The 144,179-nt window shown below is 45.0% G+C and overlaps 1 protein-coding gene and 2 pseudogenes across 1 annotated transcript; 1 reads left to right on the top strand and 2 right to left on the bottom strand.

The window, feature by feature from the left end:
- Positions 1 to 48,408: 48,408 nt before the first annotated feature.
- On the bottom strand, positions 48,409 to 48,522 carry LOC136638096 (5S ribosomal RNA; annotated as a pseudogene).
- Positions 48,523 to 52,974: 4,452 nt separating this feature from the next.
- PKDCC (protein kinase domain containing, cytoplasmic) lies at positions 52,975 to 117,612 on the bottom strand. The gene is made up of 7 exons (XM_066622748.1): positions 116,621 to 117,612; positions 94,669 to 94,791; positions 92,044 to 92,315; positions 82,229 to 82,308; positions 81,183 to 81,290; positions 60,338 to 60,511; positions 52,975 to 56,377 (listed from the first exon to the last, which is right to left on the bottom strand). The coding sequence occupies exons 1-7, from the start codon at positions 117,293 to 117,295 to the stop codon at positions 56,292 to 56,294; spliced, it is 1,518 nt and encodes a 505-aa protein (XP_066478845.1). The 5' UTR covers positions 117,296 to 117,612; the 3' UTR covers positions 52,975 to 56,291.
- A 5,712-nt stretch (positions 117,613 to 123,324) lies between these two features.
- On the top strand, positions 123,325 to 123,444 carry LOC136637492 (5S ribosomal RNA; annotated as a pseudogene).
- The last annotated feature ends 20,735 nt before the right edge of the window (positions 123,445 to 144,179 follow it).

Genomic DNA, 144,179 nt, shown 5'->3' with positions numbered 1-144,179 from the left:
AGATAAAGAGACAGGGAGACTGACTGCTTACAAAGTGTTCTGGTACAAAGACAAATTAGAGTGGTTGAAACTGCGGCTCAGACCTTGCATGGTATCAGAAATGAAGATAAGTGAACCTGTTTTTATTTTTTTTAAGAAGGCTAAATATAGGTTCCCATTTCCTCTTAAAATAACTAGACAGCTCATGATAAAACTCTGCATATGTGCTTTTCAAGTCTCACTTTAACTCCACTGCTAGAAAGATTCACACATTATTATTATTATTATTATTATTATTATTATTATTATTATTGCAGCCATGTTGTTTTTGACTGGATTTTGTTTTAATCTATCGAGTCCTTCCCAGGGACCTAGGATAGGTAGCTATTTTTTGTCTTCATGATATTGTGTTACCAATATCGCTGGAGTATATATGCTGTTCCTAAAGGCGGCCTTTTGTAATTAGCTGATGGTACTTGTGCTCATCCTGATGGTGTCCAAGTGCTTTTCCAGGTGTTTTGGGAAAGCACCCAAGGCCCCTATGACTATTGGGATTACTCTTGCTTTCTTGTACCACTGTCTTTCAATTCCTATTTGTAGATCCTTATACTTGGTGATTTTCTCAAGTTCTTTATTTTCTACTCTACTGTCACCAGGTACTGCAATATCTACTGTTCAGACTTTCTTATCCTTCTTATCAATGATGGTTATGTCTGGTGTGCTGTGTGGCAGATGTTTGTATTCTAAAATTCCAGAGCACTTTGACGTCTTCGTTCTCTACTACTTTTTCAGTTTTGTGGCTCCATGTGTACTTTAATTCACATTCCAGTGAATTATTGTTGCAACGCTGATTATTATTATCAAATATAATAATAATAATATTAATATTAATAATAATATTAATAATAATAATAATAATAATAATAATAATAATAATAATAATAATAATAATAATAATAATAATAATAATAATAATGCAGGGAAGGGCTGTGGCTCAATAGTAGCGCATATGCCTTACCTATAAAAGGTCCCAGGTTTAATCCTGGGATAGTATCTCTAGGTAAGAGTGAGAATGACCATTGTCTGAAATGCTGAACAAATAATGATGATTAAAATATTGTCACAAAAAAACCCAAATTGATCAAGGTCCTGGATTGCTGTTGATTGTTCACATAATGAAGTGGATGGGCTAACTGTCTGAAAGCAGCTTCATTTGTTCATAATTTCGTTAGAGCTCTGAATGCTCAAAGTACAGTAATCCTTACAGTAACCTTTAAAGTAGTTCAATATTATTGTTCCCATATTGCAGACGGAAAGGCTGAGGTTAAAAGCAAATGCCTCAGGCCACCTAGTGATCTCATGACTTAAGCAAGAGCAGAACCAGGAATCTTTGGCATCATTGCTTAGTCTTTTAACCACTATGCTATGCTGCCTCTTGGGAGAGGTATAGGTTTGTCACCTGTTATGAATATAATGGTCCAATCCTACCTGAAGATGCCAGAACAAGCATTTGGGTGGTATTAGGTGTGTTCCAGTGGCTGCAAAGCACAACACCTGAGAGTGTGTGCACTGGCTGCAGGCAGAAGTGGTGAGTTGCTGGTTCAGAGCATCAGTAGACTCCAAATGCCCGCCACCCAAAATAAAACCACACAGGAGGCTGGAGGGAGGGAGGGGGTTGGCAGAATGGGACAGTGATGGGGGAAGAAGGATGGATTGGGACCAGGAAGGGGGCAGGCTTGGCAGCGGCAGTGTCCACTGGATCCAAGCCCCCTTTCCAGTCTTGATCCACCTTCACAGGTCCACACAGCCTTGCACCAATATTTCTGGTACAGGTCCGAGTAGATCCACTGGGCCAGCAGTGGGCTTCCCTAGGGCAAATGAACATTTTTTCTCTTGCCCCAAGGAGGCCTCTGGAGGCCAAAGCTCCTCTGAAGGATGCAGCGGACACCACATTGGTGTTACTACATTGCAGTGCAGGAAGTCTTGGTGAATTGAGCTGTAAGATAATAGTACAGGCGTAATTAAACCTGCCTGTCATTAAAAAGCTGGCCATTTAATGTAAGATCCTAGCTGGGAGAAAAGAAGACTTTAATGATAGACAAGTTCATGCTGGAAGATTGTTTTCAATAAACTTCACATATGCACTTTGGGGCATTATGTCAGTCAGTAGGAATCATGTAATCATGGTTGCAATCATGTCCCTGTGCTTTATTATTTGTATGGACATTATTGTTCTTGTTGTATGTTGATTGGGCACCATTGTGTCAGCTTATTCAGCTCATAACGTTTTAAAAATAAATAGATTAATGCAGGGATAGCACCTGCCTCCATGATCTGGTGATCTTTCTTGTCAAGTAATTCAAGATCACCACTACCACCAAGGGAAATTCATACAATCCACAGATGTGAGTTGGATATCTGAAGAAGTGGACCTACTCTCAGAAAATATCTATAAACTTGGATGGTGACCTATGGTATCCTCCGGGTCACTGCAAAACATGTTCCTGTGTCACTAGTAATATGTCATAACTGAAATCACTGTATGGTGATTCATTACATGAGGCTGATATGTATAATATGCAGTAATATTTTTGTCTCCCATTGGTTAAAGATGTGGTCAAAATTGCTTGACATCTGGACTTTTTTATGGGCATCTGGTGTTTTGTCTAGACAGACATTGAAATTTAAATATGATTTCTTAACTTGTACACAGCATTTCATAACAGGCTACTTGAACAAAGCAGTAGTTGTCTATTACACATTATACAACCATCAGAGTCACTATGCAAAGAAGTCTTTTAAGTCTTTTCCATGGGATCAGTGTATATTTTATTATTTTGCATTCTCTCTCTCTCTCTCTCTCTCTCTCACACACACACACACACACACACACACACACACACACACACACACACCACACACACACACACACACACACACGGCTAAGAATTTGAAACAGTGTGTACACAGCACAAACAGAACAATCTCAGTCTTGTATACAGGATTATGTACTGATCAGTGGTTGAGCACTTGCTCGAGCACCCAAGCTACACTGTACAAAAGACCACAGTCTATTGAGAGGCCCTGAATTCTCCCGCACATTCACAGCGCATCCAGGATATATAGCAGCACAAGTCATGATATTTTTAACACAAACAGGTTGAAGTTGGACAAATTTATCTAAGCCCTAGCCAGAAAGTAAAATAATAAAACAGCAACACATTTTGTACAGGGGAAAACTGTGTTTTCTTTCCCCAACTGAAGAATATACTTGGGGCCCGATATTATACTTACCATGCATCTGTGATGAGGATCCTTCGTTGGGTCTGACTGCCATGAAGTTCATAAAGTCCCTTGTCTTCCTTGCGTCAGTTTCAAGTGACATCATCCCTGCTAGTGCTACATAATGATATAGCACTTTTCATTTGCTAGCTCTGTTATCATCTGCATTTGGTTGACCCTCTCACAACACCTTGAATTAATTAACTATTTTTTTTTCACATGTAAGAAATTAAAGTTGTGATCATTTGACTTGCCCAAACTCAGTCAGCAAGATCACACCCAAGGTGAAGCTTGGAGGTAGGTCTCCTGTGGTGAACCCCATCTCATTCATCTACATGAGCTTCATCTTCTGTTGTGCTAAGGTCTGCATTAGTCATTATGAACTAGATGCTGCTGCAACCCTCCTCTCTTTGTCTCTTTCCATGTATAGTGAACATAGAGTAAAAGAATGTGCAGTAGGAAGGACAACCATCAAGAGCTGGTGTAGCTCAATGGCATAGCACTTGCATTGCATGCAGAAGGTTCCTGGTTCAGTGCCTGTATACTGCACATTCTTTAGGTAGAGTTAGGAATAAGAACATAAGAACAGCCCCACTGGATCAGGCCATAGGCCCATCTAGTCCAGCTTCCTGTATCTCACAGCAGCCCACCAAATGCCCCAGGGAGCACACCAGATAACAAGAGACCTCATCCTGGTGCCCTCCCTTGCATCTGGCATTCTGACATAACCCATTTCTAAAATCAGGAGGTTGCGCATACACATCATGGCTTGTACCCCATAATGGATTTTTCCTCCAGAAACTTGTCCAATCCCCTTTTAAAGGCGTCTAGGCTAGACGCCATCACCACATCCTGTGGCAAGGAGTTCCACAGACCGACCACACGCTGTGTAAAGAAATATTTTCTTTTGTCTGTCCTAACCCGCCCAACACTCAATTTTAGTGGATGTCCCCTGGTTCTGGTATTATGTGAGAGTGTAAAGAGCATCTCCCTATCCACTCTGTCCATCCCCTGCATAATTTTGTATGTCTCAATCATGTCCCCCCTCAGGCGTCTCTTTTCTAGGCTGAAGAGGCCCAAATGCCGTAGCCTTTCCTCATAAGGAAGGTGCCCCAGCCCCGTAATCATCTTAGTCGCTCTCTTTTGCACCTTTTCCATTTCCACTATGTCTTTTTTGAGATGCGGCGACCAGAACTGGACACAATACTCCAGGTGTGGCCTTACCATTGATTTGTACAACGGCATTATAATACTAGCCGTTTTGTTCTCAATACCCTTCCTAATGATCCCAAGCATAGAATTGGCCTTCTTCACTGCCGCCGCACATTGGGTCGACATTTTCATCGACCTGTCCACCACCACCCCAAGATCTCTCTCCTGATCTGTCACAGACAGCTCAGAACCCATCAGCCTATATCTAAAGTTTTGATTTTTTGCCCCAATGTGCATGACTTTACACTTACTGACATTGAAGCGCATCTGCCATTTTGCTGCCCATTCTGCCAGTCTGGAGAGATCCTTCTGGAGCTCCTCACAATCACTTCTGGTCTTCACCACTCTGAAAAGTTTGGTGTCGTCTGCAAACTTAGCCACCTCACTGCTCAACCCTGTCTCCAGGTCATTTATGAAGAGGTTGAAAAGCACCGGTCCCAGGACAGATCCTTGGGGCACACCGCTTTTCACCTCTCTCCATTGTGAAAATTGCCCATTGACACCCACTCTCTGCTTCCTGGCCTCCAACCAGTTCTCAATCCACGAGAGGACCTGTCCTCTAATTCCCTGACTGTGGAGTTTTTTCAGTAGTCTTTGGTGAGGGACCGTGTCAAACGCCTTCTGAAAGTCCAGATATATAATGTTCATGGGTTCTCCCGCATCCACATGCCTGTTGACCTTTTCAAAGAATTCTATAAGGTTCGTGAGGCAAGACTTACCCTTACAGAAGCCATGCTGACTCTCCCTCAGCAAGGCCTGTTCGTCTATGTGTTTTGAGATCCTATCTTTGATGAGGCATTCCACCATCTTACCCGGTATGGATGTTAGGCTGACTGGCCTATAGTTTCCCGGGTCCCCCCCTCTTTCCCTTTTTAAAAATAGGCGTGACATTTGCTATCCTCCAATCTTCTGGCACCATGGCCGTTTCATACCTTAGTCAAGAGGTCTGCAACTTCATTCTTCAATTCCTTAATAACTCTTGGGTAGATGCCATCAGGGCCCGGTGACTTATTGAATTTTAATTTATCAATGAGGTCTGAAACATCTTCTCTTTTAACCTCTATCTGACTTAACTCCTCAGTCAGGAGGGGCCGTTCAGACAGAATAGCATCTGTCTGAAACCCCAAAGAGATCCTATCAATCAGTGTAGACTATACTATACAGTACTAACTAAACCAAGGAGCTGGCTCTTATGTGTCTATGGAAACACTGAACATAGGGTTGTTCTTCCACTGGATATTTTAATTTTTAAAGGAGGACATGGGCCACTGGAAGCCAGGCGTCCTCTGTCTGTAACGCTAGTCTGCACCTTTGTGGGAGACTTACCATCAACATCCAAAGGCTAACGTTTGGATTTTTTCATCACCAGAAATGGTTCAACACATAAAAACAGAAATCAATGTGCAACCCTGACACAGTCAATAAGAGAAGAAGACATCTGGCCTACAGTTTCACAGGGGCCATACATCAAAACCAGCCCAAATTTGGAACGGGGAGGGGGACCACTGTCTGGAACATCTTCATATCTAACAATTGTTTGATTAAGTAGCCATTTGTAACACTTTGCAAAAAACCACTGGCTTAAGTACTGCACCACTCTCCCGCATTTATTTTTCTTAGCATTAATTTTAAGCATTAATCTTCCAGCAGTCTGGCTTGCCTTTAGCCAGAAAGCTTCTGACAAATTATTCATATCCTCTACATAAGGAACATCTAAAAATTGGCCCTATAGGTAAAGATTAGATTAGCAAAATGGTTTGTGTCCAAGAATGTTGCGATAAGACCATAACATACATATTAACTCACCCGTGTTCCAGTATTTCATTTGTATTTCAAAAGATTGATCTTGAGGGCACCTTCAGACATTACACAGAAGCAGGGCAGAGAAGAATACTGAAGTTGCTCTATCTCTAGCCCTGTGTCCCCCTCTGCACATACAGCAAATGTGTGGGGGGGACACATGAGACCACACACAATGGCCTCAAGTATGCTCTCTGGCCATGTTCCCTTACTTCTGCACATTCAGTGGAACATCTGCCAAGTGGTGGCTATGGGTGCACATTTCCTTTAGTTGCTATTTTGCTATTAAAAAAAAGAAAGAATAGGAAGGAATAGGCAATGGGCAGCCCAATCCTGAACTGCCTGGAGCACGGGGCCGCCCCAGTGCCAAAATGGCTACTGCGGCATCCTAAGCGCAACCAGGCAGCCTGCGGCAGCTCCTCAAAGGTAGAGGACTTTTGTTTCATTCCCCTGGGTAAGGGAAGCAGCCCCGCAATAGGGCTTCTTAATTCTAGGGCAGCTGTGGAGCTGCTGCAGAATTGGAGAATCCCATGCCAGATTGCGCAATCTCACACAGGGCTCAGGATTTGGTGGAGCTGAGCTCCACTGGTCCTGTCCTCCTCCCACCCCGCTCCCTGCCCCACCACGCCTCCTCCCTGCCCTCAATCTGCCTTCCTCCTGCCTTGGGACCCCTCCCCCCGCACCCCTACTCTCCTCTCCATGCCAGGCCGTCCAGGAAACTGTTGGGTGGCAAAAAGCAGGCCCAGTGCTGGAGCTCACCCAGCACTGGCTTGATCTGGGTTAGCTCTGGTGCAGGGCCTGCAGTAAGGGCTAGCAAACGTGCCAGTTGTGAGCCGCATGCAGAGATCTGGATCAGGCCCTAAATTAATTTTTTAAAGGCTTTCACCCTCGGGAGCAGAAAAGGACAAGGGGCAAATCATAGAAAGCTATTCACAGAGTCACTCACTCCTTAGCTGAGATCAATGGTAGCAACAACAGAGTCTGAACTTGCAAGCAAATCACTTTTATTTTAACTTTCCAGGGACCTTCAATAAACCGAACTTCTCTAGTGAGTAGACATTATAGATGGATCGTGTTTATAGGGAAGTCAATATATTAATTGTTGTGGGGAACACTTATTTCAATTCCACCTGCAGTACATTGCAGAAGAGCAGTTCCTCAGCAGTACTAAGGAGTTCTTTCTAGCGTCCAAAGTCTAGTCTGCTGTCCAACGGAAGAAGCAGAGGTGGCTTGTGCTGCCACACCACCCACGTGCACGTATTGCTGGAGGGAAAAGGGAAAACGATTAAAAAAATTAAAAACTGCTGCTGCTTCATATAGCTTCTCTATACCCACTCGGGTGCTTTCAAAACATGTAACCTACCATGCATAGCCGATGTTCATTGAAAAGAGAAGGGGTACTGAGCAAGGATACTATGCAGAGTAAAGGGAAGGGAAGGCTGGCTCTCATCAAATCAGAAGAGGACCAGAGCCCCCAGTGGAGCAGAAGGCTAGAGAGTGGACAGATGAGCTGGGGACTTGTCCATTTCCTGCCCCCTCCCATAGGGTGTTGCCCCATATAGTTGCTTCAGGTCAGCTCATGACAAGGACAGCCCTGAGGAAAAGGCAGACAGAAGGAGCTTGCAGCGCTCATCCCTTCCACAGGATCTCTTCAGTGCGCAAAGATAACAGTAGAAAAGTTGGGGTGAAAAACAGCTGTCATACATCTTCATACCACTGGAATATTAAGGGCCCAATCCTATGGGCACACTCCACTGGCATTGCGTGCTTTCTGGCTGTCACAAATGCCACTCTGCCAGACAGCATGGCCTGGCAACCACCAGATGTGGCAAGCAGCCGGGTTCACAGGGCGACAGACTGCACATGCCCACCACTTCATGTAAGGCTGTGTATGGGACTGGAGGGAGAGCATAATTGGGTGGTGATGGAGGGGGGAGGAGGGTGGATCAGGCCTGCGAAGGGGGTGGGTTCGGCAACAGCAATGCCTGCCAAATCCTGACCCCCTTCCCAGGCCTGATCTACCTTCATGGGTCAACTGCAGTGACTGCAATATCACTGAAGAACATCTGAGTTGATCCACCAGGCTTGCAGGAGCTTACCCTGGGGCAAGGGAACAAATCTTCTCTTACCCCAAGGAGGCCTCTGGAGGCCAAAACTCTCCTGTGGAATTCAGTGGATGCCACATTGGTGCAGCTGTATCACCACATAAGGAATTCTGGTGGTTTGGGCTGTAAGACAATATGACTTGTGGAATCTGGTCTATTTCATATGACTAACATATGACCCAAGTCTTCCACCATATTGTTTTTCTTCTTCCAGTGTCTTTGCTAGTGGCTGTCTGCTGGTGTTGCATCTTTTTAGATTGTGAGCCCTTTTGGGACAGGGAGCCATTAGATATTTGATTTTCTCTGTAAACCGCTTTGTGAACTTTTTGTTGAAAAGCGGTATATAAATACTGTTGTTGTTGTTCCCTGCTCGTGCCTTAAAGATACAAGCTGGGTAAAGTAACACTGGACAGGATCCTACAGTTTCCCTTCTCTGGAGAAAAGTGTCTCCCTCTGACAATATTTGCTCTGTAACAAGAAATCTGTCTCTGGGAAAAGGAAACTTTTCTCTAGGGTTCAAGCCATTGTGATTTTTTTTAAGGGAACGATAGAACTGACCCCAAGATAGCTATATGAAAAAAGGGATGTGTTGGCTTTGACTTTGGAAGATCAATAGGGTAGGTTTAGGTCACCCGCCATCTTTTGAGCTAGGATTGTGGCAGTCAGGGGCAGAATTCTTAATGATCTATGGATCATCTTAATGATGGAGTGAAGGTGATGGTGGAGTCTTCGCATGCTTTGCATTCAACCATGTACTTTGGCAAGGAATTGCATCCCTTTGCCTTTAGCTCTGTGACAGGTATCACTTCAAGGAGGTAATATTTCAAGGCTTACTTGATAGCAAACAAGGTCTCTTTCAGGCCCATCCTTAGATCCTCCTTTCAGGGTCTTTGCCTTGAACCCCTTAGGAGGGGAACAAACGCTAGCAGTCAAATCTTTGCTCCTTAACGTAACACTATCACAAAGTATAGATGTTATTAATTTTAGAAACTGCAGAGTGCCTCTTGCTGCCAAGCAGACAGCCTTGTTTTTGTGCCGCGGTAATGAACAGCATCTTCAGCCTTGACCGTTATCGACTCTAATAATGATGAGTTGGCATCATTTCCATGTTTTTAGGTCTTATATTTCCGCACCAGAAAAGGACCGAAAGATATTATCAAGGCATAGTATACATTCCAGTCGAATGGACAATTTCTTTATTGTGAAAAGGGCAGCTTTTAAAACATCTATCCATCCTACATACAAACAAAAAACAGTCTCTAAATACAGCTGTATTGTGTTGCTTCCACAATTATTTAAACACAGGAGTCCGGCCAAGAAATATACAAATGATTCATAAAAATATGGCCGTGCTATACATGTGTGCACCACATGGGCCATTATGTGTGGATTTTGAGCACAGGGGCACCATTTCGTCCCTCTTTGTTTTGCTGAGCTCCTTGATGGTCCTGTCCTAAGCCTTACTTAAGATGGCTACCCCAAAGTGGCAGGAATGTCATGCTCTTACTGAATGAGGATCACCCCAATGCATAGACAGGGGTTGTGAATGTGAAAATGTAATTCCCGGAGTGTGGAACTGTCCTATTATACTAACATAGTGTGCTAGGACTGCAGATATATTATACCTTGATCTCCTGAAAGGAAGGGTGGCATAAAAATAAATAAACGAAGACAGCTATTTCTTTTTCACGTTTCTCCAAAGAGCTCAGGGCAATGTACACAGCTGCTCCCCACCTTTTGTCCTCACAACAACCCTGTGAGGTAGGTGAGGCTGAGAGAAAGTGACTGCCCAAGGTCACCCAGGAAGCTTCATGGCTGCGGGGGAATTTGAACCTGGATCTTCTAGGTCTAAGTCCACCTCCCGAACCATTACACCACCCTGACTCTCAATCTGCTTTCTTGTCCATAAAAGTCCATAAAAGTAAGGTCTGTGAAACTCCTATTTATTTATTTATTTATTTATTTATTTATTTATTTATTTTTATTATTTTTATTATTTTTATTATTTTTATTATTATTATACTTTATTTTTACCCCGCCTTTCTCTCCGAAGGGACTCAAGTAGACATAGATACTGCTATTTGTACATCTTGGAGAGCAACAAAGGGAGGGAAGAGGAATGGAATGGAATGGAATGGAATGGAGGAAATAGAAAGGACTAGAAGCCTGAAGCTCATTCAGAAAGGAGCTCTCGTCCAAAAGATAAAATCGACATTAGAGGTCAATCATCCCTTAATGACATCCTGTCCCCCAATGAGCCAGAAAGAAATGATGGTAATGAGAAAAGGTTAAGGGGGAAAAAAACCCTACATTTAGATGAACTAGAATTATTCTCTTTTCATAAGCGAGTACATTAAGATTAGAATCTGGCACAGCGATGTTATATTTCCTGCCTTCGATACACAGGTTCAAATAAAACTCTGGCTGACCTTGGATCGATAGAAGCCGCAGAAACAAGAACTGGATTGTGCCTTTCTCAAGAGAAGGATGGGAACTGCAGCCTTTCCGAAGGTGAACTCTTTTCAGGCATGTCCAAGTACAACTCGTTAGGAATGAACTTATAAAATTTAACATCGTTCCAGGCCAAGAGCTTGGAATGCTTGCTCTGCTATTACATTTCACAAAAAATTTCATGCAAGAGCTGATTAAAACACAAGAGCCCAGAGATCAATATTAGCAACAGTGGGTAATACTGTCGTTCCCCCGTCGTCGTCCCCCACAAGGAGGAATGTGAATTCTCCTTTTTCCAATAAGACCTAACCATCACTTAAGCTTAGGTGGAACAAGAGGCGCACTCAACTGGGTACAATCTAGACAGGGGAGCAAATCAGCATCAAAAGTCAGACAACATGTTGGACAGATAAAGGATGTTGAGGGATGTCAAGACATGGTCCCCACTTCTCCAAGGAGCTACCAGGACTTTGCTTTCCTTTGGAGAAGGAATTGTAGCTCAGCAGTAAGGCACATATTTTCAGGGGAAAGACTCCAGGCACAAGTCCCGGCACCTCCAGGAAGGGTTGAGAAGATGCCTGCCTAAAACCCCGGAGAGCTGCTACCAGTTAGAGTGGACAACACTGAGTTAGGTGGACCAATATGGTGCGATTCAGTATTCAGGCACTTCCTATGTTCATATGAGGAGACACCTTGATAATCTCATGGAATAGATCCGCAGCTTGGGGGATACTTTGGTATTTGGCACTCTTCTGGGTGTCAGCTGTGGGCTGGGTTGTTTCTGCCCACCTTCAGTAAGTTCTCCAGTTGAACCCGTTCCTGGATCAATCAGATAGTCAATGTATGGATACAATGACACACGGCTCACTCTGATGTGCTGTACGTAAGGCTGCCCATAAAGACTGGTCGGTTGTTCCAAATTCAGCTGCCAAGTTGCTAACTGGAGCCAGGGCTCATGACCATGTCATGCCCCTACTATATCATCTGCACTGGGTGCCAATAAGTCCCCAGGTGCAATTCAAGGCACAGGTTATTAACTTCAAAGCCCTTTACAGCTTGCAACCCAGGTACTTGAAGAATCTCCTCTCCCAATATGAACCTGCCACACTATCAGAGCAGCTCTCCTGCATGTTCCATCATTTACTATTGCAACTGGAGGTACAGGAGAGCCTCTGTGGTGTTGCCCCACCTTATGGAATACCCTGCTGGAGGCTATCTCTATGGCCTCCACCCCCTGGCTATCTTTTTAGAATATGATTTCTTATGACTTCTACAAGCACTCGGTTAATTTAAGTTTCTCTTGTAATCTTTTTCAGTTGGCCGCTACGTTTGTGTTTCGTTCATATTTTGTGTTCTATTTTTATTGTTTTATATTAATCTGTGAGCCAATTTGAGTTTCCCTGGTTGGGGAGAAAGGTAGCCAAAAGGTACTTTTCTAAATAAGTGAGTAGGTAAGTAAATAAATAAATAACTTACTCAGTTGACCAGTATAGAAGTCAAGCATAAGGCCCAGACTACACATGACACTAAACATGTAATTGTGTACTCAGACATTTACTTTAGCCTTCATGTATCAGTTGTACAGGGATTGGGACCAGTGGTAGAGGATATTTAATGCTTTTCCTTTGTGCCATTTCCTGCCAAAAACTGCATACTCCACCAAAATTGGCTATTTAACCCTGACGGTGTTATTATAGGGGGAAAAAAAGTTAGAAATACTGTAGAGCAGTGGTTTTCAAACTTTGAGGGAGTTTTACTCCCTCAGTAAGTTCTTGCAGGGGAGGGGCTAGGACAGCGACATGATCCCCAGAATCGCATCACTAAGGGGAGTGCTTTAAACTTACTTTCATATGCCTTGCATCGTTAGGACGGAAATGATGCATTCTCACATTGAGACAATGTGCAGTGAACATGCCACATATGTAGCCCTTATCGCGCAAAGTACATATTCACTTTGGCTCAGCTGTGAGAGACTCTAAAGCCATGGAAAATGCCACAGGAGATAAGCCGTGCACTGCATGGGTCTCGCTAGAGATTTCCAAAGCCGCCTGCTCAGAGGTATGGCTTTTTATCAGCACCGTTTGTGTCAAAAGCTGTCTGCTTCCAATAAAGTTGCTGGAGCCAGGACCAGTGCAGACTTCCTCAAGTCATTTTTTATTTTGTAACAATGAAAAACAGGCAACAAAAGTGCTGTGCCCAGCGGGCTGGCTCACTGACCAAGACTCAGTCACTTTGTTCAGGTCAGATAGTGTAGAATGCACACTCATCTACACTGTAGATTGCAAAGGTGGCCATGGGAATTAAAATCATTCTATAAAATGCAAAACTACTAATACGAATATAATAATTTTGCAGTGGTTGTCCTTTCCAAGTGCCCAGAGCATTGCTCTGACCCAAGACTTTACAAGACAGGACCACTGACCAATGTACTACCCTCGTATTAAAGGGGGAAGGGACAGAAGCTGGGAATATGAGATGGCAACATGCCCAGGAGCTACAGCTGGGAACCAAGGAGTCTGTGCACTGTCACCATTCCTGGTGAGGATAGAGTCCAGGATTGTACCCTGATCCTGTTTTGGAAGGTGGTGTTCCAGGAAATGCCTCTGAGTTGCTACTTCCATGTTACTACCATTAAACATTGCCAGCCACCTTATAGTTGGCTGGCAAGAAGTATCTTTGTGGGGTTAAAATAGCATGCTGTTGCTTTGGGGAGGGGATCTGATGCTGTTTTCACATGGTATGAGTGGATCTTATGCAGAAGTAACATGGAAGTATCAACCCAGAGGTGTTTCCTGGAACACCACCTTCCAAAACAAGATCAGGGTACAATAACATAACACTTATATGAAGGAGAAGGTATGAATGTGGGGAGGGAGGGTATAAACCACATGGAGAATGGAGTTTGCATTCATTAGGATGATCCTCTGTTAGAATGATTTAATGCAACATGCATCTACCTGCCCCCTCTCCACCATTTGGCCAGCTTGTATATTAGTCAATATATTTTATTTCAAAACTGAGTATTCTTAGGACAGATCCAATTACTGTATTCAACACTTTTTAATTAGGGAGGGGAAGAGGTAATGCTGTTAAATACTGAACATGCCTGGATAGAATAGAATATGGATCTATAAAATTACTGTTACATTGCTGGACACTCCCAAAGGGATTTATCTGAGGCAGAATCCATTTTTAGAAGAAGAAATGAAAGAAGTTTGCTTATAGTCCATGCTCAGCAGAATTGCTTATTGCTGAAGCCCAGATGCACATTAATTTTGTGGTTTGAGCAACTGGGTATCGTCAACTACTTGGGCATTTGATATCATCATCCTGGCCCACGTAAAATAACCCATGAAGCAGGCACCATTCCACCACAATTTGAAAAGTAACTGCCCTCCAGCTCCACTTGGGGCATGTCATGGTGACTGCACTCAAACTCATGCCTCAAAGCAACCAACGCCCTTTCATATGAGGAAGGGATGCAGCAGCAGAGCCTCAATTTCACTTTGGTGTTGTGATTGCCCCTGAAAGATCATCTGTCATTGTGAGCTCTTGCAACACATTGGCAAATAAGGTCAAACAATTTGTTCAGAGGTGAACCCGTAAGTATAAACACGTTGTAAATATTTGAGTATGAGTTTTATGGTGTTTGAGAGCAACACACACGAAAAACTCTCTTCCTTCCAAATCAAACTGCGGTACAGAAAAACAAATTAGAAGCTTACACATGATTTTAGCCTTTGGTGGGTATTCATCATCATTACGAATGTGCCTGTTTATTTTGACAGAGCCTGTAAGGAAAGTTGGACATGCACAAAGCTCCAAGCATTCCGTTTATTATGTCAATTCACTGTTTGAAATAGGCCTCCTGATCTGGGCCCACTCCATCCATGAGAGCTAACACTGATTTCAACAAGAATTGTGTCTGTTTATACGTTGATTAAATAAGATTCTGCTCGTTATGAACACACAAGTTCATATAACTTCAAAGCCTACAATTTAAACAGTGAAGCTCTAGTTCTTGGGCCCACCGTTTGCCGATAATGCATTTGCAGGTGGTCCCAGAGACCATGAAAGGCTGAAGAACTTTTTCAGAGCAACTACTATAAATGCAAAATTAAATGCAATTCCTTAACAGACAGACTTCTCATTCACAACCCCAGCAATACTTCTAGGGAGCACTTGCTAAAACAAAAGCAGTGATCAGAAAGGCAGGAAATTTTTCTTGAGACAGAGAATTTCAGAGTCTGGGTGCCATGCCTGAAAAGGCCCTGTCCTCAATCAACCTCTATCAAACTCACTTCAGACAATGATGAGACACAAAGCAAAATCTCCTGTAACAATCTCACAGGGAGAGCATAATCATGCAGGAATTCTGAATTCTCATTTTTGGGAGGGGTGGAGGTGGGGTTCACTATAAGCATTTATATCCTGCTTCTCTATAAAAAAAATACTTAGGTCAATTCCCAACAACACACAAAAAGTTAAATCATATAAATGTAAATGCCAAGTTTAAATAAATTATCTGTTTGATCACTCTAAAATTGTAAAAATGAAATAAAACCACTATGCCCCGAAATTGGGCTTATAAAACGATAAAAAGCTATATCCTGCTCAATTAACAAAATACCGACATGTACCTATTAAAGTGGCTGCAGAGTGTCTGTGGATTGTCCCAAGTGTTTCTGACTGTGTTTCGGGCAGTCCAATCCTGAGCTGCCTGGTGCGTGGGGTTGCAGCAGTGCCAGAAATGGCTGCTGCCACATCCTGCGTACTTCAGGCAGCCGCCAGCAGCTGCTCGGGAGAAGGGAACTTTTGCCCTCTTCCCCTGGGTAAAGGGGCAATGGCAACCCAAAGATCAGCATAGAATCAAGAGCCTCCGTGTCAGGCTGTGGGTGAAGCTATATGATAGTGATTACTCTTGATAAATATGCCTTAAAATTGGTTGAAAAACTCTCGGCCTTTTGGCTAAGATCAAGCGAAACATTCTCTATTATTCATTTGGAATAAAAACACATTACACCGCTTTCAGTTTTTTGTGGTTTTTTTTAGGACAACACTGCCATGCATGAAAAAATAAAACCGTTTTATACTGCCTCTAACTATCGACCATCAGTAAGAGAACAGAACTGTATTCTGTATTCTTTACATAAGAATAGATAGCAGCAGATAACAGCAAAAAAGAGCAGCTTCAAAGAAAAGCCACAACAATCATAACTATCTTAAGCCATGGATTAAGGCACAGATTAAGCCCTTGACGGATGAAAGGCCTGGCTAAATCAATGTGTCTTCACCTGGTGGGGGGAGGTCATCAGTGAGCTTGACTGACACATACACACCCTTCAGTTAGGTGCAGAGGCTCCCTGTCCTGCACGATTATAATAGCATTTTCAAATGGTTTCGCCTACGTTGGCTCGGTCATGTCGTGAGAATGGATGATGGCCGGATCCCAAAGGATCTCCTCTATGGAGAACTCGTGCGGGGAAAGCGCCCTACAGGTAGACCACAGCTGTGATACAAGGACATCTGCAAGAGGGATCTGAAGGCCTTAGCAGTGGACCTCAACAGGTGGGAAACCCTGGCCTCTGAGCGGCCCGCTTGGAGGCAGGCTGTGCAGCATGGCCTTTCCCAGTTTGAAGAGACACTTGGCCAACAGACTGAGGCAAAGAAGGAAGGCCCATAGCTAGGGAGACAGACAAGGAGAGACTGCACTTGCTCCCAGTGTGGAAGGGATTGTCACTCCCAAATCGGCCTTTTTAGCCACACTAGACGCTGTTCCAGAACCACCATTCAGAGCATGATACCATAGTCTTTCGAGACTGAAGGTTGCCAACTAACTAACTGTCTATTTGTTTACTTTCTCTTGAAGAAAATGAGTAACTGTTGTGGTTTGCCACTTAGAGGTTCCAGGATAACTGCCAAGAAAAAACGGTTTCATTACTGGACGAATGGTACAAGCTTGGCGCAAGACCCTCTGGCACCAAGTCTGGTGCTGGTTATTTACCACCTGTGACATGCAGGTACCCCCTGCCATGTTGCCATCTCTCATCACCCCAACTTACTTTCTTCTTCCTCCTGCCATTGAACATCGCACTCTGCCATTTTGAAAGGTAGATAGGGTGCAAGGAAAGGAAGAAAGAAGAAGGTAGAGAGACAAGTTGAGCCTTCTCCGCCTACTACTTCCTTCCTCCTACTTCAACTCAACCTGCCTTTTGAAATGTCAGAGAGGGGGAGGAGAAGGAAAAGGATGTTGATGATGAAGACAATAACAGTGGCAGATTCTCCTCCATCACCATCATGCTGCTTGCTGCCACTGGAGCAACCTCCCATTTCCTGTCTCCCTGTGTGAAATTGAAAATGGCAGAGAGGGCAGGAGGAAGTAGGTGGGGAGAGGAATTGCTGGAGTTTTTGCTCTTGTTTCCCCACTTCCTTCCTCCTTCCTGTCCTTGCTTTTATCAATGCTAGGCAGGGAGCCAGGAGGAAAGAAGGACAGTCGCTCTGAAGGCATCTATAGGCTGCTTTGTGAACTTTAGAAATAATCCACTTTGTGAACTTTTTTTTGGTGAAAAGTGGTATATAAATACCGTTGTTGATGTTGAGAGGTAGACAATGGCAATTAGGCACAGTAGGCCTAATGTCCTCCTAATGTTGCCAGTGTGTACCTACATTCTCCCTGGGGCACTACTGGGGTGGCCCTGGATTTATATAACGTGAAGTGTAAGCGAGAATGTTTTCTATACTTCAGAATATAATCGTTTCCAAATAACAGCACAATTGTTTCTGTTAATTCTCCAATATTCCACATTATTTGACTAATCAATGGTCTAAGCTGTAGGCCTGGTTTTTCTTTCTTTTTTAACTTTTGGAAGTTGCACAGTCATAAATTCAAAGCGGCAGAATTCCCCCAGCCTTGTTCTTTTTGTGCCTGCACCAAAGGAGCCATGTATCACAAGGCTGTCATGGGCCTGGTGATGTACGACCTGTGAGAATGGCACTAGCCGGGAAGAGCAGGTCAAATAAAAAGTTTTAATTTAATATTTTGCAGATAGAGATGGGCTGGCCTTTAAGAATGAGGAGAAAAACACACACCCTAAATTCCTACAGATCGTGATTCATGAGACAGAGAGACAATATTAAAGGAAAGGAAGCTGCAGGAACCTTGGCCAGAGCTGCATCAGGACACATGGCCACTCTTGGGGAGACGCCAATGCAGAAATAGCAAATCCAGATGGAAGTGATTGTGAAATTTGGCAAACAATTGCTGGATCGCTCCATTTTACACACATTGTGTGGCATCTCTGCAGCTGTTCCTAGAAGTTTTTCAGTCACCCAAAGCTGCTTGTTCTGAAGATCTTTTTTCTAGTGGCTGTTTGCTGGTGTTTCTCCTGCATCTTTAAAAATTACAAACCCTTTTGGGACAGAATCCATTTATCTGGCTAAGTAAACCAATTTGTGAACTTTTTTTTGTTATTGAAATGTAGTATATATGTTCTTAATAAATATCTGGCCAAAGAACACGAGAGCAGAAATATGAAGTCAGGCCAGTGTAATATCAGAGGCATGACTTTTTTTCTGAACTAAAATGAAGTAAATCCCCAAAGCTGATGTTAGAATAAGATCAAGGGCTCCAGTGCTTCAATTGCAATCCTATGCAGTAAGCCCAACTGAACTCAATTAGCGTTCTACTCAACTCAATTAGAGTTTACTTCCTGAGTAAACATACAAGATTCCCAATTTGATCAATCAACAAGATTCAAAGAATAAAATAATTTTTACTGGTTGAAAAGGTGCCTCCAATTAATCAAGTAGCAGCTTTAAACGTGTTAAGTAGTACTCATAAAAGCAAAAGATGAAAAGCATCTGTAGGATGACCAGGGAGGTGGGATGGGGGAGAGGGAGGAATGGGAGCGGGCTGAAGGTTGAAGAGGCAGCAAAGAGGACAGGGAAAGGCGAATGGGGTCTGGAAAGAGCGAGTTCAGCAGCAGTGGCCACTGTATTCTAACCTGCTTTCTGGACCAGCTCCCAAGGTACCTCTGCCAATGAACGTGATAGTGCAAGTCTGAGTAGACACCTCGGCACTGTGGAGCTTACTCCTGGGTAATGGAGCAAATGTTCCCTTACCCAGAGGAGACCTCTGCAGCTGCCGCCCTCTGTAGGATACAGCAGTAGCCAATTTTGGTGTTGCATTGGTGGGGGGAAAAATAGGACTGGGATGTGCCTCTGTAGTATTCTATAAGTCAAGAATCACTCAATGGCAAAGGTGTTGCTAAAGTTCTTTGGGTCTTTGATCAGGGTTGGAAAATTTTTTTTGGAAATTCTAAATTCCCCACAAAGGAGAAGAAAAGCTCCAAAGCCATAGCTCAAAAATCTCATTTCAGCCCTCTCCATTAGTTTTCAACCACCCCCTCCAACATACCCTTTACTTAGCCCAGCAACAGTGAAGAGCTCATTTCATCCATTCTCACTGACAGTGATTGCACAGGGACTTTTTCTTTTTTTCCCCTTCCAAACAGAAAGAAGGAACAATGAGGGCGCTTATGGGAGTTGTAGTCACGACAGTTACTTCTATTGCAGTAGCCCTTACAAAGACTCTAACTCAGTTGTTCTCAAATGTTTTAGCACCAGGACCCACTTTTTAGAATGATAATCTCTCAGGACTCACCAGAAGCTATGTCATTAACCTAGAAGTGATGTCATGGTTGGAAGTGACATCATCAAGCAGGAAAATTTTTAACATCCCCCATATACCAAAATCAGATCAAATCAATTAATTTAGAAAGTACATTAACAGTTTACAATAAGTATAAGTTTAAAAATTTATTTAAAATAAAGAACACTTCTAATCCTCCCAAATAGTTGCTGATCTGTTTAAAAAAAAATAATTCCCAAACATCTCAAAGGCTACAATTTTACTCACACTTACCTGGGAGTAAGCCCCATTGACTATCATTATTAAATGCTCATATAAAGTAGCCTGTTAAAAGTACAGATCTGTAACATTTCCCAACATTTCACATACCATGGTAGCATCAAGTCTAATATATTAAAAATAAAATACACATTGAAATGAATGGGGAACCACGTGAGATTGACTCAGGACCCACCTAGTGCGTCCCGACCCACAGTTTGAGAAATACTGCTCTAACCTCTTGAGAGTTCCTTCACCATTCTTTCACCCTGTTTAGAGAAAAGCCATGTGTCACCCTGTTTAAACTCATTGCCACCAGGTGACACCACCTTTCACATTGCGTTAGCCTAACCAGGAAGAAGGGAAAAGGTGACATGGTGCAATGGGGACGGTGGCATGTCTGTTGTAGCATCTAATTTCCACCCACAATCAACTGATGGTTATATTATAATCAGATGAGTAATCAACCAACTATTGACCCAAATGAACACAAAAGTATCTTGGCTGCAGGCGTAATTCTGTGATTAAGAAATCAAATCAGTTGGACTGAGCTTTGTTCTCATTCACACTGGGCCCAGCTCCCCCAGTCCAGCCTATCTCCTGACTCCCACTGCATAATTTTCCTGGTTTCATATTCTCCAGATCAAATACAATCATGATTCTTGGTTCTGGCAGTTCTTTTCGCTTTGAAGTGTTCACATTTGGCAAAGGTCAGGGGACTCTCCCCTTTGCTTCCTTCTTGGGCTTCTGTATTCAGTCAAGTAAGTTGGGGTTTGTCCATGCCTGGCACTATGAATCAAGCTCCCTTTCACAAATGCCGCTTTCCTTGCTGCTCCTTGCTCTTTCATTCATTCATCTTCTCTGACACACCAAAAGGAATGGGGAGGCCAGAGAGATTATTTGTATTTTCAGCTAAATTGATTGCACATTACATTTGGGCACAATCTGGCAACATGAAGCAACCCTGATGTATGGCCATGATTTCCCAGCTCTGTTGCGAGTATGTATCAAAGCAAAAAGGCAAGTTGTCTGCACATACTTCTGCTTGTCAGCAAGGCCCCCCTTATGGTCTTCCTAATGTTTGAGCTTCTCAAATAGTCTCCAAAGAAGATCACACCAACGTGTATTGAAAGGACCACATTTTCTCGCTCTACATCATCAACATCTTGGTGGCACTGTTGCAGGACCTGTTGAGACCACCCTTGAGTGGTCCCATTCATTATTTACAGGGGAATCTCAATGGTTTGGTATCCAGCAGGATGTTCTTTATAAGGTATTGTAAGGTTCCAGCATCTTCCCCTTTCTATTCATTGAAGCTGATGGCTGAAATTGCAGAAGGCCCATGGACTGATAGCACTTCACTTTTTCATAGCCCAGCAATTTTGATGGGGACTAGATATAAGGTACTAGTGAGCCAACTGAACATGGCAAGACTGACAGCCCAATCCTATTGAGGGCTTACGGCAGCAGATCTTGAAATCTGCCCGTAAGTCCTCTTACGGCACATTGAAGGTGTGTTGCTGTTGTGCGCTGTGGGACCACCAGCTCAAACAACTGGAAACCCTTGTGCATGTTCCAGCAGCTTCCAGGCACCAGGCAGAACAGCTAAAGTGGGGGTGGGGGTGGCTTGTGGATGGTCTGGGAGGATTTGAGTTGGGGGTAGTGCAGGCAAGGGGTGTTTTGAGGGTATGAGGGGGTGGATCTTGGCAGCACTGGCACATGCCAGTTTCTATCCCTCTTTTCCTGGCCCAACGTGCCACCTGCCTCTTCTTGCACTTAGGCCAGCAACATATCTGGCATAGGTCTGAGGAGACTCATTGACAACCAGGTGGTCAACAAAGAGGGAAGTAAAATATATATGTTAATAATGATCCACAAGAGCTATGCCCACCTAGTTGCATCCCATTTGGATCACTGCAACTCACTCTATGTGAGGTTGCTTCAAGTGTTTGGGAAGTTCAGCTGGTCCAGAACGCTGCAGCCAAATGGCTGACTGGAGCCAGAGTATCAAGAGCATTGAACAACCTTGCTGAGAATCCTACACTGGCTTCTAGTTCCAACCTCAGTACAAAATGGTGGTCTTGATCTTTAAATGAAGCCCTAAACAGCTTGGCACCAGGTACCTGAGGACCACCTTCACCAATATGAACCCCCTGAGTACTAAAGCAGCTAGAGACTCTTCTCTGTGGTCCACCAACTGGTGATACCTTTTGGTTTGGAACATGGCAGAAACGGCCAGCTAAAAACTGTGCTGCTCCATCAGACTTTTAAAGTAACTGCTTTTCTGACCTTTGGTGCTGTTGGAATGACATTTTATATCAACTGCTAATTATGAAATTGTTGATAGGCAGTGTGGGGCAGTGGTTACAAGAGACTTGGATGAGCTTGGTTCAAATCCCCATACAGCCATGAAACTTACTGGCTGACTTTGGACTAGTCACTATTTCTCAGCCTAATCTATGTGACTTACTTTTATTGCAGCGTGAAAGACCTCATGGGGCCATCATTCAGACCAGGCAAGCAGCAGGGACGTTCCAGCCAGGAGGTAGGGAAGGGATAATGTTTTGCTTTTCCAGTGAGTAGGAAGGTGGAGGCAGGAGCTGGTTCTCTTGTCCATCTCTGAAGGAACTAATGATCGTTGGACAAAGGATAAGTAGTCTGATTTGCTTCTTTGGATGACGTAGGGCAGAAGGAGGAGCCCAAGGGGGTTCTTGTCTTAGAATTGGTTGCAGAAGCCAAGGGGGGGGGGAGGCAGTTCATAGTTATAACGTTTTCCAACTGCATGGCTTCTTTGGGCTCTGTTGTAACGTGAGAGGAGAAAGCCTCATTGAACAACTGGCACAAATAGGACTACTTCTGAATGGCAAAGGATTGGTTCATACTTGTAAGCTTTGCAGCTGCTGCATGTCGCCCTCCTCCTTCTTGCCACTTCTGTTCCGCTCTCACGCAGTCCATCCCACCCTCTCCCGCCTGGTTTACAGATAGGATGGGGACATCAGGGGAGTGTTTAAAGAGGACTCCGACACACACACACACACACGCACGCACGCGCACCCCAGCAGCAGCTCTTTTTTTTCCCCATGGAGCCACAACTGACATGTGTGTCAAAGAGACACATGACAAATCTTTTCAAGTCACAAAACCACTCTGGGCAACTCGGAAAGTCTACCCGTTAAGACTCATTTTTCAGTCAAGTCGTGGGGGCAGAGACTTGTGACTCAACTCAAGTCAAGCCGCTCTGGACTTGACCATCCATGGCTTTCGGTAGATGCCACCAGCATAGGTTAAAGCTTTTCCTTTTGTTTTGCCAAATTCGCTTTCCAAACTTGGAACGTCTGCCCACTTTAAGCTAATTAGTTCCCCTCTTCACTCAAAATAGCCCTGTAGGAAGCACTGCTGGACCCCACCACTAGCATAGCTCACCTGATCAACCTGCAGAGTTCCTCCTTGTTCCACTCTCCCAGCAGCAACACCTTGGTTACCAGCAGCTGCTGGGCATGGTAACCACACACCAGTTTCCATTCATTCAGTCCATTTAGTCAATCCACCCTCCTTTCTTCTGCTCTCTCAGTCTCTCCAAACTCCTTCCTTCTACACCCACACACTTTCCTTCCTCCAGGTGCTGCTTTTAGCCCTGAGGGCCTTGTGGCCTCCAAGTGGCTGCAGCTGGGCAGCACACTCACTGCAATCTAAGGTCCTGGTTTTAACCCCATGCTTGCCTGCCAGAGCAAGGGGCCACTGTTGACATCACATCCTATCTCCTTGAGGGATCTTGCGCATTTCCACGAACCCTTATGCCATTAGGATTGAATTTTTTTTGGGGGGGGGGGCAAATTCTTGTCAGCGACTCTTCAGATAGCCCCTTATTGGTCTATTCATTATCTAAGCTGATTTTCTAGTATGCTTCAGTAGAAAATGACTTCTGGAACTCTGACTTCAGATCATTTATACGCCAAGTCTTCCCAGAAGCCTCTTATTAACCTGACAGCAAAGAGTGATTTGTAGTTTTGCTTGAAGGTGAGTTGGCCTTTTGTCTTTTTTCCCTTTTGGAAGTGTACTCCTGATTAATCCCCTCTACAACTTTCTAAACTGTGGGAGATGCTGGGAAATCATGAGAAAGCTGCTTGCCAAATTCGTTGTGGCAAAGGGCAGCAAGTAAATACCTGAGCCTCTTTGTCTGAGGAAAAGGAAACAAATCCAGCTTGTTGTGGCGGCAGTGGGGAGGGGGAATGTGAATCGCTTGGCCAATAATCCCTTTTGACTGTTCAGTGTACTCCACTCGGGGATGATTTGTCTTGTCTGGCCCACTTATCCCTCTGCATGAAACTGTAGGCAATGATGGGCTTCTTTGAACACGAATGACATCCAGTCCCTGAAAACCGTACTGGGGCATAAACAGAAAAGGCAGAACTAGAAAGAGGAAGAAGACATCAGCAAGCCTGCCCACTGGGGCAGAAGTAAAGACTCTGGCAAGAAGACTAGATACTGTATTTTTCAAGGAATGGAGTGCCTGTGAAGACATATGATCTATGCATTCATTTATACATTAACCTACATTGATATTTATAGGGTGCTTTTCCACAATGAAGCCTTGCACACCCTGATCTCTCTCTCTCTCTCTCTCTCTCTCTCTCTCTCTCTCTCTCTCTCTCTCCCCATTTAGCATCTCAGTTCCATCATTTCAACTATTATTTCAACTATTATTTTCAACAGGTCAACTATGGGATGCACAACCATCATTCACATTGTGGTTAGCACAACTGTAGTTTGCCTGGCTTGGATCTGATGATAAATTACAATTTTCCATTAAATCAGAAGGAAGAGAAGAAATCAAGGTATGTGAGAGGAGGAGGGAACGTTCACATAGCACCATACCATAGATCAACATTACTTCTGAAACAACAGGTGTAAATAGTCTCCAGAACTACACTTTTAACTTGCCGCCTATCAATTAAAAATAGGCACCACTGGTTAATCAACTAGAGGATTTGTTGATTAATATACCAATTAACCTCATGCAAGGTTAACACTAGAATATAAAAATGAATAATGAACAAGCAGGACAGCCCCAAGAAATACAGGTGCCTGCAAGTGGAAAACCCAAATGGTGCACAAATTAAAGCCCCTTTAACAAGTTCTTTCCATGTGTTCACTGAAGGGAAAGCTGGACTGCACCCGTTGCCATGTGCTCATCAGATCCGCCTGGCCTCTGTGAGCACAGTGGAAGATCTGAACAGGGAACTTATAATAAGCATGAGGTTCACTGTCCTATTAGGGTTCCAAAACCTACACGTGCACAGCTGTATGCATGTATGTATGCATGCACTCCCCTTTTCAGATGTTGCACTGAAAGCACAAAATGTTGGGGGTCGGCCAGTTGGTCAGAAGTGGAGGTTAAAGGGCATGTTCCTGCTCCCCCCTCCATGTGACGGGTGAGGGTGTGGGAGTGGTTTGTCTGGGAACTCTTAACAGTAGAATTCAATGGGAAACTCCCACGCCCCACTGGAATGAACACTCACTTCAAATGAGAACCTGCAGGCAGGCCACACAAATACAAGCAGCCAACCTTTTAGGATCTTGATCAGCAACGTGAAATCATTAACCATGTGTTTTAAAAATTTAGGCAAGTCATTTCGGAGTGTCAGATGACAGATTTATGGAGCCTTGATTGCAAACAAAACATGCCCTTCATGCGTGCTCAGCCATGCTTTCCAAAGGGACGTGTTTTGCTACATTAACGATGTAGATTTATTTAATGTGGAGCTTGCACAACGCTGGGAAATGAGAAGCATTCATTACATCCGTTTTATTCTCACTGCAGTTGACCCGGTGCACAAGAATATACCTGGGCCATTGTCATATTCCCATTTTGAAATGTCTGTAAAGGGCAGACTAGATTTAACTGGGATCACAAATGTAAATCATTAACTGTCAGTTAGACAGGATTCCAAGGCTAGCAATGGGGCAGGTTGGAACTGCAGGTTTGTTTCCCATTTCAACTGCAATAAATAGCTATTTTTCAGTGGGAGGGGGGAAGTAGCATCACATTTGAATTTTCAGTTAATACATGAGACTTTGGGAAGCTGAGAGGAGGAAGACTTGTCTCAGAAAATTTATGAAACGCTCATTGTTCACTATGATGTCTCTGAACTCCCAATGGCAGCGTGAGGTTCGTTCCCAGCGTGCAAGCAGCCAGTTAAAACACACCGAGGGAAGGTGTAGCAGAGAACAGCTCTTTATTGCTGGTACCAAAGCAGGGCAAACAGAGAAAAGTAACCTCAGATCATGTGCAGAGTGTAGACTGGACGCAACCAACTTTTATACACATTTTAACCCATAGGCACTGCTAGCAAAGTTAAGTCCAGTAACTTTCCACTTTCACTGACCAGTTCCCCACCTCTGACCTACCCCCTTCACCCTTTGCCATAGTGAGCTGAACTGTACTGGAGAGACAAAGGAAACCACAGGCACTTTGATGTAGGTTGCCCTTGCTCTGAGGTATTATTTTTGCAGGCCCCGTTACCTCCAGGACAAAAACACTGCGTGAGAGGTAGCCTGTAGCTCCTTGCTAACAAGCATCTTTAAGACCAAAGGCAGATTTAGTGAGCTGACGTTAAGATGGCGTTACTTTGGCTATGAAAAACCCTTAGCACAGGCATCAACTATGATAATAAAGCAGAAACTCTGTTGCCTGAATGAAAGAGACGCACAATTAGTTCCTTTTGCAGACACTGGTAGAGAACGTCACCAAGGTGAGTTCCCATGATTACATTTTTGTTTTGTTAATTTCTCATGTGTTTATACCACCCTGCCTGCAAGTAGCCAGAGTGGGATATGAGGCTTTCTACTTTTTAAAAAAAAATCCTCACAATAACCCTGTGATTCGTTAGGCTTAGGTTAAAAGAGGATGATTCGGCACCAGGATGCAGGTCTCTTGTTATCTGGTGTGCTCCTTGGGACATTTGGTGGGCTGCTGTGAGATACAGGAAGCTGGACTAGATGGGCCTATGGCCTGATCCAGTGGGCTGTTCTTATGTTCTTATTCACTGAAGGTCATCTAGTTACCTTCACATCTGAGTGGACATTTCAACCCAGATATCCCAGAACTGAGTTCAGCACTCTAATTACTAACAAAGCTCTCAAGTTCACACCCAGGATCCCATGTTGGCTTAATTGTTGTAGCTTTCATGCCTACCAACAGTGGCCATGCATTTTGCATTCCTGGCAGGGCTGGTTCTTCAAAATGGTTTGCACTCTCTAACAACCAAATCTTGAGCTGCCTGGAGCGGAAGCCTGCTGCAGCGCCAAAATAGCTGCCACTGCATCCTGAGCACAACCGGGCAGCCTGCAGTGGCTCCTCAGGGAAAGGGGACTTTCATCCTCTTCCCCTGAGTAAGGGAAGTAGCACTGCAATGGGGCTACTTGATTCTGGGGTGACTCAAGAGCCGCCACTGAATTGGAGTCCCATGTTAGGTTGCACAGCTCCACTGGTCCCACCCTCTGTCCCACTCCCTCCCCCACCACACCTTCCCCATCCTTTCCCCACCTCCTCCACCCTGAAACACCTCCTCCCTGCCTCCCCCACAGCTCCACTCACCTCTCCGCTGCCCAGTGGTTCTTGCCAGTGGTACATGATGGTGCATGGTGGTAAGCTGGTGCGCCAAGCTCAGGATTCAGTAACAGCCACACATGCTGAATTCATGAACTCTCCTTTATGCATGCACATAGCTTCATTAGGTCATGGTTAAAGAGAACATATGCAGCAACTGAATGTTAGACTTTCCTCTTGGCCATAAGAAATGAAGGTCTGACAGGCCTCAAAGAACAAGCATACGAGGATACTGATCCTTAATACAATTAAATGTAAAAACCACTGGTGCGATCCATGGAACGTGGTGATGCTTATTATCATTATTATATATTAGTATCTATATACTGCTTTTCAACAAAACTTCACAAGGTGGTTTACATAAAAAATCAAATAACTAATGGCTCCCTGTCCCAAAAAGGCTCACAATCTAAAAAGAAGCAAAAGAACACCAGTAGACAGCCATTGGAAAAGACACTGCTGGGGTGAGGTGGGCCAGTTAGTCTCCCCCTGCTAAATAAAAGAGGCACACCCACTTGAAAATGTGCCTCTTAACCAGTTAGCGGGGTTATTTGATTTAATTTAGATGTAGTGCATTAACAACTCTATTTTCCCCTAAGCAAAGAAGACCTTCAGAGAAGAGTGTGCTGAACAGATGTAAGATGTTCACACATTTTCACCAGAGAAATGTAAACAACTTTTTTTTTTGCATTTTTCCCATTTTGAATTTTAGACTTAGAATGGCTCAAAGATATATTCTGTTTAAATGTGGTGCCTTCCCACTCGTTTGCTTACATGAACCTTCACAAGTGACACATTCCAAACTGAAAGGTGTTTCAGGATCATTCAGAGCAGGCAATGAGATAGGACGTGACCTTTTAACATCTCAGTGTCTCCGCTCCCTTCACTGCAGAAGCTACATTTTGAGAAAGATGCTGAGATGCCCTTTCCTACTATTCGTGGATGATAAAACAATTCTCCGGCACCTGTCAGAGAAATAATGGAAATCGCACTTTCCTCTCCAGCAGTACCTTTTATCTGAAAACTTCTAAGTGCTCTAAAATTCTAGCCAGAAGTGGGAGTGTTATCTTCAAAGTGTCCTGACAAATTCCAACTTGGGTAATTCTATCTGCACCTTGGTAATAATTTCCCTTGGTCTTCATTTTGAAAGGTTGGGTTGTTGATACTCTGAATGTTTATAAAAATAAATCCAGAATCGGTGCCAAGCAAAAGCAAATTATGCATTTAAAAGAAACGACGTGAAGTGAGGACTTGGAATCAAAGTCCTCCTTCCAGCATTCTTGCAGGCTCCAATATTTGGACTCAGAATGAAATGTGTGGAATATTGGTGGGTTTGTGACAATGGTGCTTGACAATCAAAGGGGTGAGGAATGGGATATGAGAGACAGGGCTAGCAGTGCGTGGGGAAAGAAAGGCGGTGGTCCTGCTATAGATTACAGAAGCTTAATATTACAGGAGCCTGATTGTGGGAAGTCCTGCCAAGGTGTCACTGAGGTGTCCGGATATAGCTCCATGTAACTTGCATGAAAGAGGGTTGCAACCCTTCTGTGCCAGGAAAGCTGAGCTGCTGTCCTGTACACGAAGCGCACTTGGTTGCCAAAGAGGCTGACTAAATGGGAGACACCTCTCTCTGGTCTCTGTAGACAACTCCTCTGCATGTAGATAGATAACTAGAGGCTGAGGGAACCAAATCCACTCCCCCAATGTCAGGAACAGCCCAACTGGACTGTGGCTGATTTTGCCAGGGCATCTACTCTTGCACGCATGCACACACCCCCTTCTGCTCTTACCTCCTCACCACACTCCATTCTCACCCGGGGCTTAAATTTTAAAGGGAAGTTTAAGGCTTCTGCTCCACTTTGCTCTCCCTGCTCTGAATGGCTTTGAAGGCAAAGGGGAGTGATCGCTGTACACCAGTGTTCAGGCGCCTGAAAAACTTAGCATTTTGGCCTCCCTCCTGGAATGCCAGTGGGTAGGGGCATGTTGGCAGCTGCCCTACAAACTGTCCTTTCTGCCTAGCGACCCTTTTCCCTCAACCTGGAACTTGATATCAAGTAACTAGGACCCTGGGATAGATTCACATGCTTTCATTGCCTAGGATTCTCCTAATAAAGTAAGAGTGAGAGCTGTGCTGCTGAACCTAAAGAATGTATGAGCAGTACATTAAAAAGCATGCCTTTCTGCACAATCCCATGTATGCATATCTAATGTTGTTCTCTGTTCACCTGCATTCAACCTAAGGTGCCTAGGAGGAACTCCAAAAGCATTCATTCCCTCCAGCGCTTCCAGTTCTGTGTCTCTCACCTGCAACTCCCATGAGATTAAGAGGGTGCTGGGGATATAAATAGCTCCTGAGGGCAATCATTTCCAGTACGTCCTTCCTCTACCAACAAAGGCAAAAGCAGGTGTTTTGCTGCAAACCAAAAAGTGATAGCCTGCTAGCCAAGACGCTTGGCATATCAAACAGCCTCCCTTCTTTCCTCCCTAATTTAGATGGGTGGAGATTCACATCATGGAATAAGCCCTGGATGATTCCCATATGAGGCTTTTCATGTTGGAATGAGACGGGCCGGGAGTAGAGCCCAGAGTGGATGAGACAGGCCAGGAGTAGAGCCCGGCAGATGATGACTTCATTGGAAGAAGAGGTGTTGTTCTAGGTTGGTTCCATTCCATGATACTCTCACTTTGCAATACTGTAGACTCTGTTTCTCCTCATCCTTTCCTTTCCATACCCATATATTCCTCCAGGGCAATCAACTGAAGGCAAACCAGGATTACCTTTAAAGTGCAAGGGTCCACCCGTGTGCTTGCCTTTATAGTGACAAGTTTCCAACATTCGCCTTGACTCATTTTCACACTTCAAGCCTGTTTACCTTCCCTCAGCTTTCCTTTTGTGTTCTGGGAGGTTATCATCTGCAAACAAGGGCTGCTCAGGCTATGGAGAGAGAGAGAGAGAGAGAGAGAGAGAGAGAGAGAGAGAGAGAGAGAGAGCGCCTCCCCAACATATTGTTATGTGTGCATGTCCCATTCTCTGAGTGGTGAGAAGTTGTTTCTGAGACACAGCACTGTCTCTAGAGCTTCCTTTAGAGCAGCGATTTCCAACCTTATTCATCACATGGCACACTGACAAGGCACTAAAATTGTCAAGGCACACCATCAGGTTTTTGACAACTGATAAGCCACACCGTGCTGCCAGTGGGGGGCTTATATCCCCCACTGGCCTTAATAATAAATGACCTTCCCCCAAATTCCTGTGGCACACCTGTGGACCACTAACGGCACACCAAAGTGCCACAGCACAGTGGTTGAAAACAGCTGCTTTAATAATAATAATAATAATAATAATAATAATAATAATAATAATAACTTTATTTTTACCCCGCCTTTCTCCCCGAAGGGACTCAAGGCGGCTTACAACATATTAAAAACAATTTAAAAACAGATAAAAACATATTAACACATCATAAAAAACAGCAGTCAGAGTACAACAATAGGTAAAAAGAGCATAGAGCAGCAGCAAGTCATAAAAGAATCAGGCCTGTAAAAAATATTAAAAGATGTTAAAAAGATGTTAAAAGGCCGAGAACTCAGAAGGCCTGTTTAAACAGAAGGGTCTTCAGGCCTTGCCGAAAGGTCTCAAGAGAGGGAGCCATTCTTAAGTCAAGGGGAAGGGAGTTCCATAGCGTTGGTGCCACTACTGAGAAGGCCCTATTTCTTTAGAGGAAAGATCACTGAAAGCACATGGTGTCTTCATAACATTTGCCTTTTTTACACATACATAGTTTGAAGCATCAGGCCAGAGTTAGGTAGCAAGCACTCCTGCAAACAGCATCAGCTACATATATCTTCTAAGTGTGTTTGCAGTTGTTAGCAGCCAGTTCCTTTTCTTTGATTCTATTGCTGTCTCTGTCAGATCATATTCTCTCTCCCTCTCTCCCTCTCCCCCCCCCCCAAATATTCAGTCCATGCTCTCTTTGTCTTTCTCATTGACCACACAAAAGAAGTGAATCACCTGCCTCTTCCATCTCAGGCAGATGTACAGAGGCCCCTGGAGGACTATGAGAACCATTAACTACTAGTCTCTTGGCTTATTAGTTTAACAAGAGCCTGGCCCCTTTCCAGCTTACTAGATTCTTCATTCAACACCAAGAACTGGCCAGCTAAAATTCCATCAAGTCAGAGCAGCTGACTGAAAACTGGAATTATAACTTCCAAAATTTCCTGTTATAAATACACCTTATGCTAAGACAGACCATTGGTTCATTTAATTCAGTATTGTCTACCCTGGCTAGTTGTGACTCTCCAGCATTTCAGGTTGGGGTCTTTCTGAGTCCTACCTGGAGATTGAACCTAGGACATTCTGAATGCAAAGCAGATGTGCTACCATTACTCTATAGCCCACATCCAGATCCAAACCCACCAGTAGGTTAGGCAAGAGAGGAGCTGAACTGAACCTAGATAAACAGGTTCACCCTTTATTCAGCCCATGTCAGTAGCCTCGATGATAGATAGCAGGGCAGGAGTGGGTCAATAACTCCACCTCCCCGTCCCGCAACCTCTCTTCCATTATCGGTGTCACCAACCATCAACTGTAGCCTCATGTACTCTAATCACAGACCCACAAATGCCAACCCAGTCACTTGATCCTGAGCCACAGAAACTAGGAACTATCTTTTAAGTAACTGCTCCTCCAGTTAAAACAATCACTTCCACCTACAAAATCAAAAATAGACTCTTTCCACAACTGGGCTGGATGTTGTTCCCCATGTGAGAAAGATGTGTTGAAGTCCTCTGCAAGCCTACTTATTCCATAGGCCAAACACCCCACTGCCTTCTTGTCAACTAAATTATATAGGTGGCTCCTGTTCATTTTGTGAATGGCAAAACCAAGGCCTTCCTTGATTTGCCCCATCATTTTCAGCAGATAAATCGGCTGCTGATAGCGATGATGTTTATTATTCCCTGAATGCCTGACCTCACACACTGCACTATTAAATTTCATCTTATTATAACTGGCTTCATGAGGTCCTTGGGTTTAAGATCTTGAGCCTTCCTGCATTCAACGCCTGATGATATGTACAGATTTCATCAATGGATTTTCATTGTACTTCCCTAGATGGCTATTAAAACGTATTCAAGAAAATGGTGATGATCTGTAATGGCAGAGGTCAGAGGAAGGCTGCTTTGAACCTTGTCATTGTTAGAAGTACCAAGGCTGGACCCCCCCCCCCCCCAGGAAGAAAACCGCAGCAAGAAGACCAGCCAGTTTTCAGCCATCAGTCCAAAACAAGCAGGTACAAGAGCTTGCTTCCCCCTTCCTGCCTTCAGGAACACCACTCCAGCTGCCAGTTGCTCTAGAACAGTGATTTTCAACATTTTTCATCTCACAGCACACTGACAAGGCACTAAAATTGTCAAGGCACACCATCAGTTTTTGGACAATTGATAAGGTACATTACACTGACAGCAGGCGCTGGCAACCCCCAGTGACCTACTAACAAATGATCCTCCCCCAAGCTCCCACGGCACACCTGCAGACCACCCATGGCACACCAGTGTGCCATGGCCCAGTGGTTGAAAATGGCTGCTCTAGACCTATCAAACTGGGCAGGCTTTAAGCTAATTGGACCAAGTGCTCCCAACCGGGCCCTGTGCCAAAGAGGATCCCAAGCTAGGCTAATCTAGTCTTGTCAAATACACACAATAACATATTGCAACAGACATCTACCGTCACACTGCAGGTTTTATAGGGAACAGCAACAATTTTAAATTTCTTCTGAATTCTTAAAAGGTCAGTAGTGTTTGTTTATTATGTTTCTGATCGTGAGGCCCGGCCAAAAAAAATGTTTCCAATTGGGTCCTGCAGCTCCTAAGGCTGGCCCTACCAAGGACCATTTTGTAGCTATTGGTACATTGTTTCCATCCCATCATAAAGGGAAGAGCAGCCTGGCCCCATCCGGAAATAAATGTCTGCTAAAAATGCATCTGTTTGATCTCCCCACTCCATGTTCAGCTTCCACCACTCCCCTTCTTTGTGCAGCTCCCCTTTTAGATTGGCTTGTTTTGGAGAACAATTCTTTGTCTTCTCTTAAGACTTGCCATCTCAGACAAATGTAGATCTCATATGAGATCTCAGTGGTTCTTGAACTGAGTTCATAGAGTAGGGCCTTCTTAGTAAAGAGTTACTGGACAGTGTAATTTGGATCAGAAACCCCAAAGAAAAGCAGTTAAAGAACTAATATCTGACTAGCTAGTACCCTGCCAAAACCCTTCCCCCCAGCTGTGCCTCATTTATCATATTATACAGGATATTTACACAATGAACACAAGCAGCTCAAAGAGTCTTCAGAGGTGCAAGATGTTAACAGGCATGTGCGTGACAGAACATGCTCACTTGAAAAAGATTGTACAGAGACCTGATCTGTTATTCCATTCATCTGCATTCTAGCAGACACACACCAGCCCTTAATTCTCTGTCACACTTATGTTTGGGCATCAAATTTTGTCAAACATCACAAACACAGGAGATCTTAAATATAACCGGAACCACACCCCAGTCTTGTTATGGTGGACTTGCTATAATTTGAATGTTAGAGCCTCCCCATCTATAGTCACAGTGTAGCATATACAGTTGTCCCTCATTTTAGGCTCAACTGAATTGTGCAATTTCAACTACATGTACCCAACAAAGAGAGAGTGAGAGAAGTTTAATTAGTACAGACGATTCCACTCTCCATTCCATGCTTGAGAGTGAGTCTGAGGTGGGAGAATGAAGTTGCTGTTCCCTCAATTGGTCTCAGTGGTCTCAGTTCTCACCTGCCTCTCATAATTTTTAAAGAGACAGTGGGTATTTTTTGGATGTAAGGCATTTTCAAACTTAATTTGAATAAGACAAGGGGCATCTCTCTCTCTCTCTCTCTCTCTCTCTCTCTCTCTCTCTCTCTCTAGCAGTGTGTATAAAGAGTCTTTCTAAATCAGACTCAAGTCCAGAATCCTCTTTCCCAGCATGGCCCACCAAATGCCTCTAAAAAACCTGCAGACAAGACTTGAATACAGTAACCCTCCCCTGCTGTTACCTTGTCTCCAGCAACTGATATTCAGAGGTAGACTGCCTGTGAACATGAAAGTTCCACATAGCCTCTATGACTAGTAGCTGGTGAAAGTCCTTTCCTTTTGAATTTGTTTTGGCCCCCTTTTAAATTCAAAGGGTTGAAATTTCAAAGGCTTCAGCAACGGACCTGAACCACGGAGCTTCCTGTGAGGAGCTCTGGAACTTTGCTTTTCCTAGTTTCTCCTGGGTTACCTGTTTGAGGCTGCTTCACACAAGACATTTTCCCACGTGATTAAAACTTACAGGGGAAAAAATGTGTCTAGCAGCACTTTGGAAATGCATTCCCATCTCATGAGACCTTTGCACTCAGACTTCATAGTAGGGGATCGTGTGCCTGGAATTTTATCCTTCCTCTGTATATTTGTTTGTTTGGATTTCTGGCCCACCTCACTCTGAAGGCTTGGGGCAGATAACAAAAGCAAACACACACACCACAGTGCAAAACAGACTAAAATAAATGGAACAAACATGTACTCTCTGCTGTTTGAGTCCCACCTCAAGGCCAAGAACAAACTGGCAAGTCTTAGAATGCTTCGAAAAGGCGCTCCAGTTTGAATCTAAAGAATTTGTAGCGGAATGGAATGGGATGGGATGTGGAGACAGTCACCTCTCTTGGAGCCTGTGCTTGTCTGTCCCTGGTGGAGAGATGTAGATATATGGCAAGTCCAAAAGGATTCTGTTAGCTTCTGTCCAAGGTCGCTGCCATTAACATCTCTGGGCTGAGCAGTGAACTTACATAGCTGCCTGAGTAACAGCCCAATCCTATCCTCCTTCCCCTGCCAATGCAACAGTGCCAAAAAGGCGCATGCTGTATCCAGCAGGAGGCTGGGAAGGGGAAAGGGGAAGTATTTCCCCCCTACCCATCCATAAGCATCTCACTTGCCAATGGGTCTCTTCAGAGAGTGAAGGAGAGCAAGTCCGAGGAGAAGAAAGGAGCGAGGAGCAATAGGATCCAGAGTGCACCATTGCCACTGGTTACACCCCCTCTCACTGCTTCCAGGCCCCCATTCCTCCCCCTTTCCACCCAGTTTCACCCCAGCCTTGCCCCCTCCTGTACACTCCCCTGCCTCTACCTCTACCTTACCTGATCTGACAGGTGCAGTGGGGTCCAGCGGTGGAGTTGTGGCGCTGTTGCAAATTGCAGCAGTTGCATAAAACAGCCACCGATTGAGTGCTGTGCGCTCCTTTGGCAACCCATTTATGACAGTGGAAGTGCCTTCCGCCATCGACAGAGGCACCACAAGACAGCCCAACCTCAGTCGGGCCTCATCTGTGTGGCCCAATGCTGCCTACTATGTCAGAGGAGTGCCAAGATTTCTGGCAAGACTCTTTCTCAACCTACTAACCTGAAATCCTTTTATGGCGTAATGGCAATATTGAACCTGGGACCTTCTGCCCACATAGGGTTTTTCCATGCTCCCGCTTTTGAGAATGCAACCAAAGTGCATCATTTTTAATAAGCAGCCTCATGTCACCTTGAATACTCAGCCTTAACACCACATCACCAGGTTTCACTTTTAATTACAAGTTTTGTGTTTTAAGACTTTGTGGGAGGCACAGGGGAGCAGGTTTCCATTATTCGAAAAAGGAGACCTTAGACATTGAAATTCATTTCTCCGATAATGTAATGGATGCTTCTGCCTATAAAATGAAACATGAAGAGATGATGTCTGTGGAATCAATCATCTCCCATTGACAAGTCTGGTTAAATTATCAGGTTGTATGTAATTTTATTTGAGTGTAGGAAAATGAGCATTACAGCCAAGAGCTTGATGGGGTTTTCTTTCCTGAGACAATGATTTATTCCTTTTGGCTTCAATTGCTACAGTGTCAGGCATATTTTATATTTCTGCAGCTTTGACACTTCAAACATTTGATTTCCCTTTGCAACTTCCAAGCTAAAACATGTTTCCCATTACGGAGAGTCAACCGACTGCCATACATACACACACACACTGACTCATGAAGCTGTTTCTTAGTCTCACAAAATATATACCCCCATTTGAATAAAATACAGATGGCCTCCAATGTGTTAAACATCGCCAATTTGCCATTTTCTTTCTCTCTCGCCCCCCCCTTCCCGATTTCCAGTCCAGAATTTTCTGCTTGACTGCAAAGTGAAATCTTATCACCCCAAGCTTGAACAGATCAGATGTAATGACAGGACAATGTTTGAAATGTCATTAATATTTTGCCTGCCTTACAAATGATCGCGTATAGGTAGAAGGAAAAAAGCATGTGAAGATTTCATCTAGGATGAAGTCAGAGGGGGTTTGTGTGTGTGTGTGTGTGTTTTCTCCAGTGTTGGCTCTGGGAGCAGCTATTTATGAGACAGGGCAAAACTTAGTGGTAGATTACATGCTTTACAAGTAAAAGCTTCCGAGGTGAATATGTGTAACTGCCTGTTGTTTTGCTTCAGCTAATGGCAAGGAAGCATCAGGGCCCACAGGTCTTTGGAGAAAAGGCCAAAGTTTGGCTCTCTGGAGCAACACACCCACCCCCACCCCCGACTGGCTTGTGAGAAAATTCCATGAGCCACTGCGCCTTGCTCAGCCAATTCAAACCTGTAAAGAAGGCCACATCCTAGCTTTTTGTGATTTGTTCGTAAAAGAAGTGCCTTTAGTCTGGCCTCCCTCACCAATATCATTGCAAATTCAATCATGAGTCTACTCATGGAGGCCTCTGGTGACTTTAAGGCACTCCCTACTGCACCCTCCACAGGATGCTGAACAGTAGAAGACAACCATCTCCAACTGGGGATGGCCCATCAAGGGTTATCAAGACACAAAAGAATGGTCCATGATGTGTTTAGCCAACAACAGCCACTATGTTGAGCTATTGGGATTTTAGGTAGAGAAAGCTGGACCACAGGCCCCCTCATGTTTGTCTGTTGCTGTGTATCATGGTGGGTGGCGCTGCTACAGGACTGCTCAGTCGCCTGCTGGTTCTGTGTCAAGCACCCTCATTCACTTTCCTGCTCAGGAACGACTGCGCCAGCCAGCATCTAAGACAGGTATCAGACCAGCTGTTTTCCATCTTGCTCGCACCCTTTCCTCTGAGCACTACTGCAAGCCTCAGTGCAAGTGCCTCCTGAGCATCACTCCAAGAAACCTTCCCTTGGAAAACAATCTCAGCTCCCTGTCTTGCTTCCCTCCCTGAAACTAGCAACTGTCTAGTCCTCCAGCACTGGCCTCCCTCCTCCCGAGTCATTGCAAATGTGCTTTATGGCACGTTCATGACAACTGGGAGCTGGCACGAGGGACTTGTGTCAGCTCAGGGAGTGAATAGGTTTGTGCTCTTAGTGTTCCTATCCCTTTCTGTTTTGCTTTGGTGTCAGTGTTGCAACTGTGTTTTGGAATCTGTAACTCCTTGGCCTATCTTTCTGCTGTTTAAAGGGAGGCCCCAGCCCTCCAATGCATTGTTTCCCTTAACCAGTCTATCAATGACTCAAAGAACAAAGATTCAGTCTTCCAGTTGCCTCCTGTCTTAAAGTGGGGGACATCAGTTAAGAGTAATCAGGCAGTAGGAAAGATAGGCTTCCCGAGTGCAAGGGAGTGAAGTATTTAATGGCCTGCTAATTCTATTAGATTCCATTATTCACCCCATCTAGTGGCTGAATAAAGTATAGTGTCTATAGCAATGCATTTTGGGACAACAACAGAGGAGCAAGAAACCTGGAAGTGGGTTTTTAAAGCTATTTTCCACTGATTTCGTATCCACTGATTTTTTTTTAATCCACTAGGGGTTTGGAATGGAATCCCTGTGGATAATGAGGCACAACCTATATACTAGAACAGTCGTTCCCAAATTGGTGGGTTGCAACCCACCAGCCTGGGAAGCACTTGTTCCTATCCACTTAAGGGACGGGGAGAGGGAGAAAGCAGCGATGTGATCCTCAGGATCATGCCGCTGCCAGGGACAGAGAGAGGATTTTTCAACTTACCTTTGCCTGTGCTTGCCTCCAGGGGGTGCAGGGAGCCATGCAGATGTCTCTGGAGGGGTCCTCAAGCCTTAGAAATGTTAAAAATAGCAATTAGAAACACCTGTGGCTTTAGATTGTGAAAATTGACCCCCCCCCCATCCCTAGCAGCGGCGCAATCCTGGGGATCACATCACTGCCTTCTCCTCACCCCCACAAAGACTAAGTACTTCCTAAGCTTCTGAGGATAAGTTTGGGAACCACTGTAGTATTAGAATGTTCTAATAGGTCGGTAGTATTTTAAGATATACCTCAGCAGCTGCAGTGTGTGAAATAGCAGGTTGTGCACTGCATAGTGTACCCAAACACTCCATGTGTGCATGCGTTGGCACCTGAGATGATGTATCTGCTTCCTACTCTGAGACTGAACTTCTAAAGATACTAGGGAGGTGGTTGCGTCCTGAAGAGTGACAACTCTAGCAACTTCCACCAACAGACGCACCCTGAAAGGGCAGAAATGGTCACAAAAGGGGTACAATGATTCACCAGGGATAGGGGTCAGAAAGCAGGGACTACCTTGTTCCAACAGGAGCGGTTGGAGTAGACATAGTTGATATGATCACTAGTCTTAATCTTAGTTTAATCAACTCATCTAAAAAATCGGCAAGACAAGAAAGTAGAGGAAAGCCCTCTGGGTAAGGCAGTGGCATACCAAGGTCACCTGGCACTTGGGGCCTATAAATTTTTTGACCCACACATTCATGGCAAAATTATTTTCAGTAATATCATGACATGAAATGAATATAATGATGGCCAGAGAAGAAACACAAACAATAAACATTTTTGTTTATTGAGCTCTGTAGATATACTAACTTTGTATATATTTGTATATTTATATATAACTTTGTATTTTCATATCTCGTATAATCATCAATAAACATGCTTCTCTTGTGGGCAGCTACAGCCAGCGCTAGCCAAACTGTGACTGCAGCAGAGGTCACCTGCACTGCCATCTTGGGGCATTCTCTTGGACACCCTTCTGTATCCGGGGCCACCACCTATCCCTCCAGCCACTTTCTTCATACGCCACTGAACTAAGTTTAGGATCAGTAAAACAAAATAGGACCTGGTTGGGGGTGTGTGTGGCATATTATTGGGCAACCAAGCCTCAGAAATGATGGCTGAATATGGTTTTATTTGCATATGGAGAGCATAAAATTGCCAGAGATCGGAGCTGAGAGGAGCAGTAGGATTCAGGAACCGAAAGAGTGTAAACACAGACGTTCCTGGCTTGCGAAAGGAATGGAGGAAATTCTTAAGGAGCTGGGAACTGAAACAGCATGAGCTGTGCTGTATCCTGATTTGGCTTTGGGGAATTAAAAATTAATCCGTTCTTGAGTCTCCGAGTGGAATTTCTGGGGCTCTTTCTGTCATGCAGCCACAACCAGTTTAGCACATGGAGCAAGCATCTACCGTGTCTTTGTTCAGACCTGACTGATATATTTCTTCTTTTGACGCTTTCTATTCCCCTATTCCCTTTACACATCACCTGCAGGATTAGATCTGTTTGCCAGCTTGTGCCAGAAGCATGATTTCAGCACTTATATCCTCCATGCAGGTAATGCACACATGAATACAAAGATACTAGTCTTCTGCTATTATGGTCAAGGGCCTCCTAGTTTTCATGCGCTGCTAGAATTTTCAGGGTATTGCATAGCTTAGCCTTGCCTCTACGTAGTAAGCCATTCTATAAGTTACAGCAGGAAAATTACAATTATGGAAATGAAATACTACTACTACTAGTAGTAGTAGTAGTAGTAGAAGTACCTAAGCTTAAGTACATGTAGCTGAAACAATTGTTTATTCTTTCCTGCTTATCACTGTCTCACTTTCCCACCCCTTCCTCTGTCGTCTCCCTTTGAGTCAATATCTTGACTGTAAGCGTCTTGGGTCAGGGACCTGTCTCTCATTCTGCATCATGAATTCTGTTTTAAAAATCCACCCCACTTTTCTTTTTTGGGGGGACTTAAGGTGACTACAATATCTATTAAACAAAATGGGTAATACAAAATATATACTAAAATACTGCAACTATTAAAACAAACTCACACAGAGGAACAAGAACAGTCAGACATGCTCAGAAAAAAAGCCTGTGCAAAGAGGAACCAGGTCTTCAGCCTGTCATGAAATACTAGCAGGGAGGCAGTCAGCCAGACACTGCTAGACAGGGAATTTCCATATTTGAGGGCTGCCCCCAATGAGGCCCTTTCAGGTGTGACCCCCAACCAAATCTCAGAGGGATGCCCCAGCGAACCTCACTGCTTGATCTTATGAAGGGAGGCAGGCCTTCAGCATCTTGTCCCCAAACTGTGTAAGGTTTTCAAGCTAATAACAAGCACCTTGAATTGCACCCATAAAACAAACTGGTGACCAATGGAGCTGAAACAACAGAAGTAAGACATGATGGAAAAACCTTGCACTGATTCAGAGGCATCGCTGGGGGGGGGCGGTGCACTAAGCTTTGTAGAGAGCCTCCCTGCAGAGTGCAAGTGGCTCCTCCGCTCCCCTCTGGAGCCATTCGCCTTCGTTCCCCCACCCACCGACCCCCATATTGGAGGGGAGGAGCTGCTTGCACGCTGCTGGAGCTGAATGGCTCCTGAGGGGAGGGCGAGGAGCCGCTTGCACAGCCCCCCTCTAGCGACGCCTCTGCACTGATCAAAACCCAAGCAGCTGCATTTTGCTCCAGCTGATGTTTTCCAAGAGACTTCAAGGGCAGCTCCTTGTAGAGCACATTGTAGTAATCCAGTCATCAGGTTCTTAAGGCAAGCTCTTAAGGGCCTTATGGCCAGGTCCTCCTGAGATCGAAACAAAGGGCACAACCCTAACCAGGTCTACTCAGAAGTAAGTCCTATTTTGTTCAATGGAGCTTACTGTCAGGAAAGTGTGGTTAGGATTGCAGCCAAAAATGTACAAAGATGCTTTAGAAATACATATAATAATTGCTTAGCAAAATCATGCCTTGTAAAATCAGTCGCTAAAGGGGGCAGCAAAGGAAAGGGTCTCTTCTGCATAGGTGTTCCACCCCATTTGAGAGGCATGGATGCCTTTTTACACCAGCTCTGAGAAGCAGAATTTCACAATTCTGTTTGATGGTGATGGGAAAAGGAAAAGGATGAGTCAAAGGTTATCCTTTGTAAAAGTCTGGACCAAACATATCCAGTCTGTTGCTCCCTTGATGCTATGTCCACCCAGTGCTCAGGAAGATGACTAATGCCCACAACCCTCACTTTTCCCCATAACTCATTCTTTCTTCTTTCTTGTCCTGGCTCTGATTCTTGCCTTCTGCAAGGACCCTCCAAATAGAGCCTTGTGACAAACCACTTAATCAGCAGAATGTCTTCAGAGCCGATAAGCAATCAGAAGAACCAAAGAAGCCCAAATTCTCTGACACACACTGGATGCCTCTTTCATCTCTGACAAGCTCAGTTGCAAAAGATAAAAGTTTGAAAATATATTTCTGCTAAACATTTTTCTTCTAAGTGATAGGTGGCCACAGAAAGACACCAAGGAGAATGGAGTGACTCAAGAGTAGTGAGCACAGCCAAAGAAATATCAGGTGGGAGCTGTGAAACTGATGAATGTAACCCATTTGGACTGTGAGGTTTTGAGTAGTGCTCTATGAGGGAACTTAGTGCTGCAGATTCCGCCTGGAACAGATGGTGACTGATAATACAAATCGAGATCTTTTAACTAGGTGTATTCCAACAAGTTGTGCAGTTCAAACGTGACCACCAGCTTAGTCATTTTTAGACAAATCTAGTTTTTGTAAAACTATAGTTAATAGCAAGTGGGGGACGTGTGAGAAAACATAGTGAGCAGAGGTTGTCATCCTCTTCTTCCACTCTGTTTTTTTTCCTTCCTTCACTGCTGTTATGGTTTTCTGAGAACTTCTCCTTTTGTCTTAGGAGCATAAACGTTACCAGTTGCAGTGAAAGTTTTGTGTTCACTTTTCCATCTACTTCTCCCTCTGGATCCTTGGTCTCCCAATTCACTTCCACTACTCATGGTACACCTTTATCTGGAACACTCTTCTCTTTCAACATTCACCCAATTACATACTCTGTCCTTCACCCTTTCTCCCCACCTTGTCCTCCTATTCTTTCATTTTCCGTCGTATCGGACTTTCCTTACTTTCAGTCCAATCCTACTGGGGCCTTGCACTGCCGGAACTAGTGTTCAGGCAACGCAAGGTCTTTTATGGCTGTTGCTATTTGCAACACACCAATCTGTGCAGCTGGGCCACAGTTGCAAATGGCGAGTGGTCACAACTGTGAGCCAGATGCTTGCCAATGACACCTGGTGCCAGTCGGTCAGTGTAGGGGATAGGGCGAGGAGGAGGGTGGATTGAGGTCAGGAAGGGGTGATATCAGTGGCAGCAGTGTTGCTAATATCCTATCCCTTTTCCCAGCCTCAGTTTGCCTCTTCAGGTCCACTCAGTTCTTTCACTAAAACAGCTGGCATGGGTCCAAATAGACCCAGCATGGCAGCAAGGGCTTATGCCTGGGCAAGGGATCAAATGTTCCCTTATGTGGAGGAGACCGCTGGGAAATGCCTCCCCCCCCTCCAGTGGTACAGCTGCATTAGCAGGGGAATTTAGGGAGGACTGGGCTGTTTGGCACACTTTACCATACCCCAAAGGCAATTCTCATTCTCCTCTATTTCCCTGTAGTAGTTAGGAGGTTCCAGAGACTAGGGGCAGAATATATAAGAAAATAAGAAGAGCCCCGCTGGATCAGGCCAAGGCCCACCTAGTCCAGCTTCCTGTATCTCACAGTGCCCCACCAAATGCCCCAGGGAGCACACAAGACAGCAGGCACAACCTGCGTCCCGGTGCCCTCCCCTGCATCTGGCAATCAGAGGCAGCTGTCCTCTGTGGAACATGGTATCTGATACCACAAAGGAATCCTATAAGTAGCTGCCTTTGGGTGGTGGAATTTGCTTTTGTGTAGGAGAAAGAGAGAGAGAGAGAGAGGTAATGTTGTGAGTATTGAGGAAAGCCTAAGATATCATGTCTTCCTGCCAAGTATTGTTCATGTATTTGATGGGGGATGTGGACGTTGGATTGCTGTTCCCCTCCCAATCTAACCAGACATCCTCCTTGCTCCCTTATTGCCCCTCCCATGTTTTTTTGAATTCCTTGGGGTTCTTTGCTGCAGTGGTTCAGGACTAAGACTAAGGGCACAGTCCTAACAGTGCCGGCCCAGAAGGTTCACCAATATGCAGTGAGGCGCCTTCTTGAGAGACAGCTGGGCTGGCGCGTAGATGCACGCTGGCCCGCGAAGGCTGAATCCAGCCTCTACACCGACACGGGAAAGGAGCCTTGTGTCAGCTGATACAAGGCTCTGGGGTGGGCAGGGAGGATGCAGGGAGGAGGCATTCCGGGGGGAGGGCAGTTCCAGGGCGGGGAGTGGGAGGCGGGGCTGGGACCTGGCAGTTATGGACCCCCATTCCATACAGCATATTTGCGACCCTCCTGGGCTGGCGCAAGCAACTTGCGCTGGCCCATGTGCAGCTCAGGATTCTGCTGCACATTACCTTTTCCATTTGGGATCCATCCCAAGCTTGGAGAAAAGTACCAGCAGTGCATGGCTCTGATTTTGAACTCTGTAAGTTTTTGATGCATTATCATCATGCTCCCCATTAAGTTATTATTTCATTGGAAAAATCTTCATTACAAACACATTTGTCAGTATGCACAGAAATGCCCCTCCATTGAAGTGAATTAGCAACTCCAGGGCATGTAGGGAGGTCATATCCCTATCTCAGAATCATAGGAACATTCCAAAAATTGTCCCTGCCCATCCAGCCCTCTGATTCGTTCCCCCGCCTACCATATGTGCATTTATAGGCCTTAACACTTCATAAATACCAGCATATCCTGCTATCTATGTACAGGTGGAGCTTATTTCTCAGCATTAGGTCTGTTCCGTGACTCGGCGCAATTAACAAAAAACGTGTTGTGCTAAATGCCATAGAGTTATGCAAATTCGCTGTAGCCTGACACTTCTGGATGGAAGGAAACTAAGGCAGCTGTTCTCAATCCCCTCCGCTCCGTACTCAGCCCTCCTGTTGCCAGCTGTCCTGCTTCTTTTACAGCTAGGATGCTGAGCTTGCTTGGGAAACCTCGTCCTCTGTGTCCCAGGTGGTCTCCCAACAGCACTACAGGTTCTCCTCCTCCTCCTCCTCCTCCTCTTCCCTGCTGCCACTCCTGCAGCCCTCCCTGGCCACCATCATGGAAGCTTCTCTGCCCCGGAGCATTCTGGGACTTGTAGTCCGGCTCTCTGCTCATCCTCACCTGTCTCTCCAAGGCTTGCTTGGGAAGGCTTGCTGGAGCAGGAGAACCTGCATCATCTGGGGGAGGGGGGAATTCGGCAAACACGCCCTGCGTTTTTTAAAGCAATCTCCTCTCCTCCCCCTCCTGCCTCCCTCTCCTGAGCCCTCTCCATTGCCAGCTGTCCCACTTCTTTGCTTGGTGGGAAGGCTTGCTTGTGTGATTGCCTGCATCATCGGGGGAGGGGGGGAATTTGGCAAACACTCCCTGGGGTTTTTAAAGCAATCCGCTCTGTTGCTACCTCACCTGCCCCTGTGTGTGTGTGAGTGAGCGAGAGAGAGAGCAAGTGAGCAAGCGCTCCACCTTGCTGCATGTGTTCTAGTTACACAGGGTTTCCCGCCCCCCTCTTCAGCCTCTTTGCTGGCTCAGGAATGTTACTGTTCCTTGAAAAGGGGTACCTCTTCCATATGACTCCAGGGCTATTCCCTGCCTGGGTGAGGCAGAGTCTTTTTGCAGTGTTTTGGGCTGCCTGGAAACTGAGCGAGAGGCCAGCGCAGGGCAAAGGAGGCAAAGGTGTGTGTGACTTTCAGTGCCCCCACCCCATTCAGGTTGAGACAAATCCGCAGATAAAAAAATCCGTGGATAAATAGGCTGCACCTGTATTTGCTGGATTTCTGTAGATTGGGAAATAGTTATTATAGTTATGCAGCCAGAAAGAGACCAGACTGTGAAGGACTCCACCTGGAATGAAGGCATTCTTGGAAGATAGAACTTGTAAAAATCCCTACGGGGATTTAGTAAAGCCTGCCTAAACACCTTGAATAAAGTCGGAGGAGCAATCCAATGACAAGAAAGGTGGTATACGAACATTGGTATTCTTCTTCTTCTTCTTGAAACATGAGGACTGGTGAATAACAGGGGAAAAGGTTGTTAGCAAAAACTGAACAGAGAAAAAGAGGACTTCGGGTTTTGTGTAATTGATTCATGAAATACACTGTCTCCGTTACCTTTGCTTTGCAAAAATTCCAGATGAACGACATATGTTTTCATCCAGCAAGGAGTTTAACCTGGGATGCTTCTCGTTCTAGTTCTCACTTCTTCACCCTGCCACCTGTTCTTACAACACTTGGGAGTCTGATTGATACCATTCCTTCCATTGCCTGAGCACCACCTGCCATGTTGATTGATTTCATTGCTCTGATTTTTAAACTGTGTTGTGAGCTGCTCTTTGAATCCAGGCTTGAAGAGAAGAGCCTGACACTTGAAAGAAATATTGCAGTGTTATTCAAATAGTCCCCTTAACTGTGCCCAAGACTTGGTCATGAGCAAAAGGAGCCAGTGAATGTGCAATCTGAACATAAGAACAGCCCCGCTGGATCAGGCCATAGGCCCATCTAGTTCAGCTTCCTGTATCTCACAGCGGTCCACCAAATGCCCCAGGGAGCACACCAGATAACAAGAGACCTGCATCCTGGTGCCCTCCCTTGCATCAGATATAGACCATTTCTAAAATCAGGAGGTTGCACATACACATCATGTCTTGCAACCCGTAATGGATTTTTTCTCCAGAAATTTGTCCATTCCCCTTTTAAAGGCATCTAGGCCAGACGCCATCACCACATCCTGTGGCAAGGAGTTCCACAGACCAATCACACACTGAGTAAACAAATATTTTCTTTTATCTGTCTTAACTTTCCTAAAACTCAATTTCAGTGGATATCCCCTGGTTCTGGTGTTATGTGAGATTGTAAAGAGTATCTCTCTATCCACTCTATCCTTTCAGTGCATAATTTTGTATGTCTCAATCATGTCCCCCCTCAGGTGTCTCTTTTCTAGGCTGAAGAGGCCCAAACGCTGTAGCCTTTCCTCATAAGGAAGGTGCCCCAGCCCAGTAATCATCTAACCCTTTATGTCAGTGCTTTCCAGCACTAGCATAGTAGTGCCCATGGGACGTGTGCTGCATCCTGCAGTTGGGTGTCACTCACGGAGGCCTCCTCAAAGTAAGGGAATGTTTGTTCCCTTACCTCAGAGCTGCATTGCCCTTACGTTAGTGCTGGAAAGGGGTTAGGATTGCGCCCTTAGTTGTTTTCTTTTGCACCTTTTCCATTTCCACTATGTCCTTTTTGAGATGTGGCAACCAGAACTGGACACAATACTCCAGGTGTAGCCTAACAATAGATTTGTACAATGGCATTATAATATTAGCCGTTTTGTTCTCAATACCTTTTCTAAGGCATAGAATTGGCCTTCTTCACTGCCGCCGCACATTGGGTCGACACTTTCATTGAGCTGTCCATCACCACCCCAAGATCTCTCTCCTGATCTGTCACAGACAGCTCAGAACCCATTAGCCTATATGTGGTTTTGATTTTTTGCCCCAATATGCATGACTTTACACTTACTTACATCGAAAAGCATCTGCCATTTTGCTGCCCATTCTGCCAGTCTGGAGAGATCCTTCTGGAGCTCCTCACAATCACTTCTGGTCTTCACCACTTGGAAAAATTTGGTGTCATCTGCAAACGTAGCCACCTCACTGCTCAACCCTGTCTCCAGGTCATTTATGAAGAGGTTGAAGAGCACCGGTCCCAGGACAGACCCTTGGGGCACACTGTTTTTCACCTCTCTCCTTTGTGAAAATTGCCCATTGACACCCACTCTCTGTTTCCTGGTCTTCAACCAGTTCTTAATCCATGAGAGGACCTGTCCTCTAATCCCCTGACTGTGGAGTTTTTTCAGTAGCCTTTGGTGAGGGACCGTGTCGAACGCCTTCTGAAAGTCCAGATATATAATGTCCACGGGTTCTCCCGCATCCACATGCCTGTTGACCTTTTCAAAGAATTTTTAAAAGTTTGTGAGGCAAGACTTACCCTTACAGAAGCCATGCTGATCCTCCCTCAGCAAGGCCTGTTCATCTATGTGTTTTGAGATTCTATCTTTGATGAGGCATTCCACCATCTTACCTGGTATAGATGTTAGGCTATATTCTGATTCTAGAAGCCATGCTGATTCTCCCTCAGCAAGGCTTGTTCATCTATGTCAGGGGTGTCAAACATAAGGCCCGGGGGCCGGATGCAGCCCACAGAAGCTTTTTATCTGGCCCTTAGGCTCTCAGCTGCTGAGTAGTGCTGAGGTGTTACTGCTGAAAGGGTAGCCCACATGAAAATTGGGTTATCCCATATCTTGAAAGATTATCAAGATTTGTGTATTTTCTGTCATTTGCAATTAATGCGTTCCTAAGTGAGAAAAAGTGGTGCATATTTTTGGTTATGACCAGTTTAATGACATCACTTCTTGCCTAATGACATCACCTCTGGCCCTCAGAAGGCATCATGAATGCTATTCGGCCTTCTGTGTGAAATGTGTTTGACACCCCTGGTCTATGTGTTTTGAGATTCTATCTTTGATGAGGCATCCCACCATCTTACCTGGTATAGATGTTAGGTTGACTGGCCTATAGTTTCCCGGGTCCCCCCTCCTTCCTTTTTTAAGAATTGGTATGACATTTGCTATCCTCCAATCCTCTGGCACCATGGCCGTTTTGAGGGACAAGCTGCATATTTTAGTCAAAAGATCAGCAACTTCATTCTTCAGTTCCTTAATAACTCTTGGGTGGATGCCATCAGGGCCTGGTGACTTATTGATCTTTAATTTATCAATTGGTTGGCTGGCAACATTCAGTCTCGAAAGACTATGGTATAAGCCTACAGCACCCGGTGTTCCCTGGTGGTCTCCCATCCAAGTACTAACCAGGCCTGACCCTGCTTAGCTTCTGAGATCAGATGAGATCAGGCATGTGCAGGGTAACAGTTGACATCACAATTAGTTCTGAAATATCTTCTTTTAACTTCTATCTGACTTAATTCCTTGGTCAGGAGCGGCCGTTCGGGCAGTGGTATCTGCCCAAGGTCTTCTGCTGTGAAGACAGATGCAAAGAATTCATTTAATTTCTCTACCATCTCTAAGTCTCCTTTTATCTCCCCTTTCCCTCCCTCACCATCCAGAGGGCCAACTGCTTCTATGGCAGTTTTCCTGCTTCTAACATATTTGAAGAAGATTTTACTATTCCCCTTAATGCTGCTGGCCATGCGTTTCTCATAGTCTCTCTTGGCCTCCTGTATCACCTTCTTACATTTCTTTTGCCACAGTTTATGTTCCTTTTTATTCTTCTCATTAGGGCAAGACTTCCATTTATGGAAGGAAGCTTCCTTGCCCTTTACGGCCTCTCTAACTTGGCTAGTTAGCCATGTGGGCACCCTCCTGGACTTAGTCAAGCCCTTCTTCCTTTGTGGTATACACATCTGCTGGGCCTCTATTACTGTTGTTTTGAGCAGCCTCTATGCTCTCTGAAGAGATTGGACTCTTTTCATCTTCCCTTTCAACCTCCTTCTAACCAGCCTCCTCATTTGAGGGAAGTCCGCTCGTCGGAAGTCAAGGGTTTTTGTGAGAGATTTGCCCAGTATTCTTCCCCTGACATACATGTCGAAACGGATTGCAGCATGATCACTGTTCCCCAATGGCTCAGTAACATTGACATCTCTAACCAGGTCCTGAGTACCGCACAATCCAGAGTCACCTGCCCTCTGGTGGGCTCCATGACTAGCTGCTCTAAGGCACAGTCATTTAACATGTCAAGGAATCCAGTCTCCTTTTCATGACCAGAACACAAATTGACCCAGTCAATGTAAGGACAATTGACGTCTCCCATGATTGCAACCCTGTCCCTCCTTATCACCTCCCTGATCTGTTTCCTCATTTCAAGGTCCCCTTTCGGTTTCTGATCTGGAGGATGATAGTACGCCCCCAGTATTACATCGCTCCTCAGGCCTGGTAATTCAACCCACAGAGATTCTATGGTGGAGTCGGGCCCGCCTTCAATTTCTACTTTGCTGGATTCTACCCTTTCTTTAACATAAATGGCCACCCCACCTCCAACACACCCCTCTGTGTCCCTCCTGTAGAGTTGATAGCCCGGGATTGCGATATCCCACTGATTCTCTGCATTCCACCAGGTTTCCATTATGCCCACTATATCAAAGTTTTCCCTAGTCACCAAACATTCCAGTTCTCCCATCTTCGCTCGGGGACTTCGGGCATTTGCATAAAAGCATTTGTATATATGGAATGCCCCAGGATGGGCTGCTTATTAGCTCCTTTATCCCTGCATCCTCTCATTGTGCCAAACAATCTATCACATCCCATCATGCTACCATTCCCAATTTCTTCTCCTACTCTGTCTTTGCCTTGTTTTTCTCTAACCTCCCCATCCTCATCCCATAGGGATGAGGGGTCCCGAACTGCATGCCTCTCGGCTCCTGTCAGCTTTCTCCCAGAAACCAGTTTTAAAGCTGCTCTGCCACCTTTTTAATGTTATGTGCCAGCAGTCTGGTTCCATTCTGGTTCAAGTGAAGCCAGTCCCACTTGTCCCAAAATGTTCCCCAGTGCCTAACGAATCTAAAGCCCTCCTCCCTACACCACCGTCTCTTCCACACATTGAGACCCCTGATCTCAGCCTGCCTAGCTGGCCCTGCGCGTGGAACAGGTAGCACTTCCAAGAACGCTACCTTTGGGGTACCTTCTCTCCCTGCCCTTCTCCCCTCCCACTTCCCATGCTGGCTTACTTGTTCTGGTGGGCAGTCAGTGTTGGGACAAAGCATGTAGGAAGGTAGCACATGCTACCGGAATGTGCTTTGTGGCTACTTAACAGCAGCCAGCACTGACAAAACACTAGGGCAGCCTGAATGGCTTTTGGTTTTCCTAGTTCCTTACCTGAATCCATCCAAATATCCCCTTCAATCCATTGAAAATCCAGCCTTTTAATCACAGAGTTTGTTTTTGCACAAATAATATATGACCAACATTTTTGAAGAATGCTCAGTCCCTTATACTATAAATTCCTACCTTCTCCTGAGTTCCTTCCATCTTTTCGTTAAATTGTCAGGCCGATTGTGCAGAAGGAACTCCCAGTTTAAGAAATGAACAGTGTAAATAATATCTCTCTATTCCTAGCTCCAGGATTTTCTTTCCCTTTTATCCTGAGGAGCAATCCTTTCAAGCAGAGTTGGTATCTTCTTTCGTTTTCCTACCTTGGCACAGCAGGAAGTGGTTTGAAGAAGCCAAGGAAATGTATAAACAAGTCAAAACTTTGAATAAATGATTAAAAAAACAAAAACTTTTGCCACAAGGATATCCTATAGATATAAAGAATGATCCAGCTGGACGAATCTTCCTAGATTTTAAGAACATAAGAACAGCCCCACTGGATCAGGCCATAGGCCCATCTAGTCCAGCTTCCTGTATCTCACAGCGGCCCACCAAATGCCCCAAGGAGCACACCAGATAACAAGAGACCTGCATCCTGGTGCCCTCCCTTGCATCTGGCATTCTGACATAACCCATTTCTAAAATCAGGAGGTTGCGCATACACATCATGGCTTGTACCCCGTAATGGATTTTTCCTCCAGAAACTTGTCCAATCCCCTTTTAAAGGCGTCCAGGCCAGTCGCCATCACCACATCCTGTGGCAAAGAGTTCCACAGACCAACCACACGCTGAGTAAAGAAATATGTGAATCTTCATTTCCTGTGCACTTTTCTGATGTGATGCCCTTTTGAACCAATGCAAAAATGAACTAGCAAAACCTCTCAATAAATATTCCCTTTTGGAGTCATGATTGCCACCACTGAAATTTTTTATTAGATCATGGTCATCTCTTTACATATTTCTATCCAAGTTTTCATAGAAAGCCCTTCTTTTCCATAGGTTTCTGACTGCCCAATCTTATTCTCCACCATTGGCGTCAATGCAGCTGTGCTGACAGAGCACACTCTGCATCCAATGGTGGGGGGGGGGCATTGGACAGCCACCTGGAGACAAGTAGAAATATCCTGCTGCCAGTGCATCTCCTCAGGCTAGCCATTTTGCTAGTGTAAGTTCAGGGAGAGATAAGAGGAAGGGTGGCCTAAGAAGGACGAGAAAGTATTCTGGCTCAAGTTGCTGCTGCTGAGATCCAGCCCTCCTGCCCCCTGCCCAAAATGCCCCCTGCTTTCCACCCATGGGGGCTCCAGGAGCTACAGCTGCACACATTGCACCACTGTCTGTTTGCTGCAGCAGCCCAGAAGAGTGCAAAAGCAGACGGCTTTTGCACTACTGCAAAAAGCCTTGCACTGCTGGAACACAATGGCCGTGAGACTTTGGCTCATGTTTAATTCTCTGTTATCTTTTATAGTGTGCCATATAAAGAATGGGTTTATATAATACAGCACCACGGCTAAGAGGTAGGACTATGAGCCATGAAATCTACCATTCAAATCTTGCCTCTGCTATTATCTCACTAACAGCCCAATCATATTGAGCAAGTCCGCTGGTGGAACAAGTGCTCTGCCGAAAGTGATCGCCTTACGGCAGGCTTCAGTTATCTCTGGCAATGCACAAAGCTGCATGCTCCTGGAGATATCTCAGAGATAGCCCACCAACCCAGGAAAGCCAGCAGGTAGGTGGGCCAGGGCAAGGAGAGGATGGAACAGGGTAGTGATGAGAGTGCGTAGGAGGGCAAATTGGGTCTGGGAAGGGGCAGGTTTGGTGGCATTCAGTAAATCCAAAGCTCCTTCACAGACCCAATCCCTGATGTGGGTCCGCATGGACTTGCACCAGCGATTTTGCTGGTGCAAGTCCAAATAGACCCATTCATGCTTCAAAGGCTTACCCCTGGGTAAGGGAACAAATGTCCCCTTATCCAGAGGAGACCCCCCCCCAGGCAGAATGTGGCACAAACCATTTTGGTGTGGCTGCATTGGTGGAGCCAGGAAGCATAGGATTGGGCTGTTAGGCTGCAATCCTGTACACACTTTCCTGAGAGCAAGAGCCACTGAACACAATGAGATTTACTTCTGGGTAGACATTGCAGAGCCACACTCAATCCCAGTTTCCAGAAGTTTATACTTTGATGTACTGCATTTTGTACAGGTTGATGTACTTGTGTATTGACCATTTTTATCACCGTTCCATTTTACGCTCTTAATTTTCAAGCTCTGTAAACTAGAAAGTTTCGATAACACAATCTGAAAATGAATATGTCAATAAGGGAAGCCCCATGGAAGTTCTACAAAGGAAGGAAGAAAGAGAACTTTGGTTTTTACTGCTACCACTTCTCAAAGTGTCGCATGAAAGAGAACACAGTATTCCAGAGTATGTACACTCAGGATCAAAGGGACTATTTTTTTTTTTTTAAACGCACCGAAAAGAAGGATGGACAACAACAGCAAACATGAGTTCATCCATTTCATTTTATTTTTTTTACAAAAATAAACTATTTGAGAACAAAAAGTACAAAAGATTCTGAATGTTCAAACTAGAAAACAGTATGACATTTGTCACGTTTAAGATTTCCTTGCATACTTTCACAGAAAGCGTATTAGCTATTCTAGACACACTTTGCCTATAAAAATGTGTTGCTGTATCGACCGCATCATTAAGGCTTGGGTTCATTTGCTGTTAAGGTCATCTGCCCTTCAAGCTCATCCCCTTCAGAACACCAAAGGTTCAGCAGTAGAAATGAATCTTTTGTTGTAAGATATACCTGAAAAAGCGAGCTGTTTATTAATATTAGCTGCTCTGCTGCTGTGTCAGAGACACACTTTTGTATGAATGCTACTTAAATCACACAACATACAGCATTCATGCACCAAGTGATTTTTTTTTTAAAGCGGTGTCCTATATGTATACATGTGCAGCCGTTATGTTGGTATGAATTATCAATATTGCTTTCTCAGCAATCTCATCAGCTAGAACAAACAGCAATCCAAAATATCATTCACAGTAGAGTCCCTAGAAAGATTACATGGATAATCCATTCCACCCACCTGAGTATCCAAGCCTTATGATTCATCCAAACATCTGAGTCCATGTGGAACATCAATTACATGATTAAATTCCATGTGTATGCTTAAATCATGTTCACTCCAGTGAGAATATTCAACATTAAGCATGACGTTTCACGTTAACTAGATGTGGGACTAAGCAAATGAAACAGAAGCCAATCTTCCTTAAGTTAAATAAAGCAATAGTTGACCAATCTATCCATATCTAAAGTTAGTTTCTGAGTTCTACCTCTCTGAAACACTCTAGTGTCACATTTGACCATGACCAAGACATGGAACCTGAGCAACTATGCATAGGCTGCACTGATTGTCAGTAACTCCCACTGAGTTCTATGGGATAAAGGTAAGAGGCTGCAATTGTCAAAATGGTTGTAGGAGGGAATACAAAACCTTGCCCCAGGGAGCTGTAATCACCAGGCATAGCACACACTCAATACTGCCCGAGTGCAACCCTTTAAATTTCTTCCATATAAATGAATGTTTTTCATTCACTCCATAAGAAACAGAAATTATTGCACATAGGATCATTGGGTGCACTGCAGAGAGATGCTGCCACTGCTGCAATCCTCTTCCAACTTGCTCCTAGGAAGTCAGAAGGATTGGAGACCACAGCGGAGCAGTGGGTAGGAGAGGTCAACGGACAGACAAGTGAGTAACTCATTGACTTGCCACTCCTCCAAGGGTGCCAACCCACACAAAACACTTCAAAACACTTATGGTTGGGTCACCCCCTGGGTGCAATAGATCTTTGTTTGTCTATGGCCTCCCCCACCACCCAGGTCGTGCAATATGCACCCTTTCTCTCTAGTATATCCATCACAATGATGGGCATCTTGCTAGTTTAAAATAAACTGCAAGTTTGCTACACTGTTGAATATACAGATACTAGGGCTTTAGTTTAGTTGATTAATTAGGTCAATTAATTTATTCACACCAACTGAATAAATGATGCTCCAAATTTAAAAAAAAAATATTTTTAATACAGGCACATACAAAACCTGCAGATGAAAGACAACCATCTTATTTTATCACTTATTTAATCTCATCTTAAAAGAGACATTCCTTCCTGCGCCTTCAGAATGCCTCTTCCAAGATAATGCCTGCTATGAAACATGCATGCCTCACAACTGGATGAGTGTGATGTGCTCTACATGGGGCTGCATTTGAAGAGCCTTGGGAGACTCCAGCTGCTACAAAATGCAGCTGCTCAGGTTTAGACTGGAGTGCAATATGAACATATGTCACCTTTGTTGTTTTGGCTCAGACTGGTTGCCAATTCATTTCTGTGTGCAATTCACAGTGTTGGTTATGACTCCTTGGGTACAAGAGATCACCTCCCTCCATAGGGGCCAAGCTTGCCATTAAGATCAAGAAAGGAAGCTCTCTTCTGTATCCTGTCAAGGTCTCATTGATGGTGACATATAAGATGGCCTTCTCAGTGGCAAAGCCTAAAATGGGGAGTTCCCTGCCTTATACTGTGTGTATACTGTGTGTGCATCCTACCAGTATTTCACCAAAATATTACTCCTGATTTTTTTGCCCATTTTTTTCTAAGCTTGTTTGCCTATTTTTGTTCCTCCATTTGATCTTGTTTTAATTGCTGAGTGTTCATTTGGGTTTTTTTCAGGGTGACCAGATACAATGGAGGACAGAGTGCCTATACCTTTAACTATTTTATAGAAAAGGGAATTTTGGCAGGTGCAGCTCAATATGGAAGGGTTTATAAAGCTTTTAATTTTAATCACTATTGTAAGGCTGCAATCCTATATGCACTTTCCTGGGGGTAAGTCTTACTGAATACAATGAGACTTACTTCTGGGTAGACATGCATAGGATTTTGCTGTAAGCCTCTTTGAGTCCTCCATAGGGAGAAAGTCAGACTTTTAAAAATAATGAACAATACATCCATCTAAGAACAAAAAGTTATGTCTTTGTCCTTAGAGTAGGGGCTTTTTTTCCATAAGGAAGTTCACAGATTTGAACAATTAATTAGCCAATTAATCAACTAAAATTATACAATTAATCAACTAAGGTTTCCTTAATCAGATGATGGTCCTAAACTCTATTAATTCATTCAATAAATATTTGGTCTTGTATATTTGGTACAACTAATGAAAGTAGTGATTGTCTTCCGGGAGGTTTGATTTTATCCATAGGTCAAACTCCTGAGCTTTAACAGTGCTGCGGTGATTGTACTTGTCCACATAAATATCTGCGCCAAGGTCTCAAAGCCCCTATGGAAAGCAAGAATTTCCAACAAACCCTACGCAAAATGTTACACAGCATTTGTAACCCCTAGTGGAACAACCACAACAAACATAAACTAAGCTTGATTGTTGCTTTCTCACATCGCATGAATTACTACACAGTGTATCACATTTTGGATTTCATTCTGCTTCTTAAAAGAAAAAAAAATCACATTTTTTAAACGTCATCCTATTGCACATTCATCCTGGTCAGGAGAGCTCTTCTTTAAAGTTTGGTTTCACACTCTGTAGATTAGAATGATTGATAGTGCAATTCCCTCTCCATCCTCAGCCTCCTCATAACAGCTGTCTAGGTTTATATGCAAACTGCGACCAGATTGTATTAGCCAGACTAGAGATGCAATCTGATGCACACTTACTGGGGAGTAAGCTCTCCCTCAGTGGGAGCTACTTCTGAGTAAACTTGCATAGGATCAGACTTGCTGGTTACGTTAGCTTTCAATCAGTCACTTTCACATATGTAGTCTTCTCACAATCAGACACAATGGAAGTTGATCCCATCTTGAAGAAGACAAGCTGCCGACCTAAGCAGAAGACAGAAAACAGAAGAAAGAATAGTCAGTACTGCAGAAGAGCAAAACTTTATCCTGATAACACTGAAGATAATCTAAGAATGCTCCATTTATTTTCCATCTGTGCACCAAGTCAGAACAACAAGGACACACAGAGCGATATTCTCTTCCCTGCTAGGGGATTTCCTTTCCCTGTAGGCCAGGGCTGGGCAAACTGTGGCCCAGGGGCCAGATCCAGCATTTGCACGGATCCATTCACCTGGTGAGCTGACCTTTTGGTTCCACTTGGGCACCGTGCGACATCCCCCTCAATCAGGAGACAGGGACAGTCTAGGCAGTTGAGTCTGTCCAGACATCCTGTCACATGGCCTTCTGGGACGCCGGGCAGACAACACAAGTGCCCGAAAGAGGAGGATTTTGCGTGGCGCCCGAGCGGAATGCTTGGATGTGGACTGGACAGGGACCGCATTCTAGGTGTGCAGCAGGTGCAACTTTGAGCATCGCTGCTGTAGGCCATAGCTTTCCTTTCATAATTGGATATATCTGGGAAGGGGGATAAGACATTTTGATTTATGCTGGATTTTGGTGGCCAGAAATAGGGAGATATATAATGATGGTTGAATTACTCTAATAGGGGGCAATTAGCACTTTATTATCCATTATGATCCCTTTGGATGGGGTGGAAATAAATACAATCAAATAAACAAAGCAACGTCTTTATCCATGTTGTTTGTCATTTACCTTTCACAATAGTACAGAAAGGTGCTATGCATTAAACTACACATTATGTGCAACATTTATTGCCTGATTGATTTACCTGTTGCTTTACTACCCAAAGGTCCCCAAAGTGACTAACATTAAAATTAGCAATACAATCCATTAAATACTAAAATTAATTAAAAAATGTTGGTTGTTGGCAACCTTCAGTCTCGAAAGACTATGGTATCGCGCTCTGAAAGGTGGTTCTGGAACAGCGTCTAGTGTGGCTGAAAAGGCCGATTTGGGAGTGACAATCCCTTCCACATTGGGAGCAAGTGCAGTCTGTCCCTGGTCTGTCTCCCTGGCTATGGGCCTTCAACACCTTACTGGCTGGGGACTGCCCAGCTTAAGGCGGGCGGTAGCTGCCCAATGAGATGCAATGATCTCTCCCACCATCGGAAGCAGCCCCTGGCATCACGCCCTACACCAATCGAGCAAAGTCTTATAACCGGTAACTGCTGCTTCCCGTGTTGTGCCGACGCCGTAAAATACAAACCAATTGATTGATTAAAAAATACAAACCAAACCAATTGATTTGGTTTGATACAAATCAAACCAATTGATTGATTAAAAAATACAAACCAATTTATTACATCAAAGATTAAGACATGGGCCTGATACTGAAAGTGATTGTACCTCTATGTTGAGTGTTCCCTCACTCGCCTGTAGCATGTGGGGTCATTCATCATGTGATCCCCTGTTGTGATAGCAACACATTGTGCACCTCCCTAACCAGTCAGCAGCAATCAATGAAATGCAGCACGGGTGACAGCATCACGTGGCAGGGAATTTGACAAGGGAAAGCTGTTTTTCCAATAAAAGCAGAGCTTTGACATCCACACTATCATGGTGACAAGCTGAAATCTGCCAGTGTCCCAAACACAGAAGATCTGCTTGCATTTTAGGATTGAAATATTAAATTATAAAATCTCAACTTTGAAGTTCATGTCATTTCAGTAACTGCAAGTAACTTAGGTTAAACCAGTCCAGCTTGCAAACTTTTAAAATGATATATCTTATTAAATTGACTATAACTATTTAATAGTGTGCATATTAAAAAAACAGGAAAATTATATCCCCAAAATGCAGAGTATCATCCACTATAATTATATAACACCTCCATTCATCTTCAAACCCACATATAAATTCTCCAAAATATAACTGTGTACAGTCTCTTCTACCTGTACATGTTACAAGATCAAATCTTAAATGACAGTTCCATGCTTTATCTTAGCCCCAGTCAAATCAACTCATCAATGGTTTCACAAGACAATTGTAGAATTTCAAGTGGAACATTTTGATTAATGTCATTGTATCAATGCTGGATGAACCAATTCTAGTGTACGCAAAAATTATTCATTACGTGTACACTTCTACATCTCTCTGCAAGCTTTTAAGTATTTTACAGGCTTTTAAAGGGCTCTAATTGCTGTTTTGCATTGGATCCATGTACTGACGCCTGTGGTTCTCACTGACAACTGCAGCTTAAGGCAACATTCTGTTTTTGGTGCCTAAGAATGATACAGAGCACACACAGCATATGCTCCACCAAGTTCCCAGAGTTCATCCAAGGCTACCCTTCACATAAGGTTACATTTGTTAGTATCTACTGGTATCTAGATCTAGCAGCCTGGCCTCTTGCTTGTCAAAAGGGATCCTGCTCACATTTCATCCAGCTGGAAGCAGTCACCCAGCACACACCCGCTAATCTCTATGGCACTCCTCACGACCGATAAAGGAAAGTCACAGGAATGTATTCTGCAGGATCACTGCAGCAGCTGCTTGACCTTCCTCTACCTTCTGCCTCACAACAGCTCTCCCCTACCTCTCTCAAATGCTGCCATCCCATATCATAAGGTGCTCTGGACACTGCCAAGAATGATTTTGCATATATATTTGCATGGGACAAGTAAGCACATCCTTCTTGTGGCACAACTAAACACAGAAAGCTGCCTTAAACTGAGTCAACCAACTGAAATACCAAGCCTAATATTTGTTGTATTGACTAGCAGCAGCTCTCCAGAGATTCAGGCAGAGCTCTTTCTCAGATCAATCTGCAAATTAAACCCAAGATGTTTTATATGCAGTGCATTTGCTTTCCCACTGAACTACTGTCTCACTGAGAGTGGCCCGACAATCTGTTTGGACTGCAGCAACAGGTAAGGCAAACCTACTTTGGCTGTTACAAAGTTCAAGGAGAATGTTCTACTAAGAACTCTAACAATGATCTATATGTGACCCAGTTCAGCCCTCTTATAGCCACTGTTCTGTCTTTTTGGTAGCGGAGCAGGGGACAGACAACCACTGCGTGTTTTACACATTTGCAGGTTTTTTCCAGCCATTTCTAAGTAAAAGATGGAGAACGTACAGCCCATAAACTAGATGTGGCAGCTGCCCTATTTCCGCATATGTGCCAGAGTGATTTTCAGACATATTGGTATATTATCACTGACTTGCTGCTTTGTCAAACAGGCACCAGATTTACAGCTCGATCCTCTGCCTGGGCAGCACTGCTTACCCATGCGCTGCCTGGGCAATGGCAAATGTGCCATAAGATACTTTGTAGCGGCCGAGAGGGGAAAGGTGCCAGCGAGGCCAGTGCTAGTTGCTGCTGGTAGACAGAGAAGAGCACCAGCTGGTAAGTAACCACAGCTCAGTAGGAAGGTGTTTCAGACTGAGGGAGGGAAGGGGAAGGCAGGAAGGGGGTGTTTCCAAGCAGGGGAAGGGCAGTCCATGGGGCGGTTCAGGCCCGGGAGGGAGCAGCGATGGCAGCAGACTCTGCCACTAGATCTTATTCCCCTTCCCATGTCTGAAAGCCGGACACAGGTTATTCAAATCTGCACCATAGGGGCTGCAGGGATGCTACATAAATTAAGGGAGTCAATGTTCCTTTACCCCAAGGAGACCTCCGGCTGCTACTCTGACCCCACAGGATACAGCAGTGTCCATTTCAATGCCACTGTACTGCACATCATCAGGGCAGCATAGGATAGGGCCCTCAGACTGCAATCCAATCCACCATTTCTTTCAATCCCCCTGTGTCATCAACAAATAGTAGATCAATCCTGTTTCTCTCCCCTCTTTTTGTGAGTGGACATTCGGAGCTCTAAATGAAAACTGAGGCTACAGTGCAGCTTTCAAACATTCCTACCACTTGGTGGACATCTTGCTCATATATTATAATAGCAACTTCAGCTTGCCGGCATCTATTACCTGTCCATGTGGTTCGATTGGTCAGAACGAAAGCTTTGCACTGCGAATGGCTCTCACAGATCTCCATGGCCTCACTAACATCAAACGTGGAGAGAAGACATCCCTTGTGATGGTATGACGGCCAGCACCTGTAGTTCTCATTGACAATAGCGGCTTCAGGCACCTTTCTGTAATCTACAATAAACCAAAGGAAAACCATCCATTCAAATGTTCCATTTTTTTTTTTAGATTGACGTTTCTTCAACTCATAAGAAAATATTACCAATACTTCAGTCACTTTCCACAGACATGTCACCTTGCATGTGACAGAGTGTGCACTTTTAATTTGGAACAAAACACTGGCCACAAAGAATGTTGCTATGCACATTTTGGCAGAGAAGGGCTTTTTGAGAAACAGGGCTCATCAATAAACTCTCCATTCCCCCCCCCCCCCCAAAAAAAAATTTTTATTTATCCCTTTCCCTTTTTTATCCCTTTCCTCCTTCCTGTGCAGAAATCCATAAAGACCCCAACCAAATCCAAAATCCTTTTATTTGGTTGGGGTCATTATGAACAAAATGTTCTCCTGAGTGAACAACACGCACTTGAATGAACTGACTCAACAGCCATTCCTCCAACAGTGAGCTGAATTGTTAGGGCGAGACCTGATCAGGCATTCCCAGCCCTCCTCCTGATTCAGGAGAGCGTGGCTGTTTTTCTCCTGCTTTGTGAAGAAAAAGACGGGTTTTTAATTAAGCACACTTTTTTATTTCTTCCTCTGATTAATACAAAAGGGCAGTTGCTTGATGGGCCTCCGAGAGAAAAGCATGGGAAAAAAAATGACACAACGCTTGGTTCTTGCCCACTGCCTGTGGATTAACTGCCCCCGTTGGCTGCCGTTCAGTCTCCCTCCCTTTTATGAGTGCCTTGTTCTCTCCTGGTCACTGCTCACAGCTCTACTCCATTTCCCAGCTGCCTGCGGTCTTCTCTAATGAATGCATCAGACAAATTAAACTAATCATTTACAAATATTTCTACTTGGCCGCTGGACTCACCAAATCTCCAGTTTCCCCCCCCCCCCCCAAAAAAATCACGCGCTTCTAATTGTACCTATTAAGGAAGCTGGGACTGGATTTCCAGTTTCACAGCCTGTACTTTCTGAGTCATTTCAGTTCAAGGGTGTTTTTCCTGCCTGCAGCTGCGAAATTTCAGCCTGTTGATATTTTGGAAAGGGTTTTCTAAGGATGCTTCCAATTCTGCAGTCAGAGTTTACTTTTGGCTGCAACGCCTTGCATGCTTACCTGAAAGTAAACCCCTCTGAAGACAGTGGGACTTACTTTTGAGAAAACACGCCTAGTATAGGGCTGCATGATCCAGCAGGCCACAGATTAGTTTATATGAACATTGTTCTCCATGCCATCTAGTATGCATTCCATACACCATCTCCTTGGAAAGTATGTGAAATATTTTGTAAACACATACTCGTTTTGCACAGTCCTTAAGTAATACCTCCCAACACCCTGACAACACAAAAGTAAAATGCAAAGAGGCTCCCACACTCTCCGGGCTCAACAGAAATTACAATTCTGCACTGAAATAAACCAAATTTTGCTCCAAGAAAAGATGATTCTTCTTGCACAAGACTGCAACTAGTGCAGAATGCGGCAGCCCGTGTGGTTACTGGAGGTAGGCGGTTCGACCCTGTCAGTCCGCTTCTCCAGCGGCTGCATTGGCTGCCCATTCATTTCCGGGCCCAATTCAAGGTGCTGGTTTTGACCTTTAAAGCCCTATACTGCTCTGGGCCAGGGTATCTTAGAGATCGCCTACTCCCATACAATCCGGTACATCTTCTTAGGTCATCAGAGAAGGCCTTTTTACAAGTGCCGCTGTCTAGGGAGGTACGTGGGGTGGTGGCAAGAAACAGGGCCTTCTCAGTAGTGGCACCAACGCTATGGAACTCCCTTCCCCTTGACTTAAGAATGGCTCCCTCTCTTGAGACCTTTCGGCGAGGCCTGAAGAACCTTCTGTTTAAACAAGCCTTCTGAGTTCTCGGCCTTTTTAATATCTTTTTTAACATCTTTTAATATTTTTTACAGGCCTGATTCTTTTATGATTTGCTCCTGCTCTATGCTCTTTTTACCTATTTTTTATCTGACTGCTGTTTTTATGACATGTGTTAATATGTTTTTATTTGTTTTAAATTATGTTTTTTAATCTGTTGTAAGCTGCCTTGAGTCCCTTTGGGGAGAAAGGCAGGGTAAAAATAAAGTAGTAGTAGTAGTAGTAGTAGTAGTAGTTGTTATTATTATTATTATTATTATTATTATTCTGCATTTGATCCAAATTAAGGGCATTTTTTTGTTTGCATAACTGAATGTCCTGCTACTGACTGTATTTCACCTTGCCTTTTCTCAAAGGCAGTGGTTCTCACACATTTAGCACCGGGTCCCACTTTTCAGAATGAGAATCTGACAGGACTCACCAGAAGATATGTCATGACCATAAGTGACATCATCAAGCAGAAAATTTTTTAACAATCCTAGGCTGCAATCCTAACCACACTTACCAAGGAGTAAGTCTCATTTACTATCATTGTTAAAATAATATACATCATAGCTTGTTAAAAGTACAGGTCTGTAGCATTTCCTCAAATGCAGTCACATATCATGGTAGCATCAAGTCTAATATATTAAAAATAAAATATTGAAATGACTGGGGAGCCACCTGAAATGGGCTCGTGACCCACAGTTTGAGAAACACTGCTCCAAGGAATTCAAGGCAGCATATGTTGTATTCCTTATAAGAACATAAGAAAAGCCCGGCTGGATCAGGCCAGAGTCCCATCTAGTCCAGCTTCCTGTATCTCATAGTGGCCCACCAAGTGCTTTAGGGAGCACACAAGACAACAAGACACAACTTGCATCCTGGTGCCTTCTCTGCATCTAGCATTCTGAGGTAGCCTACTTCGAAAATCAGGAGCTTGCACATACCTACCATGACTTTTAACCCATGATGGACTTTTCCTCCAGCAATTTGTCTAATCCCCTCTTAAAGGCATCTAGTGAGATGCCTTCACCACTTCCAGTAGCAGAGAGTTCCACAGACTAATTACACACTGGATAAAGAAATATTTTCTTTTGTCTGTCCTAACTCTCCCAACACTCAATTTTAGTATTCAGTTTTCCTTCCCCTGTACAATAACCTTGTTATTTTATCTGCAAAATAACCCTGCGAGGTAAATTAGTCTGAGATTGAGCTGTCACGGTCATGACAATGTCACGGTAAATTTCATGACTATGTGGGCATTTGAATTGAGGTCTCCCTGGACAAAGTCCAACATGTTACTCAAAACAGAGATATGCAAGGCACTGAAACATTATGCCTCTAACCACTACCTACACATACCCTTCTGATGTTTCACCACCATTGCCCACATAATCCCAAGATTATCTTCCAGGTCATAAGGACTAGAAACTTGCTTTTGAAATAAAATAGAACATTATGACTCATGCATCCAGTACCAATATCTATCTCTGAAAAAAAAAATGGATGTCATTCTACTAATCCCTTTGATTGGTCTCCTTCCCCAGCTGGAGACCCTGAGAAGGAGGCTAAAATTGTGATCATTCTAGTCAAACCGTGACACTTACCAAACCCAAGAAATATGCTATGTCAGACAGACGACAAGAGAAACTTGAATTAGCTGGAACCACAGCAGTGTACTGAATCTGCAATGTGGAGTTAGACTGAATGTAACCTGAGTCGGGGGTTAAATCAGTGCATTGACCTCTCACTCTTCCTCCTCCACAAAGCAGGTGCATGTTCCCCCATCCTCCTGGCTCTTTGAAACTCACTTTGGCTCCAAGCCCAAATGCTGCCAGCTGAAGACTGTTCTCCAACTCATCTAAAGGCAGTCCCATGCTGCTCTCCAACCTCAAGTTGGGGCTCAAAACCAGAAAGATCTTATACCATGCCCAGCAACTCCAGTTGCCCATTGAACACCCCCACCCAAACTTCATGAGTAGATGCTCCAGGCGTCCACCCTGCTCCAAATGCCCTGCCCTTCCAATGCTGTGCCAAGCCAATCCCTGACCAGTCCATGGCATTCATACCAAAGAGCTACAAAATATATATTAAAAAATACCTGTACAAAGGAGGTGGGATTTCTCCAAAGATGAGCTATGGGGGGAGGGAAGAGAAGCAATTCCTTCCCAGAATCACAGTAAGAATGGTTCAAAGCCACATCAAGTGAGGGTCAGGGGACCTGATGTGCTCAACTCCAGCTGAGAAAGCTGGGCACTTACACACAAGGGGCACAGCTATAGCAGTATGGTGCTATTACAACATTTTCTGGGCCTAATCCGTAATAAAATAAAAAGAGGTTGCATTGCTGGTTACAGAGTGCCTAGCATACTCTGACATAGTAGAAATACATGCTGGGACACACTTCAGAGATGGTGTGAAAATGCCTACTTTTACCAGGTATGGATGGATTTGCTTGTCACAAATCAGCATCACACCAAGTAAAACGGAAAAGGTCAAGTAAAATGGAAAAGAACGTATGAAGCTGCCTTATATCAAATCCAAGATCACTTTGCTCAAGATCATCTGCGTCAATGTTACTCCGAGTGCGGTCTGTTGGACTGGTTGCTGGTCCATGAACCATTGGCCGTTGGTTGGTAGCCTGTCTCCTGCAGGGATGTACAGGGGAGGCAGGGGAAGTAGAGCCTCACCTGTCACGTTCCAAGGAAAATAGCCTCCGCTTCCCCTGTGAATTGCATGCACACTCCACCCACTTTCTGAAGGGTTGCACAGTTACAGGGGAGGCGGAGCTTTTGCTGATCCTACACTCAGCTGTGGAAGATGACAGCTCAGCCTCTCCTTTATCGCCAGCCACTCAGAAACTGAGTGGACCATGTACGCAATGTGATTCCCTGTGATTGACCACATGCTCCACCCAGTTTCTGAGTGGTTGAGCAATCACTGGGAATGCTGAGCTCCCATCTGCCGCAACTCTAGTCTCCCCTTGTATAATAACAGGCATGTGCTTGTTACTATACAGGGAGAGACTAGAGCTGCTGCAACAGCGAGAACCCAGCCTCTTCTGTGATTGCACAGGCACTGCGGCTTCCAGGTAGCCCCCCGCCCCCAGAATGCCTTGCAGCACCATATCACGGCAAATGCCTCCCCAGCCATTCACTTCACTGCACATGATTGGTCTCCTGGCGCTTCCTTCTTCCGCTTCACCATCAGCTTGGTGCCAAGCCTCACGAGATGCACTGAGAAGCAGAAAAGGAAACAGGAAAGAACAACTGGTCTGCCCTGACAGGCAGTGGCTCTCCAGGGGTTTTTGTGAGCTTCACCTGGAGATGCCAGGGACTGAACTGCTTGTATGCAAGAAAGAGGCTCTACCGTTGTGGCAGCCCCTCCCTTGCCTGCTTCCAACATAATGGCTACCTCCCATGGCTGCTTATAGGACCTGGGAGCAGTACTCAAATTACATGGGGAGGCAGCTTTTTTATTACCCTCTTTAGCTCCTGTATTTAGAAGGACTGGGGGGGGGGTGATTTGTTTAGAACTTGTGGGAATCAAGGGGTGGAGCTTGTGGCTTTCATGGAGCCACTACACAAAGACTATTTCCCTCATAATTTGAGCACTGCCAGGACATGGAGTCTTTGCATTTGTCACACATGTTCATGGGTTACACTGTCTCCAACAAACTGCTCATGGATGGAGTTTGGTTTTATGAGAGCACCATCCTACGCACACCTGGGAGTAAGCTCCACTGGACTGCCTCAGCTTGGGCTGTCTATTATACAACTGATTCCACCTTTCAAATAAGCTCCGTTTGTGTAATATCTTGCTGCCAACTGGCAGCATTTGGCTTCCTGGGTTGTCTAAATCCTGGCTTTCAGCTCGCAAGGGCCTCTACTCACCCACCCATGCTCAGAAATGTCATGACCAGAGATAGACTGCCTGTAACTCACCACACAGCCCCAGTGAATTCAGGGGTCTAAATAAAGCTCTTGTAATATTACCTAACGTGTCCTGTTCCCGTGAAACGGTTCGGGCAAATAAAGTAAATCTTTCCACTCTTGGCAGCTCACAGAGGTATGCAGCACAGCCCCATCTGTCAAATGCCTAGCGCCCGGAAGCCACAGAGGTCTCCAAAGGTCTCCAGGCTCTGGACTAATGTAAATACTATGTCATAACATATTTAGTAAATGTTAAGGCAAGGCACACACAAATATACACAGAGGAGGAAGGCGACGGCGACTAATTGGGTCCTGAGATGGGAAGTCACTGAACATGACGGGTTGGTAAAGCTTCAGTTTGACAGAGAGAGGCTTGAGGAGAACCACGGCGGGACAGCGAGAAGGGCCTCTGTCTGGCAGGACACAGGGCCTCTGTTTCGAGTGGCTTTTGGCAAATCCCCAATACTGGCACAGAACTTGGAACAGTCACCAGCTTCAACGGTTGTTATCCTTCTTGCCTTTACCGACCGGTTTAATGGGAACCCTGTGGGGAAAGGCATGTGACATTCCTTCTCCATGAGGGAGGCAGTGACCAGTTAGAGGGAAATAAGTATCAGCTGAACTTCTGAACCCCCCCCCCCAAAAGGGAGAGGCAAATTCCATGAAATGTCCCAAAACTCAGTGAATGCTGATAGTCACCTCAGTAAATTTGGAAGTTCTTTATGGGTCTCCCAAAGATAAAGAACAGGGAAATAGATATGGGGAAATAGATCTTTTGGGGAGCATTTGCAACATTCATCTGGACTTATTAGCATTCACATGTGAAATTAGTGACATTCACAAATTTTGGCCATTCATTGACTGAAGCTTTGATGGTCTAGTCCAGGGGTGTCCAAAGTTTTTGGCAGGAGGGCCACATCGTCTCTCTGACACTGTGTCAGGGGCCGGGGAGGGGGAAAGAATTAATTTACATTTAAAATTTGAATAAATTTACATAAGTTTACAAAAGTGAATATATTAAAAATGAACTTATATGAATGAATGAAGGTCTTGCAATAGCTCAAGGCCTATAAAAGGCCTTGCACAAAGCAAGGCTGGCCTTTCCTTTGCTGCTGCTACTGCATCACAGACGTGAAACAACAAGCAGTGGAGGGAGCCCTCATCCCACAGCTCATGTGAGAGGTCAAACAGTTGCCCTCACGCTGAAAGCGGTTGCGTTGGGCCAGTGTGGGCTCCAACAAATCTCCACAGGGCCAGAGGCTCATTGGAGACTGGGGGATCCCTGAGGACCACATTGAGAGGCCTCGAGGGCCGCAAGTGGGTTTGGGCACCCCTAGTCTAGTCACAACGGGACAATGGTGGATTGGTTGCAAATTTCCAGGCTGCATTAAAGTGCAATTTCTAATTCTAGGTTAACGTTGTAATTTGCAATTTAGCGTTTGCTTAGAGTGCAAAGCAGGGACCCCTGGGTGCCCAGCACCACCATTTCATGTCTAGTTTTCAAATCTGGAGCCAATAGATTGGCAGTACAATATATGCATGTTGACTCAGATCTAAGTTCAGCAGAGTTTAATGAGACTTAGGCTGAAATTCTAATCACACTTTCCTGAGAGTAAGCCCCATTGAACAAAATAGGACTTACTTCTGAGTAGACTTGGTTAGGATTGTGCCCTTACTCACAGGTAAGTGGGCATAGGATTGTAGCCTATCAATCCGGAGATACTCATAAGGGAGCTGCTGTATCCTACAGGACAGTTTCAGCGTGTTGAGGCCTCCTCCGGGCATGGGAACATTTGTTCCTTTGTCCTGGGGTAAGCCCCAGCAGCCGGCATGGGTCAACTCAGACCTGCGTCAGTGAGATCTGGTGCAAGTCCATGTTGACCCATGAAAGTGGATCAGGATCAGAAAGTGGGTTAAAATTTGGTGGGTGCCAAACCCGCCCCCTTCCTGGGCCCTATCAACCCATCTCTGGCCTACCTCCTCCCCATTCTGCCCACCTCCTTGCCCCATTCCACCCCCTCCCTGCCTCCTCTTGACCTCTGTGCTGCCTTACCTGCTCCAGCAAGAAGGCCTGCTCCATGCTTGCACAGATCCCACCACTTGTAGTGGTAGGCAGGCCATGCATTCCAGTGGGTGTCACATTTGCGACAGCCACAAAGCACATTATGCCAGCATAACACATGTTCTGCTAGAATAATAAGCCCATAGGATTGGGCTGTCAGTTGACAGGCACAAGAAGCCTTTTTGGTGGTGACTCCACCATCTTGGAACTCTCTTTCCAAAGTAACCCATCAAATCCCGATACTTGCGGTTCTTCAGAAGCTAAAAACATTTTTGCTGGCAGTCTTCCTTAATCTGTGACTGTTTCTTTCTAACGCCCGCTGTTTATTTTGATTTTAATGCTGCTATGCTAGTGTTTACAGATTCAATTTGAACATCTGTTTATTATTGCTATCCTTATGATTGTTCTGTAAACCTCTAGAATCCCTTGGAAAAGTAATATAAAAATTGAGTAAGGAAGCAAATACAATATAAATAATAAGTACAATGTAAGGCGTTCAGATCTACAGTTCATCATGTCAGTATGAAGCTTGGAGTTTGTCTGCATTTAAGAATTAGATTTAAATGGGTGTAGTTAAAACACCTGGGAAGGCAGCTCATCTGAGAGAAGGAAAACTCTGATCCCAAACCTCCACTGCCTTGTGGCTACATCCAGTTATGGAAAAGGCTTCAGGAGTCAACCTCGAGGCAAAATCTGGAGCTGGAGTCCCTGAGGCAGTTCATGGCTGAACACAGTCATGTTCTGGCAACTCCTGCGACGCCGCTGGAATCAACCGTATTGGCCTCTGCCTTTCCATTGGACCATTTCAGCGACGTGGAGAGAGGGGATTTGCTGCATGGGTAACAGCCTATCCTCCATACCTACTTTACCCAGGCTTCGCGCTCTGGAGAGGACACTGTTCCAGAACCACCATTCAGAGTGTGACACCATAGTCTTTCTAGACTGAAGGATGCCAACAACAGTTAAAACACCTGCACCTTTCTTGTCTGTCCTTTAGTTATATGTGAAGTAATGGGGAATGTGGGGTGGACTTCAAGTCAGGAGAACAGCCCAAAAGTTGGAAGGCAAGAATGTATCTGAATGTCATATGCAAGGGAGTGGAAACAAGATACAGGTATAATGTTGTCTTGAGTACTCCCTGAGGCATCTGGTGGGCTACTCTGAGATACAGGAAGTTGGACAAGATGGGCCTTTGGCCTGATCCAGGGGGCTCTTCTTATGTTCTTAAAAGAAGTTAGAACAGCAATTTTCAACCAGTGTGCCACGGCACATTGATGTGTCGTGACTGGACTGCAGATGTGCCAAGGGAGTTTGAGAGAGGCATATATTACTAGGGTAACTGGGGGATGTGAGCCCCTGGCCAGCAGTGTGGTGTACCTTGTCAATTGTCAGAAACTGATAATGTGCCTTGACAATTGGTCAAGGCGGTTTGGTGCCCTGACAAAACTGATGGTGTGACTTGACATGGCACAACTCTCAGTGCGCCATGAGATGAAAAAGCTTGGAAATTGCTGAGCTAGATCCTTCCTTCAGCTCTTTCACATAAATTTCTCATGTTGTTACACGTTACATTATTATGGCAGCTGGCCAACCATTTCTTTGTTAGGAAGATTGTCAGTTGTCCAGGATGGTCCCTGATGTTTCATCAGTGAGAGTTAATGGTTAGGAGATGGTCTCCTGATAGCAGAGGAAACCTCTCTATGTTCTGGAATGAGATCCCAACAGCGCTTGGGGAACGCAACTGCTTTCTAGCTGAGAAAAGGGGTAAGGTATGTGAACGAGAGAAAGAACAGTCAGCAATTTGAGGTACACAAAGACAGAGGAAGAGAGGTGAGCATTTCTAGCTGAAGTTGCTGCTCAAGTTACTATGAGGAGGGGATCTTCTGCTGGGTAGGTATGACCATATGCCTCTAATTATGCTCTGCTTGTAGGTATGACCATATGCTCTAATTATGCTTGCTCTGCTTGTCTAAGTCCCTAATAGTCTCTCCCCCCAAAAAACCAATCCTTCAACAATGCCCCTGGAATGCCCCACTGCTCAAGGAAGTGGGGAGAGCACAACCCTAGCAACACATAATGTACTTGCCCTGCCTTATTTATTTCCACATCAACTTCCTGCGATAGGCCATGATCCTTCCTATTTCACAGACCTGGAGAAGGCAAAGAAAGAATGTTGTGTCCATGACCACCCACTGTGTTCATGGCTGGGCTACAATTTGAACTTGGGTTAAAGTCCAGGACTCTGTCAACTGGACCACACTGGCTGACAATTGGCAGAACAGCCAGTGGCGGATGAAAATGCTGCGTTATTTGTGCTCTATTTCACTTTGTCTCGCTGGAGCGGAACTGCAGAGAGCAACAAGTGCTCAGGCCAACCAATGGAAGAAACACACACACACACACCCTGAAATGAGCTACACAGGCTGGAAGATAAGGCCCGGGGGATCCATAAACCCGTCATCACATGCTAGAAGCCTTGACACACGGCACAGATGGATGCAAACTATTAAACAAAGAGAATGAGATGATGGTTGTAATGGCTTCTTAAGAATTAGACCCATTAAAACCAAGAACTTCCCTCAACCCATAAAGATCCCCAAAAGCCTATGGGATGAGTTCCTCTCTGTCTTCATCACGGGAGACTACTGTGGCTTTTCTGGTGAACAAGTATGCAGAATTGAATTGGAACACTGTGTTGGGGGGGGACAGGGGACTGCAAAAGCAATAAAAGGAGATGTGTTGGAGTGGCAGCAGGAACAGACTCTCAACAGACAAATGAGGACACGGATTGGCCCATCACAGAATTTAAAAAAGCTCCCCTCCCACCACAACAAATATTTCCTACTCACTTCCAGGTTGTTACCACAGCCAAAGACTGTGGGGGAGAGCTAAATCAAGCTTTGAAAGAGCTTCTCCCCAATGACCCTGGGGATATGGCACGAGTGCTTCCCATGTGCAGTTTCTTCCAAATCTAGCATTATCCTTCAGCGAAGCTGTTTGTATTTCTTTGCCAAATCTATGATAGGAGGCAGGCTCATAGCCAGCAAAATCTCTCTCTCTCTCTCTCTCACACACACACACACACACACACACACACACACACACACCCTCTTCTGACCAGGAGTTCTTAGACCTAGCTCTCACAGAAAGCAGAGAAGCTGCTAAACCTATGATTGGGCTTTTTTCGGGGGGGGGGGGGACACATTCATAAATAACAAAAACTAGCACATCAGGGACTAGACAATAACCTTCTTCCTGACATTGAGTTTTCTATGACTTAGGAGGTAAGCATATGGAAATTGATTCTATAAAATACTGGACTACTGGCAGGCATTCCAATTTTCAGGCGTGTGTGTGTGTGTGTGTGTGTGTGTGTGTGTGTGTGTGTGTGTGTGTGTGAAGGAGGGAAACACACCTGTTATCACAGTTGGAAGTCATTTTTTTTCTGACAGAGGCTATGGCCCCAATCCAACTGTTAATGTGCTGGCAAAAGATGCTGCACATGACTAGAAGGACCGTAGGTAGGAATGTTCCCTCCTACCACTAGTAGCAGGGCCAAGAGCAAGACACATCTGCACCCGCATTTCACCTGTGAACGAGGAAAGAGTGTGCCTTGCCTGAGAATGTGCTTGAAAGGCTGCAATAAGGCACCCATGTTCTGACAGCAGGTTGTATGGTCTGTTCTGACAGTAGATCGCTAGTTGTTGTAACTAGCCTAATAGGATTGGAATGTAAGCCTCAGGTAATTTAGGTAATCTGATTTGAATATTCGGGACACATTGCATAAATGACGACAATGGCGATTTCTGTGTTTGGACCTCTAAAGAGCAGTCATATTCAAGACCAGCAACTCCATTAGGCAACAGGATTCCATTTGGTGATTCACATCTTATTTCCATTCAATTTCCTTAGATAGAACCTAGTAACACTTCCCTTGATTCTAGACTGGTTTCATGCAGGGTTTTGGGTGGGTTTTGAGTTCTCGTTTTTTTTGTATTTTCAAAACCTGAAACCTGCTTAAATCGAGTCCAGGGAATTTGAAGACTCACATCATAAATCACATCATAAAAAGGTCAAAGTTCTGCTCAATTTCCAGACTAATGGTGTTTAAAACCTATAAATAACTTGTCTAATACTATAGTGGTGGCAATAAATTTACACGTTCACCTACAGACACACAAAGTTTGACGCAGCACACATCAAGGCTACCATTGTACTGTTGTGTACTAGGATTACAAAGTGTTCATCAAACTGTGGCAACATCATAGGTCAAACTGTTTCTTTCTTTCAATTTGGTACTATTCTTCTAAAGATCAAAAGGAATATTAAAATGTTTACTGCACCAGACCATATTCCGACAATCTCGAGCAGACCTTTCAACAGCCAAGGGCTGCCCGCATTGAGAAAACAATCAGGGCTAACAGAGAGCTGAGCTTACAGAATCCAAAATATATCACATGGTACAACCCATCTTGGACTTTACCACTTCAGACTACAGATGGGGATTCACATATTTGAATGTTCCCCCCATAGTAAAGAACAGCCACTGGCATCTCCTTGGGGGAAGGGAACATTCGTCTCCTTCCCCCAGGTAAAGGAGCAGGCCCCACAATCGGGCTACTCAAGTCTGTGCCAGAAATTTTGCCTGCGCAGAGTTGAGAGGCCCCGGGTTGGACAGGATATAGGTCCAGCAGTTTCAGGATCTGGCCGGTTTCTGGTTCAGCAGAGCAAAGCTTTGCTGGTCCTGTCTCCCTCCCTGCCCCGACTAACCTCCCTGCCACCCAGAGCTGGTCCCTTGCTCCAGGCAGCGTGCAGTGGGCTTCCGACTGGCGCTGGGCTCAGCACAGACTGGTGCTGACCCAGCGCCAGTGCTGAGCTGGCAGTGAGCATCATGGGCGTGCCTTAAAGCACGTTTGTGTCACTCAGAGCCAGCGTAGGGCCAGCACTAAGAGCTCAAGATTGGGCTCTAAAGCCACAGGAATGACTGCAGTTCCCTACCGAGTATACACTCAGTAACAAACTTGGGAGTACTGACACATAATGTGGGAAATGGCCCTTAAAAAATTAGGTTAGGCTAGAATCCTCCTTCCTGACAATTCTAGGACACAGTTTCTCAAAACCTGTTAACAACATAATCCTATGCATGTTTACTCAGAAGTAAGTCCTACTGTGTTCAATGAGCCTTACTCCCAGGAAAGTGTGCCTAGGATTGCAGTGTCACTGAATCTCAAAGCAACCTTTTGAACATGGAGAAAACTGTGTCACTGGGCAAACAAACCATTCTGAATCTGCCATCTAATCTCTTTTTCACATGCCTCTGAGCGGCCCGCTTGGAGGCAGGCTGTGCAGCATGGCCTTTCCCAGTTTGAAGAGACACTTGGCCAACAGACTGAGGCAAAGAGGCAAAGAAGGAAGGCCCATAGCCAGGGAGACAGACCAGGGACAGACTGCACTTGCTCCCAGTGTGAAAGGGATTGTCACTCCCGGATTGGCCTTTTCAGCCACACTAGACGCTGTTCCAGAACCACCTTTCAGAGCGCGGTACCATAGTCTTTCGAGACTGAAGGTTGCCAACAAAGTTTCAATGTCAATAAGAGACAGTGATACTGCTCCTTCCTTACTCCTCTCTTTGTCCCTTCTCCCTGGAACTTGGAATACTGGAAAATGCAGTTTTATCAGAGACACCTGACACAGTCAGAAGGAGCCCCAGAAAAATTACATTTCACGGGGGAGAAGAGATAAAGTGAGGAGGGGGGAAGAAAAAGAGAGACCCCAAGTTTCTCCCTCCTTCCCTCCCTGCCACTACCAAAATAGCAGTTGCTTTTGCAGCAAGCACCATAATAAGGTGTTTGGGGACTCATGAGTGGGTGCAATTATAAACACGTTTAGAACCCTCAGGTGGAAATGAGAACTGCATTCGCCACTTTACTCATACTTACCAGTCCCAACCTGAATCCAGCTGGGTGAAGCTCACCCATCTCTAAATGCAAATAAACAACTGCTCTGCCAGGGTCCCCTCTATCTGTTCTATAAGAACATAAGATCCCCACTGCAGTGATTCTCACACATTTAGCATCAGGACCCACTTTTTAGAATGCGAATCTGTCTGGGCCCGCCGGAAGTGATGTCATGACCGGAAGTTACATCATCAAACAGGAAAATGTTTAATACTCCTGGGCTGCAATCCTACCCACACTTACCCAGGAGTAAGTTCCATTTACTGTCATTGTTAAAAGAATCTACATAGTAGCTCGTTAAAACTACAGGTTTGTAACAGTTCCGCAAATGCAGTCACATACCATGGTAGCATCAAGTCTAATATATTAAAAAATAAAATATTGAAATGAATGGGGACTCACCTGAAATGGGCTTGCGACACACCTAGTGGGTCCTGACCCACAGTTTGAGAAAGACTGCCCTACAGGATCAGGCTAAGGGCCCATCAGGTCCAGCTTCCTGTATCTCACAGTGGCCCACCAGATGCCTCAGGGAGCACATAAGAAAACAAGATACCTGTTGCCATTTCCTTGCATCTGGCATTTAGAGATAGGCTAGTTCTAAATCCCAGAGGCTGCATCTACTCCTCATGGCTTGTATCCTGTGATTGACTTTTCCTCCACAAATCTGTCTGATCGCCTTTTAAAGGCATCTAGGTGAGGTGCCACCACAACACCCTGTGGCAAGGAGTTCCACAAATGACACACTGGGTAAAGAAATATTTCTTTTTGTCTGTTCTAGCTCCCCTGCCAGTCAACTTCAGTGGATGTCCCCTGGTTCTGGTGTTGTGCAAGAGGGATCAGAACTTCCCTCGATCAATCCCATGCATTATTTTATATGTCTCAAACATGACCCCGCTCCGGTGCCTTTTTTTCTAGACTGTACAGTCCCAATAAGCCACATGTCACTAAACTGAATGCTCCATGGGAACTGGATGGGTAGCAAGTATGAGATTAGAATCCTGTCCAATTGAGTCACTGTCCCATAACCCAGCACTGTGCATAGCAATGAAAGCAACCTTACTGGGTGGCCACTTTTGTTCCAAAGCCTACCTCCACCAGCTGGAACCAACGGGCGTGCCCGCTTTACTCAAGACTCAGTCTACCTAAATAAACTCCAGGGCTACAACATAATATAAATTAGGTGAAACAGGCTGCGGTTTCCTCCTTTTAACTTGCCTGAGTCACCCTCAATCTGACTTTAATCAGTTCTAATGACCATTTATTTCAGCCGCAACAGCCAGATTATGTATTTTTTTTTCCTCCTGACTGCAGCTACCAGCTGGAAAACTGCCCAGGCTCTTTTTTTCTAGTTATCACCTGCCAATATACCATGGTTTGGGGACACAGCTGCAGTAGCAACATGCATCCTTGACAAAGTAATCTCTTTATTCTCTCCATCTCCTGTCCCTAGTAAGGGCAAAATGAAATTTCAAGGGCAGAATATGAGGGTGGTGGTGGGAGGGGTAATTATTAGAATTTATTTGTATAAGATCACGCTGTCACAGAACTCGGTTGTGTCTGGAGTTAAGCTCAGCAGAACAAGAATCTGAATTTAAGGACTCGACTTTCAAAAGCACACTTGTCCTTCACAAACATTCATTCAGCTCCTAATAAGTTTACTGTACTAAACGCTTTTTCCATTTTACTGTTATACTTTGTTTGGATGTCCAACCCACACTATTTTCCTTATTATTATTATTATTTTTCTAGAGTCATGCCCTGTATTGCTCCGAGTAGCCTTATCCTAGCGTCCCAGGGCATGATCTGAAGACAAAGGATGCTGCCACCTTCCTGAAGCTAGGCAGCTCTAGTCTGATTAAGGCCTGGATGGGATACCTTGTGGAATTCCAACAAAATCTACCTTGAGTTCTGCAAGGGAAGAGAGACAAAAGAGCAGTGCCTGCAGTCTTTGTGATCAGTGGCCCAGGGCAGGGGTCTCCAAACTTTTCAGGATGTGGGCCACATTAGATTCTTTAAGGGACCTCATGGACCAGAGAGGGGAAAAAAGTATATGTTAAAAAAACACAAAACACCCAGCTGGGCTATTCTGACATTAAATTCTAGATTAGATTTAAGTGAAGAAAGTTTGAAGAGTTCAAAAAAGTCAGATCTTCAGAAACTTACTGTGGCCCTCTAATGGTTCAATTCTTTCCATGTGGCCCCTGTACAGGTATGGTATGGCCCCTGGTGGGGATATATGGCCCATGTTGAGAACCATTCTGACAGAGTATTAGACATGAGTCTAGTAGCCTTCCACAGTTCTCTGATGAAAAATGAGATTAACTGTGATCTATCTTGCATAATTTCTGGAATCTTTCCTATCCCCATGGAAAGTATTACAAGGCCGTGGCTGGCTCCCTAAGTGATTACTGAAACTACCAAGCAAACCTAACAGTCATCTTTTAGTTCACTTCTATATTCTTCCTCTGACACTAACAGAACAATACATGGCATGTGACAAGTTACAAGTCTCTCCAGAGCAGTGGTTCCCAAACTGTGGATCAGGACCCACTGGTGGGTCATGACCCAATTTTTGGTGGGTCACCAAAGGGTGATGCAAAGATCAGATAACTAATTACCTCAAACCCTGAGGCTATTCAAGAATCAGATTCTGTAGCTGCTAATTACCCTGTAAAGAGTTCAGCTTCTGCAGTTTGCAAGAATGTGTAAATATAGAGAGATAAATGTTTGAGATAAATGAGATAAATGGGTCTTTTTTCTGGTTATTATTACTCACAAATTTTTATTTCTAGATATCCTTTTTTTTAAAAGTCTGGTAAAGCTAGGTGGATCCTGATAGATTGTTTTTAAAAAGTGGGTCCTGTTGCTAAAAAGTTTGGGAATCATTGCTCTAAAAAGATAAAGACAGTGGAATTTCTAGCTGCAGGCCTCTAAGGCTGATCAGTAGACTACTGACCCTTATGATTCCAATTTTACTTATTTTGAAATTACCACATTTCATCCAATGATACTGGGGCAGTAAGACTACGTATTATTATTATTAAATAGAATATGAATATGACATAATTCTGTGCACACTTACTTGGAAGGCTGCCCCATTGAACTTAATGGGGATCAACTCCAAATATGTGTGCATAGGACTGAACTACACTGCACATGGATATTGTGCAACACATAACAAAAAATCACTTCAAGAGAAGACTTTCTGAGCACCTCTGCAAGGCACCCAAGTACTTTTAGCTCAAGCGTATCCTAATAACTCCTCAAAGTATTTCTGAACACAGTGTCATTTCAGAGAGCACAGCATCCAGAGATCCAACTTTAATAAAGGGGTGATTTACGATTAGAGAAAACACACAGGACTATTAAAAGCCACACACACGCACACGCTTTGTTTCTTTGTCACTAAAGCAAAGTCCAAAGTCAAATATAATTTATGGCACTATAAAAAGTTTTACAGTCAAAGCACAGTGAAAGTTTAAGACCCAAGTCCTTCTGTAACATGACCAAGGTTTATCTTGTTAACGTTTATTTATGGGAAGGCTCAGGCTGACAAGAACTTCCATGGAGATGTTTTTCTATGAACTGTTGGTACCACCTCCCTGTCAGAAACCATTTGTGAAAAAGGGCTCTCTCTTTCTGGAGATAGCTTAGATCCAATTATCAGGCTCTTTCACAGGGAACAGGGCTGAAAGAAAAGTCATTTTGCACATCCTACAGAGAAGGTTTCCAATATACTTGCTCTTATTTCAATTCAGCTATTTCTTGCGAGGCATTCTGGAGCTCTCCATCCATAATGTCACACTAATTCATTTAGACAGAAAAGGAAGATCCACCTGGGCATTGCTTTGCTCAGGCAGTTTGGCTCCCTCCATTGAAATGAATGGGGGCAGCCTGCATGTGCAAATTCTCCAGTTACATATGAAAGAGTAGGCAGAATTCTAGGCAGCAATGAATGGAGATCTGAGAATTCTAATGGCACAATCCTAAGCAGCGGGTGTGCTGGCACAGTGGTGCATAGCACTGGCAGCAGGGAAGGGGTGGGCAGACTGGGCCCAGGAGGGGGTAAGAACATAAGAACAGCCCCGCTGGATCAGGCCATAGGCCCATCTAGTTCAGCTTCCTGTATCTCACAGTGGCCCACCAAATGTCCCAGGGAGCACACCAGATAACAAGAGACCTGCATCCTGGTGCCCTCCCTTGCATCTGAAATAGCCCATTTCTAAAAAATGGGTAGGATCCGGGGTAGGATCGCCGACAGCTGCACACATGGTATCCTATCCCCTTCCAAGGCCTGCTCTGCCAGCATGGATCTACGTACTTGGACTTGTGCTAGCTATTTCGTTCGCACAGGTTCGGGTAGACCTGTTGCGGCTGCTGGGGCTTACCCTGGGAGCAAGGGGTTGAATGTCCCCTCACCTCAAAGAGCCTGCCAACCTTCCAAGTCTTCCAACTTCCCCGATAGGATGCAGCACAGTCTTCACTGGCTCCAATGCGTCAGCCATTAAATAAGGCAAACCCAATACCAACATTTTAAGTGCTCCTTTCAGCTTAAAAAAATGCAATCCAGTCTTATAACTGGTTATTACTTATGTTGGATGGGAGCAAAGGTCCATGTATTTCATTTTCCACATCGGGCAGCTTCACAGCAGGCTCCTCCCCTACTCTGTGCACTTCCATGTTTACAAATAACACATCCTTCTTCCCTGAGGTTGGCCGGGGTACAACTTAAAGGCAAATAACACTTCTTTTCTGGTTTGATTTACAGCCCAGCCTCTCCTGGTCATTGGGTGAGAGCCACAGAAATTATTCCTAAACAAGATGAACCCCACTCACTGCCCAAACAGAGGGGGTGCTCAATTACACCTGGCTGGTATTACATCTTGCCATTTGTTTTTCTTTCTCGGCAACTAATGTATGCTGTATGTATGCAGTCTCACACCAATGTAGCCCTGCTCCATCGCAACAGGCCAATGCCCCATTTCCTTTTGGGAGTTCTGCACAACCATGAATTATTCTAATAGCGCAATTAAATCTGAATTCAGCAGATACCCCAGAAGAGTTTCCAGTATCCTGGCACTCTCTCAACAAAAGACAGATTGTGTTGCTGAAAATAATTTGGCTGTGCTGACAGCTGTCACTCAGCAAAGTTTGTGAGGAAAACCTGAAAATTAGAAAGTTAAATGAACACCTGCACCAGTCTTTCTGCCAGTTTCTTACTAAGAAGATTTGCCCTGGAGAAGACCTCTCTACTTAGAAGCCTGTCTCCTACCCAAGCTGTGAGGTAGCAGAGGACTGAGGAACAGGGACCCAGTAAAGGCTCTGGAATCTCACTCTTAGCTTGACTGGAGGTTTAAACCTAGCAATCAGAGCTGGGACTGTACTCGGGTCAAAGAGGCCCTCTTGGTCTCCATTTCCTTCTGCTGTTTGGTTGGTAGTGACATACTAGCAGGGCTGGCCTTAGGACAATTTTGCCAAATTGGGACCCACACATTGCAGGGGCCCTACACTACCACCGCTACTGCCCCAGCATGGAATTGTTCATGATGAAGCCCAGCACGTGGAGTGCTGTTTCGGCCCTCCCACCTGCCCCAGCATCTGTTTGGCCCAAAATTGGCCTTCTAGAAGCAGATGGCAGTGACATCAACCACCAACTATGATTCGGCGCTGTGCTTTGTGTATAGCAATATTAGCACTGGGATGAGCTATGGCTGCTGTCGCTGTGGCTGGATGGTGAGTGGCAGGGCCCCATGGGGAAGGCAGGAGGCCCTGCACACAAATTGGGTTCCTCGATGGTGCCATGCCTGTGGAACACCCATGAGAAATGGTTTACTCCTGGCCCTGTCATATTACTGTGGAGACTGAGGATACTGCATTTGGGAAGGTGTTCACTGACTTCTAATGATTATTGGCTTGTTTTATTCTCTCTATAGTTAATCTAATGAGTTTTCTTTTAATTGTACTGAGTCAATACAAGCACCCCAGAGTCACACCAGTTGCCTTATACTTTCTGAGGAAGTCACTGATTTCTGATTAACGCACGAGACATTCCACTGAGCAAGGAAGGCTACCTATGGCCCTAGATACATCAGTTAATTTGCACCACCCCATGAACTGCCATTTTGCATTTGGCTCCAACCCCTACAATTCTGCACCTGCCTCTGGTTGGTGGATCTCAGGATTCTAAAAAACAAGTAAACCTTACAAGCCTAAAGTGTACTCTTCAGCCACAATCCTAACCATACTTATGAGGGAGTAAGCTTGAACAAAATAGCATTTGCTTCCTAGTAAATATAGATAGGACTGCATTGTTAGACCCACAGTCATACTATCTCTCCCCATATTCTTCAGGTCTCTTTGATCAATTTCTCAGTGCCTAGAAATGCATGTTCAGTGGGCCCTATGTATCCGCGGGGGATCTGTTCCAGGAACCCCTGCAGATACCAAAATCCACAGATGCTGGAGTATGTGCGGGTGAAGGGTCATGACACCACACTTATATTAGGGCCACTTCAAGGCCTTTGGCTCACTTCACAGCCTCCCCTCCTCCTCAAAAGGTCTCCAGGACAAGACCAGAAGCCACTTCCAGTTCACATCCTTGACTTTTGGTCATGTCCTGGAGGTGTTTAGAGGCACAGCGAGGCCCATAGAGTGGGCAATGGGCCTCAAAATACCTTCCAGATATGACCAGAAGTGGCTTCTGGTTGCACCCTGGAGGTCCTATGAGATGCAGGCTCGGCATCTGTGGATGCTAAGGTACACAGTTTTGGACCTTCCAGTTCCCCCACGACATTGTCGCACCCTCAGTTCTGCTCTCCTGTTCAGTTTAATGGACAAATTTATTACACTTCTAAAAAGCAAAATTTTACCAGATCTTGGAGTCCATGTAGTGTTCTGAAGGTACATGCCACTCTTGTATAAATGCAAAACTCTTTCAAGGTGAGCAGCTGTTTCATCTATTCCCCACTGAAGTTCTCCTGGAAGTAGAAAAAGAAAATAATGGTTTGTACAACAAGCAATCCTGGATCTGGGGCAGCAGCAACAGAGGCTAATAAAGAGGGAGATGTAATGGTTGTAGGGGCTATTGGGGAGATGTATACAAGAACAGGCCCCAAATGTACAGATATGATGGCTGATGAAATGAATAAAAGGCATTTCTGAATGCCCCCAGTATCTTCTTGCAAAGTTACTAAAGCCCCAATCCTCTCCAGGGCTTATGGCAGCAGAACTTGCTATTCGATGCTGGAGCAGGTAAGGTGGCAGCAGAGATGGCTTCAGGGAGGATCAGGGCAGGGAATGGGTCAAACCGGGGGTAGCTTGGGGTGAGATGGGGAGGATACAACAGCACTACACACTAAGATTCTATCCCCCTTTTCCCAGCCATATACACCCCCTGTCCGCCTTCAGACTTACACCAGCTATTTACTACTTTACTTACCTCTCCTTAGCCATCTAGTTACCCCCCCCCCCACATCCCAATGCATGCAGTTGGTGGCACTGCATGCTATAGGCAGGGGATAGGATTGGGCTGTAATAGATTTACAATGCAATCCATGTACAATGTTGGACAGATTTAGAACTGCATTCCAATCTGTCCAACTGAGCCTACTACTTAATAAGCAAGTTTAGGATTGCAGCCTTGGTCAAACCAGCTGTACTTTGAAGAGCATTTTAAGTCCATGGAATGGGTGTGTCTTCTGTGTAAAATCACTCTCAGAAAGGGGACTTACTCCCAAGATGCAATCAAAAGGACTTACTCCCAGGTAAGTGTATAGAGGATTGCATCCATAATATGTTACAATTTTACAACCCAAATCCCACACATTCAAAATGCAATCACTATGGCATGCAATCAGATTTTTAAAAAGAAAAGAAAAGTGACACACAGAAAGATCTATCAATGGCATTGGTTTACCTGTAGCATTGACGATTGTATTCAGCAATGGTCTCAAGGATGAAGGGGCACTGTGGGGCAGAAGATAAGTAAAGAAAAACCTAAAAAGAAATGAAACTGATCAAATACTTGAGAATTTGGTGACTGAACATAAGAACAGAAGAACAGCCCCACTGGATCAGGCCATAGGCCTATCTAGTCCAGCTTCCTGTATCTCACAGCGGCCCACTGAATGCCCCAGGGAGCACACCAGATAACAAGAGACCTCATCCTGGTGAACATAAGAACATAAGAACAGCCCCACTGGATCAGGCCATAGGCCCATCTAGTCCAGCTTCCTGTATCTCACAGCAGCCCACCAAATGCCCCAGGGAGCACACCAGATAACAAGAGACCTCATCCTGGTGCCCTCCCCTACATCTGGCATTCTGACTTAACCCATTCCTCAAATCAGGAGGTTGCGCATACACATCATGGCTTGTACCCCATAATGGATTTTTCCTCCAGAAACTTGTCCAATCCCCTTTTAAAGGCGTCTAGGCTAGACCCCAGCACCACATCCTGTGGCAAGGAGTTCCACAGACCGACCATGCGCTGAGTAAAGAAATATTTTCTTTTGTCTGTCCTAACCCGCCCAACACTCAATTTTAGTGGATGTCCCCTGGTTCTGGTATTATGTGAGAGTGTAAAGAGCATCTCCCTATCCACTCTGTCCATCCCCTGCATAATTTTGTATGTCTCAATCATGCCCCCCCCTCAAGCATCTCTTTTCTAGGCTGAAGAGGCCCAAACGCCGTAGCCTTTCCTCATAAGGAAGGTGCCCCAGCCCCATAATCATCTTAGTCGCTCTCTTTTGCACCTTTTCCATTTCCACTATGTCTTTTTTGAGATGCGGCGACCAGAACTGGACACAATACTCCAGGTGTGGCCTTACCATCGATTTGTACAACGGCATTATAATACTAACCGTTTTGTTCTCAATACCCTTCCTAATGATCCCAAGCATAGAATTGGCCTTCTTCACTGCCGCCGCACATTGGGTCGACACTTTCATCGACCTGTCCACCACCACCCCAAGATCTCTCTCCTGATCTGTCACAGACAGCTCAGAACCCATCAGCCAATATCTAAAGTTTTGATTTTTTGCCCCAATGTGCATGACTTTACACTTACTGACATTGAAACGCATCTGCCATTTTGCTGCCCATTCTGCCAGTCTGGAGAGATCCTTCTGGAGCTCCTCACAATCACTTCTGGTCTTTACCACTCGGAAAAGTTTGGTGTCGTCTGCAAACTTAGCCACTTCACTGCTCAACCCTGTCTCCAGGTCATTTATGAAGAGGTTGAAAAGCACCGGTCCCAGGACAGATCCTTGGGGCACACCGCTTTTCACCTCTCTCCATTGTGAAAATTGCCCATTGACACCCACTCTCTGCTTCCTGGCCTCCAACCAGTTCTCAATCCACAAGAGGACCTGTCCTCTAATTCCCTGACTGTGGAGTTTTTTCAGTAGTCTTTGGTGAGGGACCGTGTCAAACGCCTTCTGAAAGTCCAGATATATAATGTCCATGGGTTCTCCCGCATCCACATGCCTGTTGACCTTTTCAAAGAATTCTATAAGGTTGGTGAGGCAAGACTTACCCTTACAGAAGCCATGCTGACTCTCCCTCAGCAAGGCCTGTTCGTCTATGTGTTTTGAGATCCTATCTTTGATGAGGCATTCCACCATCTTACCCGGAATGGATGTTAGGCTGACCGGCCTATAGTTTCCCAGGTCCCCCCTCTTTCCCTTTTTAAAAATAGGCGTGACATTTGCTATTCTCCAATCTTCTGGTACCGTGGCCATTTTGAGGGACAAGTTGCATACCTTAGTCAAGAGATCTGCAACTTCATTCTTCAATTCCTTAATAACTCTTGGGTGGATGCCATCAGGGCCCGGTGACTTATTGATCTTTAATTTATCAATGAGGTCTGAAACATCTTCTCTTTTAACCTCTATCTGACTTAACTCCTCGGTTAGGAGGGGCCGTTCGGGCAGCGGTATCTGCCCGAGGTCTTCTGCCGTGAAGACAGATGCAAAGAACTCATTTAATTTCTCTGCCATCTCTAAGTCTCCTTTTATCTCCCCTTTCCCTCCCTCACCATCCAGAGGGCCAACCGCTTCTCTGGCGGGTTTCCTGCTTCTAACATATTTGAAGAAGCTTTTATTATTCCCCTTAATGTTGCTGGTCATGCGTTCCTCATAGTCTCGCTTGGCCTCCCCTATCACCTTCTTACATTTCTTTTGCCACAGTTTATGTTCCTTTTTATTCTCTTCATTAGGGCAAGACTTCCATTTACGGAAGGAAGCTTCCTTGCCCTTCACAGCCTCTCTAACTTGGCTGGTTAGCCATGCGGGCACCCTCCTGGATTTAGTGGAACCCTTCTTTCTTTGCGGTATACACGTCTGCTGGGCCTCTATTACTGTTGTTTTAAGCAGCCTCCATGCACTCTGGAGAGACTGGACTCTTTTTACCCTCCCTTTCAACCTCCTTCTAACCAGCCTCCTCATTTGAGGGAAGTCCGCCCGTCGGAAGTCAAGGGTTTTTGTTAGAGATTTGCCTGGTATTCTTCCCCCAACGTGCACGTCAAAACGGATCGCAGCATGATCACTGTTCCTCACTGGCTCAGTAACGTTTACATCTCTAACCAGGTCCTGCGTACCGCACAAAATTAAATCCAGAGTCACCTGTCCTCTGGTGGGCTCCGTGACTTGCTGATCTAAGCCACAGTCATTTAGCACGTCAAGAAATCCGGTTTCCTTATCGTGACCAGAACACAAATTGACCCAGTCAATATGAGGATAATTGAAGTCCCCCATGATTACAACCCTGTCCTTCCTTGTCACCTCCCTGATCTGTTTCCTCATTTCAAGGTCCCCATCAGATTTCTGGTCTGGAGGACGATAGCACGCCCCCAGTATTACATCGCTGCACAAGCCTGGTAATTTAACCCACAGAGATTCTACGGTGGAGTCGGACCCACCTTCAATCTCTACTTTGCTGGATTCTATCCCTTCCTTAACATAAAGGGCCACCCCACCTCCAACACGCCCCTGCCTGTCCCTCCTGAAGAGTTTATAGCCCGGGATTGCGGTATCCCACTGATTCTCCGCATTCCACCAGGTTTCCGTTATGCCCACTATGTCAATATTTTCCCTTGTCACCAGACATTCCAGTTCTCCCACCTTTGCTCGTAGACTTCGGGCATTCGCATAAAAGCATTTATACACGGAATGCCCCAGGATGGGCTGCTTATTCGCTTCTTTGTCCCCGCATCCTCTCATTGTGCCAAACCGTCTATCACATCCCATCACCCTACCTTTCCCAATTTCTTCTCCTACCCTGCCTTTGTCTTGTTGTTCTCTAACCTCCCCATCCTCATCCCATAGGGATGAGGAGTCCCGAACCGGATGCCCCTCGGCTCCTGTCGGCCTTCCCCCAGGGATCAGTTTAAAAGCTGCTCTGCCACCTTTTTAATGTTATGCGCCAGCAGTCTGGTTCCATTCTGGTTCAAATGGAGCCCGTCCCTCTTGTACAGGCCCCGCTTGTCCCAAAACGTTCCCCAGTGCCTAACGAATCTCAACCCCTCCTCCCTACACCACCGTCTCATCCACGCACTGAGACCCCTGATCTCCGCCTGCCTAGCTGGCCCTGCGCGTGGAACAGGTAGCACTTTAGAGAACGCCCTCCCTTGCATCTGGCATTCTGACATAGCCCATTTCTAAAATCAGGAGGTTGCACATACACATCATGGCTTGTAACCCATAATGGATTTTTCCTCCAGAAACTTGTCCAATCCCCTTTTAAAGGCATCTAGGCCAGATGCTGTCATCACATCCTGCGGCAAGGAGTTCCACAGACTGACCACACGCTGAGTAAAGAAATAATTTCTTTTGTCTATCCTAACCCTCCCAACACTCAATTTTAGTGGATGTCCCCTGGTTCTGGTGTTATGTGAAAGTGTAAAGAGCATCTCTCTATCCACTTTATCCTTCCCATGCATAATTTTGTATGTCTCAATCATGTCCCCCTTCAGGCATCTCTTTTCTAGGCTGAAGAGGCCCAAATGCCTTTCTTCATAAGGAAGGTGCCCCAGCCCTGTAATCATCTTAGTCGCTCTCTTTTGCACCTTTTCCATTTCCGCTATGTCTTTTTTAAAGACATATGTCTTATCCCCTGGGGGCTGGGGATAAGAATAGGCCCTCAGTTTGGCTGTACTTGTCATAAGAGGCAACTAAACAGCCACCGGGTAGATGGGACTCGTCAGCCTGGGAAGGCAGCTCATCTGAGAGAAGGAAAACTCTGATCCCAAACCTCCACTGCCTTGTGGCTACATCCAGTTATGGAAAAGGCTTCAGGAGTCAACCTTGAGGCAAAATCCGGAGCCGGAGTCCCTGAGGCAGTTCATGGCTGAACACAGTCACGTTCTGGCAACTCCTGCGACACCACTGGAACCAACCGTATTGGCCTCTGCCTTTCCATTGGACCATTTCAGCGACGTGGAGAGGGGGGATTTGCTGCATGGGTAACAGCCTATCCTCCATACCTACTTTACCCAGGCTTCGCGCACTGGAGAGGACACTCTGTTCCAGAACCACCATTCAGAGCGTGACACCATAGTCTTCCGAGACTGAAGGATGCCAACACTATGTCTTTTTTGAGATGTGGCGACCAGAACTGGACACAATACTCCAGATGTGGCCTTACCATCGATTTGTACAACGGCATTATAATATTAGCCGTTTTGTTCTCAATACCTTTTGAGATTGATTGCTGAACATCATTGTGAATTATAACATTCTAGTACCTTACAAGTCACTGAGCTATGCAGGAATTAAGAATCATATTCTATAATTAAATATGCAGCCATCAGAGTTATATTCACACAGCAGCTTGGTGGAGCTTAGACAGAGATGCTTTACACAGCACCATTTGTACTGGCCTAGTAAATATTTTATTAAAGTAGAGATCTGCTGCAAAACCCCATAGATCTTGCCTGTTTGCAAAGCATCTGTTGTGCATAGTCAGGTTTCTTTAAGAAATAAATGTGAAAGAAGCTTTAAATCTCCTATCCTTTAAAAAAAATTTAAAACACGGAGAAAAATAAAAAAAAAACTTGCTTTTTTACTCAAGCCAAGTCACTAATATTTTTACTTCTTCAGCAGAAAGTGGTGAAGGCAGGGCTGTGTACTCAGCATTAAAACAAACAGAGATGAAAATCACAACCGTGATTCTGCAACAAGAAATGTTAATTCTGCAACCTGTATAAATTATGTAAATTAAGCAAACTTGCATGGCTTACGTCACATCATTTATTCTGTTTCCTGAAAGTCATAAGGAAGAGTAAAGGTGCACTACAGAACTCTGAAGCCTGCCTCCTGGCCATTGGAACTCTTATTTAGAACTCCTCTGACTTCTGAGTTTTCACCATTCTTAATACCCACCAAGCTTATCCTTGCAATCACAGGGACTAGAAACACGATGTTTTTGCCTTAAAACAGAAACAAAAGCAGAAAGTCTTATGAAGTTGCTTCAGTGGCCAATATAATATTCTGTGGTGTTTCTGTGCTTTCATGGACTCAGCATACATACAGAACATATGCTTTATGCTTATGGCCACTGTTTTCATGTTTTCTGTTTATGACATGTTTTATACTCTCTCCCAGCGCGTGTGCATGTGTGGTAAACTGCCTTGGGCATCAGGTTTTGATACATGGAGGAAGGTGGTACGTAAGTTTGCAAATAACTAAAATGATCCAATGTTGCAAAACATTGCAAAAATGTTGCACCTGAGGGGGGACATGATTGAGACATACAAAATTCTGCAGGGGATGGACAGAGTGGATAGAGAGATGCTCTTTGCATTCTCACATAACACCAGAACCAGGGGACATCCACTAAAATTGAGTGTTGGGAGAGTTAGAACAGACAAGAGAAAATATTTCTTTACTCAGCGTGTGGTCAGTCTGTGGATCTGGCCTGGACACCTTTAAAATGGGATTGGACAAGTTTCTGGAGGAAAAATCCATTACGGGTTACAAGCCATGATGTGTATGTGCAATCTCCTGATTTTAGAAATGGGCTATGTCAGAAGGCCAGATGCAAGGGAGGCCACCAGGATGAGGTCTCTTGTATCTGGTGTGCTCCCTGGAGCATGTGTTGGGCTGCTGTGAGATATAGGAAGCTGGACTAGATGGGCCTATGGCCTGATCCAGTGGGGCTGTTCTTATGATCTTATAATGTTTGATGTTTCCTAAAATGTGCATACCATCAAAAAGTCAGGTACAGTTAGGTTATGGTGGCCCAATAGCACTGTTTTAAAAGGCAATGCTTGTTCCAGAGCACATGATATTCCTCATTTCATTTCATTGCAAATTACAAGTCCTTACTTTCTAAAATGCTGACCTGGGTCAGACCAGTGGCTGCCTTCCACATATTATCTCTGGAAATACCCACTTTTCTGACTGTATCATTGGTGATTTAGGCTGCAGGCAGAATATGAGATTTAAGAGTTTTGAAAACAGTTTGAGCAGCAATTTGCTTCCCATGGAGTTCATTGCTCCTTTGGTCTTGCTGTTAAAGAGGCCTTGAGTCAGTACAAAAGCTGCAGAATCTGTTTGCCAGTGGCAAAAGTAGGATGAATACACCATGAGTAACAATCACTCTTTCCAACCACTTTTAACTCTCAGAAATAACAATGGTTATCATAAGAACAGCCTTGCTAGATCAGACCCAGGGCCCATCTAGTCCAGCTTCCTGTATCTCACAGCAGATGTCTCAGGGAGAACACAAAAGACTACAAGATACTTGCATCTCCAGTCATTAGTGCAAGATTAGCAGAGGAAGGAGTACAGCTTAGCCTAGAATCCTTGTATCTTTGTTTTCAGAAGGGATTCTGAATTCAGAGCTTTCTATCATAATTAGATCCTATTAGAAATTAGCTTTTTATCACAAATTAAATCTTTAAGTGGAAATAGCACCTCAACTCTCAAAAATGTCAGCACCTTTAAGGAAGTCAGCAAAAATTAATGTCAGTATACTTAAATCATCATGGCATGATTTATTAAAGGGTGTGTAATTCCATTGCCTCTTTGAATTCCTCCAGATTATTAGAGCCCATCTACTCTCTTTCAGAGTTCCTTTTAACAAGGTAGACAGTTCAGGCTCAGTATAAACAGAAGCATGAGACATAAATATTAGGTCATGAGCTCATTAATAACAAATATAAAAATTCAAGGGATGCTGCTATATCTGCACTGATAAGTAATGAAAAACGTTTTTCTTTGCATAGATCACTTGTTGGCAAGCTTCAGTCTCGAAAGACTATGGTATTGCGCTCTGAACGGTGGTTCTGGCACAGCGTCTAGTGTGGCTAAAAAGGCCAATTCGGGAGTGACAATCCCTTCCACACCGGGAGCAAGTGCAGTCTGTCCCTGGTCTGTCTTCCTGGCTATGGGCCTTCCTTCTTTGCCTCTTCGCCTCAGTCTGTTGGCCAAGTGTTTCTTCAAACTGGAAGAGACCATGCTGCACAGCCTGCCTCCAAGCAGATCGCTCAGAGGCCAAGGTTTCCCATCTGTTGAGGTTCATTCCTAAGGCTTTCAGATGCCTCTTGCAGATATCCTTGTATTGCAGCTGTGGTCTACCCGTAGGGCGCTTTCCCTGCACGAGTTCTCCATAGAGGAGATCCTTTGGGATTCGACCATCACCCATTCTCACGACATGACCAAGCAAACGCAGGCATCTCTGTTTCAGCAGTGTATACATGCTGGGGATTCCAGCTCGTTCCAGGACTGTGTTGTTTGGAACTTTGTCCTGCCAGGTGATACCGAGGATGCGTCGGAGGCAGCGCATATGGAAAGCGTTCAACCTCCTGTTGTGAGCAAAGAGTCCATGACTCGCTGCAGTACAGAAGTGTTCTCAAGATGCAAGCTCTGTAGACCTGGATCTTGGTATGTTCCTTGATCCATTGGACCAGTTTCTTGTTGGACCAGACTCTCTTTGTGAGTCTGGAAAATGTGGTAGCTGCTTTACCGATGCGTTTGTTTAGCTCGGTATCCAGAAAAAGAGTGTCGGAGATTGTTGAGCCAAGGTACACAAAGTCATGGACAACCTCCAGCTCATGCGCAGAGATTGCAATGCAGGGAAGTGAGTCCACATCCTGAACCATGACCTATGTTTTCTTCAGGCTGATTGTCAGTCCAAAGTCTTGGCAGGCCTTGCTAAAACAGTTCATGAGCTGCTGGAGATCTTTGGCAGAGTGGGCAGTGACAGCTGCATCATCGGAAAAGAGGAAGTCACGCAGACATTTCAGCTGCACTTTGGACTTTGCTCTCAGTCTGGAGAGGTTGAAGAGCTTTCCGTCTGATCTGGTCTAGAGATAGATGCCTTCTGTGGCAGTTCCAAAGGCCTGCTTCAGCAGGACAGCGAAGAAAATCCCAAACAAAGTCGGTACGAGAACACAGACCTGCTTCACTCTGCTTCGGATGTCAAAGGGGTCTGATGTGGAGCCATCAAAGACTACAGTACCCTTCATATCCTCGTGGAAATAACAACAACAACAACAACAACAACAACAGGTATTTATATACCGCCTTTCTTGGTCTTTATTCAAGACTTTATTCAAGGCGGTTTACATAGGCAGGCTTTATCAAATCCCTTATTAAATAGGGATTTTTACAATTTGAAAGAAGGTTCTTTCTTTCAAGAACCACTACATTCAAGGTGTTTCATTCCGATCTGGCTTCACATTCTGGCCTCCATCCTCCCATGCTCAGAGCAGATGGAAATAGCTCGGCTTCAGCTTGTCAGCTGCTTCAAGGTCGCAAGGTGCCGGTGGCCTTGAACTGGCAACCTTGTGGATGTTATCTTCAGGCAGACAGAGGCTCTACCCTCTAGACCAGACCTCCTGCCTGGTCCTGAAAGACCTGATGATGCTGAGGAGCCTGGGTGGACATCCGATCTTGGGGAGAATCTTGAAGAGGCTGTCCCTACTGACCAGGTCGAAAGCCTTCGTGAGATCTATGAAGGCTATAAAGAGTGGCTGTCGTCATTCTCTGCATTTCTCCTGCAGCTGTCTAAGGGAGAATACCATATCGGTGGTGGACCTGTTGGCTCGGAATCCGCACTGTGATTCTGGGTAGACGCTCTCTGCAAGTACCTGTAGCCTCTTCAGTGCAACTTGGGTAAACAGCTTTCCTACAACGCTAAGGAGAGAGATGCCGCTGTAGTTATTGCAGTCACCCCTGTCGCCTTTGTTCTTGTACAGCATGATGATGTTTGTATCCTTCATGTCCTGTGGTACTCCACGTTCTCTCCAGCAGAGGCAGAGATCACACTGTCATATTATATATGAATAAACACACACACACCCCTACATAATATATAGGTAGCGGGGGAGAAATTGCACCTGGGGCAGAAATTAAAACATGTGCTACATGTGCATTGCTTGTAAAGATGAAGTCACAGGAATTCATACACAATTCTCTGTTAGCACCTGTAATTGTAATGGGCAACTCCACAATGTAGTTGTCCTGTATGATAAATGGAAAAAGTGAAAATGCTGGATATAAATCTCTGAAATAGATTGGTGATGAGTGTCTAAACTGCCAGCATTCTGTCCACTATAAAACAATTTTACTGCCACTCCTCTTGTACCTCTGATGTACTATAGTGGCATGGTCCAATTATGGGTAATAAAAGTTAGGTGTTAAGCAAGTTTGGCCATCCTGATGTATTTCCATTATTATTGTGACCAGTATAATTGATTTGCAGTGGCTTCATTGGCCAACAGTTTACCTGTATGCATTGTAGAGATTTCTCTTCTCATTCATATGCTGGCATTTTCCCTCAACAGAGCAAGGAAGAGTGAAGTTCCTTGCTGGGAACTCCATGAAACAGTCCCTGTTGCTGGTACAGGAGGTCTCCTCAATGCTGGCGTCATCCAGATCTGTGACTCTGAGCTCTCCGTCTACAATCACAAACTGACGAGGTCGAAAATCCAACAATGTCACCGAGCCAAGGGGAGAGTGAGCTAGGTAATGCAGAAGCCGAACTAAGCTGAAGCAGATCTGAAATAACAAAAGCCAAATTGCTTTGCGCTCTTTTGTTCCAACTGGGCAATCCTAATAGTTTCTGTTTATTGTTACAGAGCATAGAAAATGACAACAGACCTTCACCCCTCTTCATCATTAGAAACAGATTCCCAAGGCCAAGCGCCAAGAGCCAGTGTCCGCAATGGAAAGCTCTTCCCATAAGTTTTCTCTGGTATTTGGTGTAGCAGTCTCACAGTCCCCAAGGGAAAAATGAAAGCTAACACCATAGAAATCTCTTGTAAGTAGACATGGCACAATGTGCTTGTATGAGCACATGTCACCCAGTCCTTATCCAACATTCTAACCCAGGGTTACTCAAACTGTGCATCGCAATGCTCTGGGGCTTTGCGGTCTGCCAGCTGGCTGCCAGTGAGACTGTACGGGGTGCAACAAATGGAGGTAAGAGGCTCAAGCTGATAGGCTGAGCTCCTTCATGCAGTTTGTGCATGCTGGGAAAGGCCAACCTGCCCACCCGGAGCCGCTAACCTTCGTTTGTAGTGTCCGGCTCAGGCTCTGAACCCAGAAGTAACTGACAATGATATCACCACCTGTCACTTCTGGGAGCTGCGCACAGGGTGCCAAAGATTGGGAAGCACTGCTCTAGCCACTACATCATACTCTGGCTCTCAAACCGAGATCATGCGCTTGTTGTGCAAATGAACACAATGAAAACAGACCAGTGTTTAACTTCTTAGAAAACGCTATGTACATTATCAATGACAGCAATTATGCAGCCAAGTATAATTACCCGGATGGGGAACGTTCTACCATTATAAGCCCTGGACCTTTTGTTCCTCATAACATCTAAATCCTCCACTCAACCTTCACCAGATTTGACAAGGAGGAACTAGGTAACAGCCTCCACTACTGTACCTAATTTTGTGCAAATGTGTTAGAAATTGGGAGTGTTACAGCAACTGAAAGGCTCACCCAGTTTGAAGGACCACGGACCCATTTTAAGTGATCCTTCATCAATTCTGGAGCTTTCCGTTGAGGTTTCTCTCCCAAAACCTTTTCCTTAGAAATTAAATTTTTTCTGAAGTGTGTTTGCTTGTAATTTTGGAGAACGTCCACCATGCAGGAAGTTATTTATTTAACTATATTTCTCCATCATACTAAGTTAAAGGGTCTAGGTAAAAGGCAAACCTTCCTCAATTCATAAAAATTTTGACACAGAATCCAGTGTGGGGTACTGGTTAGAGCAGAGGTTTTCAGACTGGGGCGTTGCAATGCCCCAGCCTGAGGGTCCTGGCCTCTTTCCCCTTAAGGGGTGGGGGCAGGAAGGCGGCAGGGGCACGACCCCTGGGATCCCCAGCTCAGGGGGCTTCAGGGGCTTGGCTGTACTTACCACAGTCTCTTGCAGCCTCCCGGGCATGTGGGGAGCCCTGCACAACTCTCTGCAGGGCTTCCCGATGCTTCCAAAGTGAAAGTGGAGCAATCACGCTCCGCCACCACTAAACTGGAAGCGGACCATGATGGCTCCACTTTCACTTCTGCTGACCTGGGGAGCCCTGCAAAGGCTCATGTAGGGCTCCCCACACCCCAGGACAGCTGCTGCAGGGACTGGTGAGTGCACCCCAGTCCCTGCAACCCTCCTGAGCAGCGCGATCCTGGGAATCGCGTCATTGCCTTCCCCCTGCCCCCGTCCCTGCTGCCTCCTCCCCCACGCCCCCGCAAGGACTTACTGCGGGTTTCAAACTCCTGGAGAGTTTGAAAACCGCAGGGTTAGAGTATGGGACAAGAGTGGGGAAGATCCAGGTTCAAATTCCCACTCAGCCATGAAACTCATATTGGGTCAGTCACAAGCTCTCAGCCTAACTTACTTTGCAGGGCAGTGGTCAAGCTGAACAAGCTGGGGCTGAATCTAGACAAGAAGGAAAAGATCTTGGTAGGGAAAAAGGATGCTGTGGGAGGAGCAATATCACCTGTGGTCAGTAGAGTTACTGTTGGCTCACCAGAACACTTCAAAGGCCAGGAATGATCTAGGACCTGGCAGTACACCCAGAGACAGAAACAAGAAAAGAGTGCCTTTTTTCAATTGCATATTTTGTGAAAGTCCTAGGCTTCTTAGAGAGAATGCTTCTCACTACGATTGTCTACATCTACTACTATTGCCTACATCTGTGTAACCTCTTGGATTGAGTACTGCAGCACATAGTACATGGGGCTGCCCTTGAAGACAACTTGGAATTAGCACACAGAGCCAAACACAACTGGAGAAAGCCCAGAGAAAGGAACAATCAATTACTGTGATCTCGCCAACATTTAGTCTATGCTCATCCTGAAGGGCTAAAGCCTCTTAAAATTTTAACTTTCTAGCGGTACATACACGAAATCTGTCTTCCCAGGAAGTCTGCAGAAGTTGAATCATCTCCAGTGGTGAGCCCAGTTCTGTGATGGCAGTCAGTGTGTCCGAGATGTCATTGCTATCCTGGTAACAATAGCCATACAGCTGCAAAGGAAAACAAAACATATTGATGCATTTATGTGTGTGTTCCTGTGAACTGTTCCCTCACCCATAAGCTGACCAGCCATCTAATGCTTGTATCACAGTCCTGGCTGTAACAATACCGGCTGTGGGTGAATGATTGTGTGCTTAAATGCTTCACTATGCAAAAATGTCCTTGCATGCAAAAAGTCAGTATATCAGGGAGAATGGGAAGAGGGCTAGCTTAGAACGGAAAAGTATTGTGTCTACATGCAAATGTGAAGAGTAATAACCACCAATCTGTGGACTCAGCTGGAGACAGGATCTCCTCGCATCTACACACTAGAGCAGGGGTCTCTAAACTTTTCGGCCAAAGGGCCGCATCAAATATCTGGCACAGTGTCGAGGACCGGAAAAAGAAATTAAACATAAAACTTAAATAAATACATTACAGATGGGACTTAGATGAATGACTAAATGAATGGCCTCAAATGTCCAGGACTTCTCCAAGCATGGACACAGCCCAAGAAGTAAAGCACACACTTAAATGGACCCCCATTTCCCCACCCCACAAGCACAACTCTGGTAGTGTTTGGTCAACTGTGGCAGAGGCTCTCGGGATCAGAGGCTGGCTGTGGGCCGGATAGATGCTCACTGCGGGCTGCATCTGGCCCCCGGGCTGGAGTTTGGAGACCCCTGCACTAGAGATTTCTAATACCCCTGTGTCCGTCCATCCCCCCCAAAATGCAAGGATCCCTGAATATACCAATATAACTGAATGTACCAAGTCTGAGCACTGCTGTCTTAGATATGTCATTGTCTGGGAGACGGAGAGCAAAAAGAGCATTCCTTCCAAAAATACATGGTTCTATGAAGTAATTACTCCTTTCATGAAATAAGTGCCTTTGCACATCAAAATATCACTTTTAAAAAGTGAAAGTCAGACAAAACAACTGGGGTGTAAAAAATTATCTGTAAACCTGCAATAGAAACTTTGGCATCAAATATGTATGTGTGGCTGTTATTTTCATCTTATTTCTGGAGATGAAGAACTGGGAAATGTGAATGGGGGGGCAAGTAACAGGAGAAGGGTGAGGGTGGTGAGAGTAATGAGGCTCTTCTGCGGGGGGGGGAGAGAAAAAAAAATCACATGGTGATCACATGGTGAAGAGTGAAATTGCCCACATCCCACTCCTCCTTCCAGCTCAACCTTCCACTCTTGTAGTTGGGCCAAACAGCCCCTGCAATCAGCAAAAGGTGAAAGCGCACTGGAAGGAAGAGCAGAACAAGCACAATCCTGCTCCTCACCACACGAAGCAGGGACAGTTCTCAAAGGATTGTCTGAAACGGCCTAGTGGGAAACTGCTTAAGGAAAGGTTGGAATCCAGGTAGAGGACTGGTGAGGCCCAGTGGTTGACCTGCACATCTAGGCTCCCCCAGAGTGAATCTCTCCTTTGCCATGAACTAAGTAACCTTAGGCAAGCCACTCCCTCTCAGCCTCAACATTCCCATCCGCAATAGGGGGCTAATGCTTACTTTGAGCGTTGTAAAGATTAGAGCAGGGTGGTGTAGTGGTTTGGGAGGTGAACTTAGACCTGGAAGAACCAGGTTCAAATCCCCTCTCAGTCATGAAGCTTCCTGGGTGACCTTGGGCTTTCTCTCAGCCTCACCTACCTCACAGGGTGGTTGTGAGGACAAAAGGAAGGGAGTGCTGTGTACACCACCCTGAGCTCTGTGGAGAAAGGGCGGTCTAAAAATGTGAATAAATAAATAATGCATGTGAAGCATTTTGAACACTTGAAAGTGCTATAGAAATGAATCATCATCATCATCTTGTGGACCAGGAAGAAAACATCATTACAAAGAAAAACACTATTCAGAAAAAGGCCCAGGTGTTACACAGGTCACTCCTTATCTACAGATTCCAGCAGGTGTTACAATCGTAAATGCTATTTTTTACAGGACTGCAAACAAGGACACATCAAGGGATAGCAGTGTTCAATGGGGCTTACTTCCAGGTAAAAGTGCAGACGATTGACTTAGAATAGCGAGCCATGATTTGATTCAGTCACAAAAGTTCACACTCCATATTGGTTTTTCATCAAAATAGTCTCACTGACTTTACTCACAGCCCAACCCTATGTGTGCATACTCACAAGTAAGTGCTATTAAGTTCAGTTGGACTTACTCTCAGGTAAGAGCACATGGGATTGCAGCAACTGTCTTTAAAGTACCCAAGAAATACAGCGTTGCCTTTGCATGCATGTCCACAAAATCTGTGGAGCCAGAGTGAGTGAGCCAGGCAGTTAGTGTTCCTTTAGATTTTTTTTTTTAACTGCAAATTACAGCTACAGGAGTAACCCTTTCAGATGCGCCCAAAAAGTGAAGGTCAGAAACAGCACAAAAGCCGACATGTTCGCTGAATAGAAACACAAAACCAAAGGACCTTATTAAGCTGTCATCAATGGGTGAGGATATGCAAACAAAATCCCTTCCAGCTTAGTGTGATTTCCCAAACTGGATTTGCAGAGAAACACATGCCCAGATACGGACTTAGCAAAAGTGCTACTCTTCATTACCCAGGAAGGAGGAAAAGGAGGGCCACAAGTAAAATGAAACGTTCCCAGACCAAAAAGCAAACAAACAATAGGCCAGTTGATGGTACAAGTCCCAAATAACTCAGTGGTGGATTTTTGTGAGTTCCCGAGGCTGACAAAGGGAAAAGGAAGTGAAGAGGAAATGCACAGGCAGGGGAGGACTGTGCTAGATTAGATAATCTCCGATGCTCCACTCAAAGCTCTCTCTTCCTTCGTACTTTCTTTTTTAATTCAAGGAGCAGGAAGAGCAGGAGTGACAGCTAAGGCACCGCTGGGAAAGGGGGGCAGAAGGAGATCTATGATTACACAAAGTTTTTCTGCTCTGAACAATTCAGCCCATTCTCCCTTGCTGCCCCTTATGCCTAGAACTCCCCTCCACAGTGTGGTGCCACCTCTATCTCTTCCTTCAAACCCCACTCCAAACCAACCTCTTCCTTGTCCTCAAGCCCCAAGTTCTCTCTCGCAACTGAAAATAGCCTGGGGACGCACAATGGCATTTGCTTTCATTCACCCCCATTCAGCATTCCTGTGTCCGGTCCAGCCACCTGGAGTTTAATTCTGAGCCAATCCGAGTCTAAATTCAGACTGCAAGTTCCTTTGCGCTCCCCGTCTTTTAGTTGCGGAGCACTGGGTACACTGATGGTGCTTTGCAAGTCATATTATGACTCCATTCAACTTCCTCACACTGCACCAGAGAGCAAGCAGCACACACAAGCTTATTATCAAAGATCCATGGGCACAACTGGCCAAAGCAGCATAATCTGCACAGCATGGAGACTTGAACTGACTGAAGACTCTCATTAATAACTACATTCAATGTAGCTGGGAGGGCCAGTCAAGTTGTCTTTCTGCTCTTCAAGAGGCACAAGATGACAACCGGTAACTTCTAATTATGATACCGAAATCTGAATGCTGTATTAACTTCTGTCACACTGTGAGAATGTAATGAGTTCAGGCGTTGAATACTAATTCTCCTTATGTTGCTAATGTAATTTTGGGTGGGATGCTATTCCACCTTGTTGGCTGTCACAGCCACTTGCACTGCAGTTCATCACACTTTCCAAGGACCTTGAGCTGTACATCTGTGCCCTGATAAAAACTAAGCATCAATGCTTATTCGACAGCAAGTGTGTGTTGGTCAAACTGTCCTTTTGACACTATGCTCTCTGAAACACAGAATGACTTATTGACAGCAACTGTGACATTTCGTACTCAGTAACTCACCAAAAATAAAACTGACCCACCACTAATGATGATGCATCATACTAACTGGATGTCCTTATTAGCAGTGATACCAAAAGGGCTGTGTGTGGAAGCAGAAAGGAGAACACCAACCCGCATGTCTATTTTACAAGGCTAGTGACACTATCAAGCATCTAGAAGAACAAGTTCTGCTGAAGAAGAATCAGCACTGCTTCTGTGAAGGAAATTCTTTGAGTGTGTCAACAAGTATGTAGATAGGAGTTACCTTGTAGGCATGGAATAGTTGGACTTTCAAAACCCTTGTGACTAAGTCCTTCACCAAAGACTCCTAAGTAAACTTAGCAGTCATGGGATAAAGTGATAGCTGATGGCTCAGTAACTGGTTAATTAAACGGAAATAAGAGAGTAGGAATTAATTAATGAATAATTTCTGCAGCGGAGACAAATATAAAGTGAGGTCCTCCAAGGATCTGTATTGGAACCGGTGACTTTAGCTTGTTCACAGATGATCTAGAGTTCAGAATGAGCAATGAGGTGGTCATGTTTATGGAGGACACTAAGGGCGCAATCTGGAGTTGCAAGTTGGTTACACTGGCTTAGGAAGATTGTAAACGTGCCATAAGGCACATTTGCGTCTCCTCGGGAGTCGGCTGGGCCAGCACAGGGACACACGCCGGCCTGCAGAGGCTGAATTCAGCCTCTGTGCTGACTGCATGGAGGAGCCTTGCGTTGGCTGAGCCCGGTCAACACAAGGCTCTAGGGAGGGCGGGGAGGAGGCAGAAGGGAGGCGTTCCTGGGTGGGGGAAGGGCAGGTGCAGGGCAGTCCCAGGGTGGGAGGGCGGTCCCAGGGGTGGGAGGCGAGGCTGGGATCTGGCAGTTATGTCAGACCCCAACCCCCATTCCCAACAGTGCAGAGAAGCTCTGCTGTTCTCAGACTTATGCCACCTCTGGAGGTGGTGCAAGTCTGAGGTGACCCATTGGGGTTGCAGTGGCATACCCGGGGGTAAGGGGAAGAGTTTCCCCTTACCTCCAACTGAGTCACTTTGAGCCCCTATTTTGCACTGGATGCAGCACAGGCCTCCTGGCTTGCCTGTTCCAGAGCAAGATAGGATTGGGCTGCACAGTATTCAGAGTGATGGCAAACAGTTCTACTAGGGGTCCCTCAAACTGGGAGAATTATATCAAAATAGGAAATGAGGTTCAATTCTTAATAAGTGTAAAGTGATGTGTCTCAAGGCAAAAAAATTCCTAACTTCACATATATACTATCAGAATCTGAACTGGAGGTGAGTATCTTGGAAAAAAGTCTTGAGATTAAGGTGGATAATTCAATGAAGCTGTTAACCAGTGTGCAACAACTTTGAAAATGGCAAATTTCATGCTAGCAAATATTAGGAAAAGGACTGAAAACAAATTTGCAGACACTGTAATGCCCTTATACAAATTGATGATATGATTGCACTTGGAATACTGTATACAGTTCTGGATTGCCTTATCTCAAAAAGAGTTTTTGTTTTTTTCTCTTTTTTGGGAAATGGAAAATGTGTAGCAAATGGTAACCACAATGATCAGGGGGCCAGAGCACTTTCCATAGAAGAAAAGTCAAAAGCATTTGGAGCTTTTTCGTTTAGACAAAAGGTGAACAAGGACCAACATGACAGATGTTTATAAAAGAATGTACTGTACAGCATGGCCAAAGAAGCTTAATTTTTTTCACTCTCTCATAATAATAAAACTGGGGGCCATCCAGTACAACTGACTAACAGTAGTGTCACAGCTGCTGAAAGAAAGCGCTTCTTTGTGCAACACGTACTTTGTTTATGGAATTCACTGCCACAAGATGTGGCTTAGATGACTTTAATACGAGAATAGACAAATTCATGGAAGTCTAAATCTATCAGCAGCTAGTCACAATGGCTATATAGAACTTCCACACTCAGAGGTAGTATACCACTAGTAGCTTGGAAGCAAGAGTGGGAGAGCGCTATTGACTTCATATCCTGATTGTGGGCTTTCCCATCTCATTGGGTTGTCCACTTTAGGCAGGATGGTGTAGATTTGATGGGCCTTTGGTCTGATCCAGCAGACTTTGTCTTACATTCCTATATTTTATAAGTAGCCTGCAAAACTAAAGAAGCAATTTCTGGGAAAACAGGGGGTGGGAGATGCTGATGCAAATTTTTTATTATTCCACATCACATTTTCCAGGACAGAGCCCTGGCAAAGCACTGGTTCCATTTAAGCCAGCTGGATCACAAAACATGCAGTGACACCATTTGGGAGGGCTGGTGGAAAAGTCCCCTTTCCTCTGTGGTTTAGATCACATCACATCCTCGGAAGCATCTATATGTCTGTTTAATATGAAGCATTAAAAAGTAACCATAACAAATGTCCTTAAGATGCACTGCTTTGGACAATTTAATCTTCTGCTATAGACTTGAAACATGCCATGAATCTCCCATGCAGAGAGAGAGAAATTTGTTCTAAAATAAAACATGAAAAGGCACCCTTGAAAATACATTATTTTATTGTAAACAATATATCAGGTAGGATGCCTTTAGGCTGATGTTTCCCAAACTGTAGGTCAGGACCTACCAGTGCGTTGTCAGCCCATTTTTGGAGGGTCTGAAAGAAGTTTCTGAAATTTTCTTTTTTTTTTTTTTTTTTAAGCTTAGCAAGGATCCTTGCCCTGTTTGCTCAATAAAATTGCAGCAGCAGGCAATCCAGATGGAGAGACCACTTGTGGCCGGAATGGTAACCTTTCATATGAGGTTGTGGGTGATATACCCCCCCAAAAAATTAAAGTAACATCTTTCTCTAGTAATAGGCATGCCATAGATCAGTGATTTTCAACCTTTTTCATTTCATGGCACACTGGCAAGGTACTAAAGTTCTCAAGGTACACCATGGGTTTTTTGACAACTTGACAAGGCACACTGTGCTGTCAGTAGTGGGCTCAAATCTCCCAATGGTCCTATTGATAAATGACCCTCTCCTAAATTCCCACGGCACACCTGGGAACCATTCGCAGCACACAAGTGTGCCACAGCACAGTGGTTGAAAATGGCTGCCATAGACCATTTGTGAACCCAGTTTCAGCCTATTGTCTGGCCTGGAAGTCCCTAACTGCACATCTTGCTTTCCACTTTCTGGATACCCTGGAATGACTGTAAAGGTTTGGGGGAAAAGTTATTGAACTCCATTTCTAGGGAGAATCTAACAAACATCTACATGCACATACAATAAGAAAGGTCTCTAGAAGCTTTGGAAGTACAGGACTCTGATTATTAGTAATTAATAATTTAAAAATATTTCTTTCCTAAAAAATAGATTTTTTTGTCTAATAAAGCCATGGAGATCACAATAGATTGTTGTTTTAAAAAGTGGATCCTGGTGCTAAAAAGTTTGGGAAGGACTGCTTTAGGTGTATCAACTTTACAATTTCATATCCGTTTTATACCGTGTATTTTGGCTTCTCCCAATGACTGCTGGGAACATTAGTCTATTGTTAGAGGAGCACTACTTGTCTGCTAGGTACCCCTAGCTCCCCTCCAAGAACTACAGTCCCCAACATTTCCTGGGAGGAGAGGAAAGGACCAGTTTAACAGTTCAATGCTATGCATGTTTACTCAGAACGAAGTCTCACTGCATTCAACAGGGCTTACTCCCAGGAAGATGTGCAGCTCAGCCAATGCTTCAGGTGCCTCCTGAATCTTAGGTTTTTTCCAACATACAATTGCCTTTCACTGTAGACGTTAAAATAGTAACAACTGGTCCCAGAGCAGGTTTCTGTGGGATGTATTCTAGAGGAAGACGGATGAGGTTTCAAGTAAGTCATCAACTTCCATTAAAAGAGGGGCAATACAGCCTTTGGGACTGATTTTTGTAACACACATAACAGATGATACCGAAGAGAAAGATCGATGAACAGATTAACTGGATTCTCTTTAGGAAGGGCAGCTCTGGAAGCGAGTGGTAAGGATGCCATTTTTTGGCTACCCCAACACGTGAGGTGTTTTGCCTCACAAGAAATCCCACCCCTCTAAGAGCTACGTGAGCCAAACTCTTCCCTGCCACCTTGCAGAGTTTGCTGTCCAGAAACAGTGTTCAGCCACTTCAGAGCACAGACAAACAGCTTGTCTAATAATGACATGGATAGTTATGGCTGGTTTACAATTGTATCAGCTCTGGGCTTCGAGCAACAGCAGCAGACTTCTTGCTAACAGATCCTTTCTTCACTCTTAAAAGCTCAGGATAACTTCAGGGCCTTTGGGGAAGCCTTCTTGCAATAAAGAAGCACTCTGTGTAATTCATCTTTCCTCACCAAGCCGCATCTGTCTGCTGCTTCAGCCCACCTCCTGTCTCCCCCTCTTGCCCCCCCCAACTCCCTTGGGCTGTGGAGGAGTGAAAAGCAGATGGCCAGAAGGTGGCACTGCTCTGACCTCTCTCCTCACCTTCCATCAGGAACCAGTTTCTAGACATTACCGGCATCGCCTTCAATGCCGGAGAACAGCAAAAGCCAGCCCCCACTTGTAGCTGAGCCATAAGAAGCCAGCACACAACAACGAAAACATCTATCCAAAGAGCTTAAGAGGTTTACTTTAAAGTTATTTATTACATACGTTTAATGAAATCGTTACCTATTTCATCACACTTGTTTCCTGCCCTTCCTCCAAGGAGCTCTGAGTAGAGGATTTCCCCATTCTACAGCAAGCTGGTGAAGCAGGTTTGACTAAGAGATCGTGAACCAACCAAGATCACCCAGTGAGCTTCATGGCTGTGCAGGGATTGAACTGGTGGAAAGGCTGGGGAATAATATATGAAAATTAATTTCTGTAACAGCCAGTGTGGTGTCATGGGCAAAGTTTTAGACTTGGATTGAACAGATGAATCTCCCATCCAAGCCTAAAACTCTGCCCCCGAGAGCACACTGGCCGTTACACAAATTAATTTTGGTTGTTTATCCACCAGTCTTTCAACCAGTTCAATTGAGATAAGATGGCAACAAATGCCGTGCAGAGAGATACTGAAGGAAGCATAAAAGCGCCTCTTTCTTTGTTACATTTTGCGTTCTGGTTGAGCAAAAGCTAGCAAAACCTTGCATCAGTTCCAAGAAAAAGGCCATACATAACATTTTCGATTTCATTCCCTACTACAGTAACAACACACCAGTATCAAATAGCCTCAAGATATACAAGCGTGACCTTAACTGCCATCTGGTCCACTCTTCTCATAAACAGACAGCTCTCTGTCATGGGACAGAGAGAGTAAGAGTTTGTACAGCAGTTTACCCTGCACTTCTCCTATTGATTCCCCTCTCTATTTGCTTTACCTTTTCTTTTCTCTGCAGTGTGCCAATTTTTTCTTTACATTGCAAATCTGATATCAAGGACAGTGCTCTTTCTAATGTCTATACAGCACCTAGCAAATTTACGATGCAATCTTATGCATGTCTATTCAGAAAGCCCCACTGAGTTCACTAGGGCTTACTCCCGCATAAGTGCTATAGGAATGCAATCTTACGTGCTTTATAAATAATAATATAATCCATTTTTACAAAAATTATTATTGAGTGTATCTGTGTACCACTTTTCAACAAAAGGAATGAGAAAATGGTTCTCTGCCTCCAAAGAGCACACAATCTAAAGATTCAAGTCAGACACCATCAAACAATCACTGGGAGGGACACTTCCCTAGTTATGATCGGGACACCAATTAAGCAGTTGCAGCTTTTATGGATCATCTACAGACTAAGCCAATTAACACTTGAAGCCTCATTTGTATGCATAATGCATTTATTTCTTCAAAAGTAGTTCAAGAAAAGGCATCATACATTCTGTCTGATCCTATGCATGTTTAATTAGGGGGCACTTCTCACTGGTGTACATTATGGTGTATGCACAAAAAAAATACAATCTTAAACAAGCTAAGACACAACCAGGTCAGTGAATCTAATTCACTCTACATAGCTCTTTATTTGTAGAATAGTTCCACTGACTTCAGTGATATTATTCTGAAGTGGCTTGATGAATGTACATTCAGTACATGCTTAATGGCACAATCCTAATCATGCTGATTTAGGGCCCAATCCTATCCAATTTTCCAGTGTCAGTGTAGCTGTGCCAATGGGGCATGCACTGTATCCTGTGTGGGGAGGCAGTCACAGAGGCCACCTCAAAGCATGGGAACGTTTGTTCCCTTACCTCGGGGGCTGCTTTACAGCTACAACGGTGATAGAAAGTTGGATAGGATTAGGCCCTTAGGCTGCAATCCTATCCACACTTATCTGGGAGTAATCTCCACTGTCTATAATGGACTTACTTCTAAGTAGATATGTATAGGTTTGGGCTCTTAGAAGGAAATTCCAATTGCATGCCACAGGGCTTACTCCCTTGTAAGCGAACTGAGACATGCAACCCAATTTTCTACTACAGAAATAAATATTACCTAAAAGGGCTTTATTGTGGCTGGATTGGGCTCATTTTCTACATATGTGTGTGAGTTTACTTTTGACATTTTATAGTGAGTTTTTAAATGAAGTTTGCCACTTCAACTACAACATAAAGAAAAGGTAACTCTATATATTGCATATTGGCAGCTTTTCTACTAAAGGTAGCCCAAAACAATAAGATAACAATATCAATAATAAGGTATCCATAAAAACCATTTACAAATACAAATGATCACAGCATAAAATTACAGCCTCAAGACAAAACAGAAGAAAATGCTACATATTAATAGCTATCAGAAGTCCACCTTTATCAACACACAGGAAAGATAAAGAAACTCTTCACCTGTAGGGGCAAAATCAGAAGGCAGATGGCCATGCAAATCCACCACACAGAACAAGTTCCATACCGCGCGTGAAAGGAATATTCCACATTTCCAAGTCCCTTGTCAGTTTCAGTTCTTTTTTTCCCCTTCCACTTGGCTCCAACAACAGGAGAGCTGTTTAAGATGGGCTGAGCCTCTGTGCCGAAACACAAGGCTTATAATTATGTTTGATTACAGTAAATCAAACATCACCATTGTCTCTTCACAATTGAAGCCATTGTTTGAAATTAACAGCTAAGCTACTGCAGTTAGGCAAGGAAAGAATCTCCCTGGCTTCTTCACCAGACTTGGTAAAGGTAGGGAATCAGTACGTCCCGTCCCCCCCAAACATGCCTGCTGGCCTCCATAGCTGCACCCAAACTTAGCCCTCTAGTGATTTGTACGTGTGTGTGTGTGTGTGTGTGTGTGTGTGTGTGTGTGTACACATACACCCAAGAAAGGAGACAAAGGGGAAAGGGGAGGCAGCTACACACCAGCTGATGATGGAGAAGGGATGCAAAGCAATTAGTGGAGCTGCTAAATCTTCAGCTACAATAAATCAGTGACCCAGATCCCTCCCTTTTCCATTGCCCCTCATTATTAAATCAACATTAATGAAGGACTCTCTCTCCTCCTTGCCTCTGCCTCCACCAGCACCTCCCTTCACTCCAGACCAAACTTCATTTCCATTTTGATCTGCACCTGCCCATCACAATAGCTGGCTCCAAAAGAATGCCTCTTTGGACGCACACTTGATGTGGGATGGGATGGATGTGAAACTGACAAGCAACTTGTAGTGCCCTGTAAGTCAAAGACACCCATGCTGGTTCTTTTCTCTTCTTTTCATACAGGGGAAGATAGATCATTTCTTTTGTTAAACAGACGTTCTATTCAGTATATCAGCAAGAAAGTTTTCTACATGTAAACTCTCCCTTGACTCTTCTTTATATGGTTTTGGACATTTCTCTGATGGGAGTGAATGAATTGAAACAGCTGGGATCCTCAGGCTTGTTGTGTCAACATGTGGCACAAAGAAAATAATGGGATCTTAAAAGGTTTTTTTTTACTCCCTTTCTTGAGATGTTAAAATTAAATGAATCATACAAATTTTAATCAACTATATTTGCATATAATAATTTTTTTAATTACAGGTATTTGGTAGTTTTAGATCCCACCAGAAGCTTTTAGATCCCAACAGAATTCTAATAAAAACACACTTAAAAAAAAAAAGTAACAAGCTATTATTATCTTAAAAACAACAAGAACACACTGTCACAATATTTAGCAATCAGGCTGCAATTTGGATTTAAAACAAACTAGTTTGTTAGCATTTACTGAATGCAAGCTTCATTTCTCTGCCTACCTTTTCCAGCTGATAGGATAACTAAAACAGCCCCACTGAGTACTCTGAAAGGATGCATTTAAAAATACAACACAATCCAGGCCGATTGTGACATGAGACAGGACAAGACTTGGGAAGGGCTGAGAGAGTAAAAGAACAAGGCTGTTATCTTATAAGCCACACTTGGAGCTGTCAGGCAGAAGAGATTTACAAGGAAAAGCCCCATCCTTGGGGTCAGATCTGTGCCCAAGGGAAGGCCCACATCTACTGAAAGGAAGGCTTAAGAGCAGCAAACTCAGTTTGTGTAAGTCCACATTAGGCGGTATATCGGCCTAGTAAGGATGGTTGGGCAGGAAGATCAAGTGAGTGCATTAGATGCTGTTAGTTGCAAAGCAATTTTTGTATTGTTGATACAAGATGCTTTTTCTAGGGCTGTGGTGTGCCAGTGTGTACCGTAGAGGACTGCCTAAGAACTCAGACAGATGAGCAAAAGACTCATGCTGCTGGCACATACCATTTCAGACTGCATGTGTGAATGCTCTCTTACATTCAAAACAGTCTACACATACAAAACTGCCATGAATATCCCAAAACAGCGATTTTCAACCTTTTTCATCTCATGGCACACTGAAGGCACTAAAATTGTCTAGGCACACCATCAGTTTTTTGATAATTGATAAGGGGCACTATACTTCTGGTGGGGGAAAATCACACACCCCAATGGCCCTATTAATACATAGCATTCCCCCCAAACTGCTGCAGCACACCTGCGGACCATTCACAGCACACCAAAGTGCCACAGCACACTGGTTGAAAATGGCTGGCCTAAAACCTTCTAACTGACAAGCTAATTTTGTATGTGTAAGGTTATGTTTATGTGGGTTACCACTTAAGCATTTGACATTCCCCCCCCCCCCCCCATAAAATGAATGATCATTATGAATAAATGGTGGGGAGGGGGAAGAGATCTCAAATATGGAAGGAATTAAATTCACTTAATCATTGTGGACCAAGGTGACATCCTTGGCTGTTACACTTTGGAGGAAAGAGAAGCAAATGTGGAGAGTCTGGTATCTTTTGTGGGGAAAGCCATTTTGGCACTCTAGTTTTATGAGGATGCTATGAATTCACATGCAGAGATCCCTAGACCAGTGTTTCTCAAACTGTGGGTTGGGACCCACTAGGTGAGTTACAAGCCAATTTCAGGTGGGTCCCCATTCATTTCAATATTTTATTTTTAATACGTATATTAGACTTCATACTATGTGACTGCATTTGGGAAAATATTACAGACCTGTACTTTTAACAAGCTACTCTGTATATTCTTTTAACAATGATAGTACATGGGACTTACTCCTGGGTAAGTGTGGGTAGGATTATAACCTAGGATTGTTCAAAATGTTCCTGCTTGTTGATGTCACTTCCGGTAATGACATCACTTCCAGTGGGTCCTGACAGATTCTCATTCTCAAAAGTGGGTCCCTGTGCTAAATGTGTGAGAACTACTACCCTAGACTGTTCTTAAACGAGTTTTCTACTGTATTTCCAACAATGTGGAATGGGAACAAAGAGACTTATTAGGCAGTGTCCCACATTCACACTGATAGTATAGCTTTACGTTGCAGCTGGCGAGGGGGAGGGGAACTCAACAGTTGGAGACTGTCATCAGATTGGCAGGACTAACACATGAACAAGTTGTGAGACCCAATTTAACATCTAAGGTCACAATTCTAGCCCCTTATGTCAGTGCTTTCCAGCACTGGCATAGTGGTGCCAATGCGACATGTGCTTCATCCTGCAGTTGGGTGTCACTCACAGAGGCCTCCTCAAAGTAAGGGAATGTTTGTTCCCTTACCTCAGAGTTGCATTGCCCTTATCTCAGTGCTGGAAAGCACTGACATAAGGGGTTAGGACTGCGTCCTAAGAAAAGTCTGGACTCTAAGGTACTCCTGGCATCTGGGATGTGGCAGGTAGAAACCAGAGAGAGGGACTTCTTGGTGGGGGTTTCCATTTGTAGAACACTGTCCCCAAATTCACCTGGTACCCACTCCGATTTGGTGTGGCGTAGTGGCTAGCATGTTGGAATAAGACTTAGGGAAACCCAGCTTTAAAGCCCTAACTGGCCATGATGCTGATTGAATAAGCTTGGGCCAGTTGCTATCTCTCAGCCAAACCCAGCTCACAGGGTTGTTGTGAGGATAAAATGGAGAAGGGGCGAGCCCTGTTTACTTCCCTAAGCTCCTTTGAGAAAGGGTGGGTAGAAATGTGACATAATTATAATTAATAATCACCTTTTGGAACTTGGTGAAGACTTTCTGCCCTTTCCCAGACTTCTTAATTCTTAACTGAATTATTTGTATACTACTTTCATCTGTCATTCTTTTTTGCCTTGTTTTTATTACAGTTTATTGTGTTACCCTGTAAGACACCCTAGAAATACGTTTTCATATTCTCAAGAATAATCAACAGTGCAACCTTTTGCACATTTACTCAGAAGTAAGCCCCAATGTGTTCAAGAAAGCACATGTAGAATTGCAGCCACAATAACTTCATCTCCTGAATGCAGCATTGCAAGGACGCAAGTCTAAGCCAGCCAAAGCCAGCTGCTATTTGACATTGAAGCCCAATTCATCTGCATTTTAAGGAAGGCACCTGAAATTATGTAGAAATATCTACAAAGTAAATGCCTGTATATGACACGTGGCATCTTTCCCACATGGTTCCCTCCTACTGCGCTGTCTCCTGCTATAAAAGGGTATGAAGCATGGCACTGATGAAAAAACCTACTCAGCAGCTACATGCAACGAAGTTTCTCCAAAATTCAGATTATACTACTTTCCATTCAATGTAGTATAATGCAACTGTATCTGTAAATAGGAGCTAATTCTGAGCAATCCCGGCAATAGCTCATTCTCTCTGGAAATACCATCTAGAGACTGTGCTTTGATCGTGATCGTGAGTCATCTAAATCCTGTTCATTTCTCTTTTTATAAAGATGCATTATTTTGACTATGTTTCCTTTAACTTGATTTCAGAAAAGTCTACCGAAGTGGAAAGTTTCTGGATTCAGACTGTACTACACACATTTATCCTTCTGTTTGTCAGAGATTCTGTTTAGCCAACACAGAACAACTTTCTCAAATTTTTGTCCATTCCAAAAGTCAGCAGTTAAAAACTTGAGCAATTTCTGTACCTGTTTCTTAACCAGATAACTCTATTAGCTTCTGATGGAGAAACCTGAATTTTTATTCCACTTGAAGTTTCAGAACATCTATTTTCCCCATTTAAGGACAAAAAAAAAAAAAAAATACACACACATAAGAAGCTAGAATCTCTTTTCCAAATGAACTGAACCTGACTAGTGAGCAACTGAGAGGTCCTACACAAAATCAGATGCCGTTGCTCCAGATTAAATAGCTATCATTTACTAGTTCTGTGTGCCACACACATACTTGCTCCATATGCACAAACCCACCCTCATCTTCAGTGTCAACCAATCTACAACCTTTGCTAATATCAATGCAAACTACCCTCCCAGGGCTTATAACAGTTTCATGGGCATCACGGCACAAGGAGAAAGGGTTAAACATCCCCTCCTCATGCCCTATGGTCCTGATCCTGTTTGGGGCCCCATAGTTTGTTTTGATTCTAAAAAATACTGATGCACAAATGACATCGAGCTACATATCCTCTTGGAACCAAGGAGCCGTTTCATACATTATGCAGCAATAAATCTGGGTTTACATTCAACCAGGAGCTGCAGCTGCTCTGGGCTTTCTGATTAGTCTACGCATATGTACTGTATCTATTTCCAACACCCATGTGTCGTATTCACACTTTAAGACACACACTTAAAAAAACTATATGTGTTAATTGACCCAGGAATGATGTCTCAGCCCATAAATAGGCACTGATAGCATAACGCTGCAGTCCTATCACTTTGCAGTCAACTTAGATTTTGGGATGCCTTTGAAGGTGTTAAAAACTTCAGTTAGATAACTTATTACTGTGTTTTATGGTTTTAAGTCAGTCCTTCTTAAACAGAGCCAAAGTGTAAATAACCTGTGTGAAATTATCCTGGATACATACGTACTTTGAGATTCCAAGCCAAGGAGACTTCTGACTCATGATTACAGGCTGTTCTAGAATAAGGGACTATTTGTGGATCAATAGCTTAATTCATGACTGCTTTGGAGGCCCTTGGCAACCCTGTCACTCACACCAGATGGATGTGCCGCTGAGCCAGAGAGAGAAGAGCAGGAGAATGGGTGGCCTCCAGTGTATTCACACTCTCAAGGAAGCAGCCACAGGAGAATGAGCTTCTGTTCTTGGGAGCTTTCTACACTTTCTCGGGACTTTAAGAGCTTTGCTGGAGGAAATGTGCCGACACAGGTTGGGTTTATTTAGAGAGCCTGTCCCTCCTGTCAAAATTCAATCATAAGCCAGGAGAGCTTCTAGGGGCAGTGGCGGGGGGGGGGGGCGGATAGAAGAGATGGGGTTTCAACCATTCGTGGAAATTTCTGTAAAGAGATCAGTGAAAAGGAATATATTCCTAATCACTGAGAGAGGTTAGTTTTGCCTTTATTAACTTTGATGGGGAGGGCGTGATGGGTGAAAATCAGGTTTCAGATTCTGGAACAGAATGAAATCACACCACAAAATATTCATTGGTGGGATTTTTCCGTTATAGGATGTGTGGATGGCCATGGGCTTAAATGGCTTGGAATTAGGTAAATTCATGGAAGTCAGGCGTAGCAAGGGATAGAGAGCCTCAAAATCAGAAAAGGCTTGTTGGGAAAATATGTTAGATAAAATGGACACATGATCAGATCTAGAACCACTATCCATATGAATTTGCTTCGGACTCTTGATCTATCTGCAGTAGGTCAATATTTTCGACCCTGATTTGCAGAGGTGTTTCAAGGTTTCAGGCACAGGTTTTCCCCAGTCCCTCTTGGAACTGCCAGGGATTGAAATGGGCACCTTCTGCGTTCAAGAATGCTCTTCCACTGAGCTACCCTTTCCAGTCTGGTAGGGAGAACCCCCCTGGAGATGCAAACCAGCAGCTACACAAGGCACCTAAAGCTTTCCCATTATCTGGCTCTCCTTAAGAAATCCAGCTGAAGGTTCTAGAACAGAGTCCAACTCACGGGCAAAAAAAAAAATCCACTTTAAAGTGAAAGATGAACTAAGCAATTAAACCAACATGAAACCCCCAGTACATTATGAATTAAACATTCTAGACTCTTCAATAGGATGTCATTCTTTTCTTTTACTTACAATTGGATATTGTTCTATTCTAATATGAAACACTCAATGGCAGAATAAAATCTGTAGGGTTTTGGCATCTCTGATGGGGTACTGTTCCCATCAGAACAGTGGCATGGAGTGAAATCATTGTTTCACTCCATGCCAAAAAGATCAGCAGAGCTGAACAAACATCCCTGAACAGACCACAGTTTCATTTCAGGGCCTAAAATAGATTGAGATCTGATCAACAAATTTCAAGCCCACACTCTGGCCTTATCAAATATCCTTTCAAAAAAAATCCATATCAAAGGCACTCAGAGCAGCAACAGATCTATGTATGAGACGGAAGCTTTTCTAGCTATATCCACCAGTTTCATTTTTTATTCAGATTCTTTTCACATAACACCTTAGCAAACATTGAGTGCTCATTTGAACTGGACATGTGCACTTATACACCACACAGACACACACACAGGCACCATTTGCACCAGGATTTGCAGAATGAAATTCAGTTCATCTTCCCTTCGGTGTTTTTGAGTATCTTATTCAAGTAGCCACTACTGAAATTGTGGGGAAGCCCCAGGCAATCTAAACCCCATCACAAATATGGTCCTGATTATATAAATGCCATATCCTCAGAGTTGGGGTGGCACGTAATCCGTGAAGTCATAATAGATGAGGCTGGCTCTGAAAGAGATAACTACACTGCTGTTGATTCTCTGGCGGAGACCTCCCCATCAAGCAATTGCTTACAAAAGGGGTGGGGGAATAGACATTACTAAAAGATGACAACAAGGGAACAGAGTTCAGGACACTTCTTGCAGATTTTAATGGTCTAAAGTGAGGAGATTCTCTGAAAGCACAGCTTTCCTACTCAGAGGGGGCTGGGTATCTACAGACAGACTGAAATGTGTAGTAAATTTTTGTACATGACAGAGGGTGAGCTCCCATTCTGCAAAGAGCACAAGTCAAATGTGCCCCCCAAACTGAAAAAGGCAATCTTAATTCTTCTTAAGGTCCTTAAAGAGGTTACAGTTTAGGATGCAGGGGGTTCTTGACTCAAGGGAAAAAATCTCTGCCACAGTAACAAATAAGTCAGTCTTTTCTCTAACGGCTATAATCCTGTGCAAGCTTTCTTGTGAGGAAGTCCAGCTGAATGCCAAGAGACTAACTTCTGAGTAAACAGTCACAGGACTGCACTGTTATTTGGTTTTGCTTACAGGAGACTCGTCAGCTGAAAATGGAAGCCTTTTAGAAGAAGAGGAATATTGTGAAAGAAGGGACTCTCTATACAGTATGCCTTGCATGGGGTATGTGTGTGGGGGGGAAGGTGTAACAAAGGAAGAAGGGATGGGGTATGGATTAAATTGGGCACAAAAACCTGACCACCCTACGCATTCACCCAGAAAAGAGCCACTGAATTCAGTGGGTCACCTCCAGGGTAAGCATGCATAGGACTGAAGCCAAACTAAGGCAAGACAAGGGGAAGGGGGGGGGGGGGGGAGAGAGAGAGATGAATTTATTTAAGTGGCACATTATGGACCGTCTCAGAGGTCTTTGCAAGCCTATTTCCAGCCAGAGATAAATTTTGAACGCCACAGCCACTGATCTGGATGTGGGGAAAGACCTTCTGGCTGTCAAGCTCCATCAATGGTCTTGTCTGAGCTTCTGACAAGAAGCCCAATTTGATTCCTGCCAGACGAAGGCACACTCCAAGGGAAAACTGCTAACAGAGAGGCCCCCCTCCTCCTGTGGCTCTCACTGCTGTTCACTGAGGGGAACTGAATTTCAAACCGTTTAACAGAAGGAGCATCAGGATTTCCAAGCCAATTTTATACACTGATAAGTCCCTTTTACCTGGAAATCAAGGGTTACAGAAATCTATGACGCCCGATTCCCAATGAATGACTTCTTTGAGTATGGAGGGGTCTGCTTCCAGTTGTACGGCTCGATTGCTTTCAGGATTGCCACCAACTGCCTGAGAGCTTTGCCGTTATAGATCTTGAACATTTTGCCATGGATTTCAGTAGGGCTGGGTTTACAAATCTCTAGTTAAACATTTTCCCCCTGCTTATCCTAGCCTTCAGTGTGTATGGAATTATTTATACAGCTGGTCTTACAGCTCAAGCCTATCCATGTTTACTCAGAAGTAAATTCTCTGTGTTCAATGGTGTTTACTTCCAGGTAAGTGTGCACAGAATAATAGCCTCACTCTACTAAATACATGCATGAGCTATAAGCAAGTGAGTAAGCCAAAGGCATGCTCTAGGGATGCAATGGGATCAGAATTAAGCACTTTCAAATCCCATCAATTTCAGCAGGAAAGAGTTTAGGATTGGTTTATTTCCTTCTTCCACGGGAATCAATGGGACTTGAAAAAGTGCTGAACTGCAGATCTCTTCTCATCTCATAGGCCGTGAACAAATGGGCATTGATCTTAGGGTGTACAGAACACAAGGATATACGGTTCCTACTCCGAGGAATCCTACTTTTATTTTTATATTGCAAGCATTTCTGAAGGAAAAGGTGGTACTTGGTGGCTTCAGAGGGTTTCCAGGATTGCAAGAGGGAAAAAGGGGCTTTCAAATCCCAATCTGGCTGATTCTAAAATTCAATGAGGAGGCACCCACTGCGTAGGGACCGCAGCTGAAAATGATGAACCTTATCGACCCTCCAATCCCAACCAAGTTCCCAGATCAACGCTGGCACCCAAAGGAGCTCCTTAATTTGGGATCAGCACTCTGCAGCTCCTACTGTGCTCATGGGCTGCTGCACAGGAGGCTGTAGCCCACACTGCAACCAAGGTGTCCTGCTGCCCAAGGATTCTCGATCAATCAGAGCAACCCTCCTCCTCTTTCTCTTCCCAGGGCATTCAGAGCTGCCAAGGCTGTGAGCAGTCCCACTCTCATCTGGGCAGCAGAGGTTCAAACCAAAGAGGACTTAAGGGCAAATTCCAAGAGTGTTGAAAGCAGCTCCTCTCCCCAACATCTCTCCTCTCCAGCACTCCAATTTAAGGGTAGCACAAAGAGAGAGAGAGAGAGAGAGAGAGATATTTCTGATTCTGCACTTCTCACCCCTTTAGCGCTGTTACAGTGACAATCTCTTCTTTCATTCAGACACATGGAGTTTGACATCTTGCATCCAAATTTCATCCTCCAAAGCTGGGCAGCCAAAGCTGGTCCCGGGTCAGTTCCAAAGCAATTCTTGCCACTACCCCAGCTCTCTTTGGCCTGCTACACCCTTTAGTGACACCAACTAATAAGTGTTCTGCTGGGATGAAGAATGGGTCATGCTCCAAGGTCGCCAGAACTAAAGCTATTAAGAAGAGTTCTGCGGGAGTCCGTTTTGTCCATCACCCCGCTCTCCACAACAGTCAACCAGGTGCTCCTGGGAAGACCGCAAGCAGGAGCTGTTGGAGGCAAACAGGTCTCTCCCAGCACAGCTTCCCAGCAACTGGTATTCAAGGGCATCCTGTATTTCTGTCCCACAGTTTAGAAGACATCAACCAGAATGAATGGCTCTTGCCCTTCGATCTCAGACACAGATGTCAGTGTCACTTAATGTCTAACTCCTCAACCTAAAAACAAATGCCCATGCAAAATCATGGGACTGCTGCCACCAGAGTACAGGAGTTGAAAAGAGCTGGCTGTAAGTAAGCGGAGGTTCAGCCCTTCAGAGATCATGAGGTCGGCACCTGATCTGACTAAGAAATATTGAACTTGGCAGCAAGTTCCCTTGGAACTTTTTGCAGACTCTGAATTTTATTTCCAACATCAATGGACAAAACGGCCTTAGATCAAAGGATTTTTTGGATCCAGCAGCCCAGCAACCCTATCCTAGACAGGTTGACTTCCCAGTTCCACTGATCATAAGGGAACTTCGGCCACAATCCTATCCACACTTACCTGGGAGTAAGTCACATTGACTATAACAGAACTTACTTCTGAGGAGACATGCATAGGATTGGGCTCTACCTTCCCAATAAGTTAGTTGAGGATTGTGAAGGAATCAGAAAAGAGCCGCATGTGGCCAGCCCTAACCTAACACATTGAAGCGGGCAACCCTGACACATCAGGAAGACAAACTCTCAAACCCCCCCTCCCAGGGCTCTGGGACCCCCCCCCCCACGGCTCTGCAAAGGGGTCAGGATCAGAGGGGCAACAACAACACAATCATGCTGGCTTATTTATAAGACCACAGCCCAGGTTTTTTTCCCTTCCTAACCCAATTCCTTTAAAAATTATCACCATATTGGCATAAATATTTGTAAAGCCTAATCATATTTTTTTCCACTCAATATTACCCCCCCCCCAGTTTAACCCATGACTGCCCAATCCACAGGTGTACACATTTGATCCCTGTTGCATATATGCAAGGTTGGACAGAAATGCTTAGAGCTCAATCCTATATATGCCTAGTCAGAAGTAAGTCCCATGATAGTCAATGGGGCTTATTCCCAGGAAAGTATGGCTAGGACTGCAGCCTCCGAGCACGATCCTATGCATGCCTACTCAGAAGTAAGTCCCATGATAGTCAGTGGGGCTTACTCCCAGGAAAGTGCGGATCGGATTATCGCCTCAATCGCATCAGGACGTCTCCCGATTTCTCTCCCCTCCGCCCCCTCCCCCGCGGGCTGCCCTGCCTGTACCTGGAGGATGTTGGAGTGCCGGAGCCTCTGCAGAAGGACCATCTCCTTGATGATCTTGTAGGAGGCCAGCCGGTAGCAGTCTTCCAAGGTGCCGTAGAGCTTGACGCAGTTGTCGATGTCGTGGCCCCCGAAATCGACGGACTTGAGGGCCACCGCCAGGCTGCCGTTCAGCTCCGCTTTGTAGACGGCCTTGGTGTAGCCGGAGCCCAGGTAGTGCACGTCGGTGACGTTGCTGATGTCCCCGCAGCCCAGCCGCAGCGGGCTGAGGGAGAGCTCCAGCCGGGAGCGAGGGTCCCAGGGCGCCTCGGGGCGCTCCGAGGAAGAGGAGAGCCGCCCGGGGGCCAGGTCCATGAGCCGCCTCTCCGAGGGGCGCATCACCAGCAGCCTGGAGCCGGCTGCCGCTGCGCGGGCTGGCCGCTGCTGGTAGCGCAGCACCTCCTCGTAGCGCTCCCGGATCTGCCGAGCCAGGTCCCAGCGGCTGCCACCTCCAGCCTCCCCCGGCGCGCCTGCAGGCGAGCCCGGCAGGGAGTGCGTGACGCCCGCGTTGTGCCTCTGCTGCTGCTGCTGCTGCTGCTGCTGGGGATCAAAGGCTGGGATGAACAGCACGTTCAGCAGGGTGCCCAGCAAGAAGGAGAAGCAGAAGCCGGCTGCCAGGGCCAGCTTTCGGCGCTTCATCGCCCTGCGAGCAAGCTCCTCGCAGCAGCCAGCCAGCCAGCCAGGCAGCCCTTCCTCCCGCTCGCGTTTCCTGCCCGCGCTGCTGCTGCGATCAGCTTGAATGCGATTCTCCCCGCAGCATTCCAGCTCAGCAGCGGTGGCAAGAGCGGAGCGGAGCGGGCGAGGCGAGGGAAAAGAGGGGGCGACACCCCCAAATCCGCCACTCCGCCCTGCACAGCCGCCGGCCAGCCACCCGCATGACACTTGCCTCCAGCCCTGCCTTTATAAGCCCTCCCTCCAGCGCCGATTCCGAGTTGCACCCCTGCGAGCCAGCAGGCAGAGTTTGGAACGCGGAGGGGGAAAAAAGGCACCTCCAACGTTCTACACACATTGTGACGCCAGCTGATTGACAGCTCAGCCTCGCCGCAGAACGGGGGAGAACGGCGTTGGGGTGGCTGGGAAGTGTAGTCTTCCCAGCCACGGAGTCTTCAGCAAAGGCGACGAAGCTGCTCCAGAAACGGGACTACAAGGTCCGAAGGGCATTGTTCGCTCCTTCTCTCTCTGGATAGGGCGGCATCCACTTGATAACGGTGTCGCCTGGAAGACAGTGCTGAATGGGACGCGATGAAAGGAGTCCTTCAGTCTTGCCTGGTCTGGCAACGTAATGCAAGCCCCGTGAGGAGAGGGGAAGGATGGGGGTGAGGACGTCTACAGGTGCGAAGACGGGCTGGCAGCCCAAGTCTATGCATGTCTACTCAGAAGTAAGTCCAATTGCGTTCAATGAGATTTACTCCCAAGTAAGTGTGTACAGGATTGCAGGCTGGAAAAGATGTTTTATCTCAGAGGACAGCAGGAGGCTGACAGCCCAATCCTATCCATGCTTTCCTGGGAATAAGCCCCTTTGACTATAATGGGACTTCCTTCTGAGTAGACATGCATAGGCTTGGGCTCTAAGGCTGCAAACCTATCCACACTTTCCTGGGAGCAAACCCCATTGACTATACTGGGACTTACTTCTGCATTGATGTGCATAGGATTGGGCTCCGAGCTGCAATCCTATCCACACTTTCCTGGGGGTAAGCCCCATTGACTATAATGGGATTTATGTCTGAGTAGACATGCATAGGCTTGGTCTCTAAGTCTCCTCACCCTTTGCTGGGAACAGCAGCATTATCTCTGAATTGGGACGCTGGATCCGAGGATCTAATTCTGAAGATAAATATTGACCTATGTGTGTGAATACTGCAGTCTTGTCTTGAACTGGGGGGGGGGGGGGAGAGAGAGAGACTAGATGACCTCATGTTTTACTCGAGTCATATGATTCTCCTACTGAAATCTCCAGATTGAGAGACGGGGAATTTTGACCAGTGCTCCAATTTCAGAATGAATGGGGGTCTCCTTAGCTTCTACATTGCCCTGCTTAGCTTTTATTTCTAGAAAGCTTGCGGGTTGTCAGGCAGTGGGGCATGGATTACAGTGAAGGCTACGAATAATTCGAGCACCGAATGATGATGGTGATTTTGCCCGTGTATAAAAATCATCACCAATATAATGAGTGAGAGTTTCTCCTCCTCTGCCCCATTCCCCCCCTCCTTTCGTTCAGTCACATGCATGCAGTAAATAAAGCATTGGATGGAGAGAAAAATCGCACACCCACATTTGAATGCCCATAGGAAGAAAGGCATGCAGTGGGCAGAAAGGGAAAAATGGACGGACCGAGGGATGGAAGATGGCCTTCTTCTCTAAAAAATAAGACCCACCCAACCCAAACAGGAGGAAAAAAAAATATATTTATTAGATTCATGATGCCCCAGGTTGCAATCCTATGCACACTTTCCTAGGAGTAAGCTGTCAGCCTCATTGAGCGCCTCTTTGAACCGGTAAAGGCCTGCCAATCACGGCCTGCTGTCAGTCATGCTTGCAACCTGGCCCTTTGCCCGCTCCAGGTCAGCAGATCCTCTCCGGAGTCGCATAGTGAGTAAGCCCCGCTGAATGAACTCAGTGGTGCTTGCTTCGAAATGCACATGCGCTGGATGGGACTGCACTGAACTGGCCCTGGAAGCCGATATGCCCAGCAGGAACTCAGGCCTGCTGCATCGACGTAGCAAAAAGGTGCCTTCCGCCCTGGCGGTCTTTGGCTAGGGTGCGGAAAATACGCAATCGAAGGAACTGCAGTGTGGAGTAGCAGTTAGAATGTCGGGCTGAGGAATAAGGAGACCTGGGTCCAAATCCCCACTGAGATTTGGGGATTGAGCTCACTGAGAGCCCAATGCTATGTGTGTCAAAGGGTCTTATTCCCAGGTAAGTATCCACACTTTCTTGGGAGAAAGCCCTATTGATTGTAATGGGACTTACTCCTGAGCAGACATGCTAGGTAGGATTGGATCTGAGTGACCAGTCATGGCCTCTCTCAGCCTAATCTACCTTGCAGGATTGTTGTTAGAATAAAAGGAGTACAGGAAAACCATGTAGCACTGGCTACAGTGGGACTTGCTTCTGTGTAGACATGCCTGGGATTGGGCTCTGAGGCTGCAGTCCTCGCCACACTTTCCAGGGACTAATCCCCATTGGCTACAATGGGATTTACTTCTGAGTAGACATGCATGGGCTTGGGCTCTGAACTGAGGAATCGCAAGGGAGTGAGGCTGCGAGCCCACAGCTGCTGATTCCTGCAGGTTTGGAGAGACGTGATTTTGGGGGAGGAGTCTTAGAGATGAGCCCGCATACGGCAGAGTGGAGAAAAAGATGCACGTGGGAATGCCGCCTAGGAAGTCCACGATCGAGAGAGCTGGGGGTTTCTCTCCAGCAGAAGCAGAAGAATCTGCACCGACGCGGAAGGCTCCTTCGACTGCATCGCCCTCCTCCCCAGCCCGGCGGGGAGCCCTGTGTTGACACTAGGAAACCAGGACTGAAAGGTCCCTGGCGGGAGCGCGTTACCTGCGTGCGCTCCGCCGACCTGCAGCAGCGCCACGCCCGGGCTCAGCATGGGGTCGCCGCGGCCCGGCAGGAGATGGGAATTGCAGCGCGGGCCCATCAAGGGCGGCTCTTAGCAAGTGATCGGCAAACGCAATTAGCCCGAAGGGAGCGGGGCTGGGGGGAGGCCGGGCTGGAGGCAAGTGCTGGGCGTGGAGGAGGTTCAAGGGAAGAAGGCCTGGCAGCCAGCCGGGAGAGTCTGGCAGGCGGCAGGGCCGGAGAGGCTGCTGCAGTGCCAACCCATGCCGCCCCAGTGGCGTAGCTAGAGGGGGTGCAAAACACTAAGAGCCCGAGCCTATGCCTGTCTACTCAGAAGTAAGTCCCATTGGGTTAAATAGGACTTACTCCCAGGTAAGTGTGGATAGGATTGCAACCTAGATTTTGCAGTCTCACCGCAGTGTGCAAGGTGTCCCACCCCTTCGAAGCCTCCGTTTTGCCCCCTCATGGCTCCGAAGGCGAGGGGAGGGGCCCCTTGCACGCTGCGGTGAGACTCTCTGCGAGGCTTAGAGCCCAATGCTATGCCCGTCTACTCAGAAGTAAGTCCCGTTATAGTCAATGGATCTTACTCTCAGGAAAGTGTGGCTAGGATTGCAGCCTAACAGCCCGATCCTATCTACACTTTCATGGGAGTAGGTGCCATTGACTCTAATGGGACTTACTTCTGAGTAGACATGCATAGGATTGGGCTGTTAGTGCTTTGCACCCCCTCCAGCTATGCCACTGGCCGGCCCTACTCAAGGCGTTGCAAAGGGCGTGGTGGTTTCCCTGCGCGGGGATCCCGGCTCAGCCGCTCTGCAGGAAACGGAGGGGTGTGCGCTCCCTGAGCCGCTGCGGAGGCGCAAAAGCTTAGCGACGGGTCCAGGTCTGGCTGGACGCCTTCCAGTTGTCAACACGTTGGGAGGAGGAAAAGGCTCGGCTTCAGTGGGAACAGCTTTCGGCGCTGGGGAAGACAACGAGGCTCGCCCGCTGCTTGACACGCTTCCTCCTGCCTGCCTGCCTCCCATGTGCTTTACCCAGCGTGTGGTCGGTCTGTGGAACTCCTTGCCACAGGATGTAGTGACGGCATCTGACCTGGATGCCTTTAAAAGGGGATTGGACAAGTTTCTGGAGGAAAAATCCATTACGGGTTACAAGCCATGATCTGTATGTGCAACCTCCTGATTTTAGAAATGGGCTATGTCAGATGCAAGGGAGGGCACCAGGATGAGGTCTCTTGTTATCTGGTGTGCTCCCTGGGGCATTTGGTGGGCCGCTGTGAGATACAGGAAGCTGGACTAGATGGGCCTATGGCCTGATCCAGTGGGGCTGTTCTTATGTTCTTATGATCCCAACGACCCTGTGAGGGTCTGTCTGAGACAGGGTAAACTATTACTGGGTGAGGATTTGCAACACAAGTCTATGCTGATCTACTCAGAAGTAAGTCCCATTGTGCTCAATGGGGCTTACTCCATGGAAAGTGTGTATAGGGTTGGGCTCTTGATCTCTTACCTAGACCCCACTCTGGCCAACCCACCCCAGTCCTCCTCCTGCTTCACTATACCAAGGCCTAGGAGAGGGGGATAATTTGTACCTGGGCCCAGGGTCAGAAAGGGGGCCCAGGAGTCAAAGGAGGAGGCCCAGAAAGTTCCTGGGACCTGACATTTTCCTATCTTACCTGGATTTGCTGCTTGTGCATGATGCTGGAGGCACAACAGTGGTCATGCAGTGGCAACTGCAGCTGCAAGCCATACACAGGGCCCAGGAACACATCCATGACCCTCCTTAACACATTGTCAAATCTGGGAAGGAACAGGTCTGCTACTGTAGCTCTTTGGCTTGTGGAGCCAATAACCATGAAGGAGTGTATAGGAACTCAGGGATCCAGCTGTGGGGCTACAGCTACTGCAGAAGTTCATTTTGGTGCACACAGCACATTGTCCATTCTAGTGTGAACCCAGATATGAAGATGCTAATTTTCTGCAATGGCTTTCCTATATTTCAAAGATTTTATAGAGACTTAGGAGTGTGTTTGGTTTTCCATATTACTTTATCTAGCGGCTGGTGCAGCATGGTCAAGTAGACCTGGGCTCCTCATCAAGAAGCCTGGTAGACCTGGGCTCAAAAGACTATCCTGGCTGTCAGCACCCTCACCCTGCCCTATTTTGCCCTGCCGTTCTACCTATCCCCATTGCTGCCCTCCCTCTTTGGGAAGGGACCCAAAATAAACTTTGTACCCCCTGATAAAATTCCTCTCAGAGGCCCTGAACTATACTACCTCATTCATTAATTTATTCACTATCTAGCTCTGTGTTTCTCAGCCTGGATGGCCATCCCAATCTGGATGGCCAGATCCCAAAGGATCTCCTCTATGGAGAACTCGTGCAGGGAAAGCGCCCTACAGGTAGACCACAGCTGCGATACAAGGACATCTGTAAGAGGGATCTGAAGGCCTTAGGAGTGGACCTCAACAGGTGGGAATCCCTGGCCTCTGAGCGGCCTGCTTGGAGGCAGGCTGTGCAGCATGGCCTTTCCCAGTTTGAAGAGACACTTGGCCAACAGTCTGAGGCTAAGAGGCAAAGAAGGAAGGCCCATAGCTAGGGAGACAGACCAGGGACAGACTGCACTTGCTCCCAGTGTGGAAGGGATTGTTACTCCCGAATTGGCCTTTTCAGCCACACTAGACGCTGTTCCAGAACCACCATTCAGAGCGTGATACCGTAGTCTCTCGAGACTGAAGGCTGCCAACATGATGTTTCTCAACCAGTGGTAATGATGGCAGGGACATGTGGTGAGGAGGGAGAAGCAGATGAGGCAGAACTGCCCTATGGTGGTCAGTGGAAAAGCACCACAGCCACCCTACCCACTTACACCTGAGGAGGCTCTCCTTATACCTGAGAAAGCAGGTGTAGGAGAACCTTCTTGGGAGTAAGAAGAGCCACCTCAGGAGTAAGCAGGCAGGGCAGCAGTGGTGCTTTTCCATGGACGATGATGGGGGAGTTCTGCCTCACCTGCCTCCCCCATATCCTACATCCTTGACTTGAGGTGGTGTCTAGTAGTACACACAGGACCCTCAAACTCCTGCTGCTTGGCAGTAAGAGTTTAACAGCAACTGTTACCCTGCACAAGCCTGATCTTGTCTGATCTCAGAAGCTAAGCAGGGTCAGGCCTGGTTAGTACTTGGATGGGAGACTGCTTGGGAATACCGGGTGCTGTAGGCTTATACCATAGTCTTTCGAGACTGAAGGTTGCCAGCCAATGGCAGTAAGACCAGAAACACAATGCAAAGAGCAGTAGGAGGCTTCTACTCAGGAGGCTTCGCTCCATGTGCAGAGCTCCAGTGTGTGCTTTTTGCGTTCTCAAAAATCCCTCCTGTTGGCCCTGGGCCTCTTACCCGTGTTGTGTTGCATCTGGCCTCCCACTCTGGAAGTTACTGACATCATCACCAGATACTTCCAGTGGTACTTCCAATAGATGGATGATGTGAAGTGGTACAGCAGAGGGACAAATGTTAAGAAACCCTGATCTAGCTCAGGCTTTATGCTGGAGGCAGCTAATAAAATCAAAATGGCATTGACACCAAATTGTCAATGCATAACAAAGGATACAGCCTTACAAATTAAGAACATCAACAGGGATAAATGTGCAGTTTTGCATTTGGGTAGGAAAAATCAGAAGCACATACGTATATAAGATTAAGGCTTGCCTGTGAAAAAGCTCTAGGTGTCTCAGTGGACAGCAAGCTCAATGTGATCCAGACAGTGGTATGATGTGGCAGCAAAGAGGGTTCATGCTGTTCTACACTATGTCTACAGATGCATAGTATCTGAGAGAAGTATTCTGCTTGGAGTGGGTCCGGAGGAGGGTGACTAGGATGGTGAGGAGACTAGAGACCATATCCAGTGAAGACAGGTTGAAGGAGTTGGGCATGTCTAGTTTCAAGAAAAAATAGTTAAGAGGCGACATGCAACTATCTGTAGATCTCAGAAGTGCTTGTAGAAGATGAAGCAGGTTTGCTTTCACTTGCTCCAGAGCAGGGCTGCCCAAACCCCGGCCCTGGGGCCACTTGCGGCCCTCGAGGCCTCTCAGTGCAGTCCTCAGGGAGCCCCCAGTTTCCTCTGGCCCTCTGGAGATTTGTTGGAGCCCACAATGGCCCGACGCAACTGTTCTCAGCGTGAGGGCAACTGGTTGACGTCTCACACGAGCTGTGGATGAGGGTTCCTTCCACTGCTTGTTGTTTCACATCTGTGATGCAGTAGCGGCAGCAAAGGAAAGGCCAGCCTTGCTTTGTGCAAGGCCTTTTATAGGCCTTGAGCTATTGCAAGACCTTCATTCATTCATATAAGTTCCATCCTTAATATGTTATGTAAACTTATGTAAATTTATTCAAATTTTAAATGTAAATTAGTTCTTTTTTTCCCCAGCCCCCGACACAGTGTCAGAAAGATGATGTGGCCCTCCTGTCAAAAACTTTGGACACCCCTGCTCCAGAGGGTAGGACCAGAACAAATAGGTTAAATTACAACAGTGAAGATGTGGATGAAACATTAAGAAATAACTTCCTGATTCTGCAGTCTGCCTCTGAAGGTGCTAGAGTCTCCATCATTGGAGGTCTTTAAGCAGGTGCTGGATAGCCACCTATTGGGGATGTTGTAGTTGTGCACTGACGGGGGTTGGACTCAATTGCCTTCCAACTCTTTGGTTCCAAGTAGGGTTTACTGGAAGACTGCCCTTGCTGCCCTACTGCTGTGGCCATTGTTATGAGGTTTTTATTCTGCCCTTCCTCCAAGGTGCTGAGGATGGCATACAAGTTTCTTCCCTTTGTTAGCCTCACAACAGCCTTGTGAGGTGGGGGGGGGGGGTGTTGGGAGATGGTGACTGGCTCACAAGCTTCAGGGCTGAGAGGCGATTTGCTGGATTTCCCTGCCACTTGCAACTTGCCTTGCCACTCTAACCACTGCACTGCACTGCACTGATCCAGTTGATGGACCCTGTGCCACCAGCAAGACAGCCCTTGATTCTGCTGCAGAAAGTTAATGATATTATGTAGTAATAAATGAAGGGCTGACCTTTCCACCTCCCTCTTCTGTGCAAGTTGGTAGTTTGGACACAGACAGAGTATTCACAGTGTGCAGGCTTTTTCCTACAATAAAGCAAAAACCACTAAGGAAAATCACAACAAGCCATGTTGCCTTTCCTCTCTCAGACTCCCATCTGTGGGCAGCCACTGTGCAGGAGTGGGAGGTAGGGAGAATGGAACTCCTCCCACTTGATCTCCTTGGATCCAGTTGTATGATATAAGGTGGGTTATATAGATCATCCCTGAATAAATCACACATACAAGCATACCTTGTATGAGCGACAGAGTAATTTTGGGAGCTATGAAGAAATGGCAAAAGTGGTTCTGTGAGTGGACATGTGGATCCATTGTGGATCCATTGTGATCCACATGTGGATCAAGTGGAATTTTAAGAGGGCACTTTGTAACTCCCCCATAGGCATAAGCTGATGCACCCAGTCATTGCAGGGAAAAGATCCAAGTTTCTCTTATACAAGAACTGTGAAAAGTGGAAGTACAAAACACATTTGCTTTGCCTCGAATATGTAACATCCAAAGTCTAACATTAAAGGACCCCCATGCACATCTTTTTGGGGGGCCCATGTTGGCATATGAGTACTAAATGTGTTTGCCTGGGCATTTCCTATTGATTTCAGTTTCACTTCCTTCCAGTTCAGTGTGTTGGGCCTTACACAAAGATCCCCTATTGCCTTGGAAAGAAGTCCTATTTATTTGAACTGGACATCCTTCCAACTAAATCTGTTTAGGGTGGGGTTGTTAGGTTTTGGGGTAGGTTTTCATGAGGTTGTAGGATTTATTTCTAGGTCACTCTGTTATAGTTAGAACTCCAGTAATTTAGTTTATTGAAGTTACCCTCTTTTAGAAACTCATAAGCCGATGTTATTTTCACAGGGTTGTGGCCAAAGAGAGTTTGTCATAACTCTCAGTCCCACCGAAATTAATGGAGCTGAAGTTAGCCACAACTAACTTGTCTCATTGATTTGAATGATGCTTAGTCATAACTTATTTTCATTGGATACAACCCAAGGGGGGAAAAGCAATGCATGAAAGGCACACAAATGTGCGCTATGTGCAACTGTACATCATACAGAATTTATGTACATGTGTAGTTATACATAATATTTATATATAAATTTACTACATATTATATTTCATATTAATCATAATTATATTATGTAGTCATTATATACTATTCCGTGTAATAAATATGTCCTACCTATATGCATGTGTGTGTTTAGAGAGATTAAATGAAAATAAATCTGCAGGAAGGAACAGACTGTAACCACAAGTGTACCTAAGATAAGAAGTCTAATGGTACCTTGAAGACTAATAAATTGATTGTAGCACAAGCTTTTATGGACCACAGTCCACTTCATCAGATACCAAGAGTGAAATTTTCAGAAGCCAGACACATATAAATGGTTATAGAGTAAAACAATGAAACCTGGAGTGTTATTTCGGTCTATAGCGGTCTTGTGGTCTAGTCTTGTGACCAGCTTAAAACTTTACAAAGATAAGCATAGTGACAATTCATAGTTGGTGATAAGAACTTCATAGCAATGTTAAGTTAATGAACTCTATAATGTGATAAAAATCCATTGTCCTTATTAGGACCTACTGACATGGTACCAAGTATATCTGTCTTTATCTTTTGTATGAGGACATTTTGGGACTGACTCATTCACATGGAGAATAAAATTGTCAAAGTACTTCCCCCCCCCCTTCCAGGTGCCTGAAATTTGGAAAACATACTGTCTCTAGAACATCCACCCCCTAAATATAAAAAATGAGATTTCTGTATATACGTTTTCTACTTTTCTTCTTCAAAATGGTGAAGAATGTGTGTTCTCCAAAAAAAAGTCAAGATATTTTCCCATTAGATAGACTAGAGGTGTCAAACAAGGCCTGGGGGCCAAATGCAGCCCTTGGAAGCTCTTTATCTGGCCCTTGGGCTCTCCCAGAACTACCATCAGGTGGTCTCACCTGCAGAGATGGGCTGAGGTGTCACTGCTAAAGGGCAGCCCCATGATAATTGGGCTCTCCTGTACCGAAAATATGTTCCAGATTTGCATATTTTCTGTCATTTGCAGTTGAGTTCCTAAGTGAGAAAAAAGTGCTTATTTCTGGTTAGGACCTGATTTATGACATAACTTCCGATCCTCAGCAAGCATCATGAATGCTGTTTGGCCTGCTGTATGAAATGAGTTTGATACCCCTAAACTAGACAGCAGGCACCTCATAAGAGATTACAAGTTAGGTACTCCCACATTCACTAGGCAACTGAAACCTCGCAGCTAAATAGCTCATAAATAGTTTACCTCATAAAATATTTCACAATCGTGTCCTTAATGGGTAAATATCAGTTAGTATACAGACCCAAAACCTTGCATGTGTGTGCTAAGGCACAAAAATAGGAATATGAGATAGGGATATAAATTCACTTCTGTGTATTTAATATGGTGTATATATTGCACATATTTATCAATGTAATGTAGTGAGGTGTAATGATGATACATATGGCCCCAAAATTCATCCTTTTTCTGGCCAGTGGTACATTTGATCAGAATCCCCAAATGCATAACAGAATTCAAGTGACATGCTGAAGATGCCAAAAGTGAATCTGAACTCCCATCACAAATATGTTCCTGATTTAAATGTAATATTATTTTAATTGTATCATGAAGCTGTAATTAAAAGAGGGTGGGAATCTGGTAGATAACTTGCAGACAGAATCTGAAAGGGGACCAGGCTGGCTCATCCAAGACCCTCAGGGTCCTTGTGCCCCCTCCTCAGCATTTTATAACTTTAATACCTTCAAGTTTCCCAAATAGTGCTTTTTATGAAGCATCTAGATTCAATATGCAATGTATTCACCGGGCATAGATCAAAGCTTTAGCTGACAAATAGACACAACCCTCAGAAGGGCTTGCAGGACTTCCCCTCCTCCAGGCTTACAATATTTTCCTTTTCAGCTAAGTGATTAATTAGCATTCACTCGGAGACTCAAGTTTAGTCACTCATGATAAAACTGCCTCTCGGCGAATTATAGGTTTGAGAGAAACAGCCGCTAGCCTCATCCTGATGGCTTTTAATGAGGTTTCAATGTGAAATATTTGAAATGCAGCTATATAGTACATGTGCTGGGTCCTGAAACCTAACTTGAGAAGCAGGGTGTGAGGGTTTATTGCCTCACGCAGACCAAAGATGAGTCGTTCAGAGCAAAGACAATAAATTAGCAATGAAGGACATTATGTGAGAGCTTAACATATCTAGTGGTCTGGGAGACATGGGCGGTACACCTCAGAATGTTCAAGTGCTGCCCATGTCCTTGAGTCACAGATGCCAGAGGTGTGTGAAAGAAAGAGCTGAACTGATATATGAGGCTTAAACAAGAGCCAGACACCTTGGAATGCCAAGCGCCACCTACTGGCCCAGATTTCAGTGCCACTGAAAGCAAAGGCCAAGTCATCCAGGTGCCGACCTTCTGTCTTCAGGGGTGGTTTAGCAATGCTCTCTATGCCTTGGGCTCCAAGAAAACTTGCTTCTGTTTTCCTGCTACACTCACAGTGCAAACAGCTAACAGTTCAAAGCACCAGCAAAGAGAAGCAGTCCAATCCTCACCGGTCCAGGAAAAAAAGGAGAAGAAAGAAAGAAAGAAAGAAAGAAAGAAAGAAAGAAAGAAAGAAAGTGTTTATTGTCAAATTGGCCAAAGAATGCAACATCTTTTGAGAAAAATAGCTGATTACTATTATTATATCAAGGCGTATTTGTCAAAAATGTAGGTCTGGTAAAATCACAGACATGATCAAATATCTCTGCCAGACAAAGGAGCTAACCATAATTATGTCAACATGTCACATTTCTTCCAACAAACATTTGATAGCATTTGGATAGAATTTAATTTCCTAAGTCAAGTGAACCAACCTCCGTGGTGATGTATTTGCTCTACCTGAAAGTCAATACTTGATTTTCTGCTGGGCAACCAGAGCTAATTTGCCTATTTCAGTGGTTTTCATACTTTTAGCACTGGGACCCACTTTTTAAAATGAGAATCTGTCAGGACCCACCGGAAGTGATGTCATGACCAGATGTGACATCATCAAGCAGGAAAATTTTTAACAATCCTAGGCTGCAATCCTACCCACACTTACCCAGGAGTAAGTCCCATTTACTATCATTGTTAAAAGCATATACATAGTTGACTGTTAAAAGTGTAGGTCTGTAACAGTTCCCCAAATGCAGTCACATCCCATGGTAGTATGAAGTCTAATATGTGGAAAATAAAATATTGCAATGAATGAGGACCCACCTGTAATTGGCTCGCGACCTACCTAGTGGGTCCCAACCCACAGTATGAGAAACACTGGTTTGTTTATGTGCTTATTTACTTGGAAGGAACTCCCACTGTGTTCAAGCGGCACTCACTGCCTTGAAACCAAGCATGGGTGGAAGCAACTGGATCCAGCTATACTTTAATCTTACCAAGGGATGAATAATCATGTGCTACTACTTCTACAACCACCACAACCACTATAAAATGGTAGGCAATACTAAACAGCAACTTTTCACACATGACATCAACAGTCTTATCTTCCAACTGTCCTGTGGACACAGAACATGGAGAGAGACTTCATGTGGTAGAGTTTTGGCATCTGCAGTACCGAGCCCAAAAATTCCAAAATAACTTTTGCTGTCATGTGTGAAAATGCCCTTATAATCTTGTTACATTCAGTTCTTGAGATGAGTTCCTGCAACATTATGTTTTCCTGATTATTCAAGCAGTCCATGGTGTCAACAAGGCTGGGTCTATCAACCTCTCTAGGCAGAGGAGGCTTCGCAGGGTTATAATTCCCCCTGATTGCTGGCATTGTCTCCAGACACCTAACAGCTATTTACCATCCTCACATCTTAATCACAGAAAGCATTTAGAGGGGGATTAGTGGCCTTCACACATAAGCAAAGGCAAACCTCCCATCAAGCACACAATGGAGGCATTACCCCTTGGAGATTCCTTATCAGATAATGGAGCAAGCCCTGCTTTATTGAAAGAGCTTGTTTAGTCAGGTAGTTTGCATCACAATTTTACCTGAGGTGGTTCAGGAGCAGGAATGCTAATAGGCCAAAGTAAAAGTAGGACAAGGCCAGGAGGGGAGGCCAGAGTCTGTTTTAAAGACCACATGCTGACAGCAAAGGGGGAGGGCTTTTAATTTAGCTTTCCTCAGTTAAGAAAAAAGACCTACCCCCAGATCAGGGATCAGTCCAAAGCAAACCAGCAATCTGCCTCCAACAGCAGCTGACCAGATTGCCTCTGGGAAACGGACCATTCAAGTGTGTTGCTTGAATTTCCTGATGTTTTTTTCACCTAACATCTGATGATCTGACCACCTCTGAATATGGGTTTACATCTTTTAGATATTGTTTATAGCCATAGATAGATGTTGCCTTCATAAAAATGTCCAATCCTCTGACTAGGGAAAGAGTGCTAGGATCTTCACATGTGCCTGTGCTACTGAGATCATCCCCCTTCTGCCCCCATTTTGGCCCCCACTTCTGCATTACCTGTTCTGTTGCAGGCTGGGTGAGCCACTGGTACGTGCACTGGCCTCCAGCCATCTGCACTGGTAGTCCTGCAGCACGTGACAGCAGTGTGGCTTTTATGACCCTGGTCTGGGACTTACAGCAGCAGAACTTGAGATCTGCTGTCATGGGTCCCCATTAAGATTGGGTCATAAGTCTATCTCTTATTTTTTAATCATGTTTTATTTTTTAACCATATTTGTATCTAGCCCTGCTTAAAGCATGAGAGGAAGGACAGAGGGGTCTTAAGTACATCCACAACTACCACCATTACAGTGACTCCCTCTAAAACTAGCCAAAGCACAACAGACACATTCTGGTAGCCTTCTAAAAAATAGTACATATGAATTCTGCTGAATCATTCCCTTTGGCCTACCTAGGTCAATACTGTTGAATCTGCCTGACAGCTACTCTCCAGGGTTTCAAAGGGTGGAGGGGTCTTTCCCCATCCTGCTTGGAGATATGAGCAACAGAACCTGCGACCCACTGCATGCAAATAGTGTGCTTGACCACTGAGTTATGGTTCCTCCTCCAGAACTGTAGCCAAGGTAGTTGTGTTGGCAACCTTCAGTCTCGAAAGACTATGGTATCGCGTTCTGAATGGTGGTTCTGGAACAGCATCTAGTGTGGCTGAAAAGGCCGATTCGGGAGTGACAATCCCTTCCACACCGGGAGCAAGTGCAGTCTGTCTCCCTGGCTATGGGCCTTCCTTCTTTGCCTCTTAGCTTCAGACTGTTGGCCAAGTGTCTCTTCAAACTGGGAAAGGCCATGCTGCACAGCTGCCTCCAAGCGGGACGCTCAGAGGCCAGGGTTTCCCACTTGTTGAGGTCCACTCCTAAAGCCTTCAGATCCCTCTTGCAGATGTCCTTGTATCGCAGCTGTGGTCTACCTGTAGGGCGCTTTCCCTGCACGAGTTCTCCATAGAGGAGATCCTTTGGGATCCGGCCATCATCCATTCTCACGACATGACCGAGCCAACGCAGGCATCTCTGTTTCAGCAGTGCATACATGCTAGGGATTCCAGCACATTCCAGGACTGTGTTGTTTGGAACTTTGTCCTGCCAGGTGATGCCGAGAAGCTCGACCTGATTCTCACCAGATGCTCCAGCCTTCCCAGCATCAAGATCACACGCAGCTATCAGGGTGCTGCCTGCGACACTGACCACTCCCTGGTGTGCAGCAGAGTGAAACTGCAAACAAAGCGACTGTACCACACAAAAAAGGAAGGAAGACCTCGCATTGATACCAGCAAGACCCGGGATCAGAGAAAAGTGGAGGAATTTGCACGAGCGCTTGAGGTATCTCTTCCAGGCCCAGCCGATGCAAACGCATTCAACAGATGGGAACATTTCAAGAATACCATTTACAACAACGCCTTGTCCATATTTGGCAAGAAGACCAACAAGACGGCAGACTGGTTTGAAGCCCACTCTGAGGAGTTGACACCAGTCATTGAGGAAAAGAGGAGAGCTCAAGCAGCATACAAGGCCTGTCACAGTGAGCGCAACCTGCAGGTCCTCCAAGCTGCTCGCAGCAAAGTCCAGCAGACTGCCAGGAGATGTACTAACGGCTACTGGCTCCAGCTCTGCTCCCAGATACAGACAGTAGCCAAGGTAAGTCCATCACAAAAGCCTGGTGTGTTTGCTTCTGAAAGGTGAAATACAAATCCCCAAAAAGGGCCCAATCCTACTATCCAACTTTCCAGCACAGATGCAACCATGCCACTGCAGAATGTGATGCATCCTGCAAGGGGTAAGGGGAGTCACAGAGGCCTCCTCAAGGTGAAGGAATGTTTGTTCCCTTACCTCTGGACTGTAAATGAAAGATACATGAGCTGTTCCCTATCTGGACCTCCTGTAACTTGAGCACTGCCTTTCTTTCACCAATTCCGCTCCCTCCTGGGCCTGATCTGCCCACCCCACCCCTTTCACTGCCATGCCCCTCCCCATTACATCTCTTCCTGCACTTCCCTGACCCTCCCCACCTCACCCCTGGGCTGCATAACGCAGAAAGGTGTCTAACACCTAATGTTCGTGCCAGCACACCTAATTGTAATGCCATCACAAAGTGCTTTATGGCACTTTTGTGGAGGTTTGGCTCTGGTGGAAAGCGCTCAGCTGGCACAAACCTATGATAGGATTGTGCCATTAACCTATTTTTGCTCAGCCCACAGGTGTGCACATTTGGTCCCTGTTGCATATATGCTATGTTGGGCAAAACTGGCTTAATTATATCTTGCTTGAAGCATTTCCCAATGTGTTTCTCTACCTATAGGCAATGGTGAGCTTCACTGGATGATCTCAAGTTTAAAGACCTTGAGACAAAGGAGGAAAGCAAGGAAGAGAGATAACAGAAGAATGGAGATAATTTCTGTTCAGTAGGCTCTCCACAATACTGATATAAAAGATTTTATAGCTTAGCAGCACAAATCTGCACTGGCTTGGTGTTAGATGTTAGCATCACATGCACACACACACACACACACACACACACACACACACAGAGTCAGTTCTACAAGTAAACACTGATTAGACTTGACCCAAGTAAGACCTCAGCACCAAGGGCCTCATCTCATCTCTTAGTGCTTCTATTTTCATGATGGAAGATGTAGTAAATCCCTGATGTTATCACAACTTTAATTTAGACATCAAAGATTTGTCTTCCTGATGAACTCTTCCGAACCCTGCAATGAATCACACAAATGGTGAAATACGGGCAGGAGACACTCAAGGGCAAAGTAAGACTTTCATAAAATCAACCTCCTGTTATAACCTTGTTTTTAGCCCTTGGTTTGGGGCTACATCCCCCTTGGTTATGTGGGAATGCCCACATGAATAAATTTATCAATTAGTTCTGATCCTGCATGGCTGGATCTTTCCAAGATCTTTCTTACTTTAAACTGAATGGAATATTTTCAAGAGACTATTTGATATTATTTAATTTGGTGCTTCAATATTGGTTGATTGAATTTCCTCATTGTTTTCCCCCCAACCTTTGAGTGATGCTCTTTAAATGCAGCAAACCCATGTGGACTTGGTAGAGCTAATAGGACTCTTAGTGATGTGGTGGTCAGAGTTTTTGTTAAATGTTCTGCAAATATGCCAGAGTTTGAGGACCTGAACCAAAGTGGCATGGAATGTCTGTAAGAATTGGTATAGCATGGTGGTAAATAACACAAGTCTAGGCCTGTCTACTCAGAAGTAAGTCTCATTGAATTCCATTGAACTTATTATTAACAGTATTTATATACCGCTTTTCAACTAAAAGTTCACAAAGCGGTTTACAGAGAAAAATCAAATAACTAAATGGCTCCCTGTCCCAAAAGGGCTCACAATCTAAAAAGATGCAAATGAATACCAGCAGACAGCCACTAGAACAGACACTGCTGGGGTGAGGTGGGCCAGTTACTCTCCCCCTGCTAAAAAAAGGAGCACCCACTTGAAAAAGTGCCTCTTACCCAATTAGCAGGGGTGTGTATAGGATTGCAGCCAGGAGAAGAAACAATGAAGGTGAGTGGATGGATAGAGATGAGTGTTTCCATCTCCACCAACCTCCTGCCTCAGGTGACTATAAATCTCAGGTGACTAAATATCTCAGCCAACCTCATGGACAGGTTGGCCCTGGATGTTGGACTAAGTTCTAACCACGAGTTCCAAGAAGCTACCCATAAGTAGAGGTGTGATTTTTTGTTTTTATTTTTTCACAGATTTTTTTTTTTTTTTTACAAAAATGAGAAGTGCTGAAAGTGGTGTTATGTGTTTTTATTCCAAGGGTGCATTTTTATCCATTATAATTATAAATTATAATCACTTTAAATGTGTATTAGGTAGGTGTTATAGGTGATATAGTGTCAGCAGATGCAGCCAAAGTCATTACCCACACAACTCCCACAGTCCAGCCCAATCAGTCTACAGTGATCAATATGCAGAGGTGTTAGATAATGATTTTAGGGTTAAAAAAAATGAGAAGTGGAGAAAGTGGTGTTATGTGTTTTTATTTCATTATCACTGAAAAATCACGCCTCTGCCCATAAGGAAATGTCTAATCCCCTTAAGTCTAAAAGGGTATAATTGTACATAAAAGCAGTATAATTAGTGTATAATTTTGTGCTGGATTTCCATCAGGACCCCTGGTGGTGAAAATGAGAAATTGCAGGAATTCGGGTTGGAAGTTCCACTAGGAGCAACTTACTCTTCTCTCTCTCTCTCTCTCTCTCTCTCTCCTTGCACTTTGGCCACATATTGTTCAAAAAATAAGGCAAAATCTTCACCACAGTTCCCTAGTGCAGTTCAGACACTCAGACCCCTACACTCCTCTGTAAACTGCCTAAATAGGTGGCATTAGTCAAAGTGTGTCTCTTCAGTTGGAGCAGAAACGCAGCTGCAGACATAAGCTTTCTGATGCATTAAAATGGGTCACCTGTTTTATTTTGCTTTGTTTTTGATGTGAGGATTCATCTCAAAACCTGTGTTCTTCGTTACATTGGCCCAACCGTCCCTGTGAAATGCATCACTCATTTCCATTTGGGAGTTGATTTTGGGAAGATGAGTCATCTGCTGTACTTTGATGTCCAAGAGCTGAATATAGCCCATGTTTCCTATTATGAGTCCATTTGGGCTCTGTCGCTGATTAATTCATTCGTTTACTTCTGCCCAATGGACTGGGAAGCCTGTTACAGCCACCTCACTCGGAATCAGGAGTCCATTTACACCATCTGTCTTGAGTGTACTTAATTACTCTAGGCTGAAAGAAGAATCAACAATGGCTTATAAACAAAGCTACTGGCTGCAGTTAAGAGGGGAGCAGCAAACAATGTTTCTCACCAGGGCAGGAATTTAGGCCTACCAAGAATTAGATTTAGGTAAGAAAAAACACTCACACTCACAGAGAGAGACAGAGAGAGAGAGAGAGAGAGAGAGAGAGAGAGAGATTCTACAATCTGCATTAAAAATGAGGCAGACATTTTAAAGTTCTAAACTAGATTTTTCTTTCTTTTTCTTTCCAAAGTACATTAACTGAAGAGACCAGTGGTTCCCAAACGTTTTAGCACTGGGACCCACATTTTTAAATGACACTCTATCGAGACCCACCTAGGTTTAGCAGACTTTTTAAAAAGGAGATCTAGAAAGAAATAATCTTTTATTTATTTATAAGTAGTAATAACAAAAAAATAAAAGACAAACTTTTATCTCCCTATATTTACACATCCTTGCAAACTGCAGGAGCCGAGCTCTTTGCAGAGTAATTAGCAGCCACAATATCTGATTTTTTTGAATAGCCTCAGGGCTTGAGGCAGTTACCTGATGTTTCCATCACCCTTTGATGATCAACCAAAAATCAGGTCGTGATCCACCAGTTGGTCCTGACCCACAGTTTGGGAACCAACTGGAATAGACCTTATCTTGTTCCTGCCACAGACTCTCTTGCAGTATAGTGAATGCAAGACCTGGGCTGGACTGGGTAATTGCTAGCTACTCTGTTTTCATACAAGCCCTTTATGGCTGCACTCTCCTTGGAAAAGCAGGGAAGAATACACTCTTCTTTTTTTATAATAAAAAGAAAAGCCGCATTTGCTCTGTATTTGATCTTTGATAGCAATCCCTATTACTATCTTGTGTTTTGAAAACCAAGGGGATCAAACGCAGAAAAATTAAAACCATTCTCCCCTGCGAAACCTGATAAAGGATGCAGCAATGTATTGACTGCTCCTTTGGGAAATTAGTCAGTTGCTCCGTGAATTGCAGCCATCCTGCAGTTAAGAAGAAGAAAAATGCGTATTCCTGTAATCATCAATGAGGAAAATAGATTGGAAAGGCGAGTAAGCATCAACTGTTCATGTGAGCAGTGACATCTTTTTATTGCATATCTAACCCACCCTATCTTAAAGCTCAGGGTGGGTAAAAACAATTGGGGCTCAATCGGTGCTTTGCAGTCTGTACTCAGAGCAAACTAATGGTCAAGGAAAAATGGTCTTAATGGTGTTTAAGACATGGGCAGCCCAATCCTAACCTGCATTGCCTGCCGTGTATCCAGCGCGGGGTTGGGAGTGACAGCCATGCAACTCGGAGTAAGAGGAATTCATTCATTCCCCTTACCCCATGTCACGCAGCAGCAGCAGCTCTTATGGAGCTACTTGGATCTGCACTTCCTAAAGAGGTGGCACAGATCTGAGTGGCCCGATGTAAGGCCGAGCCACCAGGAGGGAGGTTAGAATCCAACCTAAGTGCCAGATTCTGGTGTCCCCCCCCCCTCCTGGGTCCTGCCCTCCCACCAGCCTGCCTGCCATCCCCCACCCTACAGTGCCTTCATTCCACCCTCCCCAACCCTCTGTGCAGGCCACCTGGCCAGCACAACTTACCAGCCGAAGTCTGGGAAGTGGCACAGGGAGGCTGGCACGCATTTATTATATTTATTTATACACATATTTATGTATTTATTCATATACAGTTTTTCAATAAAGTTCACAAAATGGTTTACACAGCAAAATAAATCAATAAATGGCTCCCTGTCCCCAAAGGGCTTACAGTCCAAAAAGAGGTGCCAGAGAGACACCAGCAACAGCCATTGGAATAGACACCATTCGGGGGTGAAGCGGGACAGTTACCTTCCTCCTGCTAAATATAAGAGGACCCCACTTTGAAAGGTGCCTCTTAACCCAGTTAGCAGGGCTTAACATAGGTCTACAGAGAGAGGCATCCATGTAAGAAATTTGTCACACTTGGAATACTTAGGTAACAGCTCACAAGTTTTGGGGTGCAGGATGAGGAGACCATGCCGTCTGGAGAGAATTATAATGCATCTAAACATGAGTAAATCATAAGGGCAAAGAAGCCTAGTTTATGAAAGAATAAATCTTGTCTGTGTAACCTTTGGCAGCCCCAGGAGTTAATAAAATAGTGGCCAAAGGAGAACCAAGGGATGTAATTTATTTAGACATGTAGACAGCTTTTGATAGATCCACTTCACAAGAGATTATTAAGGAAACTTGGTAACCCCCACAGAGTGAGAGGTAAAGGGCTGTCAGGGAATCAAATCTACTTATAATTAGGCTGGAATAAATGGTCAATTCTAAGTACTGAACAAGATTAATAATGGGGTACCCTAGAGATCATTAGTAATATGCTGGAAGAAAGGCTGAATTGTGAAGTGGCAAATGTTGCTGTCAGTATGAAATTCCTTAGGTGCAGCTAGGAACAGACTTGTAAGGAAATTGGAGAGAGTTGAATAAAACTACAGAGCTATGTCATCTCTCCTATAAATATGTGCAAGAGACATAAAATGCACATAATCTTCAGGACTTTCTTTTTTGTCCCCATTACTCTGTCAATACTTTCTTCCTCTGCCCTGCGCAATGCTTGGAAAACCAACAAGAGGAAAGAAAAGGCTATCGCCCAGTTCAGATGTAATGATCCTGCTCCAACAAGACATGTTTAGACTGGGAATGCATGTTACAGCACCATTTTCCAGGCCATCCAAACCAGGAAACTGCAGCTGGAGCAATCTATACAACTGAAGCTGCAATCCTAACCACACTTTCCTGAGAACAAGCCCCATTGAACAAAATAGGACTTACTTCTGAGTAGACCTGGTTAGGATTGTGCCCTGAGGTTATCAAACTGCAGTGCAATCCTGGTTTTATTGCCTGGTCTGTAGGGATTGCTCAAACTGCAGTTTCCTAGTTTGAACATCATAGTGAACTCAGGTTGGCAACCTTCAGTCTCGAAAGACTATGGTATTGCGCTTTGAAAGGTGGTTCTGGAACAGCATCTAGTGTGCTATGCTTTAACAAACCAGAAATTGTTGAATGAAGGTGTGAGAGGGAAATGAGGGAAGAGAGAAGGCAGTAACAAGGCTCTGGTTCATTGGAGCAGACAATTACATCTGAACTTTCATGTGTACCTCACCCTTTCTCATAGTAACTTTATCTAAATTTGTTTGAGGCTGCAATCCTAACCTCACTTTCCTGGGAGTAAGTCCCACTGAACACAGGATCGTGCCCTAAATGTTGTCTAAAGTGGCATTTGAAGATTTGTCCTCAGATGAAAAGGAAGATGTAGGAATTTAGATAAGTCTAGCAACATTTCACAATGGCTGAGCTGAGAAAGTGGAGGGGTTTGCTCAATTTTAGGTCATCACGGGATTTCACCTCCAATAAATTTCAAAGTCAGGAAGTTCCTCCTCAATAGAAGGCATTTGGAGGAAAACTCATTTGTTAAGAGCAGTAAAATCTGCTGTATCTTAGGGATGTTTGATGTACATCTCCATGCAGAATACAACTAGACAAGATGGTACCCAATGGTTTTGCTCTGGGGATAAGTAGCAGTAGTATGGGCGGGTGCGCTTTTCATCAGGAAAACAGCCCAATGTTAAAGCTCCCACTTTCAGTGCTACAGCCCTAATCTGGTTCAGTCCCCATTGTCTTCTCCCACCCCTTCCACCCCCAACAGCTATTAAACTTAAAAATATAACAACAGCAGGCTATCTAGACAAGGCTCTCCAAATGTCATGTCTAGTTTGGCCCTGAGTGTTGAGTCCAGAGCTGAAATAAACTGGTAGGAAAGAGGTTAGGATTGGGTTGCCCATGTGACCTGGAGCATTTAACATTCCCCTTTGTTTTGTTTTTGTCAAATAATGTACTGGGGGAGAACTAAACAGAGAAAAACCATTTTTTTGGGGGGGGAGGAGGCTTTAGGACTTTGTTCATGTCATAGTTCAAATTCCAATCCCATTGCCCCTCCCCCACACACACACACCCCACAATTTTAATCAGGTAAAAAACTTCAACTGAACATTTTTCTCCATTTAAAATATCATGGGTGGGGGCAATCAGGGTTGAAACTGCAGTAAGGAAAAAATTCCAAAGCTGCTCCTGCCATGCCCCCCTCCCAGTTTACTCCTTAGCACAAATAAAACAGAGGAGCGCATTATGTGATTCAGGTCATGTCTAGTTTGACTCTTGGTAAGAAAAAGTAGAAGCTGGATATACACTCGCAACCACAGACCCAGTGGCATCTGTGGGAGGAGGGCCTGTAGTGGACCGACCTGGGTGCCATTTTCCAGGGCCAGGGGGTGACAGCAGCGATGGGTAGTTGAGTCAGGTAACTCAAGTCTGAGTTGCAAAAAACACGTGTTTTTGCTGACTTGTGAATACTCATGTCACCTGTGTCAATGATTCTGGCACTGACTTGAGTCTGAGGCCACTGACTTGGCACTCAGTCCCCACACATGCAGACTCAAGTCTGTCTGTGTCTGGATGTACCTGCTTACTTTTTTTGTGGCATGAAAGACCTTGTTGGCCATCATTCTGACCGGCAAGCAGCAGGGAAGTTCCAGCCAGGAGGCAGAGAAGGGTTAGTGTTTTGCTTTTGCATCCAGCAGAAGGCAGGAGCGACCTCTTTTGTCCATCTCTGAAGGCACTGATAGTCAATGAACAAAGGATGAGTGGTCTGATTTGTTTCTTTGGAGGAGGTCGGGTGAAAGGAGGAGTCCAAGGAGGTTCTTGCCTTAGAATTAGCTGGACAACCAGGGAGGGGGAGAAAGGGGGCGGGGAAACTGGGGAAGACAGTTTGGAGCATTCACGCTTTCCAACAGCATGGTTCCTTTGGGTTCCATTTGTTACTTGAGAGGAGGAAGCCTCACAGAACACCTGGTGCAAATGGGACTACTTCTGAGTAGAGCTGAAAGGATTGGTTCATATTAGTAAACCTTGCAGCTGCTGCGTGTGACCCTCCTCCCCCTTGCTGCTTTTGTCCCCACTGTTACGCAGTCCATCCCACCCCCTCCTGTCTTGTTTACAAATGGGATGGGGACCACAGGGGAGTGGTTAAAGAGAGCTCCAACACATATGCAGCCCAGCAGCAGTCCCCTTTTTTTTTTCCCCATGGAGCTGCGGTTGGCTTTTTAAGGAGAAAGTGGCTCAGGTCTTTTCAAGTAGCAAAAATGCTCTGGGCAACTCAAAAAGGCTGTCCATTAGGACTCGTTTTTGAGTCAAGTTGTGTTGGGTGCGGAGACTCATGACTCAGGTGAAGCCACACTGGACTCGCCCATCCCTGGGTGGCAGCACACTGCCCAAGTCTCTACTGAACAGAACTCCATGCTGAGTTTGGTAGAAGGGCCCTCTTCACCAACCTGTCCTTGCTTCTTATTGGCTGCAAACTGGGGCAATCCTGAAGCAATTGATGAAGGCACAATGACATGCTAAGGCCACCCCATCACTGCCAAACTACTTCCAGGTGCTGCAATTTGCGCCCTCGTGCCAGGCGCCATTGACTCTGGGCCTGCTACTGCCCGCAGCACCTACTGCTCATCATCATGAGTGATGGGGTGGTATCATGTAGTGGGGCATGTTGTGCAGCAGGAGAGTGACATCCATCCCAGGTGTATAATGCACTGGCAATGTCACTGCACAGATCCATCCTATCCAGGTGAGCATTGATTTATCTCCTCACTGTCCTCCAGATGATTCTCACTTTTCTTTCTTACTCACATATCAGCTCTTGAACAAGGCAACAACTGGGGCAGAGGGAGGGTGAATCAGCTCTGGGAAGGGGGCTGTTTTGGCAGCAGTGGCAGCTACCAAATCCTAGCCTCCTTCCTAGACTCAATCCCATGCATGCAAACCTGTGCCAGCAATTTTGCTAGCTAGGAATACAGCTACAACCACAAATGTTCCTTTACCCTGAAGAGACCTCCAGAACTCTCTCTCCCTGAGGATGAAGTGGTAGACATTTTGGCATCACTGCATTGGTGGGGGTGAGTCATAGTACTGGGCTGTTAGCAGGGATGTACCAGAGTCACTGCGCCCAAGCTCCACCCCCTTGTCTTGATTTGCTCACAAGTCATAATGGGTGGCTGTTGCAACTCGTCCTGAGTTTTTTTAGAGTAACTTTGATATATCCTAGTCTTTACAAGAAATGAACTAAGGCTCAAATCAGGTGTGGCTCTGCCGAAAAAAATGTGCAGGTGCAGTGTGTGTGTGTGTGTGTGTGTGTGTGTGTGTGTGTGTTGGAGTTCTCTATCACTGCCTTGACGTTCCCATCCCATCTGCAGTCAGTAATATGTTGAACTCCTTCAACCACCATTTTTATTTCATTTGTGTCAACAAAGGCTGTACTGTTATTCAAGTGAGCATAGCAGTGCAGAAAAAACAATTGGTTCCTTACAAACCCCAGGAACAACCCTCCCCCCCCCCCCGTTCACATCACAACTCCCAATTCAGCCTTCAGAAAGAGCACCGAACAGCATGCCATGGATCAACAGAGAGGCGTCCAAACTCAGTATGCGGGGAGGGCTTGAAAGATCACCAAGAGAGCACTCTCCCTGGTGTCCTCCTTGCTGCCCCTGTCTTCTTCTGTTTCCTCCCCACTTTGTCTGGTTCCTCCCCCCTTGTGAAGCCTTTTTACTCCCCTCCACCCCCAACCCCTGCCTCTTGGAACCAACCTTCCTCCCTTCATGCCTGCTGCTCGCGCTGGTCTGAACACCAGCTTTTGAATCACCCCATGAGGACTCTTGCACAATGTGAAAAAAAATTGAGTTGTAGGCATAAAAATCATGAGACTCAAGTATCTACGAGTCATGGCTCCTTTCTGAGTTGTGAGTCAGGGCCCAAGTCAATGAAACGTGTGACCCAAGTTCCCACAAAACACATTTTTTGCAATTCAAGTTGAGTTCCCATCCCTGGCTGGTAGTGCTAAACTTTCTGACTGGCTAGTAAAGAGGTTGTCTCTGTGCACATGCAGAGTTAGGCATGGAAGTTTGACCTTACATCTGCCTAAAAGGGCATGATCCAGACAGATTTAAAGCCTAACTGGTTTTTACAAATCAAACACTGCCTAAAGACTTTTATAAAGCAGAAACATTTTGCCACCGGAAAGGCATATCCTCTGGGAGAAATTGCTTGCTTTCCCTTTCCAAACCTCCTGTGATTCTCTCTGAACTTTCCCATCTAGAAAGCCACTCCCTTTGGTTGGCTTGTGGATAGTGTGTGAAGTTAATTAACCCTGAGGGCCAGAAGCTGGTAGTTGATTTATTGAGAGCCTCACCCTGCAAATACTACAGAGAGCCCCATTCAAAGAGCAGCTTTATATTCCATTATACCCATATTCTCCATGTTTCTTTTTTCATGCCATGTTTACATCATGTTTTCTTCCTAGAATTTAGTCATGTTTAAGATTGGAAAGAGTATAGTTAAAGAACTGATTCCACTCCCCCTTTCCTTACTCTAAATAAGGAAAGGCTCAAATATCTTATGATTTCAGCAATCAATAGTCCAAGGCCAGAACAAGACCTCCTGATGCCTGAGGTGGCATGCCAAATGCTGCCCCCCTTACCCAATGATAAGCCAGCCTCTGCTCCTTCCACTTCCCAGTGTTCTCATTCAGCACACTCCTCCCCCCTCCCACATTCCTCTTCCTCCCTGCCCCCCTCTTCCTTTTCAAGCAGAAGGAAAAGAAGGAGCAGCTCAGGCAAGTAGGTGGACAGAGATGGGTACCCCCCTCCAATCTGCTGCCTAAGGCAGGGGTGTCAAGCATAAGGCCCGGGGGCCAGATGTGGCCCACGGAAACTTTTTATCAGGCCCTCAGGCCCTCAGGCCCTCAGCTTCTGAACAGTGCTGGGGTGTTACTGCTGAAAGGCAGCCCCCATGAAAATTGGGCTCTCAGATATCTTGAAATATGATCGAGATTTGCATATTTTCTCTTCTGTCATTTGCAGTTAATGAGTTCCTAAGTGAGAAAAAGAGTTCCTAAGTGAGAAAAAGTGCTTACTTTTGGCTATGACCTGTTTAATGACAACACTTCCTGCCTAATGACATCACTTCCGGCCCTCAGCAGGCGTCATGAATGCTATTCAGCCCTTGGTATGAAACAAGTTTGACACCCCTGGCCTAAGGCAACCACTTCAACTGACTGCATGGAGGGTTGGCCCTGCAATAGATAAGTCACCTTCCATGATCCACACCTATTTCATTGGAACCCTGCCCATCTATCCCTGGCAAATGGGTGCTCAGCATTCTATGCTGGTAACTAGCTTCACTTTATACTAAGGAAGCCATCTACTTTATGATATCTGAGCAAAATGGTCAGGAGGGGTTTGGCTGTTTATAGCGGGTCTTTTTAAAATCCCATCTTTCAGCCCCCAACAGGTGGCTAACAGCAAGTTGATGAGAGCAATTTATACAATGCATCATGAAATCAATACATATGATAGCAATTAAAATATCACAACATTAAAATTAAGCACAGGAACTAAAACTCCAAACAAATAAGAACACACAGAGCAGCTGGAGACAGAACCTTAATT

Source organism: Tiliqua scincoides, chromosome 1 (assembly GCF_035046505.1).
Source record: "Tiliqua scincoides isolate rTilSci1 chromosome 1, rTilSci1.hap2, whole genome shotgun sequence".
In the NCBI taxonomy this organism is placed as follows: Eukaryota; Metazoa; Chordata; class Lepidosauria; order Squamata; family Scincidae; genus Tiliqua; species Tiliqua scincoides.
The sequence above is the reverse complement of the archived record's forward strand: the minus strand, read 5'-3'. Positions and strand labels throughout refer to the sequence as shown.

Bases quoted from the DNA above. Each gene is read 5' to 3' on its own strand.
- PKDCC (XM_066622748.1), bottom strand. From the start codon at position 117,295: ATGAAGCGCCGAAAGCTGGCCCTGGCAGCCGGCTTCTGCTTCTCCTTC. The intron at 60,512-81,182 runs GTAAAATTTTGC...GGTTTATTGTAG, and splicing joins TACATGGACTCCAAGATCTG to ATTACAGAAAGGTGCCTGAA. The intron at 56,378-60,337 runs GTAATAGATGCC...TCTTCTGCTTAG, and splicing joins CAATCGAACCACATGGACAG to GTCGGCAGCTTGTCTTCTTC.